The sequence below is a fragment of the Pseudophryne corroboree genome, chromosome 5 (genome assembly GCF_028390025.1).
Source record: "Pseudophryne corroboree isolate aPseCor3 chromosome 5, aPseCor3.hap2, whole genome shotgun sequence".
NCBI classification, from domain to species: domain Eukaryota; kingdom Metazoa; phylum Chordata; class Amphibia; order Anura; family Myobatrachidae; genus Pseudophryne; species Pseudophryne corroboree.
Genome location: NC_086448.1, coordinates 784,355,964 through 784,500,142, shown reverse-complemented (window position 1 = coordinate 784,500,142; position 144,179 = coordinate 784,355,964). Strand labels below are relative to the sequence as shown.

The 144,179-nt window shown below is 46.1% G+C and overlaps 1 protein-coding gene across 2 annotated transcripts; it reads right to left on the bottom strand.

The window, feature by feature from the left end:
• Window positions 1-42,712: 42,712 nt before the first annotated feature.
• FAM83A (family with sequence similarity 83 member A) lies at window positions 42,713-134,314 on the bottom strand. 2 transcript variants are annotated; one of them, XM_063925083.1, is made up of 5 exons: window positions 133,716-134,314; window positions 116,120-116,287; window positions 114,022-114,146; window positions 43,066-43,366; window positions 42,713-43,035 (listed from the first exon to the last, which is right to left on the bottom strand). In XM_063925083.1, exons 1-5 carry the CDS (start codon window positions 134,196-134,198, stop codon window positions 42,790-42,792), a joined length of 1,323 nt encoding a protein of 440 aa, XP_063781153.1. In that variant the 5' UTR covers window positions 134,199-134,314; the 3' UTR covers window positions 42,713-42,789. The 2 variants fall into 2 exon arrangements, with proteins under 2 accessions (XP_063781153.1, XP_063781152.1); XM_063925082.1 differs by having other exon boundaries at window positions 42,713-43,366.
• Window positions 134,315-144,179: the final 9,865 nt, after the last annotated feature.

Below are 144,179 nucleotides of genomic sequence, written 5' to 3'. Positions count from 1 at the left end.
GGCATGTCAATGGCCATATTCGTCCCACGGACAACAGGTGTCTCCACGGGTGCCTGACTTAAACAAACCACCTCACCATCAGAATCCTCCTTGTCAATTTCCTCCCCAGCGCCAGCAACACCCATATCCTCATCCTGGTGTACTTCAACAATGACATCTTCAATTTGACTATCAGGAACTGGACCGCGGGTGCTCCTTCCAGCACTTGCAGGGGGCGTGCAAATGGTGGAAGGTGCAACCTCTTCCCGTCCAATGTTGGGAAGGTCAGGCATCGCAACCGACACAATTGGACTCTCCTTGGGGATTTGTGATTTAGAAGAACGCACAGTTCTTTGCTGTGCTTATGCCATCTTAACTCTTTAAAGTTTTCTAGCAGGAGGATGAGTGCTTCCATCTTCAGGTGAAGCTGAACCACTAGCCTTGAACATAGGCCAGGGCCTCAGCCGTTCCTTGCCACTCCGTGTCGTAAATGGCACATTGGCAAGTTTACGCTTCTCCTCAGACGATTTTGATTTAGATTTTTGGGTCATTTTACTGAGCTTTATTTTTTGGGATTTTACATGCTCTCTACTATAACATTGGGCATCGGCCTTGGCAGACGACGTTGAAGGCATTTCATCATCTCGGCCATGACTAGTGGCAGCAGCTTCAGCACGAGGTGGAAGTGGATCTTGATCTTTCCCTATTTTACCCTCCACATTTTTGTTCTCCATTTTTTAATGTGTGGAATTATATGCCAGTAATATATCAATAGCAATGGCCTACTACTATATATACTGCGCACAACTGAAATGCACCACATGTATGGATGGATAGTATACTTGACGACACAGAGGTAGGTAGAGCAGTGGCCTACTGTACCGTACTGCTATATATTATATATACTGGTGGTCAGCAAACTGTGCAAAACTTAAATGCACCACAGGTATGGATGGATAGTATACTTGACGACACAGAGGTAGGTAGAGCAGTGGCCTACTGTACCGTACTGCTATATATTATATATACTGGTGGTCAGCAAACTGTGCAAAACTGAAATGCACCACAGGTATGGATGGATAGTATACTTGACGACACAGAGGTAGTTAGAGCAGTGGCCTACTGTACCGTACTGCTATATATTATATATACTGGTGGTGAGCAAACTGTGCAAAACTGAAATGCACCACAGGTATGGATGGATAGTATACTTGACGACACAGAGGTAGGTAGAGCAGTGTCCTACTGTACCGTACTGCTATATATTATATATACTGTTGGTCAGCAAACTGTGCAAAACTGAAATGCACCACATGTATGGATGGATAGTATACTTGACGACACAGAGGTAGGTAGAGCAGTGGCTTACTGTACTGTACTGCTATATATTATATATACTGGTGGTCAGCAAACTGTGCAAAACTGAAATGCACCACAGGTATGGATGGATAGTATACTTGACAACACAGAGGTAGGTAGAGCAGTGGCCTTCTATACCGTACTGCTATATATTATATATACTGGTGGTCAGCAAACTGTGCAAAACTGAAATACACCACAGGTATGGATGGTATAGTATACTTGACGACACAGAGGTAGAGCAGTGGACTACTGTACCGTACTGCTATATATATAGTTATACTGGTAGTCAGCAAATTTCTGTACTGTCCTCCTACTATATAATACTGCTGGTCCCCAGTCCACACAATAAAGCAATTAGCACACTGAGCACAGATATTTGCAGCACACTGAGCACAGATATGGAGTGTTTTTTAGGCAGAGAACGTAGATATTTGCACTTGCAGCACACTGAGCACAGATATTTGCAGCACACTGAGCACAGATATTTGCAGCACACTGAGCACAGATATTTGCAGCCCACTGAACATAGAAACTGAGAGAACGCTGCACACGTCCTCTCACGATCATCTCCAATGCACGAGTGAAAAATGGCGGCGACGCGCGGCTTCTTATATAGAATATGAATCTCGCAAGAATCCGACCGCGGGATGATGACGTTCGGGTGCGCTCGGGTTAACCAAGCAAGGCGGGAGGATCCGAGTCTGCCTCGGACCCGTGTAAAATGGGTGAAGTTCGGGGGGGTTCGGATCCCGAGGATCCGAACCCGCTCATCACTAATATATATATATATGTAAAAAATATAAATATTCCAATGATCTTATGGCAACATGGATCTCCATTGTGTCCAGAGAAAAAATTATAGGAACACTATGTGTAATAACCAATTAATATTTCCCGTAGTTTCTCATTACATTTTATTGTTCTTTTTTTATGATATGATCCTTCCACAACTCAATCATAATGGCTATTTTTCTGATAATAGGAGGTAACTATTTTAGTGGCCTCCTCTGGTCAAATCCAGGAAATCTCTGGATGTTTTTTTTAGAAACTGTGCACAAGATTAAAATGATAGGAATTAGTATTTAGCTAAGAAACAAGCAGTGCTCAATCTTCCCCACCAAACAGAATAATAACTTGGTCATCAGTGTATTCCCCAGAAAGGAGGAGCCAGAACTGCCCCATACTTGCTCCCCAAACATAGCATGAATTGAAGTCACTGCCATGTAGAGGTTAGTATAACGGGAGGTAAACAAATAAAAATAGTTGTGAAACAGAATAAACTTAATAGATACTAAAATAAACTCCTGCTGATGCTAAAAGTTCTGAACATTCTTTTGAAGAATGTTTTCAATGATTTGTATTCCCGAACTGGGGAATAATATTCATATACAAGGACTCCTGAACATAGGTTAAAAAGGCATGTATTCCCTTCCAAACCACATACAGTATTTTGTTTCATTTATTACACGTGTAGAGTCCAATATATAATTAAGAGTTGCAAAAAAGAATCAGCATAGTAATATAATGATGAATTGAGAGAACTTAAACCAGAGAGCATGGGATGACCAGAAGGTGCAATAATTTGATGTAAATGACAGAAAATTGGAGTTTCTAGGTAAGGGAACAGACAAAATATATTGTAAAATGCGTTGGTGTGTTGCCTATCGGCCTCTTTCTTGCAGTCTTCCAAATATACGCCTACATTTTCTGTAAATATCAGAAATAATAATAATAAAATGATTCTTATTCCTTAGAAACTACTCCCGGAAGATTTGTAAAGCTACATTATACATACAGTCCTCGCTCCACTATCACCCAGGCAAGGAATAAGTTATCACGTTGGCTTGGGCGATGGATACACCACAGAGGGGCTATTGATCATTCTGTGGGGAGACTGGGAGAGTGTATGCAGGAAACATTTAGTTGCTTTCTTTAATTGCCTTGTGATGAGTAACATTTTCCAAACTGTTCTGTGTATATTCGTCTTATCCCCCATTGTGAGTGGAAGTTTGCACGTTTATCTGACAGAACTGGACTGTAAGTGATCAGTGCGGCATTTCTCCTATCATTGCAGTTCCTACAGTAATGTCCATATCATTTTTACGCTATCTGCATTTCTCCCTAATGGGTCTGGGACTGAGGGTCGACAGCACAAAGGTCGACACACCTTAGGTCGACATGGACAAAAGGTCGACATGGACAAAAGGTCGACAGGAACAAGGTCGACATGGAAAAAGATCGACATGAGTTTTTTATGTTTTTTTGGTGTAGTTTTCTTCGTAGAGTGACCGGGAACCCCAATTAGTGCACCGCTTCGCTCGCCATGCTTCGGGCATGGTGCCTTCGCTCCGCTACCGCTTCGCTCGGCACACTTTACCGTTCCAATCGTAGTACACGTGGATCGTTAAGTATGAAAAGGTTCAAAAAAAGAAAAAAATCGTGAAAAACTCATGTCGACCTTTTTCCATGTCGACCTTGTTCCTGTCGACCTTTTGTCCATGTCGACCTTTTGTCCATGTCGACCTAAGGTGTGTCGGCCAATTGGCATCGACCTAAGGTGTGTCGACCTTTGTGCTGTCGACCTGGAGTCCGGATACCTCCCTAATTATGCCCCAATCACACCCCAGAGAAGAATCAAGTGAGACACATGAAATATACAGTATATATTGCATCTGACACTTCACACCTGATTGCAATGGTATATACAGATGGAGCCACGTTCATCTTGGCTTCTCTGCTGCACCTAGGTGCACCATGGTTTATTAGCATAAGCTGCCCTGGCTCACTTAATCCTATTGAAGACAAAGATGAAGAGGGACAACAGTTGCTACAAATAAGGAAATGCTGCTCCTAGGAAGTTAATCCCTGTATTACAGAAAGAAAACATAACAGACCACAAATACCAGAGCAGGCAGATCCAGAACAAGGCAGTAAGTCTATAAAACTGTAAATAGCTGAAATAAGATTAAATGATTTGAATTTCTGAAAGATGCACATTCACAATGACATTCATGTAAAATAAACAAACCAATATAGAATACAATAAAAACAGCAACTATAACTGCAGAGCAAATAAAAATCTGTAATATTCCCCCGAGAGATCGCAGCCCATCCTGCTGCACAGAATGCGGGAACGTTAGGGTCTCTTCTGAAATTGTGGAAAGAATTATTCAAACAATACCACCTAAATGTTACTGACAACTGGTTTGAAAAAAATATCCTCCGGGCACCTACTGTAAGTGTGTTTCCCGATACGTGGGCATTTAAGCAGCAGTGCTAGGTGATGGACGCTTAGGAGCTGATTCATTTCTGTCAATAAAGCAAAAAAAGCAAGTTACCTTGTGTATGGAACAGACCATGCTGCCATACAGGGGGAGTAAATACATTTATATTTTTTCTGTGCAGGATAAATACTGGCTGCTTTTGCATGTAGCCCACAAATGTAGACAGCTTTATTTTTACACAGCAATTTAGATTTAATTTTGAACACACCTCACCCAAATCTAACTCTCTGTAACATCTGCCCCACCTGCAGTGCAACATTGCCCAGTTGCTTGCTTTTTTTGCTTTACTTACAATCACGAATCAGGCCCTTTGTTTGCACAATGTCGGTGTATGCAGGGATAGCAGAGGACATTTACCAAGTGAATACCGCCCTTACATCTTGTGGAAACTTCTATTTCAGCATGTTTTAGGCCAAGTACAGTAAGTATCTCCAGTACTTAACATGATTGAAAGCAGGAGACATTACAGATCTCTGTCACCAGCCATAGTAGGAGCCGTCTTTATAGATTTCTGTACAACCAATCCAGGCTGTACAGTTTATCAGAGATTGTGGGGTATATGATCTATGTTCTATGATCCATTGTTCTGGATCATAAATTGATGGGTTTAGTGGATAATTAATTTTTTTGACTCTAGTCAGGGAATAACTGACATCTTCCTAAAGAGTGTCAGCTCTTGGGCCAAATCTTATTGAGGCAGAACTGGGTGGCTACTGGTAAGAGTGAGATATTTTGGGTGAGTTTAGTTATTTTTAGAAAGACCTGGGGCTAAATGTAATAGGGTGCGATTTTCGAAAAACGTGCGTTTTTTACAGCAAATTTGCCCGTTTTCTGAAAATCGCAAATGTAATAGCTTGCGATTTTGTTAAAAATAGCAAGTTTTTAATATATATCAAAAATCGCAATTGAGAAATCGCATCCAGATGTTTTCCCATTGACAAGAATGAAAATCGCAAATGTAATAGGATGTAATTTTTTCACTTGCACACAAAACCTTACCAAAAATCACCAGAATAATAGATCAGGTTTAGACTGGCGACTTTTGAAGAAACATCCACAGATCAGTGAGATACGTGCAGGCTTCTGTCTGTAAAAGTAAAGAAAGTGGTAAAAAAAAATTTTGGAAAACGATGTGTAGGTCCCCCCCAAAAGCATAACCAGCCCGGGCCAACACCAGGCTCCACTAGACAGGGAGGTGATCCCGCAGCCGGGGGACACTTTTATACAGGTCCCTGTGGCCGCAGCATCAGCCCCCGCAACTAGTCACCCCTGGCCGGGGTTCCCTGGGGAAGTGGGGATCCCTAAAATAAAGGCCCCCCCCTCCAGGCACCCAAGGGCCAGGGATGAAGCCCGGGGCTATGGCGGCTACCCCTGGGCGACTTCATAGCTTTTTGTGTGTAAAAAAGAAAGAATATTGTCTTTTGTTCTGGTACTGCAAGTCCCAGCAAGCCTACTTGGAGAACCAAAAGTACCAGCATGTGGGGAATTAATGGGCCCGCTGGTACTAAAAAAAGACAACACACACACACACACACACACACACACACACACACACACACACACACACACACCTTGATAGTAAAAGTTTGTCTACACACACACTTACTCACACATACTTACCTAGTGTCCCACGCAGCACCTCAGTCCACTTGTCCAAGCAGAATCCATGTTTTGAATGACTGTTTTGATTAACCCATTCACATCCACTTGCACTGTTTTGATTAACCCATTCACATCCATGCTCAGATGAGTCTTGTCATAGCAGGGCTACTGTGCTGTGTTCAACCCTAAATAAGGTTTTACATCCAGAGAGCAGGTATGGTCAGAGCTGGATCACCCATTAAATAAAAGTGATATGGCGGTAATACCACAGTAAGTTATTGTGGCACGGATGTTCAAAGGAATAATGTATCTTGCCTTGGGCCCTTAGGTTCTTTACTAGGCCCAGAGGCGAAAGGATTAGAGACCATTAAAGTTCAAAAATAAAAATATTAGGTCATAAAAAAAGATCCCGCAATACTGCTATTATCTTTTAATATCTTCTACCGTGAGAAGTGTAAAAAGATTAAAGCATGGGCAGCCTGAGGCTCTGCGGTGCGGTACCTGCACACAAAGGAGGGCGCTCGTCCACCTCTGTGCTCACAGGCACCTGCCTAATGTACAGAACTGGTAAGCTTGTCTCTCATCCTGTCCACCCACACACCGCTGGAGGCTGCAGGTATACTGGCTCTCACCAATCACTTAGCACAGCAGCTGTACCTGTTTACCAAGCACCGGTATGAACTTCAGTAACCCAAACGTGTCCTGTCAGTGTCCATTCCTGTCACATTACACGGAGCAGTGTGTGAGGGGCACAGGAGCGCGGTGACATCACTCTGCAAAATAACACGCTGTGTACCTCTTACATGAAACAGAATAATTGTGTCTGTGCAGGTCGCATACCTGAAGCTAGTTTTATCTGGTTCATAGGAAATATAATATTCCAGACCATATTTATATCAGAGACAGCTACTTGTAGTATTAACAATCACATATCTATCTATCTATCTATCTATCTATCTATCTATCTATCTATCTATCTATCTATCTATCTATCTATCTATCTATCTATCTATCTATCAACAAATATCGATCTCTTTCATTCAAAAAGTAATCAAAACAAACTTTTGGAGGTTCCTCTTTGGGGGGAGGGGGGGGTATAATGGGGTTTTGGGGCGGGGGACACTTTTTTCCAGGCACACCAAGCTGTTTAGCTGTCAGCCTATTGAAGGGCACCACCCTGAAGGGCACCACCCTAAGAAGCTTAAACTGAGATAAAGTGGACGGAGATAAAGGACCAACCAACCAACCAGCCCCTAACTGTCATTTTTCAAACACAGGGCAGGATGTACTAAACGGAAAATGCGGTAAACCTCAGTTTACCGCATTTTCAGAATGTACTATGCCCCAGCCGCCGGGTCAGCGCTGCGGAGGGGTTCGCCAGATTTTACTGGGCTTCTCTCCGCAGCGCTTTGTGAGGGATCTGATCTGATTGCTCCCAGCATGCCCCACGCCCGCCGCCGTCTTCCTGCGCATGCGCAGACTGACTCCCGGGGGCCGAATCCCAGAAGTCAGGCTGCCGCTGGGGATCGCGGAGGACAGCTCTTATGGGAAGAGCTGTCCTCCGCAATGCTGATCGCATATGTTAGTACATACTGTATGCGATCAGCATCGTGGCGCTGGGCGGCGATGTGCATCAGTACATCCCGCCCACAGCCTGTAACATGACAGTTAGGAGCTGATTGGCTGGCACTTTATCTCCATCCACTTTATCTCGCTCCAAGTCTTAGTACATAGATACCTTTATCGCTGTCTGCTTTATCTCTCTGCAAGGTACATTGACCATGAGGCATGAGTGCAGTGATATGGCCTGTCTTCAGCTTTTGGCTAATGCAGATTGCATTATAATACCTGACGAACAGGGTCCATCCTATTATATTGTAACTATTTATATATTATCAGTTATTTATAGCGCACACATATTCCGCAGCGCTGTACAGAGTATATATGACCATTCACATCAGTCCCTGCCCCAGTGGAGCTTACAATCTATCTATATTCCCTATCACATGTACACGCACACACATTCACACTAGGGTTCATTTTGTTGGGAGCCATTTAACCTACCAGTATATTTTTGGATTGTGGGAGGAAACCGGAGTACCTGGAGGAAACCCAAACAAGCACGGGGAGAATATACAAACTCCACACAGTTAGGGCCATGGTAGGAATCGTACCCATGACCTCAGTGCGGTGAAGCAATAATACTAACCATTACACCGTCCATGTTTATATTCAGAAAGAAAAACTTTCAAAAATAAAAAAGTAACGATGACTGCAAAGCAGCAGATTTACTCATCCCTATGACTGATTATCAATCCTCTTCTTTTTTTATTCAAGGAGAATGTGCAGAACAAGCATTTATATGTGACATTGTGATGTTTTAGTGATCTGTCATACAATACTTTTTATTTTATTTCATTCTGGGATTGACGTTGCACATGTCTGGCCTGGAGAGGATTGCATGAGATACTGGGTATAACACCTTTACTTCCTGACAGATAATATGGTTATATACTCACCTTGAAATCTGTATCCGTTGCACCAGCATATAGCTATGTGTGGCCTAAGGTGACAGAACACTGAAACTTTGCTGCAACAAATGTCAGTATGTTTTAGCTGCTGGCCATTCTCAGCCAGAAATCTGTGTTACAGCAGAGACGCATCTACGTCAGAGAACCAGACATGAAATAATTAATGTACTGCTGAGGTCTGTGGAAGCGTAAAGGGGGGTACACACGGAGAGATCTGTGCTTAAAATCTAAGCAATCTTGCTAGATTGCTTAGATTTTAAGCACGGATCTGCCGTGTGTATGCCCTCCAGCGATAGCGATGCGCGGCCCCGCGCATCGCTATCGCCGATGCTAGATTGAGCCTGCATGCAGGCTCAATCTAGCGGGTCGCTCACTTCACCGTTGTGTGAAGTGAGCGGCCCCCCGTCGGCTTTCCCTCTCGCTCAGCACATCGCGCTGTGCTGAGCGGGGTGAGAGATGTGTGCTGAGCGGTCTGTGTTAAGATCGCTCAGCACACATCTCTCCCGTGAGTACCCCCCTTAATGCTCCAACAGGTGACGCCAATGTATAGAGACGTCACAGGAAAGTTACCGCTGTGCTAATGTTGCCTAGGGAAACCGCAACTAGTGGATGACAGTTCACAGTTGTCAGCATTTGGTTTAGGATGGGCAGTATTGCTAACGCATGTGATAATGTCAAATATTATCTTAAAACATAAAGCTATACACTGTTACCGTGGAGCCGCTATGGCCGCTAGACTTATTACACATACTACGGACTAAGTACGCTATTTGCGTACTGAGTACCGTATGGATACGCACTTAGCGTATCAGACGCTGTGCCGTGGGCGCGACGCACATGCGGCACGTACGCACACGGATTGAAATACTGCAAACCTTATTAATGAAACAATGTAATGATATGCTTATACTTTAAACCTTAAATAGCACTGGCGATACAAAGTATCCGCAGTGCATACACCTTAACAATGCAGGTTAATCTAAAACAGGTTAAACAGGTTAATCTACTTTAAAAGCCCAGGCAGGAAAGTGAAAACACAACACTGTTTGTGGTAAACCACTGGGCTCTATCACCGCAGTGGATTATTCAGAGAAAAGGGGTAAACAGATACAAGTTATACACTACAGGCTAACAAGGAAATCTAAACAGAATAACAGAGAATAATGGCTACAGAGAATATACATACGTGGGGAATCGTTCGCAAGCGCGTCCTGGACCAGTCCTCAGCTATCAGGTAGAAAGCCTTCAGAGTCTTGTGTGACCAAGCCTGCTACAAGCTCTATTTATTCACTTCATCCAAAACAATACAATGGTCACTGTAATCCCTTTGTCTATTGGACACAGAGATGTACCTTTTCATTACGGGAGAGGTCATAGGTTGATTTGAAAAGGTGGGCTATGTCTTTCTCAGCTGCTCTTGTGGGTGGCCTCCTCTGGATTCCCCCCGCATACTTAATATAATGTAAACACAGTTAATGTTCATATTCTACTTCTGTACATAACTATACGCAGGAGCAAGCGATCCTTTCCTAACTAACACCGGAATGTTACCCTTAAAATACCCTACAGCTGGATACTAGACATCACCTACCAACCTTTATCTGACCCTTCCTATCATGCAAAGACGAATCTCTCTGTCCAGGAACTGTTTAAACTAATATTACTCGCTGTCATGGTCTAGGGGAACTACATCTACAAAATGCACTAATTGGGTTAAATATGCTATATTCTAATAGCACGCTACATGCTCACAAACTCCGCCGTAAATACACATATCATGCGCACGAGTCGCCGGAGCGTCTCTTACGCAACTTGCGGATATGTGTACGCATGGGGGACCAGGTGCACGAGCAGCGTGCATGTGCATGAGGGGTTAGAACAAAAGATATGCATAACAATATTTTTTTACTTTGACAGTCGACCCTCTGGCAGTCAACAATAACTGCGACTATCTAAACAATTAAGCAGAAAAATATACAATACAATGAAATACCTATAAATGATTGGGTGGAGGGAGGAAAGGAGTAGGCGGGAAATGTATGACCTAGTGGGATAGTAAAAGCATGTATGTATGTATGAAATTCATGTCTGAGGGGCATGTATCATCGTGCCATACATGTTCTAGATAAGCTTCGAGGTATTGCGAAGTATACATTAAATCCTTCTTATCCCGTATTAAGGGTCTGTAAGTGGGCCAACAATCACTACCGAGCTCTTTCCGGCTTCTCGTTCCAACAAATGGGGTGCACATTAGTTGATGATACATGGAGGGGGAGAAACATGTGAATGCTAATATATGTACCTATATCACCTGTCGACTATGTGTGTCACTACCTGAAGGTTGTAGAGATGAAGATAAGACGTGTCACAAATACATTCACATAATAATGTGTGCAATCATCTTTGGGTGTTGGGTGGAGTCTTGTCCGGATGGCTGTATCCTTGCTATGGGTGGTAATCAAAGTCTTTCAAGTGTCCATAAAAAGTCTTTAAAGTCTCTATCAAAGTCTGTACAAATGTCCATCAAAGTCTGTAGAAATGTCCATCAAAATCTTCTTCCGAATGGATGTGTTTTTTTTGCCTTGGAGAAAAACAAAGGAGAAACGGGTGAAAGAAACGGACCGTGGAATCACGTCTTATCACAACATTGTCTAGATTGATGGGTCATAAATTAAACCAGTTGTTGTAACAATGCCCTCGCTCCTCAAACTCATCACTTTGGTACTGCGCTTGCACTGCATTAAAATCCAAACACATCTAAATATCAAACCAATCATTATGACAACTCCCAGGATACAAAGGAGAAACTTTCCTACATTCACGATAACATTTTGAGCCCATTCTCCTAAACCTGAGAACCAATTGCGTGGGTTCAACCATGAAACCCAGCCGGTCAGTTCATTACTCACAGCAGTCAGGGTAAGGTTGTGTCTCCTTCGGAACTCCCACTTCAATTGCAAGATATCGTCCATCTTTTGATCTATGACCTCGGTTGGGTCATCAGTGCTGTTTGTGATATATGTACAACACTTCACACCATACTGAGTTGCTAGGGTGACACAATACCCGCCTGTCACCGCTGTGATGTAATTGAGAACCATCCTGTGCTGGATCAGTTCCGTTTTGTAAGCTTGCAATTCCCTCCCAGTATACCTGAAGGTGTCATCATACATCTCGGTGATATTGTCTATCAGGTTCGCTAGCGCATGAATATACCTAAAATGTATAATTCCTCTGGCGGTATGGGTGATATCTAACGCGAGTAGGAATTGAATCCCGGTGGATTCGTGGATCAAATCAAATCAGGTGGAATCCTGGATATAGTTGAGGCAGCTATGTACGGCCGTGAGCAATGATCAGCTGGTGCCCGCTGACTTTGATGGCAGTAGTAAGCCTTTTGACGGTAAACGTTGCTGAATGCCGCCGGCTGTGAACACCTGTCAGAATCTCCGGCGAGGTTGTCAGCGGACTTTTTTTCATCCAATTTAACACTGGGACGCCAGTATTTAGTAATTTAATTCCAACCAAACAGAGCCAACAAGTTATTTTTAAATATATTGTATATTTCTACATTTCTTCCATAGAGAGTAATTTATTGCTACAAAGTATTTGTTCTATATGTGTGTGTTTCATTTTGTTAATTTTAACAGACCAAATATAAAAGTAGTTACTTAAATTTGAAGTTGTACTGAGTCAATTACTTCACATGACAGACTGCACACTGTGGTTTTGTAAGATGTCTTTTGGCGCAGAGTATTTTCTTTTCCTGTTTATTTGTTTTAATCACAAGCAACCTAGCAAGTTGCTTCTACTCAGCTGCCAATTTATACATTTTTTTATTTAAGTTGATTTTGATTTAGATTTTTCATAATTAGCGCCGGATACTAACAGGTCTGTGACAATTGTCTAGATCTGTTGTCCATCAAGCCACTTATACGCCTTCCTCCCGCATATGAAATATGCATCATCGGGGAGAACATATGGGACAGAATATGACATTACCATATTGCAAACCTTCCAGGTGAAAAATCCTACCCCTAACTTTCTCATTTGTTCAGTACACGTATCAGGCTGTATGATATGCGCACAGTACCCTGGAGATACTTCTCCAACCCGCATGGTCCTACTTCCTAGAGTATACCTGTACCGAAAATACCTCCCACCGTCGGCTATTTGGCGTATAAGTTCAGGGTCTACGGGCATTCTATCGGCTCTGTGTGAAAATGCCATGGTTTGGTTATTCCATGTCACTTCCCAATTTCCCGGCTTTCGGGGATTGGAAATGTTGAAACATATTAAGGACCTATCCACATGATATTGGTGGAGCTTCAAACTAGGTGGCCTAGAAATATTAAATTTCTTGTCCACCGGTCTCCCACCCCTTAATTCAAGTACCTCATCTAGTGTTAAAGGGTACGGTACTAATCCTGACTTGCTCTGACCTTGAGGTACTTGTGAGCACACCCAGCATTCTGTTTGGTTTAAAACCTTACCCACTAATGAGTGATAGTCACTCAATGGATGACGGTCCATGTTGATATTAAGGCTGGACTGACATCTCTGGATGCACCCGTCCTCAACTATGTTTTCACAATTTCTACAGATACAATTTTCTTCAGCCAATAACCCTTCACAATGTCTCCTAGTGTCATGACTACCAGATCGTTTTCTGATACTCGCCTTTGCTCGGTGACTGTGTTGCTCTTGGAATTCTACTAATCCGTCCTTGTCATCAGAACCCATTCCAGATCCTTTCTCGACCTCTCTGGTGCTCTCACCGAAATAGACTGCTCTGGTCAACAACAGGGTCACCAGGAAAACCCGGAACGCAGTCTCTTGGTGTAAGTCCATCTTGCAGGAGGAGAAAGAAAGAGTGGTAATGGGAGGTAAAGAAAATAATAGAAGGGAAAGAAAACTGGTACGATAACCGCCTCTAGTCTTGTTGTTCTCCTTGCTCAGATGCCATCTCAACAGTGCTGCCTCTCAGTCTTCCCGGAATGGACACTCCAGTGATACGATATTCTTTCCGAGTCAGCAACTTTTCTGTGGGGAGCATAAATCTTGCATTACCATGTGTTTAACTGTTGATTGAAATACCATCCGTAGAACATGAAAAAACAAAAAGAGAGAGAGTAATAAAAAGAAAAAAATTGTCAGATTTCCGTTCACCTTCAGGCTGTCACACCAACATGTCTATCGGTATCTCTGCACAGTCTTCCTCCACCAGTATTTCCACTCTCCACCCTCTGTGCATGGCCAGGCACAATGATGCTGGTGAGATATACTGGGGTTGGGCAGACCTCTGAAAAGACCGAGTAGACATGTGACATTTGAGCTGTAGTTCTGTCGGTGAACGTCAGAGATGAAGAGGAAACATTTATTAAAGATCAATCACAGAGTTTACCTGGCCGCCCCTGTATCTACAAGATATGATCTACCAACTACATCAACTGTGACCTCAGGTTTACTACCTAGGCTAATAATCAACTTCACTGGCTGCAGATTACGGGTGTGGCCCAAAATTTTTCCTATATGATCCCTGATCCCAATTACGTGTGTTATAACTTTGCTCGTGTTCTTGTCTAGGGGGTCTGACTTTATGTGTGCTGTTACAGTTGTTGGCATAATGCCCTTCCCTTTTCCACAGATAACAAACTCTTGGCTTCCTCCATGTGCCAGGGGCCTGGGGTTTTGGTCGAGTTGATGCCTCTTCCAGTGCTTGGATGCTCATCACCATCAACCGCTCTCCCTGTGCTTCCCTGGTTCTTTGGATATTACAGTCATGCTCGATAGCGGACTCTCTTAATGCAGCCACCGAGATACCTCTCCAGTTTGGTTGAGTGGTTTGTACCCTGGTTCTCAACATTTCTTTTAAACCGTCCATTAATACGGACACCGCTACCTCTCTATGATGTACATTATCCTTAATGTCTTCGATCCCAGTAAATCTAGCCATTTCCTGCAGTGCTCTATGGAAATATTCAGCTGCCGTTTCACCTTCTTTTTGTCTAATAGAAAAGATTTTATTCCATTTGACAACAGTAGGGAAATATACTCCTAATTGCAGATTGATTTGTCGTACATTCTCCTGAGTGTACTCCTCAGTGAGAGGTACTTCTGCGTCTAATTTACAATCAGTAATACATTTTGCAGGGTCAATATTGGAAGGTAGACATACTCGTAGCACTGTTCGCCAATCTTTGTTTGTGGGTTCGGTGGCATTACCTAATTCTTTAATAAACCTCTGGAATCCGACTAGATCTTTTCTGGGATCGGGAAATTCAGACAAAATTGTCCTCAATTCTGCCCGTGACCAGGGACAATGCATAGCAATGTCCTTGACGGGAGTGACTCCCTGAGCGTCAGTCCTCCCATTGGGGACTGCGATCACCCTGACAGGATTTAGTTCAATTACACCATCTTGTGTTGACTCTACAATGTGAGGTGCAATTGTCTGTGCATAATGTACAATACCGTACTTACCTGTGGACACGACCTCACCTGACCCTCCGCTAGGGGGCTTTACTACTGCTCTTACTGATTTGGCCGTGCCCACCTGGGTGTCCTGTATGGTGGCTGCTAGAGAAAGTGCCGACATCGTGCTGGGCTCACTTTCTTGCTTGTAATCCTGAGGGAAGTTTAAAATGGGGTGCAACTTGCACGGGTTAGAATTTATACATTTATCAGTTTTACTCTTATCGTCATTAATACATTTATTAAGTGCACTCTTATCGTCATTAATACATTTATTAAGTGCACTCTTATCATATATCAGTATGTCATTCTCTGTAGCCATTTTCTCTCCTGTAATGTACGGTGGTGGTGCGGTTGCTATCAGTTTCCTGCTAGGGTTAGAACCAGCTGTGTAAGCTAGTTCCCTCTGTATATCACTCTCTCGTTGCCATAAATGTAAACAATCATAATGTCTAATCCTTTGTTTTCCGGATTTTATCAGACAAATCCTAAGCCTTAGATTATGTAATACCTCTGAGTCAAAACTACCTATCCCAGGAAATCGTGCTTTATCCCCCACAGTCATTCGTGTCCATTCATCACAAAAGGTCTCAGTGTGGGGACCATACTTCCCCCACATTACTAACCGAGCTGACCCCCTGGGTCTGAAATCTGCAGTCTGAACCCTGACTGCTGAACGTCCCTGTGTTGTGCACTTGGCTTCCATTGTGGACCTTTTTAACACGGGAAAACTTCCTAAAATGCACCAAACACAGTAGTCTACGGTGGAAATCCTTAAAGCTCATCCACTGAACTTCTTCTGCTCAGAGTACCACGGATCCGCCTTCTTTAGCAGACACATGTAGCCATTGCAGGCCCTACCTCTAGAGATTTTCCTGAGAGACCAGCGAAAATTCCCTAAACTTTTTCTTTACACAAATCACGCTTGCATGTGCTTCCTATAACGCGTATGATGACGAGATTTACGCACAAATATGCAAAACCTCGTATCACGTTGCGTCACGTGTTGCCCATACAACCGTGCGGTCCAATCGTACCGCTTATAGACACTTGCTATCTATAAGTGGTAGGATCACTGGAGTCTCCCTACTGTGCTCCAAAACAGCCGGAGCGTAATACCACGAAAACTTTATCACACTCCGTCGTACGTTGTACACCTGACCGTGTTCACCACGTTTTCATCTAGGCCGTGCTTCACCAAGTTTCACCAAGCTTCACCAAGTTTCACCAAGCTCACCAAGATCACCAAGACCACCAAGACCACCAAGCGGGGTTCAATACACTCATACCTTTTTCAGCCCACACTATCATTCTATAGTTTTCTGATCAGAAAAATCCTTTCCTGTTAACTGATAGCTTTCCCCAGAGGCAATACAGAAAAAAAAGGTTTTTTTTAAACTAAATATTGGAAACTGATTGATTTGTGCTATTATCGTGTGGCTACCGTCTCGCCTAAACTGAAACAATGCTATTGTGTGATTTGTATTTAGTGGGCGTATCTGTACGCACGTTGCATAAAATACGCCACGTGTGTAGGCCTTTGTGTTGCGTACGCAGTCCCGCACGCTGTCCGGGACACGTGTACAAAGGCCGGATACGTCCGCAGTAATACAAATACCACACTTCTATAAATGTAAACAATATTTAACTATAATCGTTTACCAAACACCACACAGTATCTCCTATATAAACCTTTATAACTAGGCCAGGCTGCATGTGTGTTTTACACGTACTCCCTTAAATATTACTCTATATTTTAACTAAATAGCAACAAATTTTCTCAGTACAGGTCAAAATGAATCTAGTAATCAATGCTTATGGCAATAATGCGAGCAGGTATACAGAGTACAAAATACAGGTCTAAATGAATCTAGTAATCAATAATTCCAATGGTATGATTCATATTGGATAGCTATCTTGCAGAACATACATTGATATAAACACACACACATAATTATAATATTATATCTATGTACCATTCACTGGTCTCCTGAGACCCATTTACCCATTAAGTGCTTCTAATTTGCATATGAATGCTGTGTGCTTTTGACTGTCTGTGAAGGTGGTTTTTCACTGCTAGGAAAAAGCAGTTACACAGGTTAATTTGCATTTCAATGGCTATCTTACAACAAGCAGAGTTAACTGAATCCTAGAGGTAAAGAAAAAAAAAACTTTGTTTATATCTGTATATGGTTCTTACATCACGTATTCATCTTACTATTAACTTTTATTAAGCCCCATCTGAATCTATTTGTAATTGACTATGGCATGGGTTAAATAAATGCATTGGTAACTCATAAATGGTGATTTCTTTTTGACCAAGGACGGCTGATTGTTCCGGGCAGTGAAAATCAGCCATTTAGAAAAAATGACCGTCCCAAAATGGCTGCTGCTCCTCCCCCTTCCACATCCGTAAGGGTTACACAAAATGGTGGACAGGCCATGTGGTTAGTCCAAAATGGAGGACAAACCATGCAGCTTCCTTTGTCACAACGAAATCACACACCATGCAAGCCCCTGAAGTTATTTTAGGCCTGTAAAACTATATCAAAGCTATGCAAACTTTCAAATATACTTTTAAACCTACTTAAACAGCTAAACAATCCAATCTTAATCAAACACAATATGACCCATTTGAACCTTGTTTTGCAACAATAAAAATACATTTATCATCTTAAATATTATGAGAAACACCTTGACCCTTAAAATTTCCTATCAGCGTCTTACTGATAACACAACAATACATTAACGTGGATGTTTTTTTTCGTCAGCATTTTGCGATGCGTCCATCATTAGCCGGTCAATTACAGCAGCGTTTGTAATGTACAGTGCATCATTAAGAACGTGATATCCTGGACGAGCGCCAAATTGATAATGTCAAATATTATCTTAAAACATAAAGCTATACACTGTTACCGTGGAGCCGCTATGGCCGCTAGACTTATTACACACACTAAGGCTATTTGCGTACTGAGTACCGTATGGATACGCACTTAGCGTATCAGACGCTGTGCCGTGGGCGCGACGCACACGCGGCACGTACGCACACGGATTGAAATACTGTAAACCTTATTAATGAAACAATGTAATGATATGCTTATACTTTAAACCTTAAATAGCACTGGCGATACAAAGTATCCGCTGTGCATACACCTTACATCACCTACCAACCTTTATCTGACCCTTCCTATCATGCAAAGACGAATCTCTCTGTCCAGGAACTGTTTAAACTAATATTACTCGCTGTCATGGTCTAGGGGAACTACATCTACAAAATGCACTAATTGGGTTAAATATGCTATATTCTAATAGCACGCTACATGCTCACAAACTCCGCCGTAAATACACATATCATGCGCACGAGTCACCAGAGCGTCTCTTACGCAACTTGCGGATATGTGTACGCATGGGGGACCAGGTGCACGAGCAGCGTGCATGTGCATGAGGGGTTAGGTCAAAGGATATGTATAACAATATTTTTCGACTTTGACACATGGGACACTGCAACTGAGCAACTGCCTCCCAGACTACTTGGTACCATTCTAAATGGGTACAAGGTCGGGTAAGGGGCAGAGATGAATTTAGGGGTCATGCTGCCCCTAGGCACTTTATTGGCTGCCGCCCCCCCCCCCCCCGGCGACATTGCCCCCTTCATTTTGGATGCAAGTTCGGATGCCTCGAGACCACCAAAGCAGCCCCATCCTCACCCTACTACCAACTCTTGGACCACAATTTGTGCCCATTGCCTTACCCCCATAATTTGTTAAATTAAATATATATGTATAAAATAAAAAGTTGTAAAGACGAAAAGAAAAAAAAAGGATCGTCTGGCCCTTATCAGCCAGGTGTGCCGCCCACCAGCAAGTGCCACCCCAAGGCCTCACGTGCCTAGTGGGAAATCCGCTGCTGGTAAGGGGGGAGGGTGGTACAATTTAAAAATCAGCACGCCTGCTATTTATCTTATTGCTCTTTACAAAAGCTGGGCACCTGCGCTACAATACAATTGGATCTGTAAACAATCCAGCTACACACATGATGGGGGAGGTGTATCAAGCCTTGTAGGTCTAGTTATCATAAATTATTTGGGGCATATTCCCGGAAAACACTCATTTTACGGAGGTACACCCACAAATATTAAGTATTATCCCAATGTATGAAGGAGGATCTGCAGCAGATACCTCCGAAATCTGCCAACATGCCTTTCATTTCCGACAACAGCCGCAGACCCCAGAAGTTTCAATGGGGGCTGCGATGCTGTTAGATTGACCAAGCATCTGAAGATGGTGTTAGCGGCTGCAGCCTATGGGCTACACTTGGCAAAATCTTCCAGGAGAGGGATCTTCTGGAACCTCCTTAGCAATGGCCGCTGCACATGCAAGGTTATCAGACCGGGAATATGCAGGAGTCTGGTAAAAGAAGGGAATAGACCACGCCCAGATCACACTGCAAACATTTTTCAAGCACAGCATTTGAAATGATTGCTATTGACTGGTTGATTTGGGCAACTTCTCCACTTTTTTTTCTCTCCAAGGCTGGATACACCTCCTCCTTGGAGTCTAATCAGGATACAATGATGAAATAGAGTAATAATTAAATGGAAGTTGGTTGTATACACTACCAGGTGACGTGCGGTGAGGTCAATGGCTGGGGAGGCCCTTGCTAAAAAAAAATGTAAGCATGAGGTCCCCCCAAATCAATAACAAGCCCCAGACGTCACAGCCTGGTGTAGTATTAGAAAATAATGGGGGGGAAAACTGGTGTGAGGTCCCCCCTATTTTCTAATAACCCTCACCAGGCTAAACCAGCCTGGGGAACAATGCCATAGCAGGGGGACACACAGTGTGGGGTCCCTCTGCCATTACATTAACCTGTTCCAAACTAGTAAGCCCAGTTCTGGAATTGCTCGGAAAGTGCGACCCCCCACCCCACGCAACGACCACCAGCCCTGTGCTTAAAGCCCAGGGCTATACCACGGACCCCTGGCGGCAGTGGGTGCAGGGTTATTGGTACGGAAAGAGTTAATATTGTTCTTTACAGGTGACCTGCCATGGCATGCTGGCACTTGTGGATCAACAAGTGCCAGCCTTCCTGGGCATTAAGGTCCTACTATCATCTGTAATCTGTAATAAAATATTAAAATAAAGACAGGACACGGAATGTTTTAGCACTTTAAATAACACTCTTGGTGGGCCATGGACTGTTTAAGCTGTTTTGCATAGTTGCCACTTCCCAGGACTTCCAACATCTTCTATTTTCAGGCATGTGGCATGTGCCTGTCTGACAGCTAATGCAGACCTATCACTTCTGCTTTACTGAAAAGGGCATGCCTTGATGTGGGCTAAAGGCACTCCCCCATCAGCGAGGCAGCCTCCCCTGGTGCTCTTTTCATTGCACTAAAGTGCGGTGTAATGTGAGTAATGGGCACTACTGTGCGCTGTAATGTGAGTAACGGACAGTACTCTCTGGTGTAATGTGAGTAACAGACAATACTCTCCGGTGTAATGTGAGTAACAGACACTACTGTGCAGTGTAATGTGAAAAATGAGCACTACTGTGCAGTGTAATGTGAATAATGGACCCTACTGTGCGGTGTAATGTGAGAAATGGACGCTACTGTGCTGTGTAATGTGAATAATGGACACTACTGTGTGCTGTAATGTGAGTAACGGACGCTACTGTGCAGTGTAATGTGAGTAACGGACTCTACTGTGCAGTGTAATGTGAATAACGGACACTACTGTGTGGTGTAATGTGAGTAACGGACGCTACTGTGCAGTGTAATGTGAGTAACGGACTCTACTGTGCAGTGTAATGTGAATAACGGACACTACTGTGTGGTGTAATGTGAGTAACGGACGCTACTGTGCAGTGTCATGTGAATAACGGTCGCTACTGTGCTTTGTAATGTGAATAACGGATGATACTGTGCTGTGTCATGTAGTGTGAGTAATGGACGCTACTGTGTGGTGTAATGTGAATAACGGACACCACTGTGCTGTGTAATGTGAATAACAGACACTACTGTGCGGTGTAATGTGAGCAACGGACACTACTGTGCAATGTAATGTGAGTAATGGACGCTACTGTGCGGTGTAATGTGAGTAACGGCTGCTACTGTGCGGCGTAATGTGAGTAACAGACCCTACTGTGCAGTTTAATGTGAATAACGGATGCTACTATGCGGTGTAATGTGAGGTGTAATGTGAGTAACAGACCCTACTGTGCACTTTAATGTGAATAACTGACGGTACTGTGCAGTTTAATGTGAATAACAGACACTACTGAGCGGTGTAATGTGAGCAACGGATGCTACTGTGCGATGTAATGTGAGTAATGGACACTACTGTGCGATATAATGTGAATAACAGACGCTACTGTGAATAACGGACACTACTGTGCGATGTCATGTGAGTAACGGCTGCTATTGTGCAGTGTAATGTGAGTAAGAGACCCTACTGTGCAGTGTAATGTGAATAACAGACACTACTGTGCAGTGTAATGTGAGTAACGGACGCTACTGTGCTTGTAATATGAATAACGGACGCTACTGTGCTTGTAATATGAATAACGGACACTACTGTGCTGTGTAATGTGAATGACGGATGCTACTGTGCCATGTAATGTGAATAACGGATACCACTGTGCTGTGTAATGTGAATAATGAACCCTACTGTGCTGTGTAATGTGAATAGCAGGTGCTACTGTGCGGTGTAATGAGAATAACGGACGCCACTGTGCTCTGTAATGTGAATAACGGACCCCAGTATGCGGTGTAATGTGAATAATGAGCACTACTATGTGGTGTCTTGTGAATAACGGACACTAATGTGCGGTGAAATGTGAATAACGGACCCTACTGTGCGGTGTAATGTGAATAATGGACACTACTGTGCTGTGTAATTTGAATAACGGACACTACTGTACTGTGTAATGTGAATAATGGACACCACTGTGCTTTGTAATGTGAATAACGGACGCTACTGTGCTGTGTAATGTGAATAATGGACCCTACTGTGCTGAGTTATGAGAATAACAGACCCTACTGTGCGCTGTAATGTGAATAACGGACACCACTGTGCTGTTTAATGTGAACAACGGACCCTACTGTGAGGTGTAATGTGAATAATGGACACTACTGTGTGGTGTAATGTGAATAACGGACCCTACTGTGCGATGGAATGTGAGTAACGAACACCACTGTGCTGTGTAATATGAATAACGGACCCTACTGTGCGGTTTAATGTGAATAACGGACACTACTAAACTGTGTAATGTGAATAACGGCCACTACCGTGTGGTGTAATGTGAATAATGGACAATACTGTGCTGTGTAATGTGAATAACGGACACTACTGTGTGGTGTAATGTGAATAACGGACAATACTGTGCTGTGTAATGTGAATAACATCCACTACTGTGTGGTGTAATGTGAAAAACGGCCAATACTGTGCTGTGTAATGTGAATAACGGACACTACTGTGTGGTGTAATGCGACTAACGGACACTACTGTGTGGTGTAATGTGAATAACGGACACTACTGTGAGGTGTAATGTGATTACAGACACCAATGTGCTGTGTAATGTGAATAACGAACACTATTGTGCTGTGTAATGTGAATAACGGACACCACTGTGCTGTGTGATGTGAATAACGTGTCAGGTCTCTAGGTTTGTCTGTCCCCGGCGGGGGCGCTAGTGGGTCAGTGTTGGTCTGATGGATAAAACGTGGAGGCAAAATAATAGTCCTGCGCTTAGGCACTGATGTTTTATTGTTACTGAGCAGATCGGATAACACAGTATAAACAGAAAACCGGTAATGGAATGACAATGGTTGATAACTGAATTTAAATAGTGGATGTCTCTTGCAAATGAAATGTGAAACAACAAAACTGAAGGCAGATGATAAAACTAAAGTCCAATAGTACTTGAAAGTACACAGTCTCGGTATAACGTAAGATAAAGTAACTTGAAAGGCAGAACTCCGGTATGTATAAGAAATACTCAGTCTCTATAAAGCACACAAGTCCAGATAGCTTTACTAGGCTCAAGCAGGAAACAGTCTCTAAGCCATCAATAGTAATACTGCTGAAATGCACAGATGGAATACAGATAGCCAGTGTACAAGTGAGATGGTAATACGAACACCTGAGGAGAGTCTCTGCTGCTGGTGATTGTGGCTGGATGGAATTGGAGTCCGGAGTTAACAGGAGAGCTGTGAGAATGAAGACTGGAACAAACGGAAGTAACCACGGGGATCACTGGAAACAGGAACCAGAAGAACTAAGGCACACGGTGTGTGACTTGTTGTCCGAGGCAATGTGAGAGAGCCACAAGCTGAAAGTTATACCTCCTGCCCAGCAGTGATTGGACACAAACTGCAGGCGGAGATACAAGCTAGATTGAACATCAGAATCAGCTGCGTGCAGGTGTCATGGTAACGTCCACACAGGCTGAACATCGGCACGCCGCAAAACCCAGACAGGACCAGACTCAAGAGTACTCAGCAATGTGAAATAGAACGCTCGCGGTTACTACACCCATGCAGCCGCAACTGGGGACAAGACCTCCGGAGGCCCGCACACCAGCGAGCTGGTAAGTGAGACGTAGCAGAGCGCCGATTCCTGACAGTACCCCCTCCTTTATGGGTGGGCACCGAACACCCACGAGGCTTGGCAGGGAAGAGTCTGTGGAAGGCTTGAATCAGACGTGGAGCATGTACATCCGTGGCGTCGACCCAACTCCTCTCTTCAGGACCATATCCAGACCAGTCAATGAGATATTGCAGATGACCATAACGATGTCGAGAGTCTAATATCTTTTCCACCTCGTATTCCACGCCCCGATGAGTTCGTACCTTTGGAGCTGCTGGAAGCGTTCTCTGGAAACGATTGAGAATTAGTGGTCTGAGGAGAGAAATATGGAATGAGTTGGGTATTTTCAAAAAAGCAGGCAGTTTCAATTTATAAGCCACCGGATTAATAACACTTTCTACTGGAAAAGGTCCAATAAACCGTGGAGCAAACTTCATTAAGGGGACTCTGAGCCGGAGATTACGGGTAGATAACCAGACCTTATCGCCCGGTTTCAAACTAGGAACTGCTCACCTCTTCCGATCAGCGAACATTTTGTACCGTTGAGAAACTTTTTTAAGAGATGAGTGGATCTCTTTCCAAATTTGAGCGAACCGCTGGAGAGCAGAAGCAGCCGCAGGCACATCTATGGCAGGTAATTCTTGGAAATCCGGTACTCTAGGATGCTGACCATAAACTGCGAAAAAAGGAGTTGTATCATTTGAAGTATGATAACGGAAATTATGAGCAAACTCCGCCCATGGCAACAATTCTACCCAGTCATCCTGTGAAGAAGAGATATACAATCTCAAATAGGTCTCAAGTCCTTGATTTACCCTCTCTGTCTGCCCATTTGTTTGAGGATGATAGGCCGTAGAGAACTTCAGTTTTACCTGTAGCGCTGAACACAGAGCCCTCCAAAACTTGGCCACAAATTGTACTCCTCGGTCAGATATGATTTCTGTTGGAAGTCCATGTAACCTGAATATTTCACGAAGAAACAACTGAGCCAACTTTGGAGCAGAGGGTAATCCCATGAGTGGAATGAAGTGTGCCATTTTTGAAAACCTATCGACTACTACCCAGATGGTGTCATACTCTTTGGATGGAGGGAGATCAGAAATAAAGTCCATCGACACATGAGACCAGGGACGCTTAGGAATGGAATTGGGAATCAATTGGCCTGCGGGAGCCTGACGAGAATTTTTATGCTGAGCACATTTGGGACATGACGCTATGAACTCTTGAATATCTACCTTCATACGAGGCCACCAATACGTTTGAGACAGAAACTTAAAAGTCTTTAGAACCCCAGAGTGACCAGTAAACTTGGACGTATGAGCCCAAGACAGAAGGTTTGGACGAAGCTCCGGAGAGACAAACATCTTGCCTGGAGGCGGGACTTGTGACATCCCTGTAGCTGCGAAAACCACTGGATTTAATACTAGTCGAGCAGCCTGTTCTGCAGATTCCTCGTTTGAGCTCATGGAGCGAGACAAAGCATCTGCTTTGACATTTTGTGAGCCCGGTCTAAACATCAACTTAAAATCAAAGCGAGAAAAGAATAGAGCCCACCTTGCTTGCCGAGGATTCAGACACTGCGCGGCTTTCAAGTAGAGAAGGTTCTTGTGATCCGTGTAGATGGTAATGGGAAATCTCGTACCCTCCAGCAGATACCTCCATTCTTCAAGGGCCAATTTGATTGCTAACAACTCCTGGTCGCCGATGGTATAGTTAATTTCTGCAGACGAGAACCTACGAGAAAAAAACGCACAGGGGTGAGTCTTACCATCACTGCCAACCTGGGACAGGACTGCGTCCACGCCAGCTGTTGAAGCGTCCACTTCCAAGATGAAGGCTTTACTGACATCCGGCTGCTGTAACACAGGAGCTGAAATAAAAGCTTGTTTTATTTTGTGAAAAGCGGACAGTGCGTCGTCAGACCATTGGGATGGATTTCCCCCTTTCCGGGTAAGGCAGGTAATTGGAGCTATTAGCGTGGAAAAGCCTTTAATAAACTTTCTGTAGTAATTGGCGAAGCCAATGAAGCGTTGAACTGACTTGAGGGTTGTTGGAAGAGACCAGTTTTCTATAGCTTCCAGTTTAGCTGGATCCATTTGAAGATCTGTTCCGGAAATGATGTATCCTAAGAAAGATGTTGAAGGAGCTTCAAATGTGCATTTGGACAACTTGCCATACAGATGATTCCATCGAAGATGTTGCAGGACCTCCTTCACCTGTTGGCGATGAGAGACTAAATCACGGGAGAATATCAAGATGTCATCGAGGTAAACCACCACACATTTATACAGGAGATCTCTAAACACTTCGTTGACAAAGTTTTGAAACACGGCAGGGGCATTACTTAAACCGAAGGGCATCACTAGATATTCATAGTGGCAGTCACGAGTATTGAAGGCGGTTTTCCACTCATCACCACTTCGAATCCTGATAAAGTTGTAAGCCCCGCGAAGATCCAGTTTCGTGAAGATGGAAGCCCCTCTAACTCTGTCAAACAGCTCTGTGATAAGAGGTAACGGGTAGCTATTTTTGATCGTGATGTCATTTAAACCCCGATAATCGATACAGGGGCGAAGTCCTCCATCTTTCTTCTTGACGAAGAAGAATCCAGCACCAGCTGGGGAAGTGGATGGACGGATGAAACCTTTCTGTAAATTTTTTTTATGTATTCACTCATGGCTTGAGTTTCTGGGACTGAAAGAGGGTATGTACGCCCTCTAGGCGGCTTGCTCCCTGGAACCAGATCGATGGGACATTCCTACTCTCGATGGGGAGGAAAGACATCCGCTGCTTTCTCACTGAAGATGTCAGTGAATTCCTGATAGGCCTCCGGGAGGCCAGACTGAGACTTTACATCAGAAGACTTTATTGGAAACACTTGAGCCAGACAAGACTGACGACAGGAGGAACTCCATGATGTTAACTGCAATGTGGACCAGTCAAATTGCGGATTGTGCAGTTGGAGCCAAGGCATACCCAGTACTATCTCATAGCTCGCTTTGGGTATAACCAGGAACTCAATGAGCTCAGAATGCAGGAAGCCTACTCCTAGAAGCTTGGTTTGCTGAAAGATGGAACCTTCAGAAATACGGCTTCCGTCCACGGCCGTGAGATAAACTGGACGACACAGCTTAGTCACTGGGAGATGAAGTCTATCTACTGCAGCTTGCGTGATAAAATTCCCAGTAGCACCACAATCCACTAAGGCAGACAAAGATTGGAGTCCCTCAGACCTTTCCAAGGTGACAGGTAATATAAGATCCTGAGATGAAGGTGCTTTATTCAAAAGCCCTAACTTGACTCCTCCTCTACAAGTTAGGACCTGGCGTTTCCCGGCCGAGCAGGGCAGGAACCAATCAGATGACCAGCAGCAGCACAATAGAGACACAGTCTTCCCTTTAATCTTCTGGACCGCTCCGCAGGTGTTAAACGAGATTTGTTTACCTGCATGGCTTCATCAGTAATAATAGGTAGAGACTGTACAGGAGGCATAGCTCGGTGCTTGCGAAGGTCACCTCGAGAGTGTTCACAGGTCCGCTCACGTAGACGTAGATCCAATTTGACACATAGGGAAATTAGAGCTTCCAGTTGCTCTGGTAAATCTCCAGTAGTCAGTTCATCCTTGATGCGGTCAGACAGACCATGCCAGAAGGCGGCATCCAATGCCTGGTTGTTCCACTTCACCTCCGATGCCAATGTCTGGAACTGGATAACGTACTGACCCACAGTACGTCTTCCCTGGCGGATCTGAAGGAGGTCAGAAGAAGCAGAGGTCGTATGCCCAGGTTCGTCAAAGATGCATCGGAATGCGGCAACAAATTCAGTATAGTTGTTCAATATTGCATCTGCTCGCTCTCACAGCGGAGAGACCCAGTTCAAAGCAGAGCCAGCTAGAAGAGAAACAATATAAGCAACCTTTGTTCTAGGTGTTGGAAAGTTCTGTGGCTGCAATTCAAACTGAACTTCGCATTGATTTAGAAACCCACGACACATCTTAGAATTACCATCAAATTTACTCGGAGTAGGAAGATGGATGCGAGACATTGGAACAGGAGCAACTGGATAGCTGGAAACTGAGGAACCTGGAGCAGGAACTATAACTGAAGAGAACACTGGGGAAACTGGACTTGGAAGTGATTGTTGCAAAGTATCTAATCGTAAAGACATTCCTTGCAGGAATTGCATAATCTGCTGCTGCGCAGCCTCTTGACCATCCAGTCGTGACACTAGGTCTTGAAGTGTCCCTGACCCCACACTCTGACCACCGTCCGGGTCCATCGGTCTCGGACAAACTGTCAGGTCTCTAGGTTTGTCTGTCCCCGGCGGGGGCGCTAGTGGGTCAGTGTTGGTCTGATGGATAAAACGTGGAGGCAATATAATAGTCCTGCGCATAGGCGCTGATGTTTTATTGTTACTGAGCAGATCGGATAACACAGTATAAACAGAAAACCGGTAATGGAATGACAAGGGTTGATAACTGAATTTAAATAGTGGAAGTCTCTTGCAAATGAAATGTGAAACAACAAAACTGAAGGCAGATGATAAAACTAAAGTTCAATAGTACTTGATAGTACACAGTCTCGGTATAACGTAAGATAAAGTAACTTGAAAGGCAGAACTCCGGTATGTATAAGAAATACTCAGTCTCTATAAAGCACACAAGTCCAGATAGCTTTACTAGGCTCAAGCAGGAAACAGTCTCTAAGCCATCAATAGTAATACTGCTGAAATGCACAGATGGAATACAGATAGCCAGTGTACAAGTGAGATGGTAATACGAACACCTGAGGAGAGTCTCTGCTGCTGGTGATTGTGGCTGGATGGAATTGGAGTCCGGAGTTAACAGGAGAGCTGTGAGAATGAAGACTGGAACAAATGGAAGTAACCACGGGGATCGCTGGAAACAGGAACCAGAAGAACTAAGGCACACGGTGTGTGACCTGTTGTCCGAGGCAATGTGAGAGAGCCACAAGCTGGAAGTTATACCTCCTGCCCAGCAGTGATTGGACTGCAGGCGGAGATACAAGCTAGATTGAACATCAGAATCAGCTGCGTGCAGGTGTCATGGTAACGTCCACACAGGCTGAACATCGGCACACCGCAAAGCCCAGACAGGACCAGACTCAGGAGTACTCAGCAATGTGAAATAGAACGCTCGCGGTTACTACACCCATGCAGCCGCAACTGGGGACAAGACCTCCGGAGGCCCGCACACCAGCGCGCTGGTAAGTGAGACGTAGCAGAGCGCCGATTCCTGACATAACGGACACTACTGTGCGGTGTAATGTGAATAATGGACCCTAGTATGCGGTGTAATGTGAATAATGAGCACTACTATGTGGTGTTTTGTGAATAATGGAGACTAATGTGTGGTGAAATGTGAATAATGGACCCTACTGTGCGGTGTAATGTGAATAATGGACACTACTGTGCTGTGTAATTTGAATAACGGACACTACTGTGCTGTGTAATGTGAATAATGGACACCACTGTGCTTTGTAATGTGAATAACGGACGCTACTGTGCTGTGTAATGTGAATAACGGACCCTACTGTGCTGAATTATGAGAATAACAGACCCTACTGTGCGCTGTAATGTGAATAACGGACACCACTGTGCTGTTTAATGTGAACAACGGACCCTACTGTGAGGTGTAATGTGAACAATGGACACTACTGTGCGGTGTAATGTGAATAACGGCCACTACTGTGTGGTGTAATGTGAATAACGGATAATACTGTGCTGTGTAATGTGAATAACGGACACTACTGTGTGGTGTAATGTGAATAACGGACAATACTGTGCTGTGTAATGTGAATAACGGCCACTACTGTGGTGTAATGTGAATAACGGACAATACTGTGCTGTGTAATGTGAATAACGGACACTACTGTGCGGTGTAATGCGACTAACGGACACTACTGTGTGGTGTAATGTGAATAACGGACACTACTGTGAGGTGTAATGTGATTACAGACACCAATGTGCTGTGTAATGTGAATAACGAACACTACTGTGCTGTGTAATGTGAATAACGGACACCACTGTGCTGTGTAATGTGAATAACGGACACTACTGTGCGGTGTAATGTGAATAATGAACACTACTGTGCTGTATAATGTGAATAACGGACTTTACTGTGCGGTGTACTATGACAAACGAACACTACTGTGTGGTGTAATGTGAATAATGGACACTACTGTGTGGTGTAATGTGAATAACGGGCACTACTGTGTGGTGTAATGTGAATAATGGACACTATTATGCTCTGTAATGTGAATAATGGACCCTACTGTGCTGTGTACTGTGAATAACGGACACTACTGTGTGGTGTAATGTGAATAATGAACACCACTGTGCTGTGTAATGTGATACACGGACCCTACTGTGTGGTGTAATGTGAATAACGGACACTACTGTGTGGTGTAATGTGAATAATAGACACTACTATGCAGTATAATGTGAATAACGGACCCTACTGTGCTGTGTAATGTGAATAACGGACTCTACTGTGCTGTGTAATGTGAATAACGGACACTACTGTGCTGTGTAATGTGAAACACAGACTCTACTGTGCGGTGTAATGTGAATAATGGACACTACTGTGCGGTGTAATGTGAATAATGGACCCTACTGTGCTGTGTAATGTGAATAACGGTCACCACTGTACTGTGTAATATGAGTAACGGACGCGGCTGTGCTGTGTAATGTGAATAACGGACACTACTGTGCTTTGTAATGTGAATAACGGACTCTACTGTGCTGTGTAATGTGAATAACGGACACTACTGTGCTGTGTAATGTGAATAATGGACACCACTGTGCTTTGTAATGTGAATAACGGACTCTACTGTGCTGTGTAATGTGAATAACGGACCCTACTGTGCTGAATTATGAGAATAACAGACCCTACTGTGCGCTGTAATGTGAATAACGGACACCACTGTGCTGTTTAATGTGAACAACGGACCCTACTGTGAGGTGTAATGTGAATAATGGACACTACTGTGTGGTGTAATGTGAATAACGGACCCTACTGTGCAATGGAATGTGAGTAATGGACACCACTGTGCTGTGTAATATGAATAACGGACACTACTGTGCGGTGTAATGTGAATAACGGCCACTACTGTGTGGTGTAATGTGAATAACGGCCACTACTGTGTGGTGTAATGTGAATAACGGACAATACTGTGCTGTGTAATGTGAATAACGGACACTACTGTGTGGTGTAATGTGAATAACGGACAATACTGTGCTGTGTAATGTGAATAACGGCCATTACTGTATGGTGTAATGTGAATAACGGACAATACTGTGCTGTGTAATGTGAATAACGGACACTACTGTGCGGTGTAATGCGACTAACGGACACTACTGTGTGGTGTAATGTGAATAACGGACACTACTGTGAGGTGTAATGTGATTACAGACACCAATGTGCTGTGTAATGTGAATAACGAACACTACTGTGCTGTGTAATGTGAATAACGGACACCACTGTGCTGTGTAATGTGAATAACGGACACTACTGTGCGGTGTAATGTGAATAACGAACACTACTGTGCTGTATAATGTGAATAACGGACTTTACTGTGCGGTGTACTATGACAAACAAACACTACTGTGTGGTGTAATGTGAATAATGGACACTACTGTGTGGTGTAATGTGAATAACGGGCACTACTGTGTGGTGTAATGTGAATAATGGACACTATTATGCTCTGTAATGTGAATAATGGACCCTACTGTGCTGTGTACTGTGAATAACGGACACTACTGTGTGGTGTAATGTGAATAATGAACACCACTGTGCTGTGTAATGTGATACACGGACCCTACTGTGTGGTGTAATGTGAATAACGGACACTACTGTGTGGTGTAATGTGAATAATAGACACTACTATGCAGTATAATGTGAATAACGGACCCTACTGTGCTGTGTAATGTGAATAACGGACTCTACTGTGCTGTGTAATGTGAATAACGGACACTACTGTGCTGTGTAATGTGAAACACAGACTCTACTGTGCGGTGTAATGTGAATAATGGACACTACTGTGCGGTGTAATGTGAATAATGGACCCTACTGTGCTGTGTAACGTGAATAACGGTCACCACTGTACTGTGTAATATGAGTAACGGACGCGGCTGTGCTGTGTAATGTGAATAACGGACACTACTGTGCTTTGTAATGTGAATAACGGACTCTACTGTGCTGTGTAATGTGAATAACGGACACTACTGTGCTGTGTAATGTGAATAATGGACACCACTGTGCTTTGTAATGTGAATAACAGACTCTACTGTGCTGTGTAATGTGAATAACGGACCCTACTGTGCTGAATTATGAGAATAACAGACCCTACTGTGCACTGTAATGTGAATAACGGACACCACTGTGCTGTTTAATGTGAACAACGGACCCTACTGTGAGGTGTAATGTGAATAATGGACACTACAGTGTGGTGTAATGTGAATAACGGACCCTACTGTGCTGTGTACTGTGAATAACGGACCCTACTGTGCTGTTTAATGTGAATAACATACCCTACTATGCTGTGTACTGTGAATAACGGACACTACTGTGCAATGGAATGTGAGTAATGGACACCACTGTGCTGTGTAATATGAATAACGGACACTACTGTGCGGTGTAATGTGAATAACGGCCACTACTGTGTGGTGTAATGTGAATAACGGCCACTACTGTGTGGTGTAATGTGAATAACGGACAATACTGTGCTGTGTAATGTGAATAACGGACACTACTGTGTGGTGTAATGTGAATAACGGACAATACTGTGCTGTGTAATGTGAATAACGGCCATTACTGTATGGTGTAATGTGAATAACGGACAATACTGTGCTGTGTAATGTGAATAACGGACACTACTGTGCGGTGTAATGCGACTAACGGACACTACTGTGTGGTGTAATGTGAATAACGGACACTACTGTGAGGTGTAATGTGATTACAGACACCAATGTGCTGTGTAATGTGAATAACGAACACTACTGTGCTGTGTAATGTGAATAACGGACACCACTGTGCTGTGTAATGTGAATAACGGACACTACTGTGCGGTGTAATGTGAATAACGAACACTACTGTGCTGTATAATGTGAATAACGGACTTTACTGTGCGGTGTACTATGACAAACAAACACTACTGTGTGGTGTAATGTGAATAATGGACACTACTGTGTGGTGTAATGTGAATAACGGGCACTACTGTGTGGTGTAATGTGAATAATGGACACTATTATGCTCTGTAATGTGAATAATGGACCCTACTGTGCTGTGTACTGTGAATAACGGACACTACTGTGTGGTGTAATGTGAATAATGAACACCACTGTGCTGTGTAATGTGATACACGGACCCTACTGTGTGGTGTAATGTGAATAACGGACACTACTGTGTGGTGTAATGTGAATAATAGACACTACTATGCAGTATAATGTGAATAACGGACCCTACTGTGCTGTGTAATGTGAATAACGGACTCTACTGTGCTGTGTAATGTGAATAACGGACACTACTGTGCTGTGTAATGTGAAACACAGACTCTACTGTGCGGTGTAATGTGAATAATGGACACTACTGTGCGGTGTAATGTGAATAATGGACCCTACTGTGCTGTGTAATGTGAATAACGGTCACCACTGTACTGTGTAATATGAGTAACGGACGCGGCTGTGCTGTGTAATGTGAATAACGGACACTACTGTGCTTTGTAATGTGAATAACGGACTCTACTGTGCTGTGTAATGTGAATAACGGACACTACTGTGCTGTGTAATGTGAATAATGGACACCACTGTGCTTTGTAATGTGAATAACAGACTCTACTGTGCTGTGTAATGTGAATAACGGACCCTACTGTGCTGAATTATGAGAATAACAGACCCTACTGTGCGCTGTAATGTGAATAACGGACACCACTGTGCTTTTTAATGTGAACAACGGACCCTACTGTGAGGTGTAATGTGAATAATGGACACTACTGTGTGGTGTAATGTGAATAACGGACCCTACTGTGCAATGGAATGTGAGTAATGGACACCACTGTGCTGTGTAATATGAATAACGGACACTACTGTGCGGTGTAATGTGAATAACGGCCACTACTGTGTGGTGTAATGTGAATAACGGCCACTACTGTGTGGTGTAATGTGAATAACGGACAATACTGTGCTGTGTAATGTGAATAACGGACACTACTGTGTGGTGTAATGTGAATAACGGACAATACTGTGCTGTGTAATGTGAATAACGGCCATTACTGTATGGTGTAATGTGAATAACGGACAATACTGTGCTGTGTAATGTGAATAACGGACACTACTGTGCGGTGTAATGCGACTAACAGACACTACTGTGTGGTGTAATGTGAATAACGGACACTACTGTGAGGTGTAATGTGATTACAGACACCAATGTGCTGTGTAATGTGAATAACGAACACTACTGTGCTGTGTAATGTGAATAACGGACACCACTGTGCTGTGTAATGTGAATAACGGACACTACTGTGCGGTGTAATGTGAATAACGAACACTACTGTGCTGTATAATGTGAATAACGGACTTTACTGTGCGGTGTACTATGACAAACGAACACTACTGTGTGGTGTAATGTGAATAATGGACACTACTGTGTGGTGTAATGTGAATATAGGGCACTACTGTGTGGTGTAATGTGAATAATGGACACTATTATGCTCTGTAATGTGAATAATGGACCCTACTGTGCTGTGTACTGTGAATAACGGACACTACTGTGTGGTGTAATGTGAATAATGAACACCACTGTGCTGTGTAATGTGAAACACGGACCCTACTGTGTGGTGTAATGTGAATAACGGACACTACTGTGTGGTGTAATGTGACTAATAGACACTACTATGCAGTGTAATGTGAATAACGGACCCTACTGTGCTGTGTAATGTGAATAACGGACTCTACTGTGCTGTGTAATGTGAATAACGGACACTACTGTGCTGTGTAATGTGAAACACAGACTCTACTGTGCGGTGTAATGTGAATAATGGACACTACTGTGCAGTGTAATGTGAATAATGGACCCTACTGTGCTGTGTAATGTGAATAACGGACACAACTGTACTGTGTAATATGAGTAACCGACGCGGCTGTGCTGTGTAATGTGAATAACGGACACTACTGTGCTTTGTAATGTGAATAACGGACTCTACTGTGCTGTGTAATGTGAATAACGGACACTACTGTGCTGTGTAGTGTAAATAACGGACACTACTGTGCGGTGTAATGTGAATAACGGACACTACTGTGCGGTGTAATGTGAATAACGGACTCTACTGTGCTGTGTAATGTGAATAACGGACTCTACTGTGCTGTGTAATGTGAATAACGGACACTACTGTGCTGTGTAATGTGAATAATGGACACTACTGTGCGGTGTACTGCGAATAACGGACACTACTGTGCGATGTAATGTGAGTAACAGACCCTACTGTGCAGTGTAATGTGAATAACAGACACTACTGTGCAGTGTAATGTGAGTAACGGACGCTACTGTACTTGTAATGTGAATAACGGACGCTACTGTGCGGTGTAATGTGAGTAACGGATGCTACTATGCGGTGTAATGTGAATAACAGACACTACTGTGCTGTGTAATGTGAATGACGGATGCTACTGTGCCATGTATTGTGAATAACGGATACCACTGTGCTGTGTAATGTGAATAACGGACTCTACTGTGCTGTGTAATGTGAAAAACGGACACTACTGTGCTGTGTAATGTGAAACACAGACTCTACTGTGCGGTGTAATGTGAATAATGGACACTACTGTGCGGTGTAATGTGAATAATGGACCCTACTGTGCTGTGTAATGTGAATAACGGACACCACTGTACTGTGTAATATGAGTAATGGACGCGGCTGTGCTGTGTAATGTGAATAACGGACACTACTGTGCTTTGTAATGTGAATAACGGACTCTAATGTGCTGTGTAATGTGAATAACGGACACTACTGTGCTGTGTAATGTGAATAATGGACACTACTGTGCGGTGTAATGTGAATAACGGACTCTACTGTGCTGTGTAATGTGAATAACGGACACTACTGTGCTGTGTAATGTGAAACACAGACTTTACTGTGTGGTGTAATGTGAATAATGGACACTACTGTGCGGTGTAATGTGAATAATGGACCCTACTGTGCTGTGCTGTGTAATGTGAATAACGGACACCACTGTGCTGTGTAATGTGAATAACGGACACTACTGTGCTTTGTAATGTGAATAACGGACACTACTGTGCTTTGTAATGTGAATAACGGACACTACTGTGTGGTGTAATGTGACTAACGGACGCTACTGTGTGGTGTAATCTGAATAACGGACACTACTGTGAGGTGTAATGTGAATAACGGACACTACTGTGAGGTGTAATGTGATTACAGACACCAAAGAGCTGTGTAATGTGAATAACGGACACTAATGTGCTTTGTAATGTGAATAACGGACACCACTGTGCTGTGTAATGTGAATAACGGACCCTACTGTGCGGTGTAATGTGAATAACAGACGCTACTGTGCTGTGTACTGTGAATAACGAACACTATTGTGTGGTGTAATGTGAATAATGGACACCACTGTGCTGTGTAATGTGAAACACAGACCCTACTGTGTGGTGTAATGTGAATAACGGGCACTACTGTGTGGTGTAATGTGAATAATGGACCCTACTGTGCTGTGTACTGTGAATAACGGACCCTACTGTGCTGTTTAATGTGAATAACATACCCTACTATGCTGTGTACTGTGAATAACGGACACTACTGTGTGGTGTAATGTGAATAATGAACACCACTGTGCTGTGTAATGTGAAACACGGACCCTACTGTGTGGTGTAATGTGAATAACGGACTCTACTGTGCTGTGTAATGTGAATAACGTACCCTACTATGCTGTGTACTGTGAATAACGAACACTACTGTGTGGTGTAATGTGAATAACGGACACTACTGTGTGGTGTAATGTGAATAATAGACACTACTATCTAATGTAATGTGAATAACGGACCCTACTGTGCTGTGTAATGTGAATAACGGAATAACGGACACTACTGTGCTGTGTAATGTGAAACACAGACCCTACTCTGCGGTGTAATGTGAATAATGGACACTACTTTGCGATGTAATGTGAATAATGGACCCTACTGTGCTGTGTAATGTGAATAACGGACACCACTGTGCTCTGTAATGTGAGTAACGGACACGGCTGTGCTGTGTAATGTGAATAACGGACACTACTGTGCTGTGTAATGTTAATAACGGACGCTACTGTGCGGTGTAATGAGAATAACGGACACCACTGTGCTGTGTAATGTGAGTAACGGACACCACTTTGCTGTGTAATGTGAGTAACGGACACGGCTGTGCTGTGTAATGTGAATAACGGACACTAATGTGCGGTGTAATGTGAGTAACGGAACCTACTGTGCGGTGTAATGTGAATTGGCATTATTACTCTGTTGCCCCGCCCCTTCCCCCCAAAGTCTCGCCCCCAGAGTTCTGGCACATGCCTCTGGTGCATATTCAAAACAAGTCTCTGTTTCGAATATGGGGTTGGGGTGCACCAATTCTCTTTGTGGCACAGGGCACCATAATGTCTTGTTGACTGGCTGTTATTAGCAGTGGGGTTATGTAAGGTGGCCCAGTTTAACTTTTCCCCTCCGCTGATGGGGTTTAGATACAACTTTTGACACAATCCCCTCTAATGCTCTCTGCTGCATGCACTTACATGTAATATGCTGATAGTCATACACAGAGTCGGCCCGAGGCATAGGCAAACTAGGCTAATGCCTAGGGCATTTGGAATGCCATGGGGCACAAGCAGATTCTGCTGATTAAAATGGTATGCGGCATGCCTATATTCTGAGTGTGACTGCGGCTGTATCTGCATACAAAATTTTATGTTACAGTGTATTCCTGAAAATCACTGTAATGTAGCATTTTGTATGCAGGTACAGCCACAGTTGCACACAGAATATAAGTATGCTAATTATCATTTTAATCTGCAGAAGCTGCTTGTGCATCCCTAGTCACATAGCAATGAAAATAAGATGCATTTTCTGCAACAACAAAAAAAAAGACGCCCAACACTAGCATAGCTGGATGGGTGCTGCATGGCATATTGAGGTAAGATGTATGAGGACACATCTGTATCCAAGCAGAGCCAGAGGTCACAGTGTTAACGGGTGTGTGAGTGCTGTGTGTGGGTAGGTTTGTTGTGCAATAGTGTGCGGCATATGTGTAAGGGGCATAATATGTGTCATGTTTATAAAGGGTGTGGTTCATCAAATCGACAGTGTCTAGGTCGACAATGTTTAGGTCGACCACTATAGGTCGACAGTCACTAGGTCGACATGGATGGAAGGTCGGCAGGGTTTCTAGGTCGACATGTGCTAGGTCGACATGTCTAAAGGTCGACATGAGGATTTTTTTTTTTTGGTGTCGTTTTCTTCATAGAGTGACCGGGATCCCAAATTAGTGCACCGCATCCCCTCGCATGGCTCGCTTCGCTCGCCATGCTTCGGGCATGGTGCCTTCGCTTCGCTCGGCACACTTTACCGTTCCAATCGTAGTCCACGTGGATCGTTAAGTATGGAAAAAAAATAAAATAAAAAAAGAATGTGAAAAACTCATGTCGACCTTTAGACCTGTCGACCTAGCACATGTCGACCTAGAAACCCTGTCGACCTTCCATCCATGTCGACCTAGTGACTGTCGACCTATAGTGGTCGACCTAAACATTGTCGACCTAGACACTGTCGATCTTCAGACCGGATCCCGTTTATAAATGCATTAATAATGTGCAACATATATTTAAGGGGCAATATGTGTGTCATTATGTGTAAAAGGGCATTAATAAAGGTTGGCATAATGTGTAAGGTGCATTATATTTATAAGGACATTAATAATGTGTGTCATATGTGTAAGGCGCATTACTGTGTGGTATTATGTGCATAAAGAAATTACTAATGTGTGGCATTATGTGTATAAGGTGCTCTACTGTGTGGTGTAATGTATAGAAAAGACACTACTGTGTGGTCTAATGTGAATAAAGAGCAGTATAGTGTGTTGTAATGTGAATAAGGAGCACTACCGTGATTAGTCATTTATATAAGTTAAAGTGGTACTACTGTATGATGTAATGTGAAGTAGGGACACTATTACATGATATAATGTAAATAAAGTTGCACTACTGTGTGGCGTAATTTGAATTGCCACTTCCTAAAAGAACACGCCCCTTTTTGGGCTGTGTGCAGAATGTGCGCACTGTTCCTATTTAAAATATGGGGGGGTAGCAGCACCAAAATGAGGACTTCTATGACTGAGGAGTGATGGTGATGGGAGAGAGGTGCAGGGTCAGAGGCGAAACTAGCAGCGTGCTAGGGGGCACCAGCCAAAATCTTGCCTAGGGCATCATATTGATTAGGGCCGGCTCTGGTCATACACAGACATTCTCAAATGCATGCTTTCAATGTTTTGTAATGTGGAATTCAGTTATTCTCCACTCCAATCCCTCAAGTTATCCAAACAGGTCATGTTTTCAGGATTTCTGTCTGTGGAAGCAGGAGGGATAATTACTGACCCCAAGGGTTCGGTATGATTTACCAGCGGTCAGATCCCGGCGGCCAGGAGAAAGACGCCGGAAATCCCGACAGCCGGAAGACTGTCAGCAAGTCCCCTTGCAGCCTTCCTGCGCTCACAACGCATTGGGCCCACTATTATATGCCCCCTTGGGTGGTGATGTGGACCAACACCCGAGCTGGAATAAGGGGCTTGGGTTGGGATTTCGATCACCGGCATTTCCCCGGCTGGTAGGATTCCCCCATCAGTATCCTGACCCCCGGGATCCCGACAGCCAGTAAATTAACCGTGTAGATTAACCGCATCCCCCACATACAGATCCTGCATAGGACATGATCATCTACAGGTGGATAAACCCTTTCAGCAAATACAATGTATAGCGCTTTATATACACATTTTTATTTTTAATCATTACAAATAGTTCAGTGTCAGTGATTATTAATGATACATTTCCTCATTATCATAAATCTTATCTCACAGTTCATTGTCTAGCTATACATATTTCTTAGCGTAATGCTTTTTTGCTTACAATAGACTTTAAGAAGCAAGTAAGACTACCTTTGGTCATTGCTGTACATCAGTGTAAATAATATCATCAAAACATCTGTCGTTTAGCTAAATCAGCGAGCTGATTATCCTCTATGGACAGCAGACATTGCTTAAGTGAAGGCACGTCTCTATCTTACAGTACTTTTGTGCAAATCAATGCAAGAGCCACGTGATTGGCTTGCTAGTCTTCTAGGTAACAAATACTTTGTACACAGCGAGGATTTTTGGATTGATTCCCAATAGCACAGGCTCAATTTTCTAAAGCAGCCACCTAGATGGGCCCTGGTATGGCTAGGGTGTAAGCGGCTCACGTTATATGATTGTGCAGCATTTTCTGTATGTACTGAGATACAGTGTTTTATAGTCTGGGGCATTAATCGTCAGTTCAAAGCATTTTAGGACAATCATTTTATTTATTTAATTTTTAAACTGTACTTTAATCTGAGTACGTAATAGCCGGAGCATTGTGTGCAGCAGCAACATTTTTTCCGATGTAGCTGCTATATCTAAACCAGGTTGGTTTTGTCTTCAAGAAAATTGCCGCTTAAAATCTATTTCAGTTATTTATATAGCACCCACATATTCCGCAGCGCTTTACAGAGAATATTTGTCCATTCACATCAGTCCCTGCCCCAGTGGAGCTTACAATCTATGGGGGGGGGTAATTCAGATCTGATCGCTGGGCTGCTAATTTTGCTGTCCTGTGATCAGATAGTCGCCGCCTCCAGGGAGAGTGTAAATTCGCCGTGCAAGTGTGCGATCCCATGTGTATTGCAATCGCACACTTGCATTTTTTGGTATTTCACAGGCTCTTACGTTCTGGGACTTTGGGGTAGATTGCCATAACGTGCATATCGTCATTTCCACCGGTCATCAGCGGTTTGACGGATAGTCTTAAAACGGCAACATAAGTATATGCTAAACCAGCCCTGATTTGGCATTTATTACTGTTACCACTTGAAGTCATTGATCAGAATCCAATGACCTTAATAGACTGCAACATAGTAAAGCTGCCATTCAATTCTTTACAGATGAACCTTCTTATATTGATGTCTTGATCACTTTGTAATATACTTTTTCCCCAATGTGCTCTCATTTCACCGTGGGGGTCATTTCGAACCGTTCACACGCAGCGGTTCTTCACTGCGGTGCGAACGGGTTGGGACTGCGGCTGCGCGGCGCCCGCAATGCGCACACGTCATTGCCCGGAGACAGTTGTCGCCGGGCAACGTTGACGCCAGCACAGAAAGTGATCGCAGCGGCGATCGCATGAAGACTGACAGGTGGGAGGCATTCCGGGGTGGATACTCACCGCGTTTTCAAGGTGTGGTGAGGCGAACGCAGGCGGATCCTTGCGTTTGGAGGGTGGATGTCTGACGTCAATCCCGGGACCTTGGTCGCTGGATCCGTCGCACAGGGTAAGTAACTCTTACCCTGGTCTTGTTTTGCAGGAAACTTTTTTAGCATAGCAGGGCTGCACAAGCGATCGCAACCCTGCTATGCAGAAATACACTCCCCCATAGGCGGCGTTAAGTTGATCGCACAAGCAGCAAAAAGTTGCTACGTGCGATCAACTCGGAATGAGGGCCCATGTGCACAGATAAACCAAATCACTCTATTGTATCCCTTTCCTCTTACATATTGGGCCTGATGTAATAGCGGCTGAGTTTGCCGGAATTGCGGGATTCTGGACGAAATCTTATTTATTTATTTTTTAAAGGGGCAAACAATTACAAGGCATGTTTTTTGCCTTGTAAATGATTACCCCTTTAAAAAAATTCTGAGTTTTGCCGGCATCCCACACCTCCGGCAAATCTGTCCGCTATTACATCTGGCCCATGATATATATATATATATATATATATACAGGTTGAGTATCCCTTATCCAAAATGCTTGGGTCCAGAGGTATTTTGGATATCGGATTTTTCCGTAGTTTGGAATAATTGCATACCATAATGAGATATCATGGTGATGGGACCTAAGTCTAAGCACAGAATACATTTATGTTTCATACACACCTTATACACACAGCCTGAAGGTCATTTTAGCCAATATTTTTTATAACTTTGTGCACTAAACAAAGTGTGTCTACATTCACACAATTCATTTATGTTTCATATACACCTTATATACACAGCCTGAAGGTCATTTAATACAGTATTTTTAATAACTTTGTGTATTAAACAAAGTTTGTGTACATCGAGCCATCAAAAAACAAAGGTTTCACTATCTCACTCTCACTCAAAAAAGCACGTATTTCGGAATATTCCGTATTTTGGAATATATGGATATGGGATACTCAACCTGTGTATATATATATATATATATATATATATATATATATATATAAAAGCCATTGCAGGCGTGTATGGTTTGTACACGAGTACAGAGGGATCAGTCACCCATATAATGATATACTGGTATACCGCAACACATTCTTTAACAAGAGTAACAAGAAACACTACACTAACCTACCGGTATAAAAGTAGCATAACCAAACATGTGTAAATGGTATAAAAAAAAATAATAGTATACTACGTCAATAACAATACTTTCTGGCTACATAATATAAATACTTATAGAGAGTAGTAGCAAAACAGCACGGGTGTGTAGTTATTGTTCATTTTCAATGTCACTAATTATTTTTATACATATAAAAAATGGGCATTTCTTTATTATATGTGCTATATTTGTTTTTCACTCACTCTTCAAGTGTTTCTCTTATAGTGCATTTTGTGCAATTGCATAGTGAGATAATCCTAGACATTAAGTCATTGTAGGCTTTGTGAACAATCTCCATCCTTGGGTAAACCTTGAGGCGGGAGGCTCCTCTCTACGGGTCCTCATGGAGCGGTAGAAGTTATTATTGTTGTTGAACAGGTGTGTGGTGGGTTCTGGCAGGTAGTTCCTCTGCTGGTAGTTTACTTGGTAGTTGGTTTGTCCCAGAGGGGACCTCAGAGGAGAGTATCCATGGAAAGAGTTTACCCTATGAAGTGGAGATGTAAGTGGGGACTGTAGTGGAGAATGAACAGGAGATTGCACCGGGGTGTTGTGTACAGGGGACGGGGGACGCTGTGAAGCTTGGGAGATGCTGGTCGCTGGGGAGCCGCTAAGAGGTTCCGAGGTCGTGTTGGCACTCTCCTGAGTGCTACTGTTTGTCATAGTGCTAACCCCGCTGTTGTCTCTCCTCAGTACAGGTGCCATGGGAGCTGGAGACTTCAAGCCCATCACTGGTTTGGAGGAGGCGTAAAGATGGCGGAACTCCTCATCGAATAACTCAACCACCACTCCGGAAAACTTGGACAAAAAGTTTCTGTGGACCTGACCAGACAGCCAGGTGAAGCTGAAACAGGGAGTGAGAAAAACCGTCAGCAAAGAATATTTTACATATTGGGAACAAGCAGCTTAAAGATTACTTCAGAGGACCTCAGTTGACTTGAGTGTGTACCTTGCCTGGCTGGCACTTTGGAGTACATGTACTAAGCAGTGATAAAAGTGGAGAAGTGATCCAGTGGATAAGTTGCTCATGGCAACCAATCAACTGCTCTGTATATGTTTATAGTATGCAAATTACAAATGTTACGTCAATGCTGATTGGTTGCCATGGGCAACTTCTCCACTGGCTCACTTCTCCACTTTTATCACTGCTTAGTACATGTCCCCCCCATTTGTTATCACTACGGTGCTAACTGACACCACCCTCAGCTTGTGTATAAAAGAAATTGGACCTGATTCAGAGTCGGGAGTAAAGCAGAAAAGAGCAAGTAACTGCACACCTTGGTAAAACCATACTGCACTGCAGGTGGAGCCGATGTAACATGTGCAGAGAGACCTAAGATATCAGAGGGGCGTGTCTAAACTAAAATCTAAATTGCAGTGTGAAAATAAGTCTGTGCAGCATTTAGGATTACATGCCGTAGCAGGGCACTGGCCCCCTGAGTACATGATCACATGACATAGTACAGATGGGGCAGGGCCGTCACCATCAGAAAGTACAGCTCTGCCCGGAGTGTCCTGATGACACTCTGAGTGGCTGTACAGACTGCATGGTGCATGTCCGGAGCAGCCAAAGGATCAAAGCAATCTTTCTCTAACGTCCTAAGTGGATGCTGGGGACTCCGTCAGGACCATGGGGTTTAGCGGCTCCGCAGGAGACAGGGCACAATAATAAAAGCTTTAGGATCAGGTGGTGTGCACTGGCTCCTCCCCCTATGACCCTCCTCCAAGCCTCAGTTAGATTTTTGTGCCCGGCCGAGAAGGGTGCAATCTAGGTGGCTCTCCTGAGCTGCTTAGAATAAAAGTTTAAGTTAGGTTTTTTATTTTCAGTGAGTCCTGCTGGCAACAGGCTCACTGCTACGAGGGACTTAGGGGAGAGAAGTAAACTCACCTGCGTGCAGGATGGATTTGCTTCTTAGGCTACTGGACACCATTAGCTCCAGAGGGAGTCGGAACACAGGTCTCACCCTGGGGTTCGTCCCGGAGCCGTGCCGCCGACCCCCCTTGCAGATGCCGAAGTTGAAGAGGTCCAGAGGTCCAGAAACAGGCGGCAGAAGACTTTCAGTCTTCATAAGGTAGCGCACAGCACTGCAGCTGTGCGCCATTGTTGTCAGCACACTTCATACCAGCGGTCACTGAGGGTGCAGGGCGCTGGGGGGGGCGCCCTGGGCAGCAATGTATTATACCTTTTTTATGGCTAAAATACATCACATATAGCCCTTGAGGCTATATGGATGTATTTAACCCCTGCCAGATCTCACAAACTCCGGGAGAAGAGCCCGCCGTTTTAGGGGGCGGGGCCTATTCTCCTCAGCACACGGCGCCATTTTCCTGCTCAGCTCTGCTGTGAGGAAGGCTCCCAGGCTCTCCCCTGCACTGCACTACAGAAACAGGGTTAAAACAGAGAGGGGGGGCACTTATTTGGCGATATGATTACATATGTGAAAATGCTATAAGGGAAAACACTTGTATAAGGGGTTGTCCCTGTATAATTATAGCGTTTTTGGTGTGTGCTGGCAAACTCTCCCTCTGTCTCCCCAAAGGGCTAGTGGGGTCCTGTCCTCTATCAGAGCATTCCCTGTGTGTGTGCTGTGTGTCGGTACGTGTGTGTCGACATGTAGGAGGACGATGTTGGTGAGGAGGCGGAGCAAATTGCCTGTATTGGTGATGTCACTCTCTAGGGAGTCGACACCGGAATGGATGGCTTATTTAGGAATTACGTGATAATGTCAACACGATGCAAGGTCGGTTGACGACATGAGACGGCCGGCAAACAAATTAGTACCTGTCCAGGCGTCTCAGACACCGTCAGGGGCTTGTAAAAACGCCCATTTACCTCAGTTGGTCGACACAGACACGGACACTGACTTCAGTGTCGACGGTGAAGAAACAAACGTATTTTCCTTTAGGGCCACACGTTACATGTTAAGGGCAATGAAGGAGGTGTTACATATTTCTGATACTACAAGTACCACAAATAAGGGTATTATGTAGGGTGGGAATAATCTACTTGTAGTTTTTCCTGAATCAGATAAATTAAAGTGTGTGATGATACGTGGGTTTCCTCCGATAGAAAATTATTGGAGGTATACCTTTTCCCGCCAGAAGTGAGGGCGAGTTGGGAAACACACCTTAGGGTGGATAAGGCGCTCACACGCTTATAAAAACAAGTGGCGTTACCGTCTCCAGATACGGCCGCCCTCAAAGAGCCAGCTGATAGGAAGCTGAAAAATATCCTAAAAAGTATATACACACATACTGGTGTTATACTACGACCAGCAATCGCCTCAGCCTGGATGTGCAGCGCTGGGGGGGCTTGGTCGGATTTCCTGACTGAAAATATTGATATCCTTGACAGGAACAATATTTTATTTACTATAGAGCATTTTAAGGATGCATTTCTATATATGCGAGATGCGCAGAGGGATATTTGCATTCTGGCATCAAGAGTAGATGTGATGTCCATATCTGCCAGACGATGTTTATAGACACGACAGTGGTCAGGTGATGCAGATTCCAGACGGCACATGGAAGTATTGCCGTATGGGGCGGTCCATCGGACCTGGTGGCCATGGCAACAGCTGGAAAATCCACTTTTGTTACCCCAAGTCACATCTCAGCAGAAAAGGACACAGTCTTTTCAGTCTCAGTCCTTTCGTACCCATAAAGGCAGGCGGGCAAAAGGCCAGTCATATCTGCCCAGGGTTAGAGGAAAGGGAAGAAGACTGCAGCAGGCAGCCCATTCCCAGGAACAGAAGTCCTCCACAGCTTCTGCCAAGTCCGCAGCATGACGCTGGGGCCATACAAGCGGACTCAGGTGCGGTGGGGAGTCATCTCAAGAGTTTCAGCACGCAGTGGGCTCACTCGCAAGTGGACTCCTGGATCCTACACGTAGTATCCCAGGTGTACATTGGAAATTCGAGACGTCTTCCCCTCACAAGTTCCTGAAGTCTGCTTTACCAACGTCTCCCTCCGACAGGGAGGCAGTATTGGAAAAAAATTCACAGGCTGTATTCCCAGCAGGTGATAATCAAAGTACCCCTCCTACAACAAGGGAAGGGGTATTATTCCACACTATATTGTGGTACTGAAGCCAAACGGCTCGGTGAGATCTAAAAGATTTGAACAATTACATACAAGGGTTCAAATCAAGATGGAGTCACTCAGAGCAGTGATAGCGAACCAGGACGATATGGTGTCACTGGATATCAGGGACGCTTACCTACATGTCCAAATTTTGCCCTTCTCACCAAGGGTATCTCAGGTTCGTGGTACAGAACTGTCACTATCAGTTCAGACGCTGCCGTTTGGATTGTCCACGGCACCCCGAAATGATGATTCTTCCTAAAAGAAATATGGACGCTTTCCTGATAAGGGCAAGGTCCAGAGAACAGTTGGCGGTCGGAGTAGCACTATCTCAAGTAGTTCTACGACAGCACGAGTGGATTCTAAATATTCCAAAATCGCAGCTTTTTCCGACGACACGTCTAATGTTCCTAGGAATGATTCTGGACACAGTCCAGAAAAGGATGTTTTCTCCCGGAGAAGAAGACCAGGGAGTTATCCGAGCTAGTCAGGAACCTCCTAAAACCAGGAAAAGTATCAGTGCATCATTGCATAAGGGTCCTGTGAAAAATGGTGGTTTCTTACAAAGCGATCCCATTCGGTAGATTTCACGCAAGAACCTTTCAGTGGAATCTGCTGGGAAAATGGTCCGGATCGCATCTTCAGATGCATCAGCGGATAACCCTGTCTCCAAGGACAAGGGTGTTTTCTTCTGCGGTGGCTGCAGAGTGCTCATCTATGAAAGGGCCGCAGATTCGACATTCAGGACTGGGTCCTGGTGACCACGGATGGGGAGCAGTCACACAAGGAAAACATTTCCAGGGAGTGTGATCAAGTCTGGAGACTTCTCTCCACATAAATATACTGGAGCTAAGGGCAATTTACAAGGCTCTAAGCTTAGCAAGACCTCTGCTTCAAGGTCAGCCGGTATTGATCCAGTGGGACAACATCACGGCAGTCGCCCACGTAAACAGACAGGGCGGCACATGAAGCAGGAGGAAAATGGCAGAAACTGCAAGGATTCTTCGCTGGGCGAAAAATCATGTGATAACACTCTCAGCAGTGTTAATTCCGGGAGTGGAAAACTGGGAAGCAAACTTCCTCAGCAGGCATAACCTCCACCCGGGAGAGTGGGGACTTCAGCGGGAAGTCTTCCACATGATTGTAAACCGTTGGGAAAAACCAAAGGTGGACATGATGGCGTCCCGCCTGAACAAAAAAAACTAGACAAATATTGCGCCAGGTCAAGGGACCCTCAGGCAATAGCGGTGGACGCTCTGGTAACACTGTGGGTGTACCAGTCAGGGTATGTGTTCCCTCCTATGCATCTCATACCAAAAGTACTGAGAATCATAAGAAGGAGATGAGTAAGAACGATACTCGTGGTTCCGGATGGGTCAAGAAGGACTTGGTACCCGGAACTTCAAGAGATGCTCACGGAAGAACCGTGGCCTCTACCTTTAAGAAAGGACCTGCTCCAGCAGGGGCCTTGTCTGTTCCAAGACTTACCGCGGCTGCGTTTGACGGCATGGCAGTTGAACGCCGGATCCTGAAAGGGCATTCCAGATGAAGTCATCCCTACCCTGGTCGAAGCCAGGAAGGATGTAACCGCAAAACATTTTCACCGCATTTGGCGAAAATATGTTGCGTGGTGTGAGGCCAAGAAGGTCCCTACAGAGGAATTCCAACTGGGTCGTTTCCTACATTTCCTGAAAACAGGACTGTCTATGGGCCTAAAATTAGGGTCCATTAAGGTTCAAATTTCGACCCTGTCAAATTTCTTCCAGAAAGAACTGGCTTCAGTGCCTAAAGTTCAGACGTTTGTAAAAGGGGTACTGCATATACAGCCTCCTTTTGTGCCCCCAGTGGCACCTTGGGATCTCAATGTTGTTTTGAGTTTCCTAAAGTCACATTGGTTTGATCCACTCACCACTGTGGAATTAAAATATTTCACATGGAAGGTGAAGATTCTATTAGCCCTGGCTTCAGCCAGGCGTGTGTCAGAATGGGCGGCTTTATCATATAAAAGCCCTTACTTAATTTTTCATTCTGACAGGGCAGAATTGAGGACTCGTCCTTAATTTCTCCTTAAGGTGTTTTCTGTTTTTCACATGAACCAACCTATTGTGGTACCTGCGGCTACTAGGGACTTGGAGGACTCCAAGTTACTTGACGTTGTCAGGGCCCTGAAAATATATGTTTCCAGGACGACTGGAGTCAGAAAATCTGACTCGCTGTTTAGCCTGTATGCACCCAACAAGATGGGTGTTCCTGCTTCTAAGCAGACGATTGCTCGCTGGATTTGTAGTACAATTCAGCTTGCACATTCTGTGGCAGGCTTGCCACAGCCAAAATCAGTAAAAGCCCATTCCACAAGGAAGTGGGCTCATCTTGGGCGGCTGCCCGAGGGGTCTCGGCTTTACAACTTTGCTGAGCTGCTACTTGGTCAGGGGCACACCCTGACTGAGGAGGACCTGGAGTTCTCTCATTCGGTGCTGCAGAGTCATCCGCACTCTCCCGCCCGTTTGGGAGCTTTGGTATAATCCCCATGGTCCTGACGGAGTCCCCAGCATCCACTTAGGACGTTAGAGAAAATAAGAATTTACTTACCGATAATTCTATTTCTCGTAGTCCGTAGTGGATGCTGGGCGCTCATCCCAAGTGCGGATTGTCTGCAATACTTGTACATAGTTATTGTTACAAAAATTGGGTTATTCTTGTTGTGAGCCATCTTTTCAGAGGCTCCTTCGTTGTTATCATACTGTTAACTGGGTTCAGATCACAGGTTGTACGGTGTGATTGGTGTGGCTGGTATGAGTCTTACCCGGGATTCAATATCCTTCCTTATTATGCACGCTCGTCCGGGCACAGTATCCTAACTGAGGCTTGGAGGAGGGTCATAGGGGGAGGAGCCAGTGCACACCACCTGATCCTAAAGCTTTTATTATTGTGCCCTGTCTCCTGCGGAGCCGCTAAACCCCATGGTCCTGACGGAGTCCCCAGCATCCACTACGGACTACGAGAAATAGAATTATCGGTAAGTAAATTCTTATTTTATTACTTTGCTCCCAACTATAGTGTCAGGCGCATTATGTATTACTATTAACGACAATGCTATAAAAAAAAAAAAAAGATTTAACCTTTCAAAAATAATCATATTGCATAATGAAGCAAATACAACATACAAGCGAAGACAGAGATTGTTGACAAATGATTTATAATTGGTAAAACGTGCACAAAAATATACAGATGTTGCTCTTATGGAAAAAAAGAAAAAGACAAGGATGCTTTGTAGAAAAATTGTTCCAAAAGCTGAAAAAGAAAGCAAAACAAAAAAGCCAATCAGCAGATGTATTAAGCCTGGAGAAGGCATAAGGAAGTGATAAACCAGTGATAAGTGCAAGGTGATAAACGCACCAGCCAATCAGCTCCTAACTGTTCATTTTCATATTAGAGCAGATTGGCTGGTGCGCTTATCACCTTGCACTTATCAGTGGTTTATTACTTCCTTATGCCTTCTCCAGGTCGATACGTCTGCCCCATTTTAGTACAGCATCATTATGAAATACTCTGTTGTTGCATTTATTCTGCTATAAATATGGGTAAAAAAACTCCGTCATATGATTATAAAGATTATTAGCCCTATCTGAGAACAGACCAATCTCTATAGTACAGCAAGAGGATTGTTGGTGCTCAGTAAATTGAGGATAAAATGAATCAAATCCAATTATCTCTTGATCCTTGCTGTAGACGTTTCTATAATGGGTGCAGTGTGTGCGGTGGGGGGGAAGTAACAGACCGTGCACCCATAGAGTATACTTACCCCTCCGGAGTCCCGCGACGGCGGTCCTGCAGTACGGACACAAATCACTTGGAAAATGGCTGCCGTGGCCATTTCCGAGTGATTTGCACATGCGCACTGGAGATGTCCCCAGAAACAAGTTGCGGGCGCCATGTTCCCGGAGACCTGCGCATGTGCAGTAGACTCTGGCATTATGCCTGGGTCTACTAGCTGCCGGAGAGGAGGTGGCCCGCAATGGAGGCTGCACGTGGGTCCTCTTCTGTCTTAAAACGCCCCCGGCTGTAGATGTACATAAACGGCGCCAGCCAGTAGCAGCCCAGAGCTAGTGAGTGCAGTGAAGCCGGCCTTTGCTGCACATGAACAGCTCGCACACATGCCGGGACCACAGACGCTATCAGATGACTTCTCGCTGAACCTGTTTGGAAACCTGGAAACACAGAATGATCAGCGTACAGTACTTCGTCTTTCAACAGCTAATAAAAGAACAAGAAGTGACTAAAATGGACCTTGAGGTATCGTCTTTCATTTGTTTGAGCTATAACAGTACGTCAGAACTCTTTTGAAGAGTGGTGGAATAAATAATTGTGCGTGTGTATCGCCCACAAATGATTGGGGCCATCTCCTTACGCTGACTCCTGACACAGGAATGCAGGAGTCAAAGCACAGCATACTTCCTGACAATCACTGGTAATTACCGACAAGTAGGAACAGAGACAGCAAGTGAGGGGATAATCTTATCGACACTTCATTTGGCTTTTGCATCAATTCACCCTTGGGGGTAAACAGAGCCATTATTTTATATCATGCTTATTGATGGCAAAAGTTCATCTTCAAAATTGGCGGATTGTCCACGTTAGTGCTGGCTCCTGGAGGCTGAAAGGGGCTCGCCATGGTTTTTCACATCACTTTATTGATAGATATATATATATGTATATATATATATGATATATATATGTGTGTGTATATATATATATATATTAGAGATGAGCGGGTTCGGTTCCTCGGAATCCGAACCCGCCCGAACTTCATTTTTTTTTACACGGGGCCGAGCGACTCGGATCTTCCCGCCTTGCTCGGTTAACCCGAGCGCGCCCGAACGTCATCATCCCGCTGTCGGATTCTCGCGAGGCTCGGATTCTATCGCGAGACTCGGATTCTATATAAGGAGCCGCGCGTCGCCGCCATTTTCACACGTGCATTGAGATTCATAGGGAGAGGACGTGGCTGGCGTCCTCTCCGTTTATAGAGAAGAGAGTGAGACTAGAGTAGAGAGAGACACAGTAGTAATTTTGGGGAGCATTAGGAGGAGTACTACTACTTGCTGAAGTGATAGATAGATAGATAGTGTGACTGTATAATGTATATCTGACTTGTGGGGGAGACACTGAAAGTGGGGAGCAGTTAGAGTCTGAGAGCAGGACTCAGGAGTACATATAACGTACAGTGCACACTTTTGCTGCCAGAGTGCCACACTGCCATTGTGACCACACTGACCACCAGTATAATATATATTGTGATTGTCTGCTTAGGAGTACTACTTGCAAGTTGCTGATAGTGTGACCAGTGACCTGACCACCAGTTTAATAATCACCACCAGTTTAATATATATATATATATATATATAATTGTATATAATATATATATAATATTGTATACCACCTACCCGTTTTTTTTTTTTCTTTCTTCTTCTTTATACATACTACTATAGTAGCTTACTGTAGCAGTCTGCGGTGCTGCTGAGCTGACAGTGTCCAGCAGGTCCGTCATCAGTCATTACATAATAAATATATATACCTGTCCGGCTGCAGTACTAGTGATATTATATATATATATATTGATTTCATCTCATTATCATCCAGTCTATATTAGCAGCAGACACAGTACGGTAGTCCACGGCTGTAGCTACCTCTGTGTCGGCAGTCGCTCGTCCATCCATAATTGTATACCACCTACCCGTGGTTTTTTTCTTTTCTTTCTTCTTTATACATACTACTATAGTAGCTTACTGTAGCAGTCTGCGGTGCTGCTGAGCTGACAGTGTCCAGCAGGTCCTTCATCAGTCATTACATAATAAATATATCTACCTGTCCGGCTGCAGTACTAGTGTGATATTATATATATATATATATATATATATATTGATTTCATCTCATTATCATCCAGTCTAAATTAGCAGCAGACACAGTACGGTAGTCCACGGCTGTAGCTACCTCTGTGTCGGCAGTCGCTCGTCCATCCATAATTGTATACCACCTACCCGTGGTTTTTTTCTTTTCTTTCTTCTTTATACATACTACTATAGTAGCTTACTGTAGCAGTCTGCGGTGCTGCTGAGCTGACAGTGTCCAGCAGGTCCGTCATCAGTCATTACATAATAAATATATCTACCTGTCCGGCTGCAGTACTAGTGTGATATTATATATATATATATATATTGATTTCATCTCATTATCATCCAGTCTATATTAGCAGCAGACACAGTACGGTAGTCCACGGCTGTAGCTACCTCTGTGTCGGCAGTCGCTCGTCCATCCATAATTGTATACCACCTACCCGTGGTTTTTTTTTCTTCTTCTTTATACATACTACTATAGTAGCTTACTGTAGCAGTCTGCGGTGCTGCTGAGCTGACAGTGTCCAGCAGGTCCGTCATCAGTCATTACATAATAAATATATCTACCTGTCCGGCTGCAGTACTAGTGTGATATTATATATATATATATATATATATATTGATTTCATCTCATTATCATCCAGTCTATATTAGCAGCAGACACAGTACGGTAGTCCACGGCTGTAGCTACCTCTGTGTCGGCAGTCGCTCGTCCATCCATAATTGTATACCACCTACCCGTGGTTTTTTTTTCTTTCTTCTTTATACATACTACTATAGTAGCTTACTGTAGCAGTCTGCGGTGCTGCTGAGCTGACAGTGTCCAGCAGGTCCGTCATCAGTCATTACATAATAAATATATCTACCTGTCCGGCTGCAGTACTAGTGTGATATTATATATATATATATATTGATTTCATCTCATTATCATCCAGTCTATATTAGCAGCAGACACAGTACGGTAGTCCACGGCTGTAGCTACCTCTGTGTCGGCAGTCGCTCGTCCATCCATAATTGTATACCACCTACCCGTGGTTTTTTTTTCTTCTTTATACATACTACTATAGTAGCTTACTGTAGCAGTCTGCGGTGCTGCTGAGCTGACAGTGTCCAGCAGGTCCGTCATCAGTCATTACATAATAAATATATATACCTGTCCGGCTGCAGTACTAGTGATATTATATATATATATATATTGATTTCATCTCATTATCATCCAGTCTATATTAGCAGCAGACACAGTACGGTAGTCCACGGCTGTAGCTACCTCTGTGTCGGCAGTCGCTCGTCCATCCATAAGTATACTAGTATCCATCCATCTCCATTGTTTACCTGAGGTGCCTTTTAGTTGTGCCTATTAAAATATGGAGAACAAAAATGTTGAGGTTCCAAAATTAGGGAAAGATCAAGATCCACTTCCACCTCGTGCTGAAGCTGCTGCCACTAGTCATGGCCGAGACGATGAAATGCCAGCAACGTCGTCTGCCAAGGCCGATGCCCAATGTCATAGTACAGAGCATGTAAAATCCAAAACACCAAATATCAGTAAAAAAAGGACTCCAAAATCTAAAATAAAATTGTCGTCGGAGAAGCGTAAACTTGCCAATATGCCATTTACCACACGGAGTGGCAAGGAACGGCTGAGGCCCTGGCCTATGTTCATGGCTAGTGGTTCAGCTTCACATAAGGATGGAAGCACTCAGCCTCTCGCTAGAAAAATGAAAAGACTCAAGCTGGCAAAAGCACCGCAAAGAACTGTGCGTTCTTCGAAATCCCAAATCCACAAGGAGAGTCCAATTGTGTCGGTTGCGATGCCTGACCTTCCCAACACTGGACGTGAAGAGCATGCGCCTTCCACCATTTGCACGCCCCCTGCAAGTGCTGGAAGGAGCACCCGCAGTCCAGTTCCTGATAGTCAGATTGAAGATGTCATTGTTGAAGTACACCAGGATGAGGAGGATATGGGTGTTGCTGGCGCTGGGGAGGAAATTGACAAGGAGGATTCTGATGGTGAGGTGGTTTGTTTAAGTCAGGCACCCGGGGAGACACCTGTTGTCCATGGGAGGAATATGGCCGTTGACATGCCTGGTGAAAATACCAAAAAAATCAGCTCTTCGGTGTGGAAGTATTTCAACAGAAATGCGGACAACATTTGTCAAGCCGTGTGTTGCCTTTGTTAAGCTGTAATAAGTAGGGGTAAGGACGTTAACCACCTCGGAACATCCTCCCTTATACGTCACCTGCAGCGCATTCATAATAAGTCAGTGACAAGTTCAAAAACTTTGGGCGACAGCGGAAGCAGTCCACTGACCAGTAAATCCCTTCCTCTTGTAACCAAGCTCACGCAAACCACCCCACCAACTCCCTCAGTGTCAATTTCCTCCTTCCCCAGGAATGCCAATAGTCCTGCAGGCCATGTCACTGGCAATTCTGACGATTCCTCTCCTGCCTGGGATTCCTCCGATGCATCCTTGCGTGTAACGCCTACTGCTGCTGGCGCTGCTGTTGTTGCTGCTGGGAGTCGATGGTCATCCCAGAGGGGAAATCGTAAGACCACTTTTACTACTTCCACCAAGCAATTGACTGTCCAACAGTCCTTTGCGAGGAAGATGAAATATCACAGCAGTCATCCTGCTGCAAAGCGGATAACTGAGGCCTTGGCATCCTGGGTGGTGAGAAACGTGGTTCCGGTATCCATCATTACTGCAGAGCCAACTAGAGACTTGTTGGAGGTACTGTGTCCCCGGTACCAAATACCATCTAGGTTCCATTTCTCTAGGCAGGCGATACCGAAAATGTACACAGACCTCAGAAAGAGTCACCAGTGTCCTAAAAAATGCAGCTGTACCCAATGTCCACTTAACCACGGACATGTGGACAAGTGGAGCAGGGCAGGGTCAGGACTATATGACTGTGACAGCCCACTGGGTAGATGTATGGACTCCCGCCGCAAGAACAGCAGCGGCGGCACCAGTAGCAGCATCTCGCAAACGCCAACTCTTTCCTAGGCAGGCTACGCTTTGTATCACCGGTTTCCAGAATACGCACACAGCTGAAAACCTCTTACGGCAACTGAGGAAGATCATCGCGGAATGGCTTACCCCAATTGGACTCTCCTGTGGATTTGTGGCATCGGACAACGCCAGCAATATTGTGTGTGCATTAAATCTGGGCAAATTCCAGCACGTCCCATGTTTTGCACATACCTTGAATTTGGTGGTGCAGAATTTTTAAAAAAACGACAGGGGCGTGCAAGAGATGCTGTCGGTGGCCAGAAGAATTGCGGGACACTTTCGGCGTACAGGCACCACGTACAGAAGACTGGAGCAACACCAAAAACGCCTGAACCTGCCCTGCCATCATCTGAAGCAAGAAGTGGTAACGAGGTGGAATTCAACCCTATATATGCTTCAGAGGTTGGAGGAGCAGCAAAAGGCCATTCAAGCCTATACAATTCAGCACGATATAGGAGGTGGAATGCACCTGTCTCAAGCGCAGTGGAGAATGATTTCAACGTTGTGCAAGGTTCTGCTGCCCTTTGAACTTGCCACACGTGAAGTCAGTTCAGACACTGCCAGCCTGAGTCAGGTCATTCCCCTCATCAGGCTTTTGCAGAAGAAGCTGGAGACATTGAAGGAGGAGCTAACACGGAGCGATTCCGCTAGGCATGTGGGACTTGTGGATGGAGCCCTTAATTCGCTTAACAAGGATTCACGGGTGGTCAATCTGTTGAAATCAGAGCACTACATTTTGGCCACCGTGCTCGATCCTAGATTTAAAACCTACCTTGGATCTCTCTTTCCGGCAGACACAAGTCTGCTGGGGTTCAAAGACCTGCTGGTGAGAAAATTGTCAAGTCAAGCGGAACGCGACCTGTCAACATCTCCTCCTTCACATTCTCCCGCAACTGGGGGTGCGAGGAAAAGGCTCAGAATTCCGAGCCCACCCGCTGGCGGTGATGCAGGGCAGTCTGGAGCGACTGCTGATGCTGACATCTGGTCCGGACTGAAGGACCTGTCAACGATTACGGACATGTCGTCTACTGTCACTGCATATGATTCTCTCCCCATTGAAAGAATGGTGGAGGATTATATGAGTGACCGCATCCAAGTAGGCACGTCACACAGTCCGTACTTATACTGGCAGGAAAAAGAGGCAATTTGGAGGCCCTTGCACAAACTGGCTTTATTCTACCTAAGTTGCCCTCCCACAAGTGTGTACTCCGAAAGAGTGTTTAGTGCCGCCGCTCACCTTGTCAGCAATCGGCGTACGAGGTTACTTCCAGAAAATGTGGAGAAGATGATGTTCATTAAAATGAATTATAATCAATTCCTCCGTGGAGACATTGACCAGCAGCAATTGCCTCCACAAAGTACACAGGGAGCTGAGATGGTGGATTCCAGTGGGGACGAATTGATAATCTGTGAGGAGGGGGATGTACACAGTGATATATCGGAGGATGATGATGAGGTGGACATCTTGCCTCTGTAGAGCCAGTTTGTGCAAGGAGAGATTAATTGCTTCTTTTTTGGTGGGGGTCCAAACCAACCCGTCATTTCAGTCACAGTCGTGTGGCAGACCCTGTCACTGAAATGATGGGTTGGTTAAAGTGTGCATGTCCTGTTTATACAACATAAGGGTGGGTGGGAGGGCCCAAGGACAATTCCATCTTGCACCTCTTTTTTCTTTAATTTTTCTTTGCGTCATGTGCTGTTTGGGGAGTGTTTTTTGGAAGGGCCATCCTGCGTGACACTGCAGTGCCACTCCTAGATGGGCCAGGTGTTTGTGTCGGCCACTAGGGTCGCTTATCTTACTCACACAGCTACCTCATTGCGCCTCTTTTTTTCTTTGCGTCATGTGCTGTTTGGGGAGTGTTTTTTGGAAGGGCCATCCTGCGTGACACTGCAGTGCCACTCCTAGATGGGCCCGGTGTTTGTGTCGGCCACTAGGGTCGCTTATCTTACTCACACAGCTACCTCATTGCGCCTCTTTTTTTCTTTGCGTCATGTGCTGTTTGGGGAGTGTTTTTTGGAAGGGCCATCCTGCGTGACACTGCAGTGCCACTCCTAGATGGGCCCGGTGTTTGTGTCGGCCACTAGGGTCGCTTATCTTACTCACACAGCTACCTCATTGCGCCTCTTTTTTTCTTTGCGTCATGTGCTGTTTGGGGAGTGTTTTTTGGAAGGGCCATCCTGCGTGACACTGCAGTGCCACTCCTAGATGGGCCAGGTGTTTGTGTCGGCCACTAGGGTCGCTTAGCTTACTCACACAGCTACCTCATTGCGCCTCTTTTTTTCTTTGCGTCATGTGCTGTTTGGGGAGTGTTTTTTGGAAGGGCCATCCTGCGTGACACTGCAGTGCCACTCCTAGATGGGCCCGGTGTTTGTGTCGGCCACTAGGGTCGCTTATCTTACTCACACAGCTACCTCATTGCGCCTCTTTTTTTCTTTGCGTCATGTGGTGTTTGGGGAGTGTTTTTTGGAAGGGCCATCCTGCGTGACACTGCAGTGCCACTCCTAGATGGGCCCGGTGTTTGTGTCGGCCACTAGGGTCGCTTAGCTTAGTCATCCAGCGACCTCGGTGCAAATTTTAGGACTAAAAATAATATTGTGAGGTGTGAGGTATTCAGAATAGACTGAAAATGAGTGGAAATTATGGTTTTTGAGGTTAATAATACTTTGGGATCAAAATGACCCCCAAATTCTATGATTTAAGCTGTTTTTTAGTGTTTTTTGAAAAAAACACCCGAATCCAAAACACACCCGAATCCGACAAAAAAAATTCGGTGAGGCTTTGCCAAAACGCGGTCGAACCCAAAACACGGCCGCGGAACCGAACCCAAAACCAAAACACAAAACCCGAAAAATTTCAAGTGCACATCTCTAATATATATATATATATATATATATATATATATATTGCAAGAATTGGAAAAACAAGCGCCCAAGAGTGAAGTTATTAGGGTTAGGGAAAATGAAGGTATAAACAATGTTTGATAAGAATCGATTTAAAAAAACTTATCTGGCAGGTAGAGACTTGACTCAAGTAGTGGTCTTTTTGAGGATTAAGAACATGTGGATAAAACAGAAAAAACTAACATAGTGTGTACCGTTTATGTTGCATATTATGTTACTGTTTAGTTTCACAGGCCTTATTAGGGAACTTTAGCTTATTCCCACAGATCAACAATTTATAGCCTGAACAGTGTATGGATTAAAAATACAAACAGGTTTTTAATAACATAATCACATAAAAACACACATAGAAATGGCTGTATAGCATGCGTACAGGATAAAAATTAAATCAGGCTTATCTGTCCATGAAATGACTGAAATGCATGCGTACAGGATTTAAAATAGTTTTATGCTTATCTGTCCATCAAGAGGAGGTGTCTGCAGGTACTCCCAACGCGTTTCGTCCGTCAGCAACAGGACTTCATCAAGGGGATCCCCTGTACGCATGCATTTCAGTCATTTCATGGACAGATAAGCCTGATTTAATTTTTATCCTGTACGCATGCTATACAGCCATTTCTATGTGTGTTTTTATGTGATTATGTTATTAAAAACCTGTTTGTATTTTTAATCCATACACTGTTCAGGCTATAAATTGTTGATCTGTGGGAATAAGCTAAAGTTCCCTAATAAGGCCTGTGAAACTAAACAGTAACATAATATGCAACATAAACGGTACACACTATGTTAGTTTTTTCTGTTTTATCCACATGTTCTTAATCCTCAAAAAGACCACTACTTGAGTCAAGTCTCTACCTGCCAGATAAGTTTTTTTAAATCGATTCTTATCAAACATTGTTTATACCTTCATTTTCCCTAACCCTAATAACTTCACTCTTGGGCGCTTGTTTTTCCAATTCTTGCAACAAATTTTATATGCATGCCAAGCATATTTATATGTATTACAAGCTGCCGCTCTAATAATCTATAGAGAAGTGCTTTTATATGAAATAGGGATTTTTTACCTCACGTATCTTACTTTTTTATCATATTCAATATCTTTTACTATATTTCTAAATAATATTTTTTTATTGTGCACTACTACCACATAAATTGCACCCGAGCGCCGTAGTCTTCAATTCTATATATATATATATATATAGATATATACATATAATAAGAATTTACTTACCGATAATTCTATTTCTCGTAGTCCGTAGTGGATGCTGGGGACTCCGTAAGGACCATGGGGATTAGCGGCTCCGCAGGAGACTGGGCACAAAAGTAAAAGCTTTAAGACTACCTGGTGTGCACTGGCTCCTCCCCCTATGACCCTCCTCCGAGCCTCAGTTAGGATACTGTGCCCGGACGAGCGTACACAATAAGGAAGGATTTTGAATCCCGGGTAAGACTCATACCAGCCACACCAATCACACCATATAACTTGTGATCTAAACCCAGTTAACAGCATGATAACAGAGGAGCCTCTAGAAAAGATGGCTCACTACAGCAATAACCCGATTTTTTGGTAACAATAACTATGTACCAGTATTGCAGACAATCCGCACTTGGGATGGGCGCCCAGCATCCACTACGGACTACGAGAAATAGAATTATCGGTAAGTAAATTCTTATTTTCTCTGACGTCCTAGTGGATGCTGGGGACTCCGTAAGGACCATGGGGATTATACCAAAGCTCCCAAACGGGCGGGAGAGTGCGGATGACTCTGCAGCACCAAATGAGAGAACTCCAGGTCCTCCTCAGCCAGGGTATCAAATTTGTAGAATTTTACAAACGTATTTGCTCCTGACCAAGTAGCTGCTCGGCAAAGTTGTAAAGCCGAGACCCCTCGGGCAGCCGCCCAAGATGAGCCCACCTTCCTTGTGGAATGGGCTTTTACAGATTTTGGCTGTGGCAGGCCTGCCACAGAATGTGCAAGCTGAATTGTACTACAAATCCAACGAGCAATAGTCTGCTTAGAAGCAGGAGCACCCAGCTTGTTGGGTGCATACAGAATAAACAACGAGTCAGATTTTCTGACTCCAGCCGTCCTGGAAACCTATATTTCCAGGGCCCTGACAACGTCTAGCAACTTGGAGTCCTCCAAGTCCCTAGTAGCCGCAGGCACCACAATAGGTTGATTCAGGTGAAACGCTGAAAACCACCTTAGGGAGAAACTGAGGACGAGTCCTCAATTCCGCCCTGTCCGAATGGAAAATCAGATGAGGGCTTTTACAGGATAAAGCCGCCAATTCTGACATGCACCTGGCCCAGGCCAGGGCCAACAGCATGACCACTTTCCGTGTGAGATATTTTAACTCCACATATTTAAGTGGTTCAAACCAATGTGACTTTTGGAACCCAAAAACTACATTGAGATCCCAAGGTGCCACTGGAGGCACAAAAGGAGGCTGTATATACAGTACCCCTTTTCTTTTTGGAAGAAAATTGACAGGGCCGAAATTTGAACCTTAATGGACCCCAATTTCAGGCCCATAGACACTCCTGTTTGCAGGAAATGTAGGAATCGACCTAGTTGAAAATTCCTCCGTCGGGGCCTTACTGGCCTCGCACCACGCAACATATTTTCACCAAATGCGGTGATAATGTTTTGCGGTTATATCCTTCCTGGCTTTGATCAGGATAGGAATGACTTCATCCGGAATGCCTTTCTCCTTCAGGATCCGGCGTTCAACCGCCATGCCGTCAAACGCAGCCGCGGTAAGTCTTGGAACAGACAGGGTCCTTGCTGGAGCAGGTCCCTTCTTAGAGGTAGAGGCCACGGATCCTCCGTGAGCATCTCTTGAAGTTCCGGTTACCAAGTCCTTCTTGGCCAATCCGGAGCCACGAATATAGTGCTTACTCCTCTCAATCTTATGATTCTCAGTACCTTGGGTATGAGAGGCAGAGGAGGGAACACATACACTGACTGGTACACCCACTGTGTTACCAGAGCATCTACAGCTATTGCCTGAGGGTCCCTTGACCTGGCGCAATGCTTGTCGAGTTTTATAAACATGTGGAAGACTTCTGGGTGAAGTCCCCACTCTCACGGGTGGAGGTCGTGTCTGCTGAGGAAGTCTGCTTCCCAGTTGTCCACTCCCGGAATGAATACTGCTGACAGTGCTATCACATGATTTTCCGCCCAGCGAAGAATCCTTGCAGCTTCTGCCATTGCCCTCCTGCTTCTTGTGTCACCCTGTCTGTTTACGTGGGTGACTGCCGTGATGTTGTCCGAATGGATCAACTCCGGGTGACCTTGAAGCAGAGGTCTTGCTGAGCTTAGAGCATTGTAAATGGCCCTTAGCTTCAGGATATTTATGTGAAGTGATGTCTCCAGGCTTGACCATAAGCTCTGGAAATCCCTTCCCTGTGTGACTGCTCCCCAGCCTCGCAGGCTGGCATCCGTGGTCACCAGGACCCAGTCCTGAATGTCGAATCTGCGGCCCTCTAGAAGATGAGCACTCTGCAACCACCACAGGAGAGACACCCTTGTGCTTGGTGACAGGGTTATCCGCTGATGCATCTGAAGATGCGACCCGGACCATTTGTCCAGCAGGTCCCACTGGAAAGTTCTTGCGTGGAATCTGCCGAATGGGATTGCTTCGTAGGCAGCCACCATTTTTCCCAGAACCCTTTCATTGATGTACTGAGACTTGGCTCGGTTATAGGAGGTTCCCGACTAGCTCGGATAACTCCCTGACTTTCTCCTCCGGGAGAAACACCTTTTTCTGGACTGTGTCCAGGATCATCCCTAGGAACAGAAGACGAGTCGTCGGAATCAGCTGCGATTTTGGAATATTGAGAATCCAATCGTGCTGCCGCAACACTACCTGAGATAGTGCTACACCAACCTCCAACTGTTCCCTGGATCTTACCCTTATCAGGGAATCGTCCAAGTAAGGGATAACTAAAATTCCCTTCCTTCGAAGGAGTATCATCATTTCGGCCATTACCTTGGTAAAGACCCGGGGTGCCGTGGACCATCCATACGGCAGCGTCTGAAACTGATAGTGACAGTTCTGTACCACAAACCTGAGGTACCCTTGGTGAGAAGGGTAAATTGGGACATGAAGGTCCCGAGACATCATGTAGTCCCCTTCTTCCAGGTTCGCAATCACTGCTCTGAGTGACTCAATCTTGAATTTGAACCTCCGTATGTAAGTGTTCAAGATTTTAGATTTAGAATCGGTCTCACCGAGCCGTCCGGCTTCGGTACCACAACAGTGTGGAATAATACCCCGTTCCCTGTTGCAGGAGGGGTACCTTGATTATCACCTGCTGGGAATACAGCTTGTGAATGGCTTCCAAAACTGCCTCCCTGTCAGAGGGAGACATCGGTAAAGCCGACTTTAGGAAACGGCGAGGGGGAGACGTCTCGAATTCCAATTTGTACCCCTGAGATATCACCTGAAGGATCCAGGGGTCTACTTGCGAGTGAGCCCACTGCGCGCTGAAATTCATTGAGACGGGCCCCCACCGTGCCTGATTCTGCTTGTAAAGCCCCAGCGTCATACTGAGGGCTTGGCAGAGGCGGGAGAGGGCTTCTGTTCCTGGGAACTGGCTGATTTCTGCAGCCTTTTTCCTCTCCCTCTGTCACAGGGCAGAAATGAGGAACCTTTTGTCCGCTTGCCCACGAAAGGACTGCGCCTGATAATACGGCGTCTTCTTATGTTGAGAGGCGACCTGGGGTACAAACGTGGATTTCTCAGCTGTTGCCGTGGCCACCAGGTCTGAAAGACCGACCCCAAATAACTCCTCCCCTTAATAAGGTAATACTTCCAAATGCCGTTTGGAATCTGCATCACCTGACCACTGTCGTGTCCATAACCCTCTACTGGCAGAAAAGGACAACGCACTTAGACTTGATGCCAGTCGGCAAATATTCCGCTGTGCATCACGCATATATAGAAATGCATCTTTTAAATGCTCTATAGGCAATAATATACTGTCCCTATCTAGGGTATCAATATTTTCAGTCAGGGAATCCGACCACGCCAACCCAGCACTGCACATCCAGGCTGAGGCGATTGCTGGTCGCAGTATAACACCAGTATGTGTGTAAATACATTTTAGGATACCCTCCTGCTTTCTATCAGCAGGATCCTTAAGGGCGGCCATCTCAGGAGAGGGTAGAGCCCTTGTTCTTACAAGCGTGTGAGCGCTTTATCCACCCTAGGGGGTGTTTCCCAACGCACCCTAACCTCTGGCGGGAAAGGATATAATGCCAATAACATTTTAGAAATTATCAGTTGTTATCGGGGGAAACCCACGCATCATCACACACCTCATTTAATTTCTCAGATTCAGGAAAACTACAGGTAGTTTTTCCTCACCGAACATAATACCCCTTTTTTGGTGGTACTCGTATTATCAGAAATGTGTAAAACATTTTTCATTGCCTCAATCATGTAACGTGTGGCCCTACTGGAAGTCACATTTGTCTCTTCACCGTCGACACTGGAGTCAGTATCCGTGTCGGCGTCTATATCTGCCATCTGAGGTAACGGGCGCTTTAGAGCCCCTGACGGCCTATGAGACGTCTGGACAGGCACAAGCTGAGTAGCCGGCTGTCTCATGTCAACCACTGTCTTTTATACAGAGCTGACACTGTCACGTAATTCCTTCCAACAGTTCATCCACTCAGGTGTCGACCCCCTAGGGGGTGACATCACTATTACAGGCAATCTGCTCCGTCTCCACATCATTTTTCTCCTCATACATGTCGACACAAACGTACCGACACACAGCACACACACAGGGAATGCTCTGATAGAGGACAGGACCCCACTAGCCCTTTGGGGAGACAGAGGGAGAGTTTGCCAGCACACACCAGAGCGCTATATATATACAGGGATAACCTTATATAAGTGTTTTTCCCCTTATAGCTGCTGTATTATTTAATACTGCGCGTAATTAGTGCCCCCCTCTCTTTTTTAACCCTTTCTGTAGTGTAGTGACTGCAGGGGAGAGCCAGGGAGCTTCCCTCCAACGGAGCTGTGAGGGAAAATGGCGCCAGTGTGCTGAGGAGATAGGCTCCGCCCCCTTCTCGGCGGCCTTATCTCCCGTTTTTCTGTGTATTCTGGCAGGGGTTAAATTCATCCATATAGCCCAGGAGCTATATGTGATGCATTTTTTTTGCCATCCAAGGTGTTTTTATTGCGTCTCAGGGCGCCCCCCCCAGCGCCCTGCACCCTCAGTGACCGGAGTGTGAAGTGTGCTGAGAGCAATGGCGCACAGCTGCAGTGCTGTGCGCTACCTTGTTGAAGACAGGACGTCTTCTGCCGCCGATTTTCCGGACCTCTTCTGTCTTCTGGCTCTGTAAGGGGGCCGGCGGCGCGGCTCTGGGACCTATCCATGGCTGGGCCTGTGATCGGTCCCTCTGGAGCTAATGTCCAGTAGCCTAAGAAGCCCAATCCACTCTGCACGCAGGTGAGTTCGCTTCTTCTCCCCTTAGTCCCTCGATGCAGTGAGCCTGTTGCCAGCAGGACTCACTGAAAATAAAAAACCTAAACTTAAACTTTTCACTAAGCAGCTCAGGAGAGCCACCTAGTGTGCACCCTTCTCGTTCGGGCACAAAAATCTAACTGAGGCTTGGAGGAGGGTCATAGGGGGAGGAGCCAGTGCACACCAGGTAGTCTTAAAGCTTTTACTTTTGTGCCCAGTCTCCTGCGGAGCCGCTAATCCCCATGGTCCTTACGGAGTCCCCAGCATCCACTAGGACGTCAGAGAAATATATATATATATATATATATATATATATCTATCTTGGAACTGCCCCTATGGACCCAATTGATGCTTGTACGTTTGGTAAGTGCCAAACTCGTGGAAGTATATATATATATATATATATATATATATATATATATAGAGAGAGAGAGAGAGAGAGAGAGAGCTATGCAACGTCTGGCACTCTGTCCCAATGAAAACAACTGCTCCTGTGTCCTCTGTATAATAATAACAACCGATGTGAGAAAGTAGCGGCACTCGGAGACTGGTCACAGATGAAAAAAGTGGGTGTGGTATGCACCCAGCATGGCGACGCTGGTATCCCGGCAGCGGAATGCCGGCGAGGAGGAAGGTAAGCACAACAAGCCCCTTGCGGGCTTGGTCTCCAAAGGAGTTGCCTACGGTCACCACTGGTTCTATTCCCACTCTATGGGTGTTGTGGACGAGTGGGAATAGTCCCTGTTGGTTGGTCGGGATGCAGACCGTGGGGATTGTGAGGGGGCGGTATTGTGACCACTACAGATGGAGCCTCGCTCATCTAGCCTTCTCTGCTGCGCCTAGGTGCACCAAGGTTTATTAGCATAAGCCTTTCATCTATTGTTCTCAGCTGCAATACAATACAGAGAGAACAATAAAGCACTGGCTCAGTAATCCTATTAAAGGGACAGATGAGGAGGGCTCCATCTGTACATCCCGAAAACAAAATATAAAAAAAGTCACATCATTTATGAATAGACCCCTAAATTCCCAACTCATTGTGCATTAAAACCAATAATAACTTGTCCTCTTACTGAGATGAAAGTATTTCACGCACATTAGTGAAGGAGAAGGGGAATATATGTTTGTGCTTGCTTTATACACCTACTGTATACACCCGAGTACATAAATTAGCTGAGCTTATGTGTAAGAACAGCAGACAACCAGCTGAATACTCTGCATCTATCCCTGGCCCTGAGTCTTGTAGGCTGTGCCAAACTACACATGGTAAATACAGACTGGAGCCAATAACATATATTTTCTGTGACAGCCGCACTATAGATCATATATATTTCAAAGAATAACAAAACAGAACAAATGAATTGTGTCATACAAGTACTGAACTGAAATGAAAGCGGTTTGTGTGGCCGTGTGACAGTGAGGGAAGCTGATTTATGTAGGTTTTGTACAGTATGTTCCTACATAGATCAATGACCACAGCACTAGCACATACTGTACTGTATGACGAGGTTAAACACCTGTGGTGCAACTTTTTCCTATTTTATTGCAATTCTGGGTTAAGTTAACATTGGTCTCAGTGAGAGTAAAGAGTGTACACCGGTTGTCCCCTCAGACCCGGTGAAACCTGTGTTTTGGGGGATATTACACAAATATGTGCTGATAAGTAGGCCCCATTATGTGATAGAAGCTCCTACACACTGCAAGTAAATAGTCCATTGGAAGCACCTCTGTTCTTGCTGCCTGGCTATCACTAATACCGACACTGTTAGTACAGTGCATCCGGAAAGTATTCACAGCGCTTCACTTTTTCCACATTTTGTTATGTTACACCCTTATTTCAAAGTGGAATAAATTCATTTTGCCCCTCAAAATTCTACACACAATACCCCATAATGACAACATGAAAAAAAAAATTTTTTTTAGATTTTGCAAATTTCTTAAAAATAAAAAACTAAGATATCACATGTACAGAAGTATTCACAGCCTTTGCCATGAAGCTCAAAATTTAGCTCAGATGCAGCCTGTTTCCACTGTTCATCCTTGAGATGTTCCTACAGCTTAATTTTAGTCTACCTGTGTTAAATTCAGTTGATTGGACATGATTTGGAAAGGTACACACCTGTCTATAGGTCCCACATTTGACAGTGCATGTCTGAGCACAAACTAAACATGAAGTCAAAGGAATTGTCTATAGACCTCCGAGACAGGATTGTCCCAAGGCACAAATCTGGGGAAGGGTACAGAAAAATATCTACTGCTTTGAAGGTCCCAATGAGCACAGTGGCCTCCATCATCCGTAAATGGAAGAAGTTCGGAACCACCAGGACTCTTCCGAGAGCTGGCCGGCCGTCTAAACTGAGCAATCGGGGGAAAAGGGCCCTAGTCAGGGAGGTGACCAAGAACCTGATGGTCACTCTGTCAGAGCTACAGCATTCCTGTGTGGAGAGAGGAGAACCTTCCAGAAGGACAACCATCTCTGCAGCAATCCACCAATCAGGCCTTTATGGTAGAGTGGCCAGATGGAAGCCACTCCTTAGCAAAAAGCACATGGCAGCCTGACTGGAGTTTGCCAAAATACACCTGAAGGACTCTCAGACCATGAGAAACAAAATTTTCTGGTCTGATGAGACAAAGATTGAACTCTTTGGCGTGAATGTCAGGTGTCATGTTTGGAGGAAACCAGGCACCACTCATCACCAGGCCAATACCATCCCTACAGTGAAGCACGGTGGTGGCAGCATTATGCTGTGGGAATGTTTTTCAGCAGCAGCAACTGGGAGACTAGTAGAATAGAGGGAAAGATGAATGCAGCAATGTACAGAGACATCCTGGATGAAAACCAGAGCACTCTTGACTTCAGACTGGGGCACCGGCAGGGTCGGACTGGCCCACAGGGGTACCAGGGAAACCACCGGTAGGCCCCACTGCCTGAGTGCCTACTCCTTCCTCTAAGGATCAGGTTCCAGACTGGGCACTTGTATTATACATGGTAGATATGTTGTATTACACTACACTAAACTATTGTGTATTTCAAGTCTCTGTGGAGGCTGGCCACACCCCCTTTGTAGGCTGGCCACACCCCTAAGTATGGACCCCTATCACTGCATTCCCCCGGTGGGCCCTTCATGCCCCAGTCCGACACTGGGCACCGGTTTATCTTTCAGCAGGACAACGACCCTAAGCACACAGCCAAGATATCAAGGAGTGGCTTCAGGACAACTCTGTGAATGTCCTTGAGTGGCCCAGCCTGAGCCCACACTTGAATCTGATAGAACATCTCTGGAGAGATCTGAAAATGGCTGTGCAGCGCCGCTTCCCATCCAACCTGATGGAGCTTGAGAGGTGCTGCAAAGAGGAATGGGTGAAACTGCCCAAAGTTAGGTGTGCCAAGCTTGTGGCATCATATTCAAAAAGACTTGAGGCTGTAACTACTGCCAAAGGTGCATCAACTGAGTATTGAACAAAGGCTGTGAATACTTATGTACATGTGATTTCTTAGTGTTTTCTTTTTAATAAATGTGCAAAAATCTCAAAAAAACTATTTTCACATTGCCATTATGGGGTATTGTGTGTAGAATATTGTGGGGAACAATGAATTTATTCCAGTTTGGAATAAGGCTGTAACATAACAAAATGTGGAAAAAGTGAAGCGCTGTGAATACTTTCCGGATGCACTGTATGTCTTGAGGAGCGAGGTTGGGAATGTCTGCTGGAGATGTTTAAATACTTCACAATAGGAAAACGGTTATGCCAGGACAGCTTGCTGTCCCAGCAAAGTTTAATAAATAGCTCCAACAAATTGGAGCTGATAAATGTGCCATTATACCTGATAAATAATAAATAGGCCCTTACGGCTTGAAATACATACATTAGAAATGTCAACAGCCATAACCCTATAGCTTGTAAGCTTGCGAGCAGGGCCCTCCTACCTCTATGTCTGGTCTGTTTAAGCCCAGTTTTGTTTTATTACTGTTGGTCTAATTGTAAAGCGCAATGGAATATGCTTCGCTATATAAGAAACTGTTAATAAATAATATAAATAATATAAATAATGAAACTACATATATTTGTTTCAGTCCAGTACTTTTGTTATTGCCATATTTCTTTTTGCCCCTAGTCCTGTGAATGGCTACGGGATTGAATAGTCCTACAAATATTCTAGTTTTCTGATTGGTGGTTGGTCAAGAAGTGAAATGTTCCTGTGAATGTTCTAATGTGCTGATTGGCTAAATGGTTAAATAGTCCTGATAATCTTTTAATTCTGATTGACTATAGGTTGATATACTCCTGTGACTGTTCTGATTGGCCACAGAGTAATGAAAGCATGTGAATGTTCTGATGTTCTGATTGGCTACAGGGTGATATAGTCCTGTGAATGTTCTAACGTACTGATTGGCTACAGGGTGATACAGTCCTGTGAATGTTCTAACGTACTGATTGGCTACAGGGTGATATAGTCCTGTGAATGTTCTAACGTACTGATTGGCTCTAGTCCTGAGAACATTGCAGAGCTTTGACACCTCACTGATAATGCTCCGTTCATTCCACACTACATCTGTAACTTTTTTATTCCCCAACATTATTAGCTGGGATGACAACTGTGTCAATTCATTCTGTTCTGTGATGTAATTGGAGTAAAATAAGGAATGAGCGACAATGATAGAGGTTTTCTGGGTGCAAGAAAACCATTTCGCTTGTGCGACGTGCCAACTTCCTCTGCCAAATGCAGAATGAGGCCAGGATTCCATCATACAGTTTTAAAGATGTAATTTATCCTATTACATCACTGCTATAGATGCATTAAACTTGCCAAGTTGACCAATGATTTTGAACGTTAATATTAAATGAATAAATCACAATATAAATAAACACCATTGCTTTTTTTAACAGCCTGGGGAGATGTATCAAACCTTTGCGAGAGATAAAGTAACCCTTGGATGAAGATGGGGGACATTTACTAAGCAGTGATAAAAACGGAGAAGTGAGCCAGAGGAGAAGTTCCCCATCAACCAATCAGCAGCTCTGTATAATTTTATAGTATGCAAATTATAGATGTTACTTCAGTGCTGATTGGTTGCCATGGGCAACTTCTACACTGGCTCACTTCTCCGCTCTTATTACTGCTTAGTAAATGTCCCCCAAAGTGGACAGAGATAAAGTACCCGCCAATCAGCTCCTAACTGCCATGTTACAGACTGGGTTTTAAAAATGACAGTTAGGAGCTGATTGTCTGGTACTTTATCTCCATCCAAGGTTTAATAAATAGAACCCTTTATCTTCCACCCCATACTGCCAGTTATATTTGTGTTTGAGCACAGTGACTGTAGGATGAACTCCCCGCTATGTGCCCTCATCCCTTGCAGTAGCTCATGTTGTTGTAATTGATATTGAGATGTATTAATGCTCCTCCAGAAAGTCTGCCCTTTTGTTGTGACAGCATAATTGGGATGTCAGGATGTAGAAGAATGAAGGCAAATGATTGTTCCTGCCATAGTGTAAGAGTCGCTCTGCATGTCAGTCTTTATGCACCTCCTGCAGAAACTTCCCAGCATGCTCAGCACATTCGCTCTCGGGGTGCAGGATTAAGGCTTCTTAGTAATGTCACACATGTCAGAATCAGAAAAGGCCCAGGGCACATGTCATGTCATGCGTGGATTGCATGTACACCAGTGCACAGGCAGCGACTGCTTCCAGCAACGCTGTAGCTCTGGTAAAAGCAAGGACCCACATGTTATTTAAGTTATGTACATACTGTCAGCGTTATCCAGGTGCTCGTGGTTAATCTCTAATAATGAAGGTGTTAGAGGCATCTTCAGGGCATACGTAGTAAAATCACTGCGAGCGGAGCAGAGGTTGGAGATTAGCGCAGCGGCTAGGTTGTAGTACACATGGTCAACAATAGCCAGGCCGACATCCTCAGAATGGCCATGTGGTCATATGGTTAACAGCTATCATGTTGCTATGTGCAAGGTTGACAATGTGAGGACACCGGCAGTTAGGGTTATGCGCCACCAGGAGATTAGGGTTAGGCACCAGGGGGAGGGTTAGGCTGCAGGCATTGGAAGTTAGGGTTAGGCACTAGGGGACAGGTTAGGAGTTAGGCTGCAGGTGGAGGGTTAGGGTTAGGCACTAGGGTAAGGGTCAGGGTTAGGCTACAGGTAGGGGGGTTAGGTTTACACACTGAGAGAGGGTTACAGATACAGGGGGCACAGCTACTGGGGGCACTGCTACTGAGCTCACAACTATTGGGGCACAGCTGCTGGGGGCACAACTACTGGTTGTCAAATCTACTGGGGGTACAGCTACAGGGAGGCACAAATACAAGGAGATAACTGTGGCCATGCCCCTTCCCTATGAAAAAGCCATGCCCCTATTTTACCTGGGGGGGGGGGGGGCGCACCGCAGGAAACTTTTGCCCTGGGCGCCACAAGGTCTAGAACCGGCCCTGTGGGGGGTTAAGGGTTAGACACTAGGGTCAGGGTTAGGCTGCAGGTAGGGGGGGTAGGTTAGGTAGTAGGGTGTGGGTTAGGCTGCAGGTGGGGGAAGGTAGGGTTAGTAGTAGGGTGTGGGTTAGGCTGCAGGTAGGGGGGGTAGGATTAGGTAGTAGGGTGTGGGTTAGGCTGCAGGTGGGGGGGTAGGGTTAGGCACTAGGGTGAGGGTTAGGCTGCAGGTGTGGGGGGCGTAGGGTTAGTAGTAGGGTGTGGGTTAGGCTGTAGGTGGGGTGTAGGGTTAGGTAGTAGGGTGTGGGTTAGGCTGTAGGTGGGGGGGTAGGGTTAGGTAGTAGGGTGTGGGTTAGGCTGTAGGTGGGGTGTAGGGTTAGGTAGTAGGGTGTGGGTTAGGCTGCAGGTGGGGGGGTAGGGTTAGGTAGTAGGGTGTGGGTTAGGCTGCAGGTGGGGGGTAGGGTTAGGTAGTAGGGTGTGGGTTAGGCTGCAGGTGGGGGAAGGTAGGGTTATGTAGTAGGGTGTGGGTTAGGCTGCAGGTGGGGGAAGGTAGGGTTCGGTAGTAGGGTGAGGGTTAGGCTGCAGGTGGGGGGGGGTAGGGTTAGTAGTAGGGTGTGGGTTAGGCTGCAGGTGGGGGGTAGGATTAGGTAGTAGGGTGTGGGTTAGGCTGCAGGTGGGGGGTAGGGTTAGGCACTAGGGTGAGAGCTATGCTGCAGGTGGGGTTTTTTCATTAGGTAGTAGGGTGTGGGTTAGGCTGCAGGTGGGGGGGGGTAGGGTTAGTAGGGTGAGGGTTAGGCTGCAAGTGGGGGGTAGGGTTAGGCGCTAGGGTGAGGGTTAGGCTTCAGGTGGGGGGGGGGTAGTTTTAGGCACTAGTGAGAGGGTTAGGGGATAGGCTGCAGGTGGGGGGGGGGGTTAGGCACTAGGGTGAAGATAAGAGTTAGGCTGCAAGTGAAGGGGGGGGTTAGGGTTAGGGAGAGGGTTAGGGGATAGGCTGCAGGTGAAGGGGTTAGGGTTAGGCACTAGGGTGAAGATAAGAGGTAAGCTGCAAGTGAAGGGGGGGTTAGGGCTAGGCACTAGGGAGAGGGTTAGGGGATAGGCTGCAGGTGAAGGGGTTAGGGTTAGGCACTAGAGTGAAGATAAGAGTTAGGCTGCAAGTTAAGGGGGGTTAGGGTTAGGCACTGGGGGAGGGTTAGGGGTTAGGCTGCATATGGGGGGCTTAGGGTTAGGCACTGGGGGAGGGTTAGGGGTTAGGCTGCAGATGGGGGGCTTAGGGTTAGGCACTATGGAGAGGGTGCACATTGACGTACATAGCAAAATCCGTCTAGGTGCAGCAGTGTAAACCAGTACAGTTGTCAGTGCACTTCGTATGTGTCCTTTGCTGTGCTGACTAAAATGTATCCTGTGCTCGCACCCAGCTCTCTTCTCCCTCCCCAAGACCTTGCTGCAAATAAATGGCCGTGTGTAATGCTTCTCCATATATGATGCAAAGTTCAAAAACCCAACTTTACACCCAGAGTAATTTAGAATGGAGGCAGTGGTCACAGGACCAGAAATTCAAGGTACCTGATTGATCATCTGTCCAATACAACAAACCTGTCTCATTATGAGATTATGACCATTATACTGCCCTGAGGCTCCTTGTGTTAGAACCTCAGGAGTGTATTTCCAGAGGCTGATGTATCACTGACAAGAAATGGTTCTCAGATAACCAGTTTTCTGTAACCGCAGCTACAGCCCGGGGTGCCCAGCGATACAAGCTGACAAGCTTTGCATGGATTTCCAGGTGATAAGTTAATAACTGTGCTGACCCTCTTACCAGGTGTGCATGGAGAATTAATGTCCTGTTTACTTAGTCTCTTTCTATGAAATCCACAATTATAAGGACCTCGGGAGGGGACGGGTGACAGGTGTGGGTGGAATGCACATCCAGTGGCCCGTGCTTGGGACACTTTCACATTTCTAGAATGTCATAAGATTGTGATGAACCGGTTTTGGAAGCAAAGGGTTCTGCAACCCAGCGAGCGGCCGTTGCTCTTAGTACATGCCTGGAATGGATGAATGTAACATTGCATTACTTAATCTGACACCAAAGCCTGACAGTCGTTATTGTTCCTTTTCTTAGGTGAAATGGCGCAATGGTGGCAAGGCTACAGAACCCATAATTCCTTCTAACAATGGGCCCGCAATGCGGCAACTACTATCCTGGCCCCATTCATTGCACTTAGGGGCTGATTCATGTTTGTAAGTAAAGCAAAGAAAAAAGCAAGTAACTATGGGGTTCAGTCCGACCCGATCGCATGCTGCACTTCTTTGCAGCCGTGTGAACGGGTCGGAACTGTGCATGTGCGGCGGCCGCATTGCACAGGCGCGTCATTGCCTGGTGACAGTCATCGTCGGGCAGCGATGCCGCGATAGAAAGAAAGCAGTCGCAGCGGCGATCGCAAGAAGATTGACAGGAGGAAGGCGTTCCGGTGCGTCAACTGACCATTTTCTGGGAGTGGTTCGGTGAAAGCAGGCGTGTCCAGGCGTTTGGAGGGCGGATGTCTGACGTCAATTCCAGGACCTGCATCGCTGGATTGATCGCACAGGGTAAGTAACTATTACCCTGGTCTAGTTCTGCACAACACATTTTTTGCATAGCAGGGCTGCACAAGCGTTCGCAGCCTTGCTATGCAAAAAAGCCCACCCCCATAGGCGGCGCCGAGTTGATTGCACGGGCAGCAAAAAGTTGCTACGTGCGATCAACTCGGAATGATCCCCTTTGTGTCTGGAACAAACCATGCTGTTCTGGGTAAATACTGGCTGCTTTATTTTTACACTGCAATTTAGATTTCAGTTTGAACACACCCAAATCTAACTCTCTCTGCACATGTTACATCTGCCCCACCTGCACTGCAGCATGGTATTGCCCAACTACATGCTTTTTTGCTTTACTTACAAATAGTGATGTGCACCGGAAATTTTTCGGGTTTTGTGTTTTGGTTTTGGATTCGGTTCCGCGGCCGTGTTTTGGATTCGGACGCGTTTTGGCAAAACCTCACCGAAAATTTTTTGTCGGATTCGGGTGTGTTTTAGATTCGGGTGTTTTTTTCAAAAACCCCTAAAAAACAGCTTAAATCATAGAATTTGGGGGTCATTTTGATCCCATAGTATTATTAACCTCAATTACCATAATTTCCACTCATTTCCAGTCTATTCTGAACACCTCACACATCACAATATTATTTTTAGTCCTACAATTTGCACCAAGGTCGCTGGATGACTAAGCTAAGCGACCCAAGTGGCCGACACAAACACCTGGCCCATCTAGGAGTGGCACTGCAGTGTCAGACAGGATGGCCGATTTAAAAAATAGTCCCCAAACAGCACATGATGCAAAGAAAAAAAGAGGCGCACCAAGGTGGCTGTTTGACTAAGCTAAGCGACACAAGTGGCCGACACAAACACCTGGCCCATCTAGGAGTGGCACTGCAGTGTCAATCAAGACAGGATGGCACTTCCAAAAAATTGTCCCCAAACAGCACATGATGCAAAGAAAAAAAGAGGCGCACCAAGGTGGCTGTGTGACTAAGCTAAGCGACACAAGTGTCCGACACAAACACCTGGCCCATCTAGGAGTGGCACTGCAGTGTCAATCAAGACAGGATGGCACTTCCAAAAAATTGTCCCCAAACAGCACATGATGCAAAGAAAAAAAGAGGCGCACCAAGGTCGCTGTGTGACTAAGCTAAGCGACACAAGTGGCCGACACAAACACCTGGCCCATCTAGGAGTGGCACTGCAGTGTCAGGCAGGATGGCACTTCCAAAAAATTGTCCCCAAACAGCACATGATGCAAAGAAAAAAAGAGGCGCACCAAGGTGGCTGTGTGACTAAGCTAAGCGACACAAGTGGCCGACACAAACACCTGGCCCATCTAGGAGTGGCACTGCAGTGTCAATCAAGACAGGATGGCACTTCCAAAAAATTGTCCCCAAACAGCACATGATGCAAAGAAAAAAAGAGGCGCACCAAGGTCGCTGTGTGACTAAGCTAAGCGACACAAGTGGCCGACACAAACACCTGGCCCATCTAGGAGTAGCACTGCAGTGTCAATCAAGACAGGATGGCACTTCCAAAAAATTGTCCCCAAACAGCACATGATGCAAAGAAAAAAAGAGGCGCACCAAGGAGGCTGTGTGACTAAGCTAAGCGACACAAGTGGCCGACACAAACACCTGGCCCATCTAGGTGTGGCACTGCAGTGTCAATCAAGACAGGATGGCACTTCCAAAAAATTGTCCCCAAACAGCACATGATGCAAAGAAAAAAAGAGGCGCACCAAGGTGGCTGTGTGACTAAGCTAAGCGACACAAGTGGCCGACACAAACACCTGGCCCATCTAGGAGTGGCACTGCAGTGTCAATCAAGACAGGATGGCACTTCCAAAAAATTGTCCCCAAACAGCACATGATGCAAAGAAAAAAAGAGGCGCACCAAGGTGGCTGTGTGACTAAGCTAAGCGACACAAGTGGCCGACACAAACACCTGGCCCATCTAGGAGTGGCACTGCAGTGTCAATCAAGACAGGATGGCACTTCCAAAAAATTGTCCCCAAACAGCACATGATGCAAAGAAAAATGAAAGAAAAAAGAGGTGCAAGATGGAATTGTCCTTGGGCCCTCCCACCCACCCTTATGTTGTATAAACAGGACATGCACACTTTAACCAACCCATCATTTCAGCGACAGGGTCTGCCACACGACTGTGACTGAAATGATTGGTTGGTTTGTGCCCCCACCAAAAAAGAAGCAATCAATCTCTCCTTGCAGAAACTGGCTCTACAGAGGCAAGATGTCCACCTCATCATCATCCTCCGATTCCTCACCCCTTTCACTGTGTACATCCCCCTCCTCACAGATTATTAATTCGTCCCCACTGGAATCCACCATCTCAGGTCCCCGTGTACTTTCTGGAGGCAATTGCTGCTGGTGAATGTCTCCACGGAGGAATTGATTATAATTCATTTTGCTGAACATCATCTTCTCCACATTTTCTGGAAGTAACCTCGTACGCCGATTGCTGACAAGGTGAGCGGCTGCACTAAACACTCTTTCGGAGTACACACTGGAGGGAGGGCAACTTAGGTAGAATAAAGCCAGTTTGTGCAAGGGCCTCCAAATTGCCTCTTTTTCCTGCCAGTATACGTACGGACTGTCTGACGTGCCTACTTGGATGCGGTCACTCATATAATCCTCCACCATTCTTTCCATGGTGAGAGAATCATATGCAGTGACAGTAGACGACATGTCAGTAATCGTTGGCAGGTCCTTCAGTCCGGACCAGATGTCAGCACTCGCTCCAGACTGCCCTGCATCACCGCCAGCGGGTGGGCTAGGAATTCTTAGCCTTTTCCTCGCACCCCCAGTTGCGGGAGAATGTGAAGGAGGAGATGTTGACGGGTCACGTTCCGCTTGACTTGACAATTTTCTCACCAGCAGGTCTTTGAACCTCTGCAGACTTGTGTCTGCCGGAAAGAGAGATACAACGTAGGTTTTAAATCTAGGATCGAGCACGGTGGCCAAAATGTAGTGCTCTGATTTCAACAGATTGACCACCCGTGAATCCTGGTTAAGCGAATTAAGGGCTCCATCCACAAGTCCCACATGCCTAGCGGAATCGCTCTGTTTTAGCTCCTCCTTCAATGTCTCCAGCTTCTTCTGCAAAAGCCTGATGAGGGGAATGACCTGACTCAGGCTGGCAGTGTCTGAACTGACTTCACGTGTGGCAAGTTCAAAGGGTTGCAGAACCTTGCACAACGTTGAAATCATTCTCCACTGCGCTTGAGTCAGGTGCATTCCCCCTCCTTTGCCTATATCGTGGGCAGATGTATAGGCTTGAATGGCCTTTTGCTGCTCCTCCATCCTCTGAAGCATATAGAGGGTTGAATTCCACCTCGTTACCACCTCTTGCTTCAGATGATGGCAGGGCAGGTTCAGGAATGTTTGGTGGTGCTCCAGTCTTCTGTACGCTGTGCCTGAATGCCGAAAGTGGCCCACAATTCTTCGGGCCACCGACAGCATCTCTTGCACGCCCCTGTCGTTTTTTTAAATAATTCTGCACCACCAAATTCAATGTATGTGCAAAACATGGGACGTGCTGGAATTTGCCCAGATGTAATGCACGCACAATATTGCTGGCGTTGTCCGATGTCACAAATCCCCAGGAGAGTCCAATTGGGGTAAGCCATTCTGCGATGATCTTCCTCAGTTGCCGTAAGAGGTTGTCAGCTGTGTGCCTATTCTGGAAAGCGGTGATACAAAGCGTAGCCTGCCTAGGAACGAGTTGGCGTTTGCGAGATGCTGCTACTGGTGCCGCCACTGCTGTTCTTGCTGCGGGAGGCAATACATCTACCCAGTGGGCTGTCACAGTCATATAGTCCTGAGTCTGCCCTGCTCCACTTGTCCACATGTCCGTGGTTAAGTGGACATTGGGTACAACTGCATTTTTTAGGACACTGGTGAGTCTTTTTCTGAGGTCTGTGTACATTTTCGGTATCGCCTGCCTAGAGAAATGGAACCTAGATGGTATTTGGTACCGGGGACACAGTACCTCAATCAAGTCTATAGTTGCCTCTGAATTAACGATGGATACCGGAACCACGTTTCTCACCGCCCAGGCTGCCAAGGCCTGAGTTATCTGCTTTGCAGCAGGATGACTGCTGTGATATTTCATCTTCCTCGCAAAGGACTGTTGGACAGTCAATTGCTTACTGGAAGTAGTACAAGTGGTCTTCCGACTTCCCCTCTTGGATGACGATCGACTCCCAGCAGCAACAACAGCAGCGCCAGCAGCAGTAGGCGTTACACTCAAGGATGCATCGGAGGAATCCCAGGCAGGAGAGGACTCGTCAGACTTGACAGTGACATGGCCTGCAGGACTATTGGCTTTCCTGGGTAAGGAGGAAATTGACACTGAGGGAGTTGGTGGTGTGGTTTGCAGGAGCTTGGTTACAAGAGGAAGGGATTTAGTGGTCAGTGGACTGCTTCCGCTGTCATCCAAAGTTTTTGAACTTGTCACTGACTTATGATGAATGCGCTGCAGGTGACGTATAAGGGAGGATGTTCCGAGGTGGTTAACGTCCTTACCCCTACTTATTACAGCTTGACAAAGGCAACACACGGCTTGACACCTGTTGTCCGCATTTGTGTTGAAATAATTCCACACCGAAGAGCTGATTTTTTTTGTATTTTGACCAGGCATGTCAATGGCCATATTCCTCCCACGGACAACAGGTGTCTCCCCGGGTGCCTGACTTAAACAAACCACCTCACCATCAGAATCCTCCTTGTCAATTTCCTCCCCAGCGCCAGCAACACCCATATCCTCATCCTGGTGTACTTCAACAGTGACATCTTCAATTTGACTATCAGGAACTGGACTGCGGGTGCTCCTTCCAGCACTTGCAGGGGGCGTGCAAATGGTGGAAGGCGCAAGCTCTTCCCGTCCAGTTTTGGGAAGGTCAGGCATCGCAACCGACACAATTGGACTCTCCTTGGGGATTTGTGATTTAGAAGAACGCACAGTTCTTTGCTGTGCTTTTGCCAGCTTAAGTCTTTTCTTTTTTCTAGCGAGAGGATGAGTGCTTCCATCCTCATGTGAAGCTGAACCACTAGCCATGAACATAGGCCAGGGCCTCAGCCGTTCCTTGCCACTCCGTGTCGTAAATGGCATATTGGCAAGTTTACGCTTCTCCTCAGACGCTTTTAATTTTGATTTTTGGGTCATTTTACTGAACTTTTGTGTTTTGGATTTTACATGCTCTCTACTATGACATTGGGCATCGGCCTTGGCAGACGACGTTGATGGCATTTCATCGTCTCGGCCATGACTAGTGGCAGCAGCTTCAGCACGAGGTGGAAGTGGATCTTGATCTTTCCCTATTTTAACCTCCACATTTTTGTTCTCCATTTTTTAATGTGTGGAATTATATGCCAGTATCAATAGCAATGGCCTACTACTATATTTACTGCGCACAACTGAAATGCACCACAGGTATAGAATGTAGATGGATAGTATACTTAATGGATGACGACACAGAGGTAGGTACAGCAGTGGCCTACCGTACTGCTATATATAGTATACTGGTGGACACTGTCAGCAAACTGCAAAACTAAAATGCACCACAGGTATAGAATGTAGATGGATAGTATACTTAATGGATGACGAGTGACGACACAGAGGTAGGTACAGCAGTGGCCTACCGTACTGCTATATATAGTATACTGGTGGACACTGTGTCAGCAAACTGCAAAACTAAAATGCACCACAGGTATAGAATGTAGATGGATAGTATACTTAATGAATGACGACGCAGAGATAAGTACCACAGTGCACTCTGCACTGTACTCCTCCTATATAATATTAATTATACTGGTGGTCCCCAGTCCCCACAATAAAGCAGCACACTGAGCACAGATATGGAGTGTTTTTCAGGCAGACAACGTATACTGGTGGTCACTGTCAGCAAAACTCTGCACTGTACTCCTGCTATAGCTGCTCCCCAGTCCCCACAATTAAGCAGTGTGAGCACTCAGCACAGATATATTATGCAGCACACTGAGCACAGATATGGTATATGGAGCGTTTTTTTCAGGCAGAGAACGGATAAAAACTGGTGGTCACTTATCAGCAAAACTCTGCACTGTACTCCTCCTAACAGTTGCTCCCCAGTCCTCCCCACAATTAAGCAATAAACCAATCAACTTCTACAATAAACGGAGAGGATGCCAGCCACGTCCTCTCCCTATCATCTCCAATGCACGAGTGAAAATGGCGGCGACGCGCGACTGCTTTATATAGAATCCGAATCTCGCGAGAATCCGACAGCGGGATGATGACGTTCGGGCGCGCTCGGGTTAGCCGAGCAAGGCGGGAAGGTTCGAACCTGCCTCGGATCCGTGTAAAAAGGGTGAAGTTCGGGGGGGTTCGGTTTCCGAGAAACCGAACCCGCTCATCACTACTTACAAACATGAATCAGGCGGATAGCTCCTTTAAGGTATTGCACAATGCTGCAGTTCATACTTACCTACATTGTATTTCTCCTCCCTGGGAGAAGCCCGGAGAGGAGACGCTGCAGGTGTCTTCGGGGGGCGGGGCCGGACGGTGACATCACTAAGCCCCGCCCCCCGCATCGGGAAATGCCGCGATTCGCGGGTCCGCGGGAAGGGGCCAGGCTAAAATGACGTGATTTGTGTCATTTTAACCCCTTCTCCACCCGACGGACCCGCAAATGTGGGAGGTTATCTCTCCATCCTGCTCGCATCACTAGGGTGCGAGCAGGATGCGGGAGACCTGCCCACTCTTCCGAGGGTGCGGGGGGCTACCCCAAAAAACGGGAGCCTCCCGCAGCTTCCGGGAGAGTAGGTAAGTATGCTGCAGTCACATCGAGTGCTCTGTGTGTTGTTGATCCTATGAGTTTAAATTGCGAGTGAAGCAATATTGCAGCCTGGAAATAGGAATATTACACTAAGTCGTCCTTTACAATTTTTCCCAATACAGATTTTAGTAGCACCACTATTAGTAGAAATCCGTGGTTCCTTTACTCAGCTTTATGACAGCCTAGCACGTCACTGTATAATGCAGGTTCCCCATTGCGCAATATATGTAAATTGCCATAGTCTACATTGCACAGACCCTGCAGGCCTCACAGCAGGCTCTGAATAAGACCCATAGTGTTAACCTAGAATTAGAGTTCAATCCAATTACCTGTGAAGAGTGCGAGTTGCCATTGCCGCGGCATTGAAATGCCAACAACAGCAACGTGTACTCGCACCCACAATGGGGGTAATTCAGATCTGATCGCAGCAGTAAATTTGTTAGCAGTTGGGCAAAACCATGTGCACTGCAGGTGTGGCAGATATAACATGTGCAGAGAGAGTTAGATTTGGGTGGGTTATTTTATTTCTGTGCAGGATAAATACTGTCTGCTTTATTTTTACACTGCAATTTAGATTGCAGATTGAACACACCACAACCAAATCTAACTCTCTCTGCACATGTTGTATCTGCCTCCCCTGCAGTGCACATGGTTTTGCCAAATTGCTAACAGAATTCCTGCTGCGATCAACTTGGAATTACCCCCCATGTGCACTCAGAGCCGGATTAAGGGGGGGTCCCAGGGGATACGTTACCCCGGGCCCCCCATTTCTCAGCGGCCCCCGTGTCCCTGTAATTGATCGCACCAGTCACCAGCCTGTCGCTGCACTGTGGCACAGGTAGGCTACAAAAACATTGTCAATTACGCGGCGCACATCACTACGGTAACGCCCGCCCGCCTCCTCCCCACCCACGGTCACCTGTCCAGTTCTCATACTGTGCTGGCTAAGAATGACATCATCTCCTGACGCCCGGCACACTGCACCCGCACTACGCTGCGCCAACCCTCCCTGCCTCACCTGCTATATCCCAGACGTGACAGGAGCCACAGCAGACGTGACAGGAGCCACAGCAGACGTGACAGGAGCCACAGCAGACGTGACAGGAGCTGCAGCGTGACAATGATAGCGGCAGGAGGATGCACAATCTGCAGCACTGCCGGCTCCACAAAAGAGGAAGCTGACACTGAAACAGTGTGGTAAGTGTCAGCGTACATTTGCTACTTTATTTCCACTCTCATTAAATCTCTCATCCCCCCTCCCGCTTAGCTCCTCCCCCTTGTGTCGTGGCTCCTCCCCTTATGGAAAAGGTCCCTTAGGCCACTTGGATCTAGCCTCAACCCTCCCGCTCTCTCTCCTTCTCTCTCACCCCTCTCTCTACCTCTCTCCTTCTCTCTCTCCCTCCCTCTTTCTCCCTCTCCCTCCTTCTCTCTTCCTCTCCCTCTCTCATTCTTTCTCCCTCTCCCTCCTTTTCTCTTCCTCTCCCTCCCCTCTCTATCTCTTTCTTTCTGCCTTTCCCTCCGCCTCTTCCTCTCTATCCCTCTCTCTCTCTCTCTCTCTCTCTCTCTCAGCTCCCCCTCTGTCCATCTCCCTCTCTCTCTCTCTTTTTCTCTCTTAGTCCCCCTCTTTCTCACTCCCTCTCTCTTTCTCTCTCCCGCTCTCTTTCTCTCTCCCTCTCTCTCTGTCTCTCTCCTTTCATTACCCCCTCTCTCCTTCTCCCTCTCTCTTGGTGGTGGAGGTGGTGTGTGGGTGGCAGTTAAGCTGATGCCCCGTAGGTCCCCAGAAATGTCAGTGTATATATACAGTATATATATATATATATATATACACTACATATATCTCTGTGTGTGTGTGTGTATATAGAATATAATCAGCAGTGCGGGTGGCATGCACGGGACTGACATTCAGTTCAGATAACTGTACAAAAACAATCTCTTTCATGATCAACATTTCAGAATTATTAACCTTTGCCAGGATCCTAACGAAGATTAATAATGCCAAAATGTTTATTGTGAAGGAGAATCTTGTGTCCAGTTATTTGAATTGAATCCAGTCCCGTGCGTGCCACCCGCACTGCTGATATATTCCTAGGTTGAGAGATACCGTGTATATATATATATATATATATATTAGTTTTTAGGGGGCCCCCATGTCTTCAGTACCCCAGACCCCCCGGATCCTTAATCCGGCTCTGTGTGCACCCGCAGGTGGGGCAGATATAACATGTGCAGAGAGAGTTAGATTTGGGTGGGGTATATTGTTTCTGTGCAGGGTAAATACTGGCTGCTTTACTTTTACACTGCAATTAAGATTGCAGATTGAACATACCCCACCCAAATCTAACTCTCTCGGCACATGTTATATCTGCCCCCCCCCCCCCCGTGCAGTGCACATGGTTTTGCCCAACTGCTAAAGGCCAGTACACACTAAAGAGATATGTGCTGAGCGTTCTGTCACAGACCACTCAGCACACATCTCTCCCCCCCCCCCACCCCCGCTCAGCACAACGCAATATGTGATGAGCGGGGGAAGGGGGGCAATGGGGGCGCTCATTTCACCCAGCGGGTGAAATGAGCTATGTGCTAGATTGTGCATGCAGGCCAATCCAGGGTAGGATCCAGAATAAAATAAAAAGGGGGGGCACCATGATAGGGGAACGGTAGTAGTTATATGTACATGCACCTAAGGCACACATGCTCCCAGATAAGGGGTGTGGTATCACAGGGGGCGTGGCCTCACAGAATACATCATCAGGTAATGATTGGCTGTAGGAGCGCATTCTGGTTTATTGCCAATGTTTCACCCTGATGAAAAGGCTGAATGGGCCTCAAAATGTTGGTCACCTGTTCCATTAGTTATGGGAGCCTGGAAGGCACCCCAGCACAATATAATTATTATAGTTTTTAGTTGGTGGTGGCAGGTGCAGCATACCTTGTTTTGGGCACTGCACTGAGACTCAGACTGCAGGACACGGACTGCCCATCTTTGATTAGCAGAATCAGCCAGCTGGATCTCCAACAAGCAGCATAAGACATCTGCAGGACAGCCCTGTCACAATCACACGGGCCGCCTTCTCAAAGCCGAGGCTGAGTGTGACTGCACCTAGCATGGTGGTAAAGGAAATGGAGGAGGAAGCGCTGGGATACTGTGCGGTACAGTGAGGGCTAATGAAGCCTTCTGCGCCGTCATAAGTAACAGTCTTACTCAATGCTGGCATTTGTACCCCGCGCCTGGGCTGGACTCTGGGCGGCTGGCAGTGGGGGAGGTAGGTTGCGGTGTGAGCAGGGGGCCTTCCCATTGGTTACCACATGGACTTGCTGTTAGAGCCGTGGCGGGTCCTAGTGCCTGCTGGCTCTTTTATCAAATCTGACTGATGGAAATAGCAGGAGTGCTGCTGCTGTTCTCCCTTTGAAACAAAAAAGAAGTCAGAAATGACAGGGGGGGCACGGGCCCGAGTGCCCCCCCACCCCCGGATCCGCCTATGGGCCAATCTAGTACCGGCGATAGCTAATTGCTATCGCTGCGGGCATACACACGGAGAGATCCATGCTTAACTTCTAAGCAATCACAGACTGGAGACACATTTTTTAAATGATGCTAGAATTTTTATTTTCACAGTCAGAAGAGGGCAGGATCTTCGTCCCGTATGAGGGTGTAAATTGGCAGAGAGTGGGACAATGGTGTCCAATGAGCCCAGAAGTTTGCCTTCTTACATCAGCCTTGGCACGCACTTCTCAGCAGGGGTTAACTTAGGACCCCAATTGCCTGTGGGTGACAAGTCCTATCACTCTCACAGGTCATCTGGGGGTTAACTTCAGGTCATGATCAAACATTTGTCTATCACCGAGTGCACACTACATGGGCAAACGCAGGAATTCTAGAGTGGCGTTACCAAATGCTCGATTGTAGAGCGAGTGTGGCCAGCTCATGTAGAGAGCAAAATTAGCATGTTACAGGCTATTGCCTCAAGTCCAGTGTATGTAATATTTCAGAGGGACAGCAATCACAGTAAGCCATTAGATGCAGCAGTGGGGCCAGCCCACCAGAGCTGAATGGTTTTCTATTTACGGATGTGAGCACCGTTCCACAATATAAGTCCCTTGCTCTGTGAAGCATTGGAGCAACTCCAGGAGTCTGGGCAAGTGACAGAAGAACATATGTGCACAGCACTCACCGGTCTCCTAACACACTGCAAGTTATACAGTAATAAAATTATAGGTGGCCTATAGCCATTTTTCACAAACTCAGGCGAGGTGTTTCCGGGCAACTGGAACCCCCTACCCCCACCCCTGCATTTACATATGCACTCACTGATCAGAAGGTCTTCATACAGGCATTAACACAGTATTATTAAAGTTCTGGAAGACAGAATTCTTACCGGCAGTAGTGTACATAGGCGTGTGCATGGAGCCTGCGCCTGTACACTGCTTAGGCAGACCCTACCTGCAGCGTCTCCTCTGCGCATCTTAACTGGCTCGTAGGGAAGACGCAGCCTCATTTTGCAACCAAGATGACAGATGTGAAAGTGCTGTATCCGAAGAGAGCACTTTCACATTGGCCATCTTGGATTCGAAATGATGGACCTGTGGGTTCTTATTTAACCTCAACTTCTGCGTTCTCCCATTCAGACTGCTCCAGTAACATGGTGCTATGTGCCCTCTTTTACATTAAACACTGACAGTAATAGTGTGTTTCTTGAAATAGTATTAATGTATGCTATAACGGGTTGGGTACGGGATCCCGACAGTCCGGATGCCGACGGTCAAAATACAGACACATTTTGATTAGTACTGTAACCCTAATCCTAACCTCCTCCCCCCCAGCCTAACCCTACCGCTGTTGGTATTGTGACTATTGGCATCCTTAATATTAGGGTGCTGACTACATGCCAATGTAACTTATTTTTGCAGCAACCTGAATCAGGCACTTGAGAAAACATCTTCTATATAAAATTCTTTGGCATGTCTGTCTGTCTGTCTGTCAAGTTATGCATTCGGACACCCCTGCACCTGTAGGGATGAAACCAATGCGAGATTGTCCAGTTGGATCGTATACAAGTTTTAGGGGGGTTGGGGTCAGACCTTCCGTTGGTGTATGCTGGGCAGAACTTTGACACACCAGGAAGCTGTTCTGGGCCTTCCACTGGATGAATTTGGATGAAAACTTTAATGAACTGAGGAAGCCTTTTGAAGGTGAAACGCGTTGAGGACTTTCCTGATTACCTCCAGACTAAGGCATTCACCGTGGATAGATTCCTGGACTGCCGTTCAAACTCCCTCTTTTTTGTTCAGATAAGCCATTTTTACCTTTTGTTTTTACTTTCAATATTTTTTTTATTCTTTTGTATATCTCTGTTACGAGAATTAAAATCGTTGTTCAAGCTACTACGACTCTGGACCACTAAATGGGAGTACTGACTAGTGGTGAAGTGTAACACCTTTTTCGAAAAAGGTCTTGTGATATGCCTGAGTACTATCTTGATGTGGTACGCGCATTACCAATTGATTTATACTAAAACTTAAATAGCAGTACACTATACTGCACTATGAGGAGTGTACTTTGCATTTTCAAATTATAGATCCGACCGCATTTTGAGTATCGTAGGATAAAGACCCCCTGTGACATGCTGTTACACTTCAACTCTCTGACTCCCTGTGCTGTGAGCTGATTCTATTTTGAGCATTGGAGGATTAAAGACCCCTCGTGACGTGCTGTTACATTTTAAACTTTCCGGTACGCTTATTACCTGTAAAAGTGATTTACGGTCTTGCATTGAAACTACAATATTGCACCATGAGAGGCGTATTTTATGTTTACTTATAGACCCCCCAGGCTGTGAGCAACGGATGGAAGATAACAGTATTTGATGTGCATGATAAAAATTTCCTCATCTGGTACGCTTAATACCTATATGAGTGTTGTCGTGACATAAATTTAAGTTCAAAACTACTGCACCATCAGGCGCTTGTTCTTCATTTTCCTTTTCCAGAACTGTAATAACTGACTGAAATAACCAGTGTTGGACTGGGGCATAAAGGGCCCATCGGGGGAATGCAGTGATAGGGGCCCGTACTTAGGGGTGTGGCCAGCCTACAAAGGGGGTGTGGACAGCCTCCAGGCTTGAAATACACAATAGTTTAGTGCAGTGTAATGCAATATATCTACCATGTATAATACAAGTGCACAGTCTGGAACCTGATCCTTAGAGGAAGGAATGGGCCTCAGGCAGTGGGGCCTACCGGTGGTTTCCCTGGTACCACGGTGGGCCAGTCCGACCCTGGAAATAACCATAAATCAATGTCCTGAAATAACTGACAGCTATTGAGGTGGGAAGACAAAAAAATATTGTGGACCCAAAAGCCTTGGCATAGCAACACTGATAACAGAAGGAAAACTGTAAACTCACCTCACAATGTAAAAGTGATTAGAAAACTGATCAGAAAGGAAAGCTGGGGGTTAGGGCTACTGCGACACCCCTCCATAGGGGCGGATTAGCCATATGGCCCTCAAGGATGATCCCCGGTGGGCCGATGGCCACGTGGATCCTGTTTTGTTTGTTGACATGTGAGGGTTGATGTTGCTGCCATGGTGACACGGTATACCATTGGTGCTGCCCATGTGTGGCCACTTTTACAAATTTTTCCAGGGCCACTTTTAGTTCCCAATCCGCCCCTGCCCCTCCCCCCCCAAAAAAAGAGACACTGGGCAGCCACCTCATTGGTGTGCTAATTATTTTGAAAAAGGGGACAGTAACCTGAAGATTTATACCGGGGAAACGCTGGGTCAGTTTATTATATACATAAGCAATAATCTGCCTTTAATCCAGATAAAGAAAAATATCTCTCTATATACATATAATGTACTATAAAGTGATAAAACAATTTGTTAGTTAAATTCATGTGTAATACTCTTTGATGAATATCTTCACGTAACTCCCAGTAATGGCTAAACCCTATCTTCTCACGTAATAAAACCTACCTATCACCATATACTTTGCATGGAAGACGTTTACTCATTAATCTTCTCTGTTCAATACTCCTAAACTGGCAGAAACTCACCTCAGGGCTTTTACATTTAACGATAATTAAGCATTCATTAGCGGCAAAATTTTATAGCTTTTTCTAAATTACATCTCCACATACCAGTGTTACACCAATCCTGTTATTATATCAATTAAAGTGTCTCTCTAGGGCACGGTCCTATGTTGTATTATAGTATCCATTTCTGGATCCATTTCAGAATAAAAGTTATTGTGAATATATTTTTACATAACTACATAGCTGGAGGCAGGGGCGTAGCCAGAACTTTGTGGGTCCTATAACAACATTTTGAAGGGGCCCCTGCCCCAATGCTTCTAGAGAGACTCTTCACTGCAGCAGTTGTTAATTTTATGCCCTATGATAGTGCCTTAGTTCATTTTCTGATCCATAGCAGAGCCTTATTTAATGTTATGCCCCATAGTAGTGCCCTAGTTTATTTTATGAATCGTAGTTGTGCTTAAGTTCAACCTATGTCACATTTCAGAGGACTCCTACGTACCACCTACTGGCGAAAAAATAGATTTTAAACCTACCTGTAAATCTTTTTCTCCTAGTCCGTAGAGGATGCTGGGGACTCCGTAAGGACCATGGGGTATAGACGGGCTCCGCAGGAGACATGGGCACTATAAAGAACTTTTAGTATGGGTGTACACTGGCTCCTCCCTCAATGCCCCTCCTCCAGACCTCAGTTAGAGAAACTGCCCAGAGGAGATGGACAATATGAGGAAAGGATTTTGTTAATCTAAGGGCAAGATTCATACCAGCCCACACCAAACACACCGTATAACCTGGAATATACGCAACCAGTTAACAGTATGAACAAAAAACAGTATCAGTCAAAGACCGATCTTAACTGTAACATAACCCTTATGTAAGCAACAACTATATACAAGTCTTGCAGATTTAGTCCGCACTGGGACGGGCGCCCAGCATCCTCTACGGACTAGGAGAAAAAGATTTACCGGTAGGTTTAAAATCTTATTTTCTCTTACGTCCTAGAGGATGCTGGGGACTCCGTAAGGACCATGGAGTTTATACCAAAGCTCCAAACCGGGCGGGAGAGTGCGGATGACTCTGCAGCACCGATTTGAGCAAACGCGAGGTCCTCAGCAGCCAGGGTATCAAACTTGTAAAATTTTGCAAAAGTGTTTGAACCCGACCAAGTAGCTGCTCGGCACAACTGTAATGCCGAGATGCCTCGGGCAGCCGCCCAAGAAGAGCCCACCTTCCTAGTGGAATGGGCCATTACCGAATTTGGTACCGGCAATCCAGCCGTAGAATAAGCAGAAGCACAAAGGCAACTCAATGATACAGAATACTATACGCTTCTGAAATCCAATCCAAGCACCCCCTTTCTGTCAGAATTAAAAACTATATTACAAACAGCTAAGAATGATGATGTGATCTCAGAAGATGAGTTTTATTTTTTGTTACCCTCACATCCCATCACTCCAATTTTTTATCACTTACCTAAAATTCATAAAGATTTGTCACATCCACCTGGGAGACCTATTATTTCGGGAGTAGATTCACTTTCTTCTAATTTATCTCATTTTGTAGACTTCCATTTACAGGGTCACGTCGCTACTTTAAAATCACATATTAAGGACACCCATCATATATTACAACAAACTGTTGGTAAAGGTTGGACTGAAGGTTGGGGTTTTTTAACCCTGGATGTCCAATCCCTTTATACCAACATACCACATCGAAAAGGTATTGACTCTGTCAAATATTATTTAGACAGAGATCTCAATATGAAACCAGGGTGACGTGACTTTGTACTGGAGGCTATTCTTTTTATTTTGACTCACAATTATTTTCTGTTTGATGAACGTTATTATTTGCAGCGTCTTGGAACAGCCATGGGGACCAGGTTTGCACCTGTTTTGCTAACCTCTATATGGGCCGCTTTGAAGAAGAATACATCTGGAGTTGCCCATATAGAGAGAACCTGGTCCTCTATGGCCGTTACATAGACAACTTATTTATTATTTGGAATGGGGGTGTCCAATTAGCACTAGATTTTGTTAAATTTTTAAATTATAACACTTATAATTTGAAGTTCACTCACAATTTTTATTTAGAAACCACTCACTTTCTAGATATCACGTTCTCAATCAGTAAGGACAAGATTATATCAACTAATTATATTAAGCCGGTAGGGGCTGGGAATTATCTTCATTATTCAAGTGGTCATTATAAACCATGGATATAAAACATTCCAAAGAATCAAATTACTAGAGTTAGACGAAACTGCTCGGAAGATTCAACATACCAGCTACAAGTTGAGATCCTCTTACAACAGTTTTGTGAGAGGGGATATCCTCCACATATATTAGAGGACTCTAAACGGTTCGCAAACTCACTTATGAGAAATAATCTAGATATATCAGATAACAACAAAGACCTCTCCCTTGCAATACAAAAGCTTCAAACTAAGACAAGAATTACACCTACAGTAGATTCCATGAAATTTATTTCCAAATTTAATAACAAATCAAACAATATAAAAAAGATCGTCTTAGCGAATTATGAAATAATTAAACAAGATTCAATCCTGAATAAGTGTTTAGCAGAGAAACCAATGATTATTTTCAAAAGAAATACTAATCTTAAAGAGATGCTGGCTCCTAGCTATTTAAAACCAGTAGATATAGATGTAAATTCCACGTGGTTACCAAAGAGACCATCTGGTAGTTTTAGATGTAACAAACAAGTCTGCTTGACATGCAAATTTATGATGAACAAAACTTCATGTGTTACGTCTAAAACTAATGGTAACACTTTTCCGATCAAACAATTTATTAATTGTGATTCAGAATACTTTGTCTATCTGTTACAGTGCCCTAGTTCCCTTCAATATGTAGGGAGAACTTCAAGATCGTTAATATCTAGATTTAGGAAACATAGATTGAACATCATTAAGAAACTTCAAACTCATAGTGTATCCCGTCATTTCTGTAGAGCACATAATGGTGACCCATCTTCACTCTGTATTGTGGGACTGGAGCAATTTTCCTGCACAAAAAGAGGAGGAGATAGGTTCCGGAAATTATGTTTAGGGGAATCCTCATGGATTTTTAAGTTAGATACCTTATACCCGAATGGCCTCAATGAAGCTTTGGACTATTCATGTTTAGACTGAATAAAACAGTTAATTTTGTCTATCTGAACCCCCTTTTTTTGCATATCAAGTATGCTTCATTTGGTTTTGTAGTTTTAGTTATAGTTTTATATTTTTATAAAAATATGTCTTTACAATGGACATACATATAAGCTAGTGGATTTATTAGTAATCAATTAGACCATTGATTAACAACATATGGTCTATCACAATATTTGAGACATGATCCTAAATTAGTTAAAAGTCTTATTCCATTAATTATTTATTACCTAGTAAAAGCTGGCTGTCAGTATTATAGGAATAAAGTAATACATAAACAATGCATTAAAATTCATAAACTTGGAGATTATTTATATTATTTATGTATAGTCATTTTTATATTTATTTGCATATTTATTTTATTTATTATATTTCTTTGCCCATATATAAAGATCTCTCTTGTGGTTGTAATATCTGTGCTATATGAATAGATAGTTATAATAGGTTGAAGGTTTATAACCTTTATTTTTATATTTACATATTTCCTTTTTTCTTTTGTTTATTTTTATTTTTTATTTATATTAATTCATCTATCTATGAAAGTTATTACAGCTGTTAGCTTTATAATCTACGAAGGAAGAAATCCTTTATAAACAAATAGAAAGGATTAGAACGAAATTATTATATTATTAATTGGTGTTATATATGAAATAATATAGTACTTTAAAGGTCTTTACCTTTAATGAAGCAGTACACGTTTAGCAATAAAGTCATTACACAATTCAGGAGTGTAGATTTAAGGGGATGCGGTCAAGATGCCGCCGGCCGGAATCCCGGCGGTCGAAATACCGACGCCGGAATCCCGACCGCCACAATCCCGACATATTCTCCCTCCGTGGGTGTCCACAACACCCATAGAGGGAGAATATAATAGTGTGCCGAGCAAAGCGAGGCACCGTGCCCGCAGCGTGGTGAGCGAAGCGAGCCCGCAAGGGGCTGCGTTCCGCTCGCCACCCCTGTCGGGATTGTGTGGTCGGGATTCCGGCGTCTGTATTTCGACCGCCGGGATTCCGGCCGGCGGCATTTAGTACTGATCCCGATTTAAGCACTGTGCTTGATTATGTGATAGAATAGATCTAATTAAGTCTAATTAAGTAATATCTTTAGTGTGGAACAACTCTGGTGGATTGACTCAGTAAGTGCTTAATGAATAAAAACTCAGTTTTTATAATAAGCTTTGGTTATATATGGAACCTTTTTATTATTTATTATCTATATATACAACTTGAATAGTAGTATCTATTAAATGGACACAGCTGTTGTGAGTAAAATCATTAGAAAAAGTATAAATTCGGGATTGGAGAGAGGGGAGGCATTTGTCTTGAGGAAGTCTCCGGTTGCTAGGAGACGAAACGCGTTGACGCCCACCTTCCACGTTTGGTTATCTGTTCGGTTTCAACCCGCTAATCGAGCCTGCTTACGGCTCCCTACAGCCTCAATACACATTTGCACGCTACACGCCGGGCGCTCCAGCCGGCGTTCACCCGCTGTCACCACTGCTCACGGCTTTCTGCGGTTGCACATCAAATATCCAAGACTCCATCTGCCCTCACTGGGTGAATGCTACTGGCCTCCGCCGTGAGGTCTAACACCCGCAACGTGGAGAGAGCCTTCTGAGGTTTACCTACAGGTTATATAATCAGTGATTACCTTTCTTTCTGGAGCGGTGCTATGCTTTAACGGAACGGTAGTTCTATATTATATTGATCAGCTACATGAGCAAGCTCCATCTGCATATGTGCATTATTCTATAATCTACCATTTGTTTCAGGAACCAGCACATGGGTAATTATACACTGCAATCTTCGTAAGCTATTTACTATGAGACTGTGATAATCTATTGCGGGACTTTTCATTTAAATAGACACTGGGACGCCAGTGTTTCCCAACTTAATTCCTACCAAACAGAACCAACGAATTAGTTTTAAATACATTGTCTGCTATATCAACTGCTGTTTTTAATACAGAATAGATAATTGTTGCAAACTATATGTTACTTGTTTGTTATATTTTGTTACCTTTTAACAGATCAAATATAAAGTGGTTATATATATTTGGAGTCTTACTGAGTCAATTACTTTACATGACAGACTGCACACTTTAGTCTGATACAGTGTCATTTAGCGCAGAGTAATCTTCTCATTTTTTAGCAGTCCTTAATTGCTGGCAACCTAGCAGCTGCTATACATCACTAGTTTAATTGAGGTATATTCATTACTAGGCGCTTCATCGCGCCCTACGGGCGCTCTTCACACCGTCGAAAGGGGCTACGCCCCCTTAACCCCTGCACGCCTTGCTGGGGTTCAATATTTGTATGAGTATTACCTGCATTCCTAGGTTTGTTAGTGGTTAAATATTGCACGACGAAAGGGCTTCAGATGGTGAAGGGGGTGTAGGCCCTTGCGACGGCATTAACGGTGCCTGCCGGGCACGATGTACAGAATGTAGCGGGTGCGGGGGGGGGGGGGGGCGCGGATGAGGCAGGGAGTATGTAGATGCTGTGGGTGGAGGGGCGGTGGATGCAGGTGGGGGGGGTGCAGGACCTATAACTATGTGATTGTATGTGTAACAATATATAGGACACGGATAAGGATGTATGTGATATAGACATACCGGCATGAAGAGGTATATGGTGTCATTAGACACAGAGGGGAGTGCTGGTACAATGCGGAGCAGGGGCAGCTGTGTCCTCTCTCTACACCGTCTGATCCTTCAGGTGTAGCAACGCGGACATGTTGCGCATGCAATGTCTCCACGCGGCCGCAGGTGCACCAGTCCCATCTGCATGCGCTATGTGCGCGCCCCCCTCAGGTGCAGTAGGAGGAGGGGGCGATGGCTGGAGCTGGTACCAGGGCCAATGGCCATGGGCAGCGCGATCATCTGCTTGGTGCTGGGCTTGCGCCCTGCGCTTGCTGTGTGAGGGATAGGGAGGAGGCGGCAGAGCAGAGCATCACCAATATACCGGTAACTACGGTGAGCACCGCAGGGGGTTACGGCTCCTGTCCTCCTGGTGAGGGTTTGTCAGTGAGGTATCAAGGAGCCGGTGGTATGGACCGTGTATGGGATACAGGGGGGTAGGGAGGGGACGCAGGGCCATAGGGAGGGGATACAGAGACGCGGGGAGGTAGGAAGGGGATTGAGAGACGCAGAGCGGTAGGGAGGGGATAGAGAGACGCAGGGCGGTAGGGAGGGGATAGAGAGACGCGGGGCGGTAGGGAGGGGATACAGAGACGCGGGGAGGTAGGAAGGGGATTGAGAGACGCAGAGCGGTAGGGAGGTGATACAGAGACGCAGGGCGGTAAGGAGGGGATACAGAGACGCAGGGTGGTAGGGAGGGGATAGAGAGACGCGGGGCGGTAGGGAGGGGATACAGAGACGCGGGGAGGTAGGAAGGGGATTGAGAGACGCAGAGCGGTAGGGAGGGGATAGAGAGACGCGGGGCGGTAGGGAGGGGATACAGAGACGCGGGGCGGTAGGGAGGGGATACAGAGACACGGGGCGGTACGGAGTGGATAGAGAGACGTGGGGCGGTAGGGAGGGGATACAGAGACGCGGGGCGGTAGGGAGGGGATACAGAGACGCGGGGCAGTAGGGAGGGGATACAGAGACGCTAGGTGGTAGGGAGGGGATACAGAGACGCAGGGCCATAGGGAGGCGATACAGAGACGCGGGGTGGTAGGGAGGGGATAGAGAGAGGCGGGGCGGTAGGGAGGGGATACAGAGATGCAGGGCGGTAGGGAGGGGACAGAGAGACGCGGTAGGGAGGGGACAGAGAGACGTGGTAGGGAGGGGTTAGAGAGACGCAGAGCGGTAGGGAGGGGATAGAGAGACGCGGGGCGGTAGGGAGGGGATAGAGAGACGCGGGGCGGCAGGGAGGGGATACAGAGATGCAGGGCGGTAGGGAGGGGATAGAGAGACGCGGGGCGGTAGGGAGGGGATAGAGAGACGCGGGGCTGTAGGGAGGGGATACAGAGACGCAGGGCGGTAGGGAGGGGATACAGAGACGCAGGGCGGTAGGGAGGGGAGAGACGCAGGGCGATAGGAAGGGGATAGAGAGAAGCGGGGCGGTAGGGTGGGGATACAGAGGTGTAGGGAGGAGGGGATACAGAGACATGGGGCGGTAGGGAGGGGATACAGAGACATGGGGCGGTAGGGAGGGGATACAGAGACATGAGGCGGTAGGAAGGGGAAAGAGAGACGCGGGGCGGTAGGGAGGGGAAAGAGAGACGCGGGGCAGTAGGGAGGGGATACAGAGACATGAGGCGGTAGGGAGGGGAAAGAGAGACGCGGAGCGGTAGGGAGGGGAAAGAGAGACGCGGGGCGGTAGGGAGGGGATACAGAGACATGGGGCGGTAGGGAGGGGAAAGAGAGACGCGGTGCGGTAGGGAGGGGATAGAGAGACGCGGGCGGTAGGGAGGGGAAAGAGAGACGCGGGGCGTTAGGGAGGGGATAGAGAGACGCGGGGTGGTAGGGTGGGGATACAGAGGCGTAGTAGGAGGGGATACAGAGACATGGGGCGGTAGGGAGGGGATACAGAGACATGGGGCGGTAGGGAGCGGATACAGAGACGCGGGCGGTAGGGAGGGGAAAGAGAGACGCGGGCGGTAGGGAGGGGATAGAGAGACGCGGGGCGTTAGGGAGGGGATAGAGAGACGCGGGGTGGTAGGGAGGGGCTAGAGAGACGCGGGGCGGTAGGGAGGGGATAGAGGGAGGTGGGGCGGTAGGGAGGGGACAGAGACGCGGGGTATAGGGAGGAGGGGAAACAGACGTAGGGCGGTAGGAAGTGGATACTGAGACGTGGGGCGGTAGGGAGGGGACAGAGAGACGAGACGCGGGGCGGTAGGAGGGGACAGAGACGCGGGGCGGTAGGGAGGGGACAGAGACGCGGGGCGGTAGGGAGGGGAAAGAGAGACGCGGGGCGTTAGGGAGGGGATAGAGAGACGCGGGGCGGTAGGGAGGGATTACAGAGACGCGGGGCGGTAGGGAGGGGATAGAGAGACGCAGGGCGGTAGGGTGGGGATAGAGAGACGCTAGGCGGTAGGGAGGGGATAGAGAGACGCGGGGAGGTAGGGAGGGGATAGAGAGACGCGGGGTGGTAGGGAGGGGATACAGAGACGCGGGGCGGTAGGGAGGGGATACAGAGATGCAGGGCGGTAGGGAGGGGATAGAAAGACGCGGGGCGGTAGGGAGGGGACAGAGGGACGCGGGGAGGTAGGGAGGGGACAGAGAGACGTGGGGCGGTAGGGAGGGGACAGAGAGACGCGGGGCGGTAGGGAGTGAATACAGAGACGTGGGGCGGTAGGGAGGAGACAGAGAGACGCGGGGCGGTAGGGAGGGGACAGAGAGACGCAGAGCGGTAGGGATGGGACAGAGAGGCGGGACGGTAGGGAGGGGACAGACAGATGCGGGCGGTAGGGAGGGGACAGAGAGACGCGGGCGGTAGGGAGGGGACATAGAGACGCGGGCGGTAGGGAGGGGACAGAGAGACGCGGTAGGGAGGGGACAGAGAGACGCGGTAGGGAGGGGATAGAGAGACGCAGAGCGGTAGGGAGGGGATAGAGAGACGCGGGGCGGTAGGGAGGGGATAGAGAGACGCGGGGCGGTAGGGAGGGGACACACAGATGCGGGCGGTAGGGAGGGGACAGAGAGACGCGGGCGGTAGGGATGGGACAGAGAGACGCGGTAGGGAGGGGACAGAGAGACGCGGTAGGGAGGGGATAGAGAGACGCAGAGCGGTAGGGAGGGGATAGAGAGACGCGGGGCGGTAGGGAGGGGATAGAGAGACGCGGGGCGGTAGGGAGGGGATACAGAGACGCAGGGCGGTAGGGAGGGGATACAGAGACGCGGGGCGGTAGGGAGGGGACAGAGAGACGCGGGCGGTAGGAGGGGACAGAGAGACGCGGTAGGGAGGGGACAGAGAGACGCGGTAGGGAGGGGATAGAGAGACGCAGAGCGGTAGGGAGGGGATAGAGAGACGCGGGGCGGTAGGGAGGGGATAGAGAGACGCGGGGCGGTAGGGAGGGGATACAGAGACGCAGGGCGGTAGGGAGGGGATACAGAGACGCGGGGCGGTAGGGAGGGGATAGAGAGACGCGGGGCGGTAGGGAGGGGATAGAGAGACGCGGGGCGGTAGGGAGGGGATACAGAGACGCAGGGCGGTAGGGAGGGGATACAGAGACGCAGGGCGGTAGGGAGGGGACAGAGAGACGCGGGCGGTAGGGAGGGGATAGAGACACGCGGGGCAGTAGGGAGGGGACAGAGAGACGCGGGCGGTAGGGAGGGGATAGAGACACGCGGGGCAGTAGGGAGGGGAAAGAGAGACGCAGGGCGGTAGGGAGGGGACAGAGAGATGTGGGGCGGTAGGGAGGGGATAGAGACACGCGGGGCGGTAGGGAGAGGACAGAGACACGGGGCGGTAGGGAGGGGATAGAGAGACGCGGGGCGGTAGGGAGGGGATAGAGACACGCGGGGTGGTAGGGAGGGTCCCCAGTGAGGAAGCTGATGAAGAAAGGGGGGAAGTAGTGGAGGGGGTGGACTTGTGTAAAGTGGTGACCAGACATAGATACAGTGGCTAGGATGGTTGGAGGGACTCACCGTTGGGGCTGTGGGTGGCTGCTGCAGGCTGTGAAATAGTCCAGTATCCAGAGGCGTCACCAGGTGTGGGCGAGAAGTCTGTACTATGACATTTCCTCCCCCGCCCCCCCCCCCGCACGGCGAAATGGGGGTGTGGCCTAAAATAAAAGGGGGCGTGGCCTCGCGGGTATGTTCTCTCTCGCTTCGGGGGTGTTTCCAGCTTGCCTGTAGATGCTGGCAGCCCCCGGAGACTGGAGTGTGTGTGCCGGCTCTTCTCTGTGACAGGAGGCGAGTGCTGCAGGAGATGACGTCACTGCAGCACTCGGCTCCTGTCACAGCAGGAGAGCTGACAGCTGGATGTGTGCGGAGGAGGCGGCGGGTCTGTGTACGCGGGGTACGGAGGGCTATGAAGCCTTCTCCTGCACCACCCTCCTAATGTCTATGCCTGTGGCAGCAGCTGTTGTTGTTCGGCCGGCGCCGTAGCCGGGGAGTCAGAGTTGCTGGGTGGGCTGGGGGGGGGGAAGGGGTGTGAGATGGACAGGCAGCAGGAGCAGAGACTTGCTGCACATGTGGTGGGTGGGCTCAGTGACTCCGCCCACCGCTGTGACTCCGCCCAGCGTTACGGCCAGGCACAGAATCACAGACTTGGGCTAATATATAGGAGATTAGCGCCGGATAAGAACTAGTCTGTGACATCTGTCCAGATTTGTTCTTTTTTTATCTGTTTATAACCCTTATGTAAGCAACAACTATATACAAGTCTTGCAGATTTAGTCCGCACTGGGACGGGCGCCCAGCATCCTCTACGGACTAGGAGAAAAAGATTTAACGGTAGGTTTAAAATCTTATTTTCTCTTACGTCCTAGAGGATGCTGGGGACTCCGTAAGGACCATGGGGTTTATACCAAAGCTCCAAACTGGGCTGGAGAGTGCGGATGACTCTGCAGCACCGATTGAGCAAACGCGAGGTCCTCATCAGCCAGGGTATCAAACTTGTAGAATTTTGCAAAAGTGTTTGAACCCGACCAAGTAGTTGCTCGGCACAACTGTAATGCCGAGACGCCTCGGGCAGCCGCCCAAGAAGAGCCCGAACAAAAGGGGGGGGGGGGGGGGAGGGGTGGCACTGCGCTAACAGAAAAGTGCACTCACTTTTACTATAAATGCTGCTGTGGGAAAAGGTGCGGAATCACTACCCAATTCCGCTGTTGTAACAGGAAATGCAAATTGGTTTATTCCCAGCGCAAAATGAGTATAAATGAGTGACAGGTATAGATTAAAAAATATTTTTTTCTTTTTTTTATATATTCTAAGAAGAATTCATAAAAGACTTGTGATCTTCTTCCTCATTCTTCATTTGCACACTGCCTATTGGGGGCTGCCCCTATAAAAACTTTGCGGTATAAAGACAGAGAGGATAAGTCGCTAAATAGTGCACTCTCTCTGACTGCTCATATATTCCGTTAGCCTATATACGCCCAGTATATGCCTATAGTCTGTGTGAATACGGGCTCCAGTAATTTATGTGTTTTATGTAGTCTGTCTCCTGTTTACCGGTAATAGGTGTCTCATACACATTATTTATTCCCTTTTTTTTTATTTTATTATATGTTGTCCTTTTCTCTCATCCAGAGATAATCAGAGCATAGTCATACTATTTATTACATGATATGTCTTTTATGAATTCTTCTTAGAATATATAAAAAAAATAAAAAAATATTTTTTAATCTATACCTGTCACTCATTTATACTCATTTTGCGCTGGCAATAAACCAATTTGCATGCCCAAGAAGAGCCCACCTTCCTAGTGGAATGGGCCTTTACCGAATTTGGTACCGGCAATCCAGCCGTAGAATGAGCCTGCTGAATCGTGTTACAGATCCAGCGAGCAATAGTCTGCTTAGAAGCAGGAGCGCCAACCTTGTTGGCTGCATACAGGACAAACAGAGCCTCTGTTTTCCTAACCCTAGCCGTCCTGGCTACATACATTTTTAAGGCCCTGACTACATCCAGGGACTTGGAGTCCTCCAAGTCACCCGTAGCCACAGGCACCACAATAGGTTGGTTCATATGAAAAGAAGAAACCACCTTAGGCAGAAATTGAGGACGAGTCCTCAACTCTGCTCTATCCACATGAAAAATCAAGTAGGGGATCTTGTGAGACAAGGCCACCAACTCTGACACCCGCCTTGCAGATGCCAAGGCTAATAACATGACCACCTTCCAGGTGAGAAATTTTAATTCCACCGTTTGAAGAGGTTCAAACTAGTGTGATTTAAGGAACTGTAACACCACGTTAAGGTCCCATGGTGCCACTGGTGGCACAAAAGGAGGCTGGATATGCAGCACTCCCTTTATGAAAGTTTGGACTTCTGGGATCATGTCTGCTGAGGAAGTCTGCTTCCCAGTTGTCCACTCCCGGTATGAAGACTGCTGACAGAACACTTACGTGATTTTCCACCCAGCACAGAATCCTGGTGGCTTCCGCCATTGCCACTCTGCTCCTTGTCCCGCCTTGGCGGTTTACATGAGCCACGGCTGTGACGTTGTCTGATTGAATCAGAACCGGTAGGTCGAGAAGAAGATACTCCGCTTGTCGTAGGCCGTTGTATATGGCCCTCAATTCCAGCACGTTGATGTGTAGACAAGCCTCCTGGCTTGACCATAGTCCCTGAAAATTTCTTCCTTTTGTGACTGCTCCCCATCCTCGGAGGCTCGCGTCCGTGGTCACCAGAACCCAGTCTTGAATGCCGAACCTGCGACCCTCTAGAAGGTGAGCGCTCTGCAGCCACCACAGGAGAGACACCCTCGCCCTGGGGGACAGGCTTATCTTTTGATGTAGGTGTAGATGGGACCCCGACCATTTGTCCAGAAGGTCCCACTGAAACGTCCTCGCATGGAACCTGCCAAAGGGGATGGCTTCGTAGGCTGCCACCATTTTTCCCAGAACTCGAGTGCATTGATGAAGAGACACTCTTTTTGGTTTTAGCAGGTCCCTGACGATGTTCTGGAGGTCCTGGGCTTTTTCTATTGGTAGAAAAACCCTCTTCTGTTCCGTGTCCAGAATCATGCCTAGGAATGATAGTCGAGTCGTTGGAATCAACTGTGACTTTGGCAGATTGAGAATCCAACCGTGTTGATGTAACACTCTCAGGGAGAGCAACACGCTCTTCAGCAATTGATCTCTTGATCTCGCCTTTATCAGGAGATCGTCCAAGTACGGGATAATTGTGACTCCCTGCTTGCGCAGGAGCACCATCATTTCCGCCATTACTTTGGTGAAAATTCTCGGGGCTGTGGAAAGCCCAAACGGCAACGTCTGAAACTGGTAATGACAGTCCTGTACCGCGAAACGCAGGTATTCCTGATGAAGAGGAAATATGGGGACATGAAGGTAGGCATCCTTCACGTCCAGCGACGCCATAAAATCCCCTACTTCCAGACTGGATATCACAGCCCGGAGTGATTCCATCTTGAAATTGAACTTTTTCAAGTATAGGTTTAGGGATTTTAGATTCAAAATGGGTCTGAACGAACCATCCGGCTTCGGGACCACAAACAGTGTTGAATAGTACCCTTTTCCCTGTTGGCCTAGGGGAACCTTGACAATCACTTGCTGTTGACACAGCTTTTGAATTGCATCTAATACCACTTCCCTCTCCGGGGAAGAGGCTGGCAAGGCCAACTTGAAAAATCGGCGAGGGGGCACCGCTTCGAACTCCAGTTTGTAACCTTGGGATACAATTTCTAACGCCCAAGGATCCACGTCTGATAGAACCCAGACCTGGCTGAAGAGTCGAAGACGTGCCCCCACCGGTGCGGACTCCCTCCGTGGAGCCCCAGCGTCATGCGGTGGATTTAGCAGAAGCCGGGGAGGACTTCTGCTCCTGTGAACTAGCCGAAGCAGGTGTTCTCTTACCTCTACCCTTACCTCTGGCGAGGAAAGAGGAGCCCTGACCTCTTCTGGACTTATGCGACTGAAAGGACTGCATATGATATTGTGGGGTTTTCTTTTGCTGTGGGGGAACAAAAGGCAAAAATGTAGATTTACCCGCGGTAGCTGTGGAAACCAGGTCCGCGAGACCATCCCCAAACAAAACTTCACCCTTGTAAGGTAAAACCTCCATATGCTTCTTTGAGTCGGCATCACCCGACCATTGGCGGGTCCACAGAGCTCATCTTGCCGAAACTGCCATGGCGTTGGCTCTGGAACCAAGCAGCCCCACGTCTCTTTGAGCGTCTCTCATATATAAGACTGCGTCTTTAATGTGACCTAAAGTCAGTACAATGGTATCCTTGTCCAGGGTATCCATGTCAGCCAACAAGGTATCTGTCCATGCTGCAACAGCGCTACAAACCCATGCCGATGCTATTGCCGGTCTGAGTAAAGCACCCGTATGTGCATAAATAGACTTTAAGGTAGTTTCCTGTCTACGATCCGCAGGATCCTTAAGGGCCGCGGTGTCTGGAGACGGTAGCGCCACCTTCTTGGACAAACGCGTTAACGCCTTGTCCACCCTGGGCGAGGATTCCCACCGTATCCTGTCCTTTGCAGGGAAAGGATACGCCATAAGGATCCTCTTGGCAATCTGCAGTTTTTTGTCTGGAGTTTCCCAAGCTTTTTCAAATAATTTGTTCAGTTCATGAGATGGAGGAAACGTTACCTCAGGTTTCTTTCCCTTAAACATGTGTACCCTCGTGTCAGGGACAGAGGGGTCATCTGTGATATGCAAAACATCTTTTATTGCCATAATCATATAATGAATACTTTTGGCCACCTTAGGGTGTAACCTTGCCTCATCATAGTCGACACTGGAGTCAGAATCCGTGTCGGTATCAGTGTCTGCTATTTGTGATAGGGGACGCTTTTGAGACCCTGACGGGCCCTGTGACCCAGTCAAATCCGCGGATTGACTCCCTGCTGTTCCCTGGACTCAGCTTTGTCCATTCTCTTATGTAATAAGGTCACATTAGCATTTAAAATATTCCACATATCATACCAATCATGAGTCGGCGTTGCCGACGGAGACACCACAATCATCTGCTCCACCTCCTCCTTGGATGAGCCTTCCGCTTCAGACATGCCGACACACGCGTACCGACACCCGCACACACACACAGGGATATATCTATAAGGGGACAGTTCCCCAACAAGGCCCTTTGGAGAGACAGAGAGAGAGTATGCCAGCACACACCCAGCGCCAACTGACACTGGAAACAATTCCCAGATATAGCGCTTTTATATATATATTAACAGTGTAATACACTCACTGCGCCTAAATGTGCCCCCCCCTCTCTTTCAGCCCTGTGTCACCGTTCTGCAGGGGAGAGTCCGGGGAGACAGCTTCTCTTCAGATCACTGTGGAGAAAATGGCGCTGGTTAGTGCTGAGGGACCAAGCTCCGCCCCCTCTAGTGGCGGGCTTCGGTCCCGCTCAAAATTACAATTAATGGCGGGGGATGAACATATCTACTGACTCCGCAGCCCATATGTGAAAAACATGCCAATACCGAAGTTTATATTGCTGCCCAGGGCGCCCCCCCTGCGCCCTGCACCCATCAGTGCCTGTCAGTGTGTGTAACGTGTGGTAGCAATGGCGCTTACCTCAGTGAAGATCTGAAGTCTTCTGCCGCCTTAGAAGTCTTCTTTCTTCTTATACTCACCCGGCTTCTATCTTCCGGCTCTGCGAGGAGGACGGCGGCGCGGCTCTGAGACGAACGGCAGGGAGAGACCTGCGTTCTGATCCCTCTGGAGCTAATGGTGTGCAGTAGCCTAAGAAGCAGAGCCTATCATTCAAGTAGGTCTGCTTCTCTCTCCTCAGTCCCATGATGCAGGGAGCCTGTTGCCAGCAGTCAGGGCCGTTTCTAGACAATTTGGCTCCCAGTGCGAGATTTAAAAATGCGCCCCCCCCCCCCCCCCCCATTGCTATAAAAAAAATTGCGCCCCCCCCATATAGCTATAAAAAGAAAAAGTATGCGCGCGCCGGAGGCGCGCGCGCTCCCGACAAGGCGTGGCCTCATCTGATATCATCACGCCCACCACAGGGGGGAAAAAATAAAAAAAGTCCCCATTTTACACATTACAGCAGCCAAGTGTCCCCATTTTACACAGTGCGGCAGGCAGGTGTCCCCATTTTACAGAGCGCAGCAGGCAGATATCCCCATTTTGCACAGTACGCAGGCAGGTATCCCCATTTTACACAGTGCGGCAGGCAGATATCCCCATTTTACACAGCGCGGCAGGCAGGTATCCCCATTTTACAAAGTGTGGCAGGCAGATATCCCCATTTTACACAGTACGCAGGCAGGTATCCCCATTTTACACAGTGCGGCAGGCAGGTGTCCCCATTTTACACAGTGCGGCAGGCAGGTGTCCCCATTTTACACAGTGCGGCAGGCAGGTGTCCCCATTTTACACAGTGCGGCAGGCAGGTGTCCCCATTTTACACAGTGCGGAAGGCAGGTGTCCCCATTTTACACAGTGCGGCAGGCAGGTGTCCCCATTTTACACAGTGCGGCAGGCAGGTGTCCCCATTTTACACAGTGCGGCAGGCAGGTGTCCCCATTTTACACAGTGAGGCAGGTGTCCCCATTTTACACAGTGAGGCAGGTGTCCCCATTTTACACAGTGAGGCAGGTGTCCCCATTTTACATAGTGCGGCAGGCAGGCGCCCATTTTACACAGTGCGGCAGGCAGGTGTCCCCATTTTACACAGTGCGGCAGACAGGTGTCCCCATTTTACACAGTGCGGCAGGCAGGCCCCTATTTTACACAGCGTGGCAGGCAGGCCCCCATTTTACACAGCGTGGCAGGCAGGTGTCCCCATTTTACACAGTGCAGCAGGCAGGTATCCCCAGTGTGGCAGGCAGGTATCCCCAGTGTGGCAGGCAGGTGTCAAGTGGTGGGGGGGAAGGAAGGGGAGAGAGTATATATACTTACATGTTCCGCTCTTCGGATCCCGCCGCCGGACGTCCCTCGCGCCGGCCGCCCCCGCCGCCGCCTCCTTCCAGGCTTCTCTCCTCCCTCTCCCCGAGCGCTCCTGCTCGGGGGGCGGGGCTTCGTGGAATGACGCGTTTGCGTCATGACGTCACGACGCAAACGCGTCATTTCGCGAAACTCCGCCCCCTCGAGCAGGAGCGCTCGGGGAGAGGGAGGAGAGGGGGAAATAACACTTAAAGTGCCGCGGCGGGCGCCCCGTGCGGTTGCACGGCTCGCCCGCCGCTAGAAACGGCACTGCCAGCAGTGCTCCCTGAAAATAAAAAACCTAACAAAATTCTTTTATCAGAGAAACTCAGTAGAGCTCCCCTGTAGTGTACCCATTCTCCTCTGGGCACAGGATCCAACTGAGGTCTGGAGGAGGGGCATAGAGGGAGGAGCCAGTGCACACCCATACTAAAAGTTCTTTAGAGTGCCCATATCTCCTGCGGAGCCCGTCTATACCCCATGGTCCTTACGGAGTCCCCAGCATCCTCTAGGACGTAAGAGAAATGTATATAACACATGTAACTGTGACAGGAAAGGTGGCCCCTCTCAGCTCTGGGCACAAGAACAGCTGTACTCCTTGCACCTATGGTAGCTACACCCTGTATATAACACATGTAATGGTGACAGGGAAGGTGGCCCCTCTCAGCTCTGGGCCCCATAACAGCTACACTCCCTGCACCTATGGTAGCTACACCCTGTATATAACACATGTTACTGTGACAGGGAAGGTGGCCCCTATCAGCTCTGCGCCCCATAGCATCTGCACTCCCTGCACCTATGGTAGCTACACCCTGTATATAACACATGTTACTGTGACAGGGAAGATGGCCCCTATCAGCTCTGCACCCCATAGCAGCTGCACTCCCTGCACCTAGGGTAGCTACACCCTGTATATATTATATAACACATGTTACTGTGACAGGGAAGGTGGCCCCTCTCAGCTCTGCGCCCCATTGCAGCTGCACTCCTTGCACCTATGGTAGCTACACCCTGTATATAACACATGTAACTGTGACAGGAAAGGTGGCCTCACTCAGTTCTGGGCCCCATAGCAGCTGCACTCCCTGGACCTGTGGTAACTACACCCTGTATATAATAACACATGTACTGTAACTGTGACAGGGAAGGTGGCCCCTTGTCAGCTCTGGGCAGGGGCGGATCCAGAAGAAAATGAAAGGTGGGGCACCATGATAGGGGAACAGTAATAGTTATATTTACATGCACATAAAGCACGCGTGCTCCCAGATAAGGGGTGTGGTATCACAGGGAGCGTGGCCTCACATAATATGCCAACAGGTAATGATTGGCTGTAGGAGTGCATCCTGGTTTATTGCCAATGTTTCACCCTGATGAAAAGGCTGAATGGGCCTTGAAATGTTGGTCACCGCTTCCATTAGTTATGGGAGCCTGGAAGGCACCCCAGTACAATATAATTATTATAGTTTTTAGTTGGTGGTGGCAGGTGCAGCATATCTTGTTCTGGGCACTGCACTGAGACTCAGACTACAGGACACAAACTGCCCATCTTTGATTAGCAGAAGCAGCCAGCTGGATCTCTAACAAGCAGCATAAGACATCTGCAGGCAGGGCCGGTTCAAGCCCGCTCTGCACCCCGGGCAGAAAACGGGGCGTGGCTTAATACAGGGGGCATGGTCAGTTACGCCCCCTGTACAGTAGTAGCGCCGCTTAAATGCTGTGCGGTGCGCGATGACGTCATCGCGCACCGCACAGCAAAAGGTCCTCTCCACGATGGGAAACTAGACGCTACGCGTCTAGTTCCCTTCGTGGAGAGGACCTTTGCTGTGCGGTGCGCGATGACGTCATCGCGCACCGCTCAGCAAAGGTCCTCTCCACGAAGGGAAACTAGACGCTACGCGTCTAGTTCCCTTCACAGGAGGCACAGACGGGGGACACAGCGGGCAGCGGAGGGCACAGCAGTGGCGGATCTTGCCATGGTGCTGTGCCCTCCGGATGGCGCCAGCGCCCTCTGGAAGGCGGCGCCCCGTTCAAAAGTCCTGCTTGCCCGTGGCAAGATCCGCAACTGTCTGCAGGACAGCCCTGTCACAATCACACGGACCACCTTCTCAAAGCCGAGGCTGAGTTTAACTGCCCCTAGCATGGTGGTAAAGGAAGTGGAAGAGGAAGCGCTGGAAAACTGTGCGGTGCAGTGAGGGCTAATGAAGCCTTCTGCGCCATCATAAGTAATAGTCTTACTCAATGCTGGCATTTGAACCCCGCGCCTGGGTTGGACTCTGGCTGGCTGGCTGGCAGTGGGGGAGGTAGGTTGCAGTGTGAGCAGGGGGCAGCTCCAGCCTCCCCATAGGTTACCACATGGACTTGCTGTTAGAGCCGCGGCGGGTCCTAGTGCCTGCCGGCACTTTTATCAAATCTGACTGAAGGAAATAGCAGTAGTGCTGCAGCTGTTCTCCTTTTGAAAAAAAGAAGAAATCAGAAATGACAGGGGGGGGGGGGCACGGGCCCGAGTGCTCTCCCCCTGAATCCGCCTATGGCTCTGGGCCCCATAGCAGCTGCACTGCCTGCACCTATGGTAGCTATGCCCCTGTATATAACAGATGTAACTGTGACATGGAAGGTGGCCCCTCTCAGGTCTGGTCCCCATAGCAGCTGCACTCCCTCCACCTATGGTAGCTATGCCCCTGTATATAACAGATGTAACTGTGACAGGGAAGGTGGCCTCACTCAGTTCTGGGCCCCATAGCAGCTGCACTCCCTGGACCTATGGTAACTACACCCTGTATATAATAACACATGTACTGTAACTGTGACAGGGAAGGTGGCCCCTTGTCAGCTCTGGGCAGGGGCGGACCCAGAAGAAGATGAAAGGTGGGGCACCATGATAGGGGAACGGTATTACAGTAGTTATATTTACATGCACCTAAAACACGCGTGCTCCCAGATAAGGGGTGTGGTATCACAGGGAGCGTGGCCTCACATAATATGCCAACAGGTAATGATTGGCTGTAGGAGTGCATCCTGGTTTATTGCCAATGTTTCACCCTGATGAAAAGGCTGATTGGGCCTTGAAATATTGGTCACCTATTCCATTAGTTATGGGAGCCTGGAAGGCACCCCAGTACAATATAATTATTATAGTTTTTAGTTGGTGGTGGCAGGTGCAGCATATCTTGTTCTGGGCACTGCACTGAGACTCAGACTACAGGACACAAATTGCCCATCTTTGATTAGCAGAAGCAGCCAGCTGGATCTCCAACAAGCAGCATAAGACATCTGCAGGCAGGGCCGGTTCAAGCCCGCTCTGCACCCCGGGCAGGAAACGGGGCGTGGCTTAATAAGGGGGCATGGTCAGTTACGCCCCCTGTACAGTAGTAGCGCCGCTTAAATGCTGAGCGGTGCGCGATGACGTCATTGCGCACCGCACAGCAAAAGGTCCTCTCCACGAAGGGAAACTAGACGCTACGCGTCTAGTTCCCTTCGTGGAGAGTACCTTTGCTGTGCGGTGCGTGATGACGTCATCGCGCACCGCTCAGCAAAGCTCCTCTCCACGAAGGGAAACTAGACACTACGCGTCTAGTTCCCTTCACAGGAGGCACAGACGGGGGACACAGCGGGCAGCGGAGGGCGCAGCGGAGGGCGCAGCGGAGGGCACAGCAGTAGCGGATTTTGCCATGGTGCGGCGCCCTCCGGAAGGCGGCACCCCGGGCAAAAGTCCTGCTTGCCCGTGGCAAGATCCGCTACTGTCTGCAGGACAGCCCTGTCACAATCACACGGACCACCTTCTCAAAGCCGAGGCTGAGTTTAACTGCCCCTAGCATTGTGGTAAAGGAAGTGGAAGCGCTGGAAAACTGTGCGGTGCAGTGAGGGCTAATGAAGCCTTCTGCGCCGTCATAAGTAATAGTCTTACTCAATGCTGGCATTTGAACCCCGCGCCTGGGTTGGACTCTGGCTGGCTGGCTGGCAGTGGGGGAGGTAGGTTGCAGTGTGAGCAGGGGGCAGCTCCAGCCTCCCCATAGGTTACCACATGGACTTGCTGTCAGAGCCGCGGCGGGTCCTAGTGCCTGCCGGCACTTTTATAAAATCTGACTGACGGAAATAGCAGTAGTGCTGCTGCTGTTCTCCTTTTGAAAAAAAAGAAGAAATCAGAAATGACAGAAGAGGGGGGGGGGGGGTGGCACGGGCCCGAGTGCTCTCCCCCTGGATCCGCCTATGGCTCTGGGCCCCATAGCAGCTGCACTGCCTGCACCTATGGTAGCTACACCCTGTATATAACACATATAACTGTGACAGGGAAGGTGGCCCTACTTAGCTCTGGGCCCCATAGCAGCTGCACTGGCCCTATTCAAAATCTGCACCTGCCATAGGTCAATTACAAGATTCGAATGTGCAAATGTTGGTGGTGTTGAAAAACGCACAGAGTGGTGTTTGAGCGCCTGAAGATGCACATGCAGAATCACAATGTCACAGTAGTCTATTTAAAGTGGAGAGAAAGTACCAGCCAATCAGCTCCTAACTGCCATGTTACAGGCTGTGTTTGAAAAATGGCAGTTAGGAGCTGATTGGCTGGTACGTTATCTCCGTCAACTTTATCTCTCTCCAAGGCTTAGTATATAGGCCCCACAGAAGCAATACTGCCATAAGACGCTCGTAGGGATGCTGCAGCGCACGACTTAGAATCAGATCTCAAATATTTTCTAGATAAACTAATCATTTAAAAAATAAAATTGAAAGACAAAACTGCCACTGTGCCCAGTGCCCACATTCTAGAGATGTGCACGGACGCCAATGTTTGGTTTTTTACAAAACTACCCTCACATGTTTTTGTTTTAGATCCAAAAAGAAGAAGCTAAAAACAGCTAAAAATCACAGAATTTAGCCCTGTCTTTGTTCCTACAGTATTATTAACCTCAATAAAATTAATTTCCAGTCATTTCCAGTCAATTTTGACCACCTCACAGCTCACATTATTGTTCACCAACATAGGCCAAAGGCTGGCTGGCTAAACGAAGCGACAGAGCAGCGGCACAAACACACGGCAGTTTAAAAGAATATAGCGTATCTATGAAACAGTGGGGCAGATGTATTAACCTGGAGAAGGCATAAGGAAGTGATAAACCAGTGATATGTGCAAGGTGATAAAGGCACCAGCCAATCAGCTCTAATATGTAAATTAACAGTTAGGATCTGATTGGCTTACCCATATCACTGGTTTATCACTTCCTTATGTCTTCTCCAGGTTAATATATCTGCCCCAGTGCCATACAGCAGTGGCAGACAGGATGGCAGTTTAATAAACTTTAGGAATGTTTTCAAAGGGAGTGGTCCCAGGGCAGTACAGGCAAATGGAGGTGAAGTATGTATTGACAGGAAGGTAAAGCATTAATTGATTTGATTGATTTAAATTGATTAATTGATTTGATTGATTTAAATTGATTAATTGATTGAAAAAAATTGATTACTGTAATTGATTAATTTAGAAAATGAAATACATTTTAAATCACAACTATCTGTTTTGCAACAACTTAGAAGAGAAGGGGCATAAAATAATACCATTATAATAGCCAAGGATTCTGGACTAATTTATTGATTCATTTTATTAATTTAGGATAAAATAAAATCACAATGTGTTTTGCTGTCAATGAGAAGAGAAAAGTCCTTAAAAGAGTACAATAGAAACGTATAGGGTAATTCAATTAAATGCGGGAGATTTAAAAAAAAACTTGTGGAGCAGGATTTTCCCTCAGTTGCTGAGTTTTGCTATTCAATTGCAGGAGAGAAAATGAGATGCTTTTCACGCACCTCCAGAGCGAGTAGGATTTTCCCCAAAATTTTGTTTTTAGGAAAAATTACCAGGACTTGTTCTGGCACCCTGGCGGCGCTGACCCCTTAAGGACTAATTAAGCAATTGGAAGCTTCCAATTAGCTTAATTAGTCAGTAATTACTCACTTCCAAAGTGGTGTCTTCTCCGTGAGTGTGTGTCTGACCCCCGTGTGTATGTGAACCCCCCAAGTGTGCCCCCCCCCGGTAGCTGCAGCAGGAAGAATTACATCTCCCAGCAACCCCCATCGCCTCCCAGAATCCCCCTCCCCGTGCAAAGATTACAGAGAGACCACTGTGAGCCATGGAGATCACGGAACTGGTGAATATCTTGTATTTTTCACACATCGCAGGGTTTTCAGCGCTGATCTCATATTATTAAATTAAAATAAAATTGTACTTTAAATCTGGAACATTTATGGATCCGGCCATGTATGGCCCCAACAGAATGTGATAACGGAATACTGACGGTGAGATATGTCATCTTGCCACCTCAAACTCAACATTTCCAAAACAGAATAAATTTTTCCCCGCCAGCCAAGAGTAGTTACCAACCTGATATCTCCATAACTGTTGACAATGCGACTATCCACCCTACCCCACAAGCTTACTGCCTAGGTGTCACCCTTGACTCTGAACTGTCCTTTGTTCCACACATTCAATCTGCCTCTAAATCATGTTACATGCACCTACTGTAAATGACATATCCAAAATACGCCCTTATCTTACACAATATAATTGCTAATCAGCACTCACATCTTCCACAATCAACAGTGACCTGCCATTTATGATGTGATTAATAAAGAAGAATTTGCCATTACTGTACTGGTGAGTGCTTCATTACTCTTATCTTACACAAGACACTGCAAAAACTCTAATCCATGCACTCATTATCTCCCGCATTGATTATTGTAATAGTCTCCTGACTGGTCTTCCCAAACATAGTCTCTCACCACTACAATCCATTCTGAATGCAGCTGCAAGGCTAATCTTGCTCGCTAGACGTTCATCGTCTGCAGATCCACTCTGTCAGTCCCTCCATTGGTTACCGGTATTTTACCGTAGTAAATATAAAATACTTTTACTTACATACAAGGCTATTAACCAAACTGCACCATCATACAGCTCTTCACTCATCTCAAAATATCTCCCAACCGACCTCTCCGCTCTGCACAAGATCTGCGTCTCTCATCCACACGTATTACTTGTTCCCACTCAAAATTACAGGAATGCCCTCCCATGCACAATAAGACTCACCTCTAGTCTCCAAACCTTTAAACGTTTCCTGAAAACTCACCTCTTCAGACAATCCTATCAAATTCCAGACCCACCCACATAACCTTCAGTGCTTCCCTATCTAATTACATCCTCTCTGTACAGTCCACATAACCTCACATATTTTGTCTTTCTTTACTCTCACACCCTCCTGACACTTGGCCAACATTGCTGGGTGATCATATCATACAACCCATTAAGAACCTAGCAATCTGGTGGACCATTATGCAATAGGTAGCATCTATCCTGGTGTATCAATGCCTATTTCCCTATAGATTGTAAGCTTGCGAGCAGGGCCTTCCTACCTGTATGTCTGTCTGTTTTTACCCTGTTTTGCTCTATTACTGTTGTTGTAATTGTAAAGCGCAACGGAATATGCTGCGCTATATAAGAAACTGTTAATAATAATAATAATAATAATAATAAAAAACCATTGATATCTATAATTCTTACCAAGATACAGCCAACATCTTTATACACTATTTCATCATCTCCCACCTTCACCACTGCAACCAGCTCCTATAGGGCATCCCCCTCACCTGCTACTTTGTGCCTACTCCCTACTTTTTGGTAGACCTCGACCTGGACCAAGTACCCACGGACATTTTGCCCTTGGACCCGCACAAGGAGAGTATTTACCTACCTTGTAAATTACAACATATCACCTACCGAGGAACAGCCAATTGCGGGCGCAGATTCGCCTAATTACCTCGAGAGACGCTGGTGGTAACTATCACTCATGGATATGATCCATATGTGCCTTTAGAGACTAAGGGGACTGTCTATCGGAACAGGTTAATTGAACTTTTCTTCCATTAAGAATATCCCAAATTGGGAGTAGCACTACTCACTTTTCAATTATTTTCAATTATTGCTTTTATCTGGCATGGGTTATTATTGTGCAATGCATACAGTTTTTATATCTTGCTCAATTTTTAATAAATTGTGATTTATTGTGACCTACCCCTTTATTTGTGACCTACAAGCGCTAACACTTTTTATGTACAATCCCCCTCACTCATCCCACCCACTTCAGTCCATACTAAAGGGCCCATTTGTCAAGTAATATTTGTGGCTATTTACCCGTTTCCAGGGGTTAGCTGCGAATATTAAGTATCATCTGCTGCGATCCCTTAATTTCCGCTTGCAGCTGCATCGAAACCTATGGGGGATGCGATGCTGCCCGATGCAAAATATCGGGAATGCGATGCATTCGCGATCTTGTTCCCCGCAGCTACCTCAATCTTTTGATTGCGGTAGTCCATTGTAGCCTATGGGCTAAGTATCGCAGAAAGTAGATCCAGCTGGGTTCCCAGGAAAACCTCCATTGGAAATTCCCCAGTGCATTGCGGTCCGCGCAGGACCCCCAGCCACCCGCCGGGACAGACCTGGAATGAAAGGTAAACAGAAGATATCCATGAATGGCCTAGATATAGTAATTCATTTATACGTCATTTCTCACCTACTTCTATAGAAATGAAGGTATAATGAATAGATGCCAAAGTATTTGTTATTAAACGGAGAAATTATTTAAAAAACGAAAGCAACAGAGAGGGCAGTGCAGGACACAACTGTGCATACACTACACACCTCTCCCCCGCAGCAGTAATCCATGCCTACACGGTCTAATTAATTATACATGTTTCCCAGTACCATATGCAGAATACACGGAGTTTATGTGTGCTATAGATTAGCTCCAGATTGCTCGGTGCCTTTGAAGTCTCTGTTCTCACATTTTAAAATGATGCTGTTTTCCTTGGGCAGTAAATAATTTTGCTATTTCCATAGATAGAATCGGAGATAAACAGGTCACTGCTGGATCTGATAATTATAGAGCGCTCTGTAACTAAAGTACAGTACTCGTTATTTAATATTCAGCTTTGGCAACAACAACAACTACTGTACATAATCTTTATACAAGTCTTCCTAAAAGTGAACTCTTTTATTTATATCCCCCCAAGTGATAAAGCAAATTATTTATTATTATATTTGACTACTGTTTTGTGGAGGAAATAATACATTTCCAAATGGCCGTCTGCAGGAGAATACGATTTTCCTATGCATAGTGAGTTTCTGCAGCCTCTAATACTAATCTGGGTTGGGTACAGGATCCCGACACTTACCATGTCAGCAGTCATACGACCGACAGCGGCATGCTGATGGTCAGGACCCCTACTTCCCTAACCCGAACCAGAGAGAGATACAGTGGAGAGAGTTAAAGGAGTAAATCTTAGAGAAAGATAAAGTGAGAGAGTGATAAAGAACCAACCAACCAGCTCCTAACTTCCATGTTACAGGTTGAGATAAAAAAAAAATGACAATTATAGGCTGATTGGTTGGCACTTTATCTCTCTCTAAGATTTGATACATTTCCCCCTATGACTCCTGCTAGAAGCACAAATATCTACAGTACATGAACAAAAACAAGTGGCCTACCTGTAGGATCCGGAGAGGACGCACCTCCAGTCGGATATAATGAACTTTTCATTAATTTGGCCAAAAAACTTCTTGCCGGATTTTGCGCAGTAAACTTCTCCCGTTACACTCCTGACACATATATTCTGGAAAATATCAGAAACAATGTCAGGATATGAAGGGTGGGATGAAAAAATATGAAAACCATATAATAAAACGCATAAATGATAGTGAAATGTGATCAGTGTCCTACTGTTCTTCCTGGCTACAGGATTACAACAATGAAATCTCAGGGAGACGTTTCTTTAAGAATAACGTAAGACATTTCTGGAGATGACCAAATTGTCTTTTTTTTTTTTTTTTTTTTTAAATCCACAATGTAACAAGATACAGTCAGACATTAGAGACTATTCTCCAAGACATATAGCAAAGTAAAATAAAATAAAATAAAATAAACAAAAGACAAAAAAAAAAAAAAGGAGAAAGAAAAAGGGGGGAAGGGTAAAGCAACAATAATTAGGGTACTCCCAAGACACAAATAACAAATAAGTACACCAGTAACATACTGCAACTGGTTACAAGTAGGTTTAAAAAAAAAAAAACAAGAGGCCTAATAACAGTAATACAACACAAACATAAATCAGAATTCAGGCCTAAACATGTAATAAGGGACATTTATCAAACTTGAAGTTAACTTAAGGTAATTCAAGGTAACTTATTTTAAGCACGCACTGTGTTTACAACCATTCTAGAATCTGCTCTATGATCGCTCCACCGAAACCTATTTATTAACGGGTTAGTGCTGTAGAAGTGTAGGACACTCCCGCTGTTTAAAAATCACAATGACGTTATACTATATTTTCTATAGCGGCAAAATTTGGAAACACGTCCGAACGCCAATGGTAAGCAATACGAGTTTTAGTGGCAAATAGAATATAGGGTTATAGAAGTCCCAGTTACTTTAGAGAGTAACCCAAAAACTTGATGCCACAACTATCTAAGCTTCGGGAAGGACCATCGCCAACCTGACCACAAATTTGTCAACACTGATTGGAAATAGAAGGCCATATTTTATGCAAACCATCAGGAGCAAAATATACCCGATGAATACTTTATAAAACTACTCGCGTGTAAGCCAAATCGTCTTTCTAATATTAATGTAAACACATAAATGACTTCCGTGAAATACAGAAACACTTGGAATGAAAGAGGTGGTCTAAAATTGTTAGTTCTCAGGACTTTTATGTAATGCTTTTTCTTTCTTTTTTTTCGGGGGGGGGGGGGCTGTCAATTTTAAAAACCACGACTGACAGCAATGCGGGAGTAGGCCTGAGGTGAGATGACATTAAGGGAGGGGATTACTTTGGGTTTCATAATTGATGACTGAGTCAGAGTCAAATGCAGTGTGTGTGTGTGTGTGTGTGTGTGTGTGTGTGTGTGTGTGTGTGTGGGGAGGGGATGGTCTTCCTGTTGCCCATAAATTCCTCTTCCCCACAGTTTGGCCAGCAGCCACTACACGCAGTATGAAGGGTGGAATGGAGCTACAGCATGTGCCCAGTGGCAGCAGATTGTCCTACCCAGTCTGCTGTGTGTGTGTGTCTGTGGATCTGCGTGCTCAATCATCGCACCAGAGAGAGAATCACTTAAGTGGCTTACCGTGATCACTGGGCCTGCATATGTCTGACGTACTGTATTAGATAAACTGCAGACTATAGCTTGTTACACACTAACTATACATCCTTCATGGGCTGGCGACGATCGCTCTAAAATCAAACATTTAGAAAAACCCCTCCAGAAATCCTGCGTATGCCCCTGAAGTCACGTGGAAAATGGGACATTCCCTGTAGGAGTGTAATGACAGATGAAGCAGGGTGACTGTGACAAAATAAGGATTACAGGACAGGCTGGAGATCAGAGATCTCAACTAGGTTTGCTTGGTGAGAGAGACAGTGGTGTTATGGGAAGTAACGTGTCTGCCATTTATAAAATGGCGCCTGGAAGGGGTTGTGACCCGAAGGACCAAGCTCTGCGCTTGCGGCTTTGTATTGGTCTGAGTTTACAAACAATAATACAGGAATAATAGATAAAACAGATGGAAGAGTTTGGTTGCACTGTGTACCTGGAAGTGGATGTCTTTCACCTGCAGTTTCTCACACATGTCCAAGAACCGCTGTATCTTGCTGGCGTCAAGCAGGAGGTAGACAAACACGTTCCTTTTATTAGCAGCTTCCAGCACATCGCAGAATATCTCAGCGTCTGTGAACTCGTCCATCATTATAGCCAGGACCTGGTCAGTATAAAGTTATGTGTGTTACACGTACAGCTTAGCAGTGTTCTGCTGGGCATCTGTCACCAGGGACACTTTCTGCCTACCTACCCCCTGACCCCAGCACCAGGCTCACCCAGAGTGCCAATCTCTATAGCAGTGTCCCTCCAGCCTAGGGGGGTGTCCAATTACCTGCGATAGTGTTGCAGATGTGAAAAAAACGGTTGTTTTTTTAGTTTTTTTTTATCACCCTATCCAGTTAGACCCCTTTGAAGAACACCCGTTTTTGGCGCGAAAATACAAAGCCATGGACCTATGTATTTTTGCGGCACATCGCGGGTCTAAGGGGTACTTAGCACGGATTGTGCCTCTCGTACCTGAGGCACATGAAGGATAATCCCTGATAAGATCCCAGTTTATTGGGGCTAATTGGATACCACCCTTAGTCTTCACAGAACCCTAACAGCATAGGCATTTCTATAATAGGTGCAGTTTGTGCGGTGCACACAGGCCCCTGGGTTTAGGGGGGACCCACACTGCACCCATATATTATATTATACTTATCCCTCTGGAGTCTCGCGATGGTGGCTCTGCACTGCGGACCGAAATCACTCGGAAAATGGCCGCCGCGGCCATTTATGAGTGATTTGCGCATGAACACGGGTGATGTCCCCGGGAACAAGGCGCAGACACCATGTTCCCGGAGACCTACACATGCGCAGTAGACTACTGCGGGCGGAGAAGAGGGGGCCTGCAATGGAGGCTGCACGCTGGTCCCCTCCTCTCTTAAAACGCCTCTGCGTGCATGTTTTCAAGGTAACCTCAAGAATAATTAGCTTCATTGACGGTTCTGTTCAGAATATACCAGAAAGGAGGATAAAGTGACTGTAAAATGGAGTGGTCTTCACTTTGCCGGCGGTCGGGCTCCCGGCGACCAGCATACCGGCACCGGAATCCCGACCACCAGCATACCGACAGTTCTTCTCCCTCTTGGGGGTCCACGACCCCCCTGGAGGGAAAATTGATAGCGTGGCGCAAGTAGCGCGCCACCATGCCCGCAGCGTGCCGAGCGCAGCGAGCCCGCAAGGGGCTAATTTGCGATTGCCCAGCTGTCGGTATGCCGGCGGTCGGGATTCCGGCGCCGGTATGCTGGTCGCCGGGAACCCGACCGCCGGCAACACATACTACACCCGTAAAATGAGCTCTAAATCTTCCGTGTGCAACTCTAACAATCCTGGGGTTAGTTATCCTTTACTATGTGATATTATATATTATTATTGTTATTATGTTTCATTCTGTTTTGTCATGACCGAGGAAACATAAAGTTTGCATATTAATGCCTGCATGTCATAAACCTGTTTTCCATCCCTATCAGCTGTAAACGCCGCCCTTCACATAGCGATCTGCTCTGATTTGTCCATGGACGATACATAAACACCTATTTTATACATACATTGGTTTCTGTGTTATTTCAGTGAACAGTTCATAGCAGAAGCATGATATAGATTATTATAACCAGGTTTGTTGCTCCAGATAATGACAATACACCTCTTGTTTTCAAGCTGTTAAATGAAATCAGTCATTTAAATAATTAATATTTACATTGATACTTTGCTGCTGTCACCATATAAATTGTTTATCTACTCTCTGGCGTTGTATATATACACAGAGATAATTCATTCTGACTAATTAGCCTTGCAGATGGATGTACTCAGTCAGCAGGGAGTGGGCACAGGGGAGGCCTTAGCACTTCGTACTGCAGTGTCAGTGACAGGATGCAGGTTACAGGGGTGCTGCTAGTGTAAGCATCAGTGTTCCCACCAGCTTATGTCATATCTATCACAACAGGCACTTTAATAATAGTCTTCTACATTATACTACCACTTATAGAACAATGGGATTTATTGTCAACTTATATAATAGATCAATGTCATAGAGAATGTAAAGTAAACGCCTGTGACTTCAGCTAAATGTATTTACTAAACTGTTGTGAATGATTGCACACCAGTGGAGTAACTATAAATTAGGCGCCCTCCCCCCCACCCAGAAAGTTTCCGAAGCCCCTGGGCCCTGCATGGTACCTGCTCGTTGTCAGGGGTTCTGCTCATTGTCAGGGGACCACCCCCCTGGCCGCCGTGGGTCTGTGGTCCCGCCGCACTAGCCCCCATTGAAAATGTCCTCTTCATTGTCAGGGGATCTGCTCATTGTCAGAGGATCCTGCCTCAAGCCGCCACTACGGTTCTGCGGTTCTGTCATGTCTTCCCCCATTAAAAATGTCCCCCCCCAAAATGCCCACCGCCTCTTCTAGCATCCTTAGTAACTGTCTTCTTTGAGGCAGCAGCCACTTTGGTTGGGACAATATCAGTGGGGCAGGCGAGACAGGACCGCAGACAAGAATCTCCAGGTCCAGACAGTGGCATTGCAATAGACCCACAGCCCCCCACTGCCCACAAGCCACCGAGCCTCCAAGCCACTGGGAGCTATTGATGTGCCACTGTTGCATACTCTTTGTACAGCACAGCGTAATATGAGTATATAATAATAAATGTAAAATAATAATGTAAGACCATAATTTGCAGTTAATAGGCTCATTTTAGGGAGGTATGAAGTCCATTCAGCCACTGGTGTGAAAATGGGGACAGGGATCTTTTCACTACATTGGCTCACTCAGATCCTCCATGTTTTATTGTTGATATTGTATACCCCAGATATCATTTTAGGGGAGATGTTTGATGTTTTTCACAGATTTGGAGATGCCAAATGTTTAGGCTAATTTCTACCAAAATATTAAAATGCAGTTTCAACTGGGCAAAGGTTTGCTGGGCAGAACATTTTACCCGTTTTCAAATCCTTAAGAGTCAAAACAATCCCTGCTTAGTGGGTGGCTGCAAATAACTGTCACAGTTTCCAGACCACCCAGAAAGTGCACAGGGAGAGTTCACCAACTGTCACATTTTCCATAGCACAATGGTGATGCATTGTAAATGGCAGGTGGACATTTTGCCACATAACTCTGAAGCAAAGCAACCAATTACAATGCCAATATAATTCTGCAAATCTATGGACCATGAGCTTTCATTTGGTATCTGATGTGCCCTGCTCAGTCAACGGCATAATAGAAATAAATAAGTCACTCATAAAAGTTGTCCCTCTGCTTTTAATATATACATAATAAAGCAAGCTTAGATGCCCCGTCACTCTCACAATTAATTAAGAACAGAGTTGAGGCTCGACAGAAGATATTTTAGGATAAATACTTATTTTTTTAATCCAAGTCTTGTGAGTTCTAGCAGTAGAATAGTAGTAACAAGTCGTTCTGCATAAGAATGGATATGTTAGAATTGGTTGAACAATTAGGAGGAAATTTCCAACGTGATTTACAATACAAAATCACCCCAGAGCTCATATTCTAGAAAAGGGCCTGATTCTGATTTGTAAGTAAAGCAAAAAAGGCAAGCGATTTGGCAAAACCATGTTGCACTGCATGTGGGGCAGATGTAACATGTGCAGAGAGAGTTAGATTTGGGTGGGGTGTGTCCAAACTGAAATCTAAATTGCAGTGTAAAAATAAAGCTGTCTCACTTTTGTGGGCTACATGCAGGGGCCTTTAAGAGAGGAGTAGACCGGTGTGCTTCCTCCTCCGTTCGGGCTTCCTCCTTTCTGCTGGCAGCGCTGAAGAGTCTGAGCACTAGAGGGCTCAGACTCTACTGCGCATGCGCAGATCACTGGGACAATGGTGCAGCTGCCATTTTCCCAGTGATTTCTCTACTGTGCATTCCCAGAACTCAGTGAAAATGGCTGCTGCTCCATTTTCATGGTGATTCCACAGCACTGCTGACATCGGTGCAGGACTTCGGAGGGTAAGTGTTAAAAAAATGGGTGCAACGTGTGCTGTGGGGACACCCCTCTGGACTCTGCACTGCACACACTGCACCCATTATAGATATGCCAGTGGCTAGATGCAAAAGCAGCTGGTATTTACCCTGCGCAGAAACAACATAAATATAAAGTCACTTGCTTATTTTGCCCCATGTGTGCTGATATGATTGCTGTTTGTAGGCATCGTGGAGCTAGAAACTGAACAAAACAGTTCCTAACTTGTTGCTGCACCTGACCCAAAAGTGCAGAGCAGACTTACATATTTTATAGACATGTCTTGGGCTTTGCTCACCCCTACATGCAATGGCTGGCCCCTCCTTCACGGCAGCCTACGATGTCATTGTCTATACACTAAGCCTACACAGGAATTTACTGCTCATTGGCTGGCAGCCTGCACCACACGGAGACAGTTACCTGTAAAGTGAAGAGTCTGACAGTGGCGGTGAATCACTCCGGCGATCCAACCAAACGGTGACAGGGAGCCCTCCTATACCCCTTTCAGATCGCAAGTGCCAGGTCCCACTCTGGAATTGGAAATGGGTCCTTTCCGGGTGGGACCCATCATTGGACCCTAACAGCTGGCTCCCTAACCCTGCAATATGCCGGGTCGGGTTGCCATAGTGGTGAGGAGGCGGAGCCGGCATCGGGGACGGGGACGGTGCTGGGAGATGAGCTCATCTCCGCGCCACCTCTCCCTATGTAGTGAACGGGTCCTGGGTTGCATCAACCCGGCAACCCGTTCACACTGCCCCTGATCTGGTATTCAACTCAGGAATAACCCTTCTTATAACTCGCGTTGAATTACCGGGTCAGGCGACACAGTATTTCTGAAGGGACCCTTTCACACCACACAGCAACCCGTGTCGACCCGGCAATATACCGGATCACTACCAGGTTATTTGTGCAATGTGAAAGGGGTGTTACTGAGAGAAGCTGTGGCTCAATTCACCCAAACCATACATGCCTCTTTCCCCGAAGACCACTCTAATTTTAGGGGGAGACGTATCAAACCTGAGTGGACAAGTGAAGAAGATGCCCATATCAACCAACCAATTTCTACCTATCATTTTATAGAATCATGTACTTAATAACTGATAGCTGGGATCTGATTGGTTGCTTCTCCACTTGTTCTCTTCTCCACTCTTCAGAAGCTCTGTCTTTCTCCGCCCGCGGGTCCCGTCTGTGTCTTCCTGGTTCTCACGTCACATGTGGTGTCACGTGAGCGGGATGTTCATGAACCAGAATGTGTAGAGTCCCCTTCTCCAGCCGGGGAGGGGGGTCTGTGAACAAATGATGTTGTTTTCTGTGTCAGGTATCCACATTATTCACAGACACCCCTCCCCTGCCGGAAAAGAGGACTCTACACATTCTGGTTCATGAACATCCCGCTCACGTGACACCACACGTGATGCGAGAACCAGGAAGCCACAGACGGGACCCGCTGGCAGCGGCTGGATCCGAATGGGGACCGGAAGAGACAGACGAGGCAGGCAAAGGCACCGCAGGACGTGGGCACAGAAGCGCAGAGACCGGCGGTAAACGCTCCAGCTTACCCCCGGCGGTAAGTGTGAAAACACAGCCCCACACTCACCACCTCCAGCGGTGCGTACATTAAGGGACTGACAGGCGGGACACCGCACTAGTCACACTCCCTAGATATATTAACTAGACAGCCTCAGAAGCCACATAGGTACCCACCACACCTATGGTAAAAGTGACCCCATTTCAGGGCACACCCAAGATGGGGTCATTCTGAATCGGGTATACTATCAGGAGGGTATAACATGTAAAGGGTGGTCTGCAGGACACACCTGACAGTGGTATCGGACATTTACTTCAATAAGGGACTCTGTAAACATTAGTGTACCATTCAGGAGGGTACACTCCAAAAGGGGGGTCTGCAGGACACACCTGAAAGAACCTGTTTTACACTTTATTAAATACGATATCCATTAACATCAACAACAGTTCCATTATTGTTATTTAGAGAGATATACATCCACCAATAGGATCCTCACACACATACCTCTCATTTCCTGGTCAATCATTTCCCCCCTATTCCTTCCCAAGCCTCCACATCCCTTATAGAGTGCGCTGACCACATTCTGCACTAAACATAGTATCAGGAGGTAGGACACCTCCAGGTTAAGCAGCACTTATCCCTACTGTGCCCATAGTGAGCGCAGTCTCCTCCCACTCCACATTTCCTTCTTGGCAAATACAAACTAAATGGATGATACCATGGAAGTCAGGACTGTTTAACAGGTTTGACGTTGACAAATGACAACAGTGATTGACAATGTCATATGTCCGCATCAGTCATCATTCTTAAAACAACTGTGACTGGTGTTTATTATTGTGAGCCTTGATAATGTCCTGCACTGTTGATGACATACTGTCAGTCATAATCCTTGGCTCTGGATCGCTGCACTCTATAGAACAGTTTGTATTACCCAGAATCCCTTTCATATTTGTTACCCATAATCCATTAAAACAGCTCAGTGCATGTTATTTTACTTTAAAAGACCAAGGTTTTCCTTTAATCCTTGGCTCTAGGTCACTGCTCGCTGTGAGATAAGCACAAACACTTATGTTCTTCAGCAGGTCCATCCAGTTTCCTGGTTAATTTTAGAATTTTCAGACTATTTGTCAAAAACGATACTAATGATTGCACTGCAGTGACACCTCAAAATTTCATTTGGCCTAGCATAGTGACGTACGTTTCCCATTTTACATGACCATAAAAAGTAACTTTCAACACAATTTATTTTCCTGTAATTAGGACCATTTCCTTGACAAAAAAAGTCTCTTTTTTTCTCTAAATGATAAACATTTTAAATGTTTTTTTTTACATTAAATATAAAAAATAAATGTAGATTCTGCACAGCAGCTGAGAGGGCATCGCAGGGTGACATACGCACGTTGCACTCAAGCCCAATTGTAGAATGCCCCTCTTTATCTTCTGATGCCATGTGTCCCAGCCAGTCATGATGCATATTGCAGTGATATACAATTGTAATAAGTAAAGTGATTTGGCCGTGGGTTTCCTTACCATTTAATCTATTTAAAAATATTACACAGTGGTATTATCTGTTTTAGTGTCACCATAGAAAATATATATAATATGACAAAGAATAGGTGGCACTCCAGGGGTATACTATATTTACTAAAGGTCGATTTAGATAGATTTTGAATCAACCAAAATTGATCTAAATCGATGTTGTGTTTCAGGGGGTAATACGTAAATTTACTAACAATTTTTTATATTGATTTTTAAACGTTAGTAAATGTGTGTTTTAGCCCCCAAAACACAAGATCAATTTTGGGTGATTTAAAATGAATTAAAAGCGATCAAAGTCAACCTTTAGTAAATATACCCCATGGTCTTTGGAACAATCTAATTGTTATTCTTTCGTTCCTGTTTAAATAAATAAAAACTTCCCTTAAGTCAGTGGTTCCCAAACTTTTTGGAATCATGGCACCCTAGAGTATCAGCATTTTATTCATGGCACCCCTAGGCCAAACATTTATTAGCGAGAAATTTTGTAATAAATATTAAATCAAAGATTGCATTTATATGTCATCCTCAGGTTGCAATGTGTGGTGAGGAACAAGATTTGCTTCTGTTTGTCCACATATTTTATGATTGGCAGCCACCAGCACTGGTTTTGCCTATTACATTGACCAGAAATAATTTTGATTGGTCCTTGACCACCAATCCAAGGCACCCCTGCAAGTGTTCTGAGGCACCCCAGGGTGCCACGGCACACAGTTTGGGCTTGTTTCAGTGCATACATACATTGGGGGAAGAAGGAGGGGCATCATGTTTTTTTTTCCTCAAAGTTTCGCCACCAGGTGGTTGAAGGGCATTAACTACATTAACTATATTTCTCTATTTCAATTTAGAGAGAAATATCTAAGTGACAAATTAAACCAAATTGATGTCCGTGACCAAATTATCGTAAAAGTGATAGGAAAATTGCAGTCTGCAGCATTTACAAACCCATGACAGTTCATGAGAAAACATGTTATGTTCAATAATATTTTGTTGCTGTAAGTGGTGGAGTCTGTAACACCTGCCTGAACAGGATAATCATGTCTTCCTAATCATTATCCCTTAATTCAGTATCAGGGCCATTCATTATTCAGGTAGCGCAGGAAATCTCACAAAATTCTACTGCTTACTGCTGTCAATATGGCCGCAGGCTCCAATCTATTGTATGATGAAGAAAATCCATCAAGCTCCAAAATACTAAGTATTTAGAGCTTTATAGAGGGAAACTACAATGGCATTTGTTTCGGGACCCCCTCCTATCTATAGGTAACCGGGTAACAAAGTAGCGGTAATCGGATCGGGATCGCGGGGACAGCTGATCTTTGGATCTGCGTCTCCACACTGGAGTAATGTTGAATCGCTCAAATATTTTAGTACCACTGGCAGAGACGTCACTAATAAAGGGAGGATAAATAGTGCGCACGTCGAAGGTGCATGCCGGTAAGGAGGGCGTAGCCTCATGGGTAGGGACGTGGCCTCGTGCCCCCAAACCCCAGTTTTGTCACTGCAGGGGTCCCTGAGATGCAGGCTGCCTCCGGGGATCTGTGTGAGTTCATTGTTGGCTCCTACACTGTGACAGGAGCCGAGTGCTGCATGTAATGTTACAATGCAGATCCCGGCTCCTGACATTGAAGAGGAGTCAGCACTTTCGTGTAACCCCCCTTTGCTGACACACGAGTGTGGTCCGCACCCCCTGTACCCGACTGTGACGCCACTGTCCACTGCAGCTACTCATATATATATTTTTTTTAACATTGCTTTTTGTTAGGCTTTAAGAATTTGAGCGGGCCTCATAATCATCTTCTTGCCGGTGTCCTCTCCTTGCGATGGTTCCCCAGTCTGCACGACAGCAGCACAGCTGCAGCCTGTCTCTTACAATGGGAGATGTATCAAATGTTGGAGAGATATAAAGTGGAGTAGTTGCTCCCAATCAACTTCTGTCATTTTTCTAGCACAACCTGTAAAATGACTCTCCAGAATGTGATAAATCTTCCCCAGTCTTGTCCCAGGCAGCAGGGACTGCTGGGACTTGTAGTTCCAAGCTGCTGCTCAGCTAATGCTTGGCGAGACTGCCTGGGACATAAAGTCAAGGTCTGACATTAGGTCACCTCCGGTCTCCAGTGATGTTTCTCATTCCTGCACTGTCTGAAGTAATAAGGTTCAAGAATAGCCTTCCTTATTGTGGGGTCTATGTATTAAGCTTAGGAGAGAGATAAAGTGGATGGAGATAAAGTACCAACCAATCAGCTCCTAACTGTCATGTTACAGGCTGTGTTTGAAAAATGACAGTTAGAAGCTGGCTGGTTGGTACTCTCTCTCCATCCAGTTTCTCTCTCTCCAAGGGTTAGTACATAGACCTGTGTCACTGTTAAGCTGAATTATATATATCTGCGTGTGGCTACTGACTGCCTAGTGCCTACCTACCTACCATCCAGATACCGTGCATACCCTGTACTCAGGCATGTACATTTCATACAGTAATTCTACATTTACCTGTAGTGCTAGAAGTAATGAGCTGGCGCTCCAGGTAATATGGGAGGGGTGGATGAACACACGGCCTTAGGGCAAAAATATAAAATCCAGGGCTGGGTCATTGCCTATTCTCTCATGCATAATTATTTGCTAATGCAGCGGATTCTCTATCATTAACTTGCACCAATTAACTCCATGTACTTAAAACAGGGAGTCATGCTAGGACTATGGATGAATACACACAGAGCTGTCTTCCTTTCTGCGGACACACACACATGCGGTGCCGTATATTGTATACCTGTGCAGGCATTGTCTGTGGCAATGGGTGAAAGGATTGTGCAACATCATACTACAAAGGTGGGAAAAGTATCAATTGCCATTGTTGTGAAAGAGGATACAAGAAGGCGACTGATACGCGCTGGCTAATTACACAGCGGCTTACGGATTTCACAGATAATGAGCAAATGTCAGCCTGAGTCACTCAGCCCGGCAGCAGTAACTGTAAAGTGACCATTAACATATTTCTATATCCCGCCACAAAAACGTATTTTCCACCAAACCAGTGTCAGCAGAACCCGGCGCAGGTAGAGTTCACGCGCCCCTGATTTCCAGCCTCTGACGTTGTACTTTCCCATGAGAAATCTGGCACGTACTGTAGAAGTCCTTTTGGCTTCAATCCAGATGTCTGTACACCAAAACACACTGTATTTATTGCAATAGATCCCGGTAGCTGTATTGTTATGTGGTGAGTGAAAAGTAGTTCATAGGGGTATCCTTGTTTTCCGTTTCCAAAATGCTGTGCTATTGGTTCTGAGTGGCAGACATGATATAGACAAGGTTATACAAGAACATAGGACTGATACTTCATTATGTGTCCCCCTATGTAGTGTGGTATACCCCCAGGGCTGGATAAAGGACTGTGAGGGCCAACCGAACTAGGGCCAACGAGTGTTAACCAGTCCCATAGATTGTAACATTATGCTTATGCAGGCCGACTCATTACACATTGGGATCAGATGTATTTTGTCTAGAGATGAGCTGATTCGGTTCGTCGAGATCCGAACCCCCCCCCCCCCCCCCCCCCGAACTTCACGTGGTTTACACGGGTCCGAGTCAGCCTCGGTTCTTCCCGCCTTACACGCGAAAACGTTATCATCCCGCTGTCAGATTCTCGCGAGATTCGGATTCCATATAAAGAGCCGCGCGTCGCCGCCATTTTCACTTGTGCATTGTCGAGATAGAGAGAGGACGTGGCTACGTTCTCTGCCCGAATAGCCCAATATCAGCAAATCTCAGCTCAATATCTGTGCTCAGTATCAGTGCTGCATTTTGGAGACCAGTATATGGTAGTACAGTACAGTAGTCCAGTGCTGTTCTCGCTGCCCAGTGTCACTCAGTTCTATTATCCTGAACAGTGCACAGTGTATCTGTGCTCATTATATTATCATTGCTGCATTGTGGTGACCACTGACCAGTATATGGTAGTACACTACAGTAGTCCAGTGCTGTTCTCGCTACCCAGTGTCACTCAGTTCTATTATCCTGAACAGTGCACAGTGTATCTGTGCTCATTATATTATCATTGCTGCATTGTGGTGACCACTGACCAATATATGGTAGTACAGTACGGTAGTCCAGTGCTGTTCTCGCTGCCCAGTGTCACTCAGTTGTATTATCCTGAACAGTGCACAGTGTATCTGTGCTCATTATTATCAGTGCTGCATTGTGGTGACTAAAAGTCCAGTGTCTTGTGCTGCATCTTGCTGCTGTAGGGTGCTGTGGTAGTGTCCTGTCACTGTGCATAGGTCATCATCATTCCAGTCACAGTGGTATCTGGTATCTATCTAGTGGTATCTAATTCCAGACATTACTGCCGTCTATTTCCAGATATATTACTGGCATATAATTCCACACATTATAAAATGGAGAACAAAAATGTGGAGGGTAAAATAGGGAAAGATCAAGATCCACTTCCACCTAGTGCTGAAGCTGCTGCCACTAGTCATGGCAGAGACGATGAAATGCCATTAACGTCGTCTGCCAAGGCCGATGCCCAATGTCATAGTGGAGAGCATGTAAAATCCAAAAAACAAATGTTCAGTAAAATGACCCAAAAATCTAAATTAAAAGCGTCTGAGGAGAAGCGTAAACTTGCCAATATGCCATTTACGGCACAGAGTGGCAAGTAACGGCTAAGGCCCTCTCCTATGTTCCTTCACATGAGGATGGAAGCACTCATCCTCCCGCTAGAAAAATGAAAAGAGTTAAGCTGGCAAAAGCACAGCAAAGAACTGTGCATTTTTCTAAATCACAAATCCCCAAGGAGAGTCCAATTGTGTTGGTTGCAATGCCTGACCTTCCCAACACTGGACGGGAAGAGGTGGCTCCTTCCACCATTTGCACACCCCCTGCAAGTGCTGGAAGGAGCACCCACAGTCCAGTTCCTGATATTCAAATTGAAGATGTCACTGTTGAAGTACACCAGGATGAGGATATGGGTGTTGCTGGCGCTGGGTAGGAAATTGACCAGGAGGATTCTGATGGAGAGGTGGTTTGTTTAAGTCAGGCACCCGGGGAGACACCTGTTGTCCGTGGGATGAATAAGGCCATTGACATGCCTGGTCAAAATACCAAAAAAAATCACCTCTTCGGTGTGGAATTATTTCAACAGAAATGCGGACAACAGGTGTCAAGCCGTGTGTTGCCTTTGTCAAGCTGTAATAAGTAGGGGTAAGGACGTTAACCACCTAGGACGAACATCCTCCCTTATACGTCACCTGGAGCGCATTCATCAGAAGTCATTGACAAGTTCAAAAATTTTGGGTGACAGCGGAAATAGTCCACTGACAATGATAACTAGATCCCTTCTTCCTCTTGTACCCAAGCTCCTGCAAACCACATCACCAACTCCCTCAGTGTCAATTTCCTCCTTAGACAGGAACGCCAATAGTCCTGCAGGCCATGTCACTGGCAAGTCTGACGAGTCCTCTCCTAACTGGGATTCCTCCGATGGATCCTTGAGTGTAACACCTACTGCTGCTGGCGCTGCTGTTGTTGCTGCTGGGAGTCGATCGTCATCCCAGAGGGGAAGTCGGAAGACCACTTGTACTACTTCCAGTAAGCAATTGACTGTCCAACAGTCCTTTGCGAGGAAGATTAAATATCACAGCAGTCATCCTGTTGCAAAGCGGATAACTCAGGCCTTGACAATTGTGTTGGTGTTAGACGTGCGTCCGGTAACCGCCGTTAGTTCACAGGGAATTTCTTGAGGTAGTGTGTCCCCGGTACCAAATACCATCTAGGTTCCACTTCTCTAGGCAGGCGATACCAAGAATGTACACAGACGTCAGAAAAAGAGTCACCAGTGTCCTAAAAATGCAGTTGTACCCAATGTCCACTTAACCACGAACATGTGGACAAGTGGAGCAGGGCAGACTAAGGACTATATGACTGTGACAGCCCACTGGGTAGATGTATTGCCTCCCGCAGCAAGAACAGCAGCGGTGGCACCAGTAGCAGCATCTCGCAAACGCCAACTTGTTCCTAGGCAGGCTACGCTTTGTATCACCACTTTCCATAAGAGGCACACAGCTGACAACCTCTTACTGAAACTGAGGAACATCATCGCAGATTGGCTTACCCCAATTGGACTCTCCTGGGGATTTGTGACATCGGACAACGCCACCAATATTGTGCGTGCATTACATGTGGGCAAATTCCAGCATGTCCCATGTTTTGCACATACAATGAATTTGGTGGTGGAGAATTAAAAAAAAAACGACAGGGGCGTGCAAGAGATGCTGTCGGTGGCCCGAAGAATTGCGGGCCACTTTCGGCATTCAGCCACCGCGTGCCGAAGACTGGAGCACCAGCAAACACTCCTGAACATTGCCCTGCCATCATCTGAAGCAAGAGGTGGTAACGAGGTGGAATTCAACCCTCTATATGCTTCAGAGGATGGAGGAGCAGCAAAAGGCCATTCAAACCTATACATCTGCCTACGATATAGGCAAAGGAGGGGGAATGCACCTGACTCAAGCGCAGTGGAGAATGATTTCAACGTTGTGCAAGGTTCTGCAACCCTTTGAACTTGCCACACGTGAAGTCAGTTCAGACACTGCCAGCCTGAGTCAGGTCATTCCCCTCATTAGGCTTTTGCAGAAGCAGCTGGAGAGATTGAAGGAGCTAAAACGGAGCGATTCCGCTAGGCATGTGGGACTTGTGGATGGAGCCCTTAATTCGCTTAACCAGGATTAACGGGTGGTCAATCTGTTGAAATTAGAGCACTACATTTTGGCCACCGTGCTTGATCCTAGGTTTAAAGCCCAATAAGCTCCTGGACCTATGTGTTTTTTGCGGGGGGAAAAAAATGGGGCCGATAGGGCTGGTTACTAAATAAGTAATTCAATGTCTCTCATTCAGTGTTTCGGCACAAGCTGACTCTTGGCAGCAGGTCCTGAGTGTCAGTATAACAAATATCCTGTATGTAAGAATTAAAGTTTTTTTTTTTTTTTTTCACCTGAGCGATGGCGCCGTACAGTGCTGAGGTTCCCTTCCCGGAATCCCTGTTGTTTGCCTATTGCAGCTGATCACATATTGGGAGGTAGCCTGCTGAATTATTACTGCTACTGCCAGTTATTTATATAGTGTCCACATATTCCGCATCACTTTACACAGAATACTTGGCCATTCACATCAGTCCCTGCCCCAGTGGAGCTTACAATCTATGGGGGGTCATTCCGAGTTGATCGCTTGCTAGCAGTTTTTAGCAGCCGTACAAACGCTAGCGTCCACATATTCCGCATCACTTTACACAGAATACTTGGCCATTCACATCAGTCCCTGCCCCAGTGGAGCTTACAATCTATGGGGGGTCATTCCGAGTTGATCGCTCGCTAGCAGTTTTTAGCAGCCGTACAAACGCTATGCCGCCTCCCACTGGAAGTGTATTTTAGCTTAGCAGAAGTGCGAACGAAAGGATCGCAGAGCGGCTACAAAAAAAAAGTGCAGTTTCTGAGTAGCTTCAGACCTACTCAGCGCTTGCGATCACTTCAGCCCATTCGGTTCCGGTTTTGACGTCACAAACACGCCCTGCGTTCGCCCAGCCACGCCTGCGTTTTTTCCTGGCTTGCCTACGTTTTTTGGAACACTACCTGAAAACGGTCAGTTGACACCCAGAAACGCCCACTTCATGTCAATCACTCTGCGGTCAGCAGTGCGACTGAAAAGCTTCGCTAGACCCTGTGTAAAACTACATCGGCCGTTGTGAAAGTACGTCACGCGTGCGCAGTGCGCCGCATATGCATGCACAGAAATGCCATTTTTTTCATTAATCGCACCGCAGCAAAATTTTCAGCTAACGATTAACTCGGAATGACCCCCTATATTCCTTACCACATATACACGCATACACATTCACACTAGGGTTAATTTTGTTGTGAGCCAATTAACCTACCAGTATATTTTTTGGATTATAGGAGCACCCGGAGGAAACCCACGCAAGCACGGGTAGAATATACAAACTCCACACAGTTAGGGCCATGTTGGGAATCGAACCCATGACCTCAGTGCTGCTCATGAATCCAATGCACTCCAGGAAACAACGCATGCCTCTAAGTGCGGCAACTGGGCACAGCTACATTGCATCGAAGCAGGTCCTTCCAGGAGCACTATTTTCTGTAGTTCATGCTGTAAAGATGATTTCCCTGTTTATGGTCAGTCCCCATAATCAGAAATAAATGACTGTTTAGTAATCTCATTTTGTAGCAGTTCAGTTTTTATACAGGTAATATAATGAACTGTCAGACTAAATAAAATAAAAAAATATTATTAATTCAAAGGTAGAGGAGAACCGAAAAACTGGTTCTACAAAGGAGATGATATTTCCCTGATCCATTAGCATTTATCTTCAGTGACATTACCCAAAGATAATACTAATGCTAATGGATAGAAACAGATCAAGCACAATGATAAAATGGATGATTTACTGTGAACCTGCTTCAGTAGCTGACCTGCTGGGGTATCACCCTGGGGCGATGGATTTGACCTATACATTTTTAGAGCCCTTGTGCTCATTACTAAAGGCGTGTTAGGTCCTGCAAGAAGTTCTCTGGCCGCTGTCAGCAATCTTGTAGAACTGGCTACATATTCACTTATTGTGGAGTTAAGGATTTAGGAGAACAAGCGACTATGAAGGGTTAAATTAATCAGGGGCGAGACTGAGAAATCAAGTTTGTTTCATGACATGCATACTGTACATCGCACAAATGCGCGCACCCAAGAAATGCAAGATCCATTGAGAAATGCCAATTCGTGGTAGTTGCTGCGAGGTTGCGCGACTTTTCTGCAAGATGTGACGTGAAAAAGTGGGGAAACCGCGCTGGACCCTCAAACGGTGGCCACTGAGAAAGCAGGACCATATACACTGTTAGTGGCCGTAAGGAACGTTCTGGAGGGTTTTAAAAGCTGGTATATGGATGATTTTTTGCTCTTTTAAATAATTATGCTAAATGCTCACTATATGTATCTATGTGAACTTCGGTATCTGGACTCCAGGTCAACAATACTTGGGCCGACATCAGTTGGTCGACACACCTTATGTCGACACGGTGAATATGTCGACACTGACACGGGTCAACATGAACATGGTCGACAGGGAAAAAAGGTCGACATGAGTTTTTCACATTTTTTTCATATTTTATTAACTTTTTCATACTTTACGATCCCCGTGGCCTACGATTGGGAATAGTAACCTGTGCCAAGCGCAGCAGTAGCGGAGCGAGGCACCTTGCCCGAAGCATGGCGAGCGGACACGGTGCATTTATTGGGGTTCCCGGTCACGTTACAAAGAAAACGACACCAAAAACACATAAAAAACGCATGTCGACCTTTTTTCCTGTCGACCGTTTGTCCGTGTCGACCTATTTGCAGTGTTGACCTAAGTGGTGTCGACCAACTGCTTTCGACCTAAGTGGTGTCGACCCTGAGTCCCAGATCCGTGAATTTCTGTTCTGTCTGTATTAGTCTGTACTTACATTTCTTGTTTTATCCCCTTGAATGGCGCTATGGAAACCTTGTGGCGCCTTATAAATAACCACAAGAATAATCTATATGTGTAAAAGTATATTTAGCTGCATTTAAACATTTCTTGATGATGTAAGAGTCCAATTTCCAACAGAAATCTAGGAACAGTTAACACTTTATGCTCCTTTAGAAGATAAGGATATTCTCTATTGAACAAACTAACCAAATGAAAATCAGTTTAATTACAAATTCAATCACTTTATAGTCAGGTTTATTTTATTTGAATATAGCACCAACATATTACACAGCGCTGTACAGGTTCATGTAACCAAATACTCAGGGTCCAGCAGAAACTTTAAAGGACTTACATTGATAGATCTCTAATTTCCCTATACTGATCATTACAATTGCATGTGCTAATTGAACCAGTGTCACAGATACAATACGTAGGGTATCCGGTCTCTAGGTCTACGAGACTTAGGTCGACAGTGTCTAGTTCGACCACTATTGGTCGACAGTAACTAGGTTGACAGGGTGTCTAGGTCGACATAGACTCTAGGTAGACATGTTCTAGATCAACAGGTCAAAAGGTCGACAAGATTTTTATTTTTATTTTAAAGTTGAACTTTACGATCCACGTGGACTACGATTGGGAACGGTAACCTGTGCCAAGCGCAGCGGTAGCAGAGCGAGGCACCTTGCCCGAAGTATGGCGAGCAAACGCGGTGCACTAATTGGGGTTCCTGGTTACTGTACAGTTACTACACAATTTTCTTTTAAAAACCTCATGTCAACCTTTTGACCTGTCGACCTAGACCATGTCAACCTAGAGACCCTGTCAACCTAGAATCCCTGTCGACCTGTCAACCTAGAATCCCTGTCGACCCCAATACGTAGCACAGGGGTAGGGAATGAGCGACACTCCAGCTTCTGTGGAACTACACAGCTCAGAATGCTTGGCAGGGCCTGCTGGGTTGTGTAGTTCCTCTGGCATAGGGAATATGGTGTATGCGTGCGTACCTGATTTGTTCTGTGTATGCTCCTTCTGATGGTCTCCCTGATATTATTGGTTTTGTCGGACTGGAAGTACACAGTAGCGCTGGACTTGTCCTTAAGATAGGGCTTGTCCTCTGCGCTCCAGTTGTGGAGGGGCGTCGTGGGCTCGCTGTCGCCTGAATTCATCGGGTAATAGCTTTCAGATTGGTGAGAATGGTTCCCATTTTGCACCGAGCCGTTCTCGCCATCTATGTGACCTTCGTTGGCGTAATAGGGCTCCTTCACGTTGTCCAAGATGTACTGGACCTCTGGCTTGGAAAGAAAGTCCACCTCTCCTTCTTCCGTGAGAACTTTCTGGTACGCATCCTGCCCACCATCCAATAGGGCATCCGTGGCCAACCGGGCGCTCTCATTGTGGCTAAACTCCAGCTTAGCCAGCCTCGCCCATTTGTTTTTGGCTTCTTCAAGTCTTTTCTTTAATTTACCAAGTGCCTTGCACCTGATCATATTTTCTTCCCGGGCTGATAAATTCTGTTGACTGTACAAAGGAGCCTTTACCTGGCAACCACCAGATTTTCAATGCTCCGCTGTTTAATTTAATTCTGCTGTTTCTGCTATCCAGGTGCCCGTTCTCTGTGTCACTGCGGCAGATTTAGGAGATCATTGCAGAAATCTGCTTCTTTGTAGGCTCATGTCATGCATACAGTACTCTAGAAAGCACTTCTTGCAAACTCAACGAGGATGGGATCAGAGGGAAAGTAATCTGGTTTATCTACGAGGAGCCACGCCTTTACCTGTGGGCTACACCAGTGGTTCAGCAACTCCCCTTGTGGGGCTGTCAACGTCTGTCATGTAACTCACACTTCACTCTGTAAATGTAACATGTCAAAGGAACAGGTTTTGTTTTCTTGCAGGTACAGTAGCTCCATTCGTTGTTGGGGGTGGGGGGTGTTTGAATACATAAATACTTCTTCTTTTTTTTTGCTTTTCCTTTTTTTCCCCAATATGAACTATGTTACTGACTGACAAAATAATCTAAAGAAAAAAATAAATAAGTTGCTGTGTTGTTGAAAACTATGTGTAAAACACACAGGGGTAAATTTACTAAGATGGGAGTTCTATTTAAGATGGGAGGTTGCGCATAGCAACCAATCAGATTTTACTTCTCATTTATCTAGCACCTTCTAGAAGATAATACATGGAATATGATTGGTTGTTATGGGCAACATTCTATCTTAAATAGAACTCCCATCTTAGTAAATGTACCCCATAGACAGAACAGCTATTATACATGTTATTATTATATTCATGCATTTATTTCCCCCCAAATACCTAATTTATGGCATTAAATCAACAGCACCTACTGCAGATGGGTACTAATGTATCCATGATTTATGAGTGTTACAATTTATAGGTACCTGAATTCTTGTTGTTTTACATTTGTTATGTGCGATTTATGACGCTTTTATTTTTGTATCTGAAATTTTTATTTTATTTTTTTGAGAGTTATATATCTCTTAAGGCCCATACACACCAGAAGACATGACCACTGTGGAAGATGAGCAATTTCCCTTGAACTTTCCAGAGCCCTGACTAACGAAATTGATTGTAAACACTAAGCGATTTTTCAAAAATTTGAAATTGACACCTTTATTTACATATTTTAATATTCACACCTTGATAAAGGGGCTACGGGCCCCGAAACGTTGGATTTCATGTGACACTTTTTTTTAAATACACTACAGCACTTGTTTCAATCCTGGAATGCCGCTGCCTTTTTCGTCCATGTAAGCATGATCCACTGCAGGGGGCACACTGGGTATTGCATTACCAACGGAGAGAGTGCCGGGCACTACACATCCAGTGTATATATATATATTAATATATATATATATATATATATATATTAGAGATGAGCGGGTTCGGTTCCTCGGGATCCGAACCCCCCAGAACTTCACCCATTTTACACGGTTCCGAGGCAGCCTCGGATCTTCCCGCCTTGCTCGGTTAACACGAGCACGCCCAAACGTCATCATCCCACTGTCGGATTCTCGCGAGATTCGTATTGCATATAAAGAGCCGCGCGTCGCTGACATTTTCACTCGTGCATTGGAGATGATAGCGAGAGGACGTGGCTGCGTTCTCTCAGTTTCTGTGTTCAGTGTGCTGCAAATATCTGTGCTCAGTGTGCTGCAAATATCTGTGCTCACTGTGCTGCAAATATCTACATTCTCTGCCTGAAAACGCTCCATATCTGTGCTGCATTGTAGTATATAGTAGGGGGACAGTGCAGAATTTTGCTGACCACCAGTATATATATAGCAGTACGGTACAGTAGTCCACTGCTCTACCTCTGTGTCGTCAAGTATACTATCCATCCATATCTGTGCTGCATTGTAGTATATAGTAGGAGGACAGTGCAGAATTTTGCTGACCACCAGTATATATATAGCAGTACGGTACAGTAGTCCATTGCTCTACCTCTGTGTCGTCAGGTATACTATCCATCCATACCTGTGCTGCATTGTAGTTGTGCGCAGTATATAGTAGGAGGACAGTGCAGAATTTTGCTGACCACCAGTATATATATAGCAGTACAGTACAGTAGTCCATTGCTCTACCTCTCTGTCGTCAAGTATACTATCCGTATCTGTGCTGCATTGTAGTTGTGCGCAGTATATAGTAGGAGGACAGTGCAGAATTTTGCTGACCACCAGTATATATATATATATATATATATATACACACACTGTAGAATGGACCGGCACTCTTCCTGGCTTGCTTCTATACCCCGGTGCCTTCTTAGACAAATTTGCATACTCCCAAACGAAGACAGCGGCACTCGAGGATTTAAGTAGACGAAAAGTGTAATCAAAGCATACAGATAGCCAACGTTTCGGGGCTCACATGCTCCTTTGTCAAGGTGTGTAACAATGTGTAAAGACTAAAACATACCTTTTATCCAGGAGAAGCCCGCCAGTGCTCAGTGCGTGGCCGGAGACGCGGAGATCCCGCTGTACTTCCGGTCGCTATGCGATGACCTCACTGCTGCTGCGCCCGTCGGTTGCCATAGCAACCTGGACGCCGCTGTTCACTATATGAAGCGCTGTGAGGAAACATAGTTTAACCAACAGTGAAGGTGTACTTAATGTTACAAGAGAACCGTGCACTCCACGTATACAGAGTCCCACCACCTCTGTTAGACCACTGCTCTTATAGACCCCAAACTACTAGTATCGCTCAGTGGTACACGGAGGACCTAGAGGCAGGGTTGTGTCTGGATGCCGGCACCGTGCCTGGCTGCGGGCACCATTATATTACAATACAATAATACAAAAATACAAATACCATGTAGGACATGCTTAATAACCTTTAGACCGAAATTACTGGCCAACGCAAACTTGAACTCAGACAAGAATATATGATATGTGCAAAACTGAAGAGTTACCAGCCCCAGCCAGGGTAGTGCTGACAGCATCCATGCACAGGTTATACATCCCTCCTCAATTACCGTCAGAACCAATTATGCCTAAAAGCACCATGTGTTTGTGTTTCTGTTTTTCTCCTGGTGCTTTTAGGCATAATTGGTTCTGACGGTAATTGAGGAGGGATGTATAACCTGTGCATGGATGCTGTCAGCACTACCCTGGCTGGGGCTGGTAACTCTTCAGTTTTGCACATATCATATATTCTTGTCTGAGTTCAAGTTTGCGTTGGCCAGTAATTTCGGTCTAAAGGTTTTTAAGCATGTCCTACATGGTATTTGTATTTTTGTATTATTGTATTGTAATATAATGGTGCCCGCAGCCAGGCACGGTGCCGGCATCCAGACACAACCCAGCCTCTAGGTCCTCCGTGTACCACTGAGCGATACTAGTAGTTTGGGGTCTATAAGAGCAGTGGTCTAACAGAGGTGGTGGGCCATTGCTATTGATATATTACTGGCATATAATTCCACACATTAAAAGATGGAGAACAAAAATGTGGAGGGAGGCCGGCCACTTGGGTCGCTTAGCTTAGCCATCCAGCGACCTTGGTGCACCTCTTTTTTTCTTTGCATCATGTGCTGTTTGGGGACAATTTTTTTGAAGGGCCATCCTGCCTGACACTGCAGTGCCACTCCTAGATGGGCCAGGTGTTTGTGTCGGCCACTTGTGTCGCTTAGCTTAGTCACACAGCGACCTTGGTGCGCCTCTTTTTTTCTTTGCATCATGTGCTGTTTGGGGACTATTTTTTTGTAGTGCCATCCTGCCTGACACTGCAGTGCCACTCCTAGATGGGCCAGGTGTTTGTGTCGGCCACTTGGGTCGCTTAGCTTAGCCATCCAGCGACCATGGTGCACCTCTTTTTTTCTTTGCATCATGTGCTGTTTGGGGACAATTTTTTTAAGTGCCATCCTGTCTGACACTGCAATGCCACTCCTAGATGGGCCAGGTGTTTGTGCTGGCCACTTGGGACGCTTAGCTTAGTCATCCAGCGACCTCGGTGCAAATATTAGGACTAAAAATAATATTGTGAGGTGTGAGGTATTCAGAATAGACTGGAAATTAGTGGAAATTATGGTTATTGAGGTTAATAATACTATGGGATCAAAATGACCCCCAAATTCTATGATTTAAGCTGTTTTGAGGGGTTTTTGAAAAAAAAAAACACCCGAATCCAAAACACACCCGAATCCGACCAAAAATTTTCAGGGAGGTTTTGCCAAAACGCATCCGAATCCACAACACGGCCGCGGAACCGAATCCAAAACCAAAACACAAAACTCAAAAAAACCAAAAAAATTCCGGTGCACATCACTATATCTATATATATATATATATATATATATATATTAGGTGATTCATCGCGCCCTACAGGCGCTCTTCACACTGACGTTAAGGGCTATGCCCCCTTAACCCTTGCACGCCCTTGTGGTGTGCAATATTTGTATTAAATGGAGTATTACCTCCAATCATAATTGTGTGAGTGGTTAAATATTGCACTGACAAAGGGCGTGCGATGGTTAAGGGGTCGTAGCCCCTTGCAACGGCGTGAACAGTGCACGCAGGGCCTAATGAATCACCTAGTACATGTTGTGGTTTTGGGAGTGGCGGGTGCGGGGGAGACGCAGATGAGGGATGGGGTCCAGGAGTGCCACGGGTGGGGGAGGGGCGGTTGTGGGGGTGCTGCGGGTGGGGGAGGGGCTGGTGCGGTGGTACCGTGGGTGGGTAGGTAGGGGAGGGGCGGGTGCGTGGGTGCTGCGTGCCACCGTGTGTGGGGGAGGAGTGGTTGCGGGGGTGCTGCGGGTGGGGGAGGGGCAGGTGTGGTGGTGCCACGGGTGGGGGAGGGGCGGGGGTGCTGCGGGTGGGGGAGGGGGGTGCCGCGGATGGGGCCCGGAGGTACTGCAAGTGGGGGAGGGGAGGGTAATCCTTCTCCTGCTTCTCCTCCTGGAAGCAGCTAAGCTGTTGTCCTCCATTTGGCAGTGGCTCTCCCGGAGACTCGCACAGCAGCCAAGCAGCCAGTCACTATTGTTAGTGCCGGTGTCCCAACATGCCGCATTACAGGGAAGAAGATGCACTCAATAAACTACAACTCCTAGCAGCCCTTAGCTCCGGAATATATATATATCTATCTATCATACTTGCCTACTCTCCCGGAAGCTGCAGGAGGCTCACGTTTTTTGGGGTAGCTCCCCGCACCCCCGGAAGAGTAGACAGGTCTCCCGCATCCTGCTCACATCCTAGTGATGCGGGCAGGATGGAGAGATAGACCCTCATTCCGAGTTGATCGCTCGCTAGCTGCTTTTAGCAGCATTGCACACGCTAGGCCGCCACCCTCTGGGAGTGTATCTTAGCATAGCAGAAGTGCGAACGAAAGATTAGCAGAACTACTACTAAATATAATTCCTTGCAGTTTCTGAGTAGCTCCGGACCTACTCCTAGATTGCGATCACCTCGGTCTGTTTAGTTCCTGCTTTGACGTCACAAACACGCCCTGCGTTCGGCCAGCCACTCCCCCGTTTCTCCAGCCACTCCTGCGTATTCACCTGGCACGCCTGCGTTTTTTTAGCACACTCCCTGAAAACGCTGAGTTGCCGCCCAAAAACACCCACTTCCTGTCAATCATACTACGAACACTCGAGCGACTGAAAAACGTCGCTCGAGCTTGTGTAAATCTACAAAGTTTTGTGTGAAAGTACTTAGTGCATGCGCGCTGCGTACCATACGCATGCGCAGAATTGCCTCTTTTGCACTTGATCGCTGCGCTGCGAAAAACGTCAGCGAGCGATCACCTCGGAATGAGGGCCATAATCTCCTGTATTCGCGGGTCCGTCGGGTGGGGAAGAGGTTAAAATTACGCAAATTGCAGGGCTTGATGATGTCACAGTCCAGCCCCGCCCCCTGAAGACTCCTACAGCGTTTCCTCTCCGTGCTTCTCCCGGAGAAGAGAAATCTAACGTAGGCAAGTATAATATATATATATATATATATATATATATATATATACATATATACATCAGCGGGACCTGGCACAGCCACATGCAATAAGCATATGTTGGGTGGCCTCACATAAATAAATTGGATAATCAACATGAGGTGCGGCACTCCAATAATCACAATGAAAATACTGTGAAATGAAAAGGCTGTGAAACGTTGCATGATCTGCTGCTTTGTTAACGTTGTGATTATTGGAGTGCCGCACCTCGGTATCCGGACTCTAGGTCGACAGCACTTAGGTTGACACCCATTAGGCCGACGCCTATTGGTCGACACTGAATAGGTCGACACCAGAAATAGGTCGACATGGACATTAGGTCGACATGAACAAGGTCGACATGGGAAAATGTCGACATGAGTTTTTCACATTTTTATTCATTTTTTGAACGTTTTCATACTTTACGATCCACGTGGACTACAATTGGGAATGGTAACCTGTGCCGAGGGCATCGGTAGTGGAGCGAGGCACCTTGCCCAAAGCGAGGGGACACGGAGCACAATTTGGGGTTCCCGGTCACTTTACGAAGAAAACGACACCAAAAAACCATAAAAAACTCATGTTGACCTTTTCCCATGTCGACCTTGGTCATGTCAACCTAATGGCGTGGTCGACCTATTTCTGGTGTCGACCTATCCACTGTCTACCTAATGTCTGTCGATCTAGATACTGTCGACCCTGAGTCCCATACACCCGCACCTCATACCTCATGTCGATTATATATTCAGTATATATATATATATATATATACATATATATATATTTATATATGTATGTACAAAGGAAAGAAGAGGCGACACTCGGAGACTTGTGATTCAAAAAAACAATATATTCAGTGCGGCCACTGAATATATTGGTTTTTTGAATAACAAGTCACCGAGTGTCGCCTCTTCTTTCCTTTGTACAAAGACCAGGGACTTGGTCCCAAGGAGGGCACTAGAGCAAGTTGCACCCTGTGGGGGAGGCCTGGAGTGCCGGAGCTACAGTATATATATATATATATATATATATATATATATATATATACTTATACAAATATATGTATGTAAATATATGTATATAAATACATATATAATATATATATATATATATATATATAGAAAATATATATGTATATGTGACTATATAACTCAGAAGCAGTGGCAAACGCAGGATTTAGCGAGGGGGGTTTCCGTGGGTGTGTATGTATATGTGCATGTATGTGTAATATATGTATATATATATATATATATATATATATATACACAGTGGTCGAAGTGGAAATTTTGAAGTGGGGGTATGCAAAAGTCAAGGACGTAATTATGCGCGCCTTCGGCACGCTCCAGAAAAGGTGGCGTGGTCACCCAAAAGGGGGCGTGTCCATTGTAGTAGAACCCCTTATACTATCTAGTGCCCCTTATACTAAATGGTGCCCCTTTCACATTATAGCACACGGTACGAGCCGAAACTCACATTGTAGCACACTGAATGAGCCGAAACTCACATTGTAGCACACTGAATGAGCCGAAACTCACATTGTAGCACACTGAATGAGCCGAAACTCACATTGTAGCACACTGAATGAGCCGAAACTCACATTGTAGCCCACTGAATGAGCCGAAACTCACATTGTAGCACACTGAATGAGCCGAAACTCACATTGTAGCACACTGAATGAGCCGAAACTCACATTGTAGCACACTGAATGAGCCGAAACTCACATTGTAGCACACTGAATGAGCCGAAACTCACATTGTAGCTCACTGTATGAGCCGAAACTCACATTGTAGCACACTGAATGAGCCGAAATTCACATTGTAGCACACTGAATGAGCCGAAACTCACATTGTAGCATACTGAATGAGCCGAAACTCACACTGTAGCACACTGAATGAGCCGAAACTCACATTGTAGCACACACTGAATGAGCCGAAACTCACATTGTAGCACACTGAATGAGCCGAAATTCACATTGTAGCACACTGAATGAGCCTAAATTAACATTGTAGCACACTGAATGAGCCGACATTCACATTGTAGCACACTGAATGAGCCGAAACTCACATTGTAGCATACTGAATGAGCCGAAACTCACATTGTAGCACACTGAATGAGCCGAAATTCACATTGTAGCACAGTGAATGAGCCTAAATTAACATTGTAGCACACTATACGAGCCGAAATTCACATTGTAGCACACTGAATGAGCCGAAACTCACATTGTAGCACACTGAATGAGCCATAATTCACATTGTAGCACACTGAATGAGCCGAAACTCACATTGTAGCACACTGAACGAGCCGAAATTCACATTGTAGCACACTGAATGAGCTGACAGTCACATTATAGCACACTGAATGAGCAGAAATTCACATTGTAGCACACTGAATGAGCTGAAATTTTGACAGCAGGGACAGCCAGAGTGACGACAGGGAGAGAGAGAGTGACGACAGGGAGAGAGAGAGTGACGACAGGGAGAGAGTGACGACAGTGACGACAGGGAGAGTGATGACAGGGAGAGAGAGTGATGACAGTGACGACAGGGTGAGAGAGTGACGACAGAGAGAGAGTGATGACAGGGAGAGAGAGTGACGACAGGGAGAAAGAGTGACGACAGGGAGAAAGAGTGACGACAGGGAGAAAGAGTGACGATAGTGACGACAGGGAGAGAGAGTGACGACACGGAGAGCGAGTGATGACAGTGACGACAGGGAGAGAGAGTGATGACAGGAAGAGAGAGTGACGACAGGGAGAGAGAGTGACGACGGAGAGAGAGTGATGAAAGGCAAAGAGAGTGATGACAGGGCGAGAGAGTGACGACAGGGCGAGAGAGTGACGACAGGGAGAGAAAGTGACGACAGGGAGAGAGAGTGACGACAGGGAGAGAGAGTGACGATAGGGAGAGAGAGTGACGACAGTGACGACAGGGAGAGAGAGTGACAACAGTGACGACAGGGAGAGAGAGTGACGACAGTGACGACAGGGAGAGAGAGTGACGACAGTGACGACAGGGAGAGAGTGACGACAGGGCGGGTGACGACAGTGACGACAGGGAGAGAGAGTGACGACAGGGAGAGAGAGTGACGACAGTGACGACAGGGAGAGAGAGTGACGACAGGGAGAGAGGTGACAGCAGGGGAACATTACCTAATTTGTTGCTGGTGGCTGGCAGTGGTGAGCGATGGGCTGCTGGCGGCGGCGGGCGGCTGGTGGCTGGCGGCGAGCAGCGTGCGGTGAGCGGCTGGCGGCGGCTGGAGGTGAGCATCGGCCGCCGGCACAGGGACAGGGAGCACAATGTGCAGCAGGATGGCCACTTCCCTCGCCTCCTGCTGCACTTTCAGTGTATTTCAGCCCCACTTCGACCACTATATATATGTGTGTGTGTGTGTGTGTGTGTGTGTGTGTGTGTGTGTGTGTGTGTGTGTGTGTGTATATACACACACACACATACATACATATACACCACATTCAAACATACATACACAAACACACACATATACACAAGTACACATCCATACATACATACATACATACTGTACATACACCAGTGCACAAACACACAGGCATACTGTACATTACAAACATACACATACACACTGGCTGCAAATTTACATGATACACCAGGGCCTGGGAGAGCAGAAGGACGGCAGAGTGAGGACGGAGCGGAGGGAGCTGCTGTTGCTGAGCATGCGCAGCGCAGCCAGCAGCTCCCCCGGCACATTCTGCAAGCAGAGAGCTCCACAGCTCTCTCTTGCTACTGCAGCTCCGCGGTCGCGATCGCGGTAGCGGCTTTTGCTGAGACGGAGACAAAGCTGTCTCCGTCTCAAAATAGAAATCTCGCTCATCAGGGGGGGTTTCCAAGTACTCGGAAACCCCCCCTGCGTGCGCCACTGAGAAGGATAACAATGTACTAATTACAGTTACACGTATAAGGCCGCATTGTTTTCCAGGTGTGACGCTGATGGTGTACCTGACACTGGTGAGTAATGTCTGTACGCCTGCCGTAGCCCATACTGTAGATCCATGCATGT

Bases quoted from the DNA above. Each gene is read 5' to 3' on its own strand.
- FAM83A (XM_063925082.1), bottom strand. From the start codon at position 134,198: ATGATCAGGTGCAAGGCACTTGGTAAATTAAAGAAAAGACTTGAAGAA. The intron at 114,147-116,119 runs GTACACAGTGCA...GATATTTTCCAG, and splicing joins TGAAAGACATCCACTTCCAG to AATATATGTGTCAGGAGTGT. The intron at 43,367-114,021 runs GTAGGCCACTTG...TCCCTGTTTCAG, and splicing joins GTCCTCTCCGGATCCTACAG to CTTCACCTGGCTGTCTGGTC.